Below are 110,583 nucleotides of genomic sequence, written 5' to 3' on the forward strand. Positions count from 1 at the left end.
TTGAAAATGGGCTGACGATCCAGTATAAAGTCATTGCCCTTAACTTCCCATCAAACTTTCTCACATCTTTCCCAAGTAAAGTTTCATAAAAACTTGACAGCTTCTCATTGCGAGACAAAAACAGTTAATGAGTAGGTGCAATGAATGTATGCAAATACAGCAGAGACTGTCTGCACAAACAGAAATAACAAGTTTCAGCTCTGACATTAAACAACATTCCTCTTTAATCTGTACCTGTTAAAAAAATGACCTCTCAGCACAGCAGAAGCCTCAACATCAACATTGCTAAGCCCTAGTTTTGCACAGACATCCGTGCACATGCCAGTAAACTGCGAGATAGCAGACTGTTTCGCCACTCACCATTCCAGCACTGCTGATAATTCATGATTTAGTCATCTTCAAAAGTACCTGGCCTTAAGCCGTAAAACAAGACATGCTCCTGTCAGCACACCTGAACTGAAACTAAAACATGTCAAAACAACGGCTTTTCACTTAATAATGGAAAACAGCACATTGGCAGCATTAAACACTACTTTCAGTTTAAAATGATACAAAACAGAAATGTGGAAAAGTGGCAGTTATTCATGCAAAATTATTGATTGCACATAATTGAAACTGATTATAGCCCCGACTGACAAAATGACAACCCCAATCATGCTTGTTTTTCTTATGAATGTGTGTACTTTTTTTTTTTTTTACTAAAATGAATGTATGGTGAGACGTGGGAGTTCCTGTAAAGCACAGAGGGAGCTGTCAAATCACTGTGTTTAAAGGAGTGATTCAGCAAGCCTGGCAGACAAGATATGACAGAGTTCATCTGACTGGCAATGGGTAGGACCTCTTCCCTATTATTCATCATTTTCCTAAAGAAGGGCTACAGACTCACTATAAGGCTCTGACTCACTGGCTGACTGCACGAACATGTTGAAAACAAGCATCAAGAGACATCAGACATCAAAACACTGCCATCAAGCTTCTACAGAGATGTAGAAGCTGCACAAACAGCTATATCAACACTGTATGATAAAAACAACATATCTAACAGCTTGTGGTCAGGTAAATGCAACAAGATATGACACATGAAGTAAAACAAAGTACTTAGACCTGTTAAAAACAGCTCCTCACAGACTTGTTCTGTCTAGTGGGAATATTTCTGCGCAAAAGAAAATAAGACTTGTTGTTTTTAGAAAGGTATTCAGTATATTAAGCTAAATTATAGGCCGCTGAGATACTCCGTCGTCTACTTTACAGGAAGACTTTTGTTTTAAGCCTCTTTGATAGTTTTATTTATAGCGTGGCTATATTAAGATTGACTTTTTTCTCTATTTTTGTAAGGTACACTGGAGAAAACGAGCGGAAATGCAGGAAACAAAGCGGGGAAGTGACACAGGGGAGAGAGGCGGGGGTGTACCCTGGACAGGTTGCCAATCTAAGGCTAACACAGAGAGACAGACAATCATTCCTGCCTACATTCTCAACTATAGCTTATTTACTCTCGCCAGTTCACCTAGCATTCACTTCTTTGTCTCAAAATGAAATGATCCGTCAGTGCTGCCACAGCAGTCTGTCACACACCTGAAATCCTTCAGCCAGTAAGTTAACAATAAAATCTACAGCTATCCATCCATCCAGTTTAATCCCAATATCCAGGTAGAATTTTGAATGCTAGTTTTATGTGTAATATAGTATCTTTACTTCAATTTTCTCATATTTGTATCTCTGTAAAAGATCTGAGTACTTCTTCCAAATGGCAATATGCCAGACGGCCCCCAGCAATACTGCAACATTTACGGGAAAAGCTGGGCGCGTGCTTACATATTAGTCACATGTGAGAGGAGAAGCTTTAAAAACCAATCCAAAACGAAAGAAAAACTGTACGTGTTACTTAAATGTAACAACACGTGTGCCGCAAAGGAAACCTAAAATGTAATGTTGACTTTTAAAACCACTACTGAAGCAGAAAAATGGCAGCTCGAAACGTTCACTTCCCACCTGATCCTCTTCAGCAGACAACCGACAACACACAACACAGAGACGTCCTTTTAATATTAAAGGGCCCCTCCCTGCAGTGTGTTTTTGGAAGTAAGACAAGCCGACATCCTCGTGACTTCAAGGCATTCTTTCACAATAAAAATACACAGTCTGTGCCCGTGAACCTCACAATTAGCTTTATTCAAACAGGAAAAAACTCTGTGTGTGTGTGTGTTATAAGTTTATACATGTATTTATGTACATCAAGATGCATTAAAATGGATAAAGTTAATGTGCAGAAGACTTACCTGTGAGTAATACAGCGCCTAGTTCTCACAGTCACACCCCCGCCACAAGTCCGACTGCATTCTCCATATGGACCCCATGAGTCCCAGTAATCCACACTGGGCCCCTGGGTGCAAAATTAGACATCAGAATTTGACAAAATTACTTTTTTTTCTCAGTGTTTTTCTGTATTAGCTGGGAAATTACCATGAGAGCTGGAGTCAGGAGCAGCTGTAGGATTGCCAAAGGCAGGAGCATCCTCGTTATTCCCTGGAAAAAAAAGAAGAATTAAAGGGCATCCAGAGTTAGTCACTGTGACTAATAAAGATGACTGCACATGCAGCAAACTTTTTCAAAAACAAGCCAAGAGTGAGAGAGAAACAGTAATTGATTAGGCGCACAACAAATGGGTTAACACAAGCAGAACAGAGCTCTAAGGAAGAGGGGAAAAGACTAAGCAAAACACTGCCAGCTGACACTCAGTAGACATCATTTTTGTTGCCTTGCAGCATTTCCTAAAATTTCCTAGTACATAAATCAGTTTGTGGTGCTTCTGCACTGCTCGTACTTCAGTGTTGGGTACTTTGACAGTTTTACAGACAGACTTTTACAAAGTTTTTTTCCTGGCAAAATGCAAAAACATTTACTGGCTCATCTTTAGATATGCATTGTTTTTCTTAGTCCTCTATAACAGTAAGTTTAATATGTTTTCCACTGGTCCAAATAGTGATTATTGAAAAAATATTCACCAAATGTATGACTTGTTGTTCCAGTTATTGTTAAAACTGGACATTCACAATCCAAAATGCGCATATAGTGACAGGAAGAATGCGGACATGAAGAAAGCCTCTTTAGGAAAAACACTTTTTATCAGATGTCCATCACTTCAAGCGCCAACCTTATCATTTCCCTCTGCTATCTCATTGCTTAATTGCTTAACTGAGCTAAAATGTTTCCTTTGTTGCATGTGGAGAGGCTGTTTGTTTGTTTTGTTTTTTCCAGGGCAAATTGCATGTTTCCTGCCTCTCTGAGAGTGAGAAGGGGGTTGTCTGTAGCTGCCAAATTACCCCTGACCGCTTAGCCATGACCACCAAACTGAAAGGAAAGTTACTTCACAGCAAATACACAAAACAAAGCAAAAAGGATGGCCGTGCCCAAGTGAAGAGAATACAGGGTGTCAGCTGGTCTGTCTCAGACATATATACACAAACACTTACTGAGCCATAGGGACAAAATTGAGTAACTTAATGCGGTAATTGGCCTGGGTGGGGTTAATCTGAGGCTGTTCTGTCTGGACCCGCAGCAGTCCTTGATGATGAAACCAGCACCTCCACATAAAACTTGTCATGTCATTTACTACTGGAGTGGTAACTGGTTTCATGAATGAGTTAATAAAATAGTTAATAAAATACAAATCTCTGATCCAAACCCTGTAATGTTTAATTGACATTTTTATAATTTCTATTTATTGTTTTTTTTTTGGGGGGGGGGGGGGGGGGGGGGGGGGTTGCTTCAAGGCTGGTTTGTATTTTTTTTCCCTTAATAACAATTAACTATTTTTTTAATGAATTCATTTTACACCCATCAACAACCACATTAATCGTGAATTTCTGCTTTCATTTGTTTCGGTGGGTTCAGCTATAAATATTAGTTCAAAAACAATAATTTAGAAATAAACTCGCCAAATTAAGCACTTTCGAAAATAAATAGAAACACAGAAATACCCCCACAGAAACACATCTAATAAAAAAAACTTCATATCATTATATTATAGCTTTATTAAAAGTATTACAACATATTAATGCATCCTGAAACAAAGCACTAGAATCAAATATTAATTGATTAAAGTTTTAAGCTAATAAATCTTAGTTGTTTTAACAGCGATTGTAAACTGATCCCGACTATAATCGGTCACTGATCTATTTAGAAGTTCCCTATGAGATTCCAGCCTCGCTCCCTTTTTATTGTGCCGGCTCATAAAGCCTTTATCCTCGGGCGATTACATGCTTTTATCCAACCAAATTAACAATTATTCGCCAGTCAGCGAGGGCATGCAGTGTCTTGTGTCCTCTGTACTGTGGGTGAAGAATCTCTGCATCAGGCACCTGATCAGCCGGGAAAATTATAACAATTTAGCCTATTTGTGCTATTTCCATATTAAATAATAATAATAATAATATTAATAAAACATACTATTAAAATAAATGTTACCTCCTATGGTACCTCAGTGATATTTACAAAAGCACTATCGGTGACTCGGTGACCGTGAACAGGTTAGTTTTAAAAACTTGAAGTAAAGTCAGGTAAAATAATGTTGGATCCTCACCGTGTTCAGCGGGTTTAATAATGTTTTCTTGGAGTTCCAACCCGTCGGACCTTGCAGCGCGCAGCAGACCTGACAGCTGGTTTCTCTCTCTCCGAGTTTTGACCTGAAGATGCTACCGGTGCAGTGTCCTGGATATATGAGGAAAGTTATCTGGGAGGAAACCTCTCGCTCCCTCTCTATTTCTTTCTTTCTGCCGTGCGCCCAGCCTACGAGGAGAAGAGAAAGACCCGTTGGTTAAACCTCCTCCGCGTCGTTACCGCGCCTTTTAACCAGGAGCTCATCCAACCCGATTACAGCCCCCCCTAACTGCAGAGGAGGGAACATTTTACTCAACATCTCTAATTTCAGACTGTAATAAAAAAAAAAAAGGGTTAATCAGCATGTTCGCTTGTTCTAGGCTCCCCACAAGCAAACGCTAAAAGAAAAAGACCCGCTTTGCTGTAACCAAACGCGTTATTATCATGCTCCCCCACACCGAACATGTAATACCGAACATGTAACACCAAGTTAATCATCCAAAGTCGTGGCTCTATTTTAAATGCTCAGTTACAAATTGTAAAACTGAAAATAGGTCCCAAATGTTCCCTGGATTGTATGTTCAGCAGGAATGTGTTGGTTTAATCTTTGTGTTTTACTTTTGCCTCTTTATGTCTTGAGAAATTGCGCCTGAGAAGAGAAACAGCCAAAGACATTCAAAAAATAATAATTACATCAAATATAGATTTCCTTTTTCAGAAGAAAAATTGTACATTATGCTAAATTCTCTGTGGGTTGTGTGGTCTGTTACTCAGAACTGCAATAACAGAAATCCAAGTAGACTAATATAGAAAAAAGAAGTCACAAATTACAAAACATCCCTTTCTTTAGTTTCAGATATCCAACTTATTACCGCACAATCAGTCAAGATGTACACTGAAAACTGCTGTCAATAATTCAAAAGTCCGATTTTTTTCCTCTTTTGTTCTTTTTACATTTTTTTCATAATCAAAACAATTTAACAGACATATGTCTAACAAAGTGTTTTGATGACCTCTTACTCAAACAAAAAGAGATCATCTTAATTACAATCACCCAATTCTTACAGTTCTTACAGGAAAAACAGACTGAAGAAAACTAACTAAAAAAGACACCTGTGTAGTTTGATAGCACCAAAACGTTCAAGGCTTTAACAGCAGTAAATATACCTGTAACAGTTTTGTCAAATTACACTGGCGTGGATTAAAAGTCCACCTACATGCCCCACTTTGACATATATTTGTGCAACTTTTATAAGTTGCCACTTTACCTAATCCCCCAGTCTTGTATCAAAGCCTCTCTGGGTGTCTTCCAGTCCCTCAGGGTGATTTGTTGTCCAATCATAGCAGTCATTGTCCAGTGTTACTTGGGCCCCAGTAAAATTGGTGAACATTTTTAAACTCTACAACTCTTAAATCTGATTTCAAACTTGACAAAAACAGTCTATTTGTAGAATTTGGTGATTTAATTTTCAAAACTTACTGAAAATGTTAAAACTAGAAGATACGAGCACAAAAAGGTTGTTGTTTTTTTCCTTTGGGTTTTAAATGCAAAACCAGATCTATAAACATCTCCAAGTATGTAACATGATTTTTTTTTTCCGTCCCACTTCTTCTTTTCCCAACCACAATGTGAAAACTCCACAACCATCTAAAATTATATAGTTTGGGATTCATAAAAATACAGCTTGGGTGTGATTTGTAGTTGTTTTGAGCCAGCTTTCTACAGTTGACATCATTTGTTTTTCATCCAGAGAGACACTGTGGTCCAGAAACCTTCCTGAAGTGTTTTGTTGCTGAATCTTTGGCTCCAAAAAGCGCTTTTTTCTTCTTACAATGAAACCTCATTTTAAATCTTTAAGCCAGACTGAGTGGCTCTCAAATCTAAGAATGAATATGTAGAATTTCAGTTACCTTCATCTTTAGTGCAAACTTGGCAAACCTAGCACACCTCTCACTCTGCTTAAATTCAGTGGACCATCAACAAGACACTGAGTAACCTCCTGTGGTCCAAATCAAATATACCACCTAGTTATAGCTCTCAAGACTCTGTGTCTTCAATCCAGTGTATGACATTTACAATAACATGCTTCCTATACACTGCACAACCGTGCTTTTATTTTATCACTGGTAAGGCCGTTGTTTAAAGAGACCACAGCAGCCTATTTTGGTAAACGTATATACTTTAAACCATCAAAAGCAAAAGGACTCATTGCGATATTGTTTGATATATATACATTTTCAGACTTATATATCTCACAACACAGCTAGCGCTACTCTCAGAAACCGTGGATGAAAAATGAGCTTGAATAGTCACGACAATTTTGCATAATAATGATCAAGGAAGTGATTTCAGAGCCCATTGCTCATTCAGTGGGCTGGTTCCAGTTATTGTGCAAATGTACTGTTTAGAAGGCTGAGGAAACCTGCTATCCTCAGCCAGCTGAGGATAGCAGCTGAGACGAAGTGACTCGGATGAGTGATGACAAAAAACATATTGAGCTAAAATAAGGGTAATAGGTGCACTTTAATTAAATTAAAAACTCTTTAAATCACCTTGACTGTCATTTGGTACATTGTCATTATTATTACTCTTCTTAACAAAGTAGCTCAGAGTTGTTGTCATTGGAAGAAAGCATGCTACACAAGCTTGTTCCAACATTCATTTGATGACGAACGTCTTTGAACTGGCCTTTTTTTATCTATATTGTACTCCTCCTAAAGTGTTTTTACAATCCAAACAATTTTGATATCTTCTACAGTTTCAACACTGCAAAACTCTATAGAGTTAAAGGAACTTTTTGCAGTACCACTCACTTTGTACATACTCACAATCAGAGTGTTGATTAGTGTTGGATTTCAACTACTGAGAAAGCTTGTGAGGAATATCGAAGAGAGGATCCAAAGTCAGGATGCAGTCAGGTGAAACAAGCAAAATGCAAACCTCAGTCACTGAAGTCTCCTGTTGTTATCTTACAATAATGTCCTTTATCATCTTGAATATGTTTTGTCCTTGAAGGCAGCGATGTGCCTGCTGTGGGAGGCAAAAGGCCACCTGTGACATGAGTTTTAAACCTACAGTACATGAATCTCAGTGCATGTTTGAAGATCTGTGCTGTGGTTCACGGCAGTGAGCTCAGATTTCAGGGCAAATTAAGGTCCCTGATGTGTTCTGTAGAATATATTAACTGAACATTAACAGGTGAAGATGATTTGAAGTCAGAGTTGTGGAATATTTTTTTAAAAATCTAGGCACACGTGTGTCATTGCTGTCTCACAAGATGTCAGCAGAGATGTGATTGGTCAAATGTTTTTCAAAACAGCTGTATGGAATTTTACTCTTATGGACAAAAGTACAAGAAAACAACAAAATGCCACAAATAAGATTTGAGAGAGAAAGATTTTTTTGTATAGCTGTCAGCACTGAGTCTGCTCCTTCGCTCTGCCTGAGAAGGCTTAAGGCAGCCACACCCTCAGACTGTTTCTGTGGATTGATTTTAAGCCTTGTGGTGATCATCCCTATCTGGGTTTGTTAAAAGTAGGCAAAGGGTGGATTTGACTGAAACCCCAAAAACAATACATGATGAGAGCAATTACAAAGTCACCGCACCCTAACACGTACCCTGATATATCGTTAGTTTTGCTTTAAATATGACTATAACTTGAAAATGATCGTGAGGTTGTGCTCCTTGAGACTTTAAACTAGCAATTAAAACTTTACAGAGGAAATAAATCAAGTGAAAATCAGGCTCATTTCTCAGAACCTTTTATACAATCGGACTTCCTTTCAAAATCAGTGAAGTCGCCACCTGCTGGCTTTCAGAAAGAATGCATGTTTAATGCACATGTTTGACTACATCAGTTTTTTTATGCAGTGTAAAACCATTAAAATTGTAAATTAACATGATGCAAAAAGCCTTAACACAAGCAACTGTCAGTCTTATATGCATAAGATGTTTAGAATTTAAACATGCTGAACAACAAATCAAAGCACATTTTCTCTGTTTTTCTTGTATTTGCACTCTTTCTGTGGGCGGGAGGGATAGCAAGTTATTTTTAGTCCTTGACACAACCAAAAATAGCTGACCACCAGAGGAGGAGCCAGACATTTGAAACACCCGGGGCTTAGCCCTAAAGGGTAGTATGCATGTGGGATTTTTTTTTTTTTTTTGAGGGGGGGGTGTAGAAATGACTGAAAGATTAATAGGCTCTGTTTTGAGTTTTGTTCAAAAAAGAATGACTTCATATAGGGAAATATATATATCACACATGCAGGACACCTTAAACTAGTTTTTTAATTGAGCAGCAAGACAGAACGAAGTCGGGGCTGTATCAAGACACGAGGACTAAACCCCAATTCAACCAGACCCAGAACTGATCCAGAATTAAAACAGGACTACAACAGTTCAAAAGCAGGATTACTGAGGACTTAACCAAGACATAACCACAATCAGAACTAGATGATAGTAGCACTAAAAATCATCATAGACCTGCACTACACTTATTTATTTAATTATACCAAAGTACAATATTTAGATTGAGAAAAGTTTATATAATTATTTAGCCTTGTTGTGCAAACAAGCCTGCAGAACTTAATAAATATAGAATTTGAAAAATAGCAAACCTAAAAAGAAACACTAGGTACGAGATACATGAGTACCTATGATACAGTGATACTTTTAGTAAGCAACCATTTGACTAACATGTGTGTCTCACCTGCTCTTGTTCATCTCTGTTCTGTCCTCATTCTCCATCTCAATCTCTGCTCCTCTCTCTCCCTCTTTGTGCTGACAATCATCAAATATACAGTTGAAACCAGATATTTACAAACTCTTCAGATCAAAACACAAACACTTTTTTAATTGTAACATCAAATCAGACTAAATGTTTATTTTTTTAGATTAATAAATATAAAAACATATTTGTTAACTTTAAGAGTAAAGAGAGAAACTGTCTGTGTTTTTTAATTGCAAATGGCACCAAATTGTATTCAAACTGAGCCACACTTATGGAGCTCCACAGTTCTTTTCCTGGTGTTTTGGTTGACATCTCTTGATTTTCCCATGTCAAAGAAACAGGCTCTGTGTTTTGCCTTATATGCATCCACAGCTGTGCCACCAATTTACTCACATGGACTCTACTAACCTATCAGAAGCTTCTTCAGCTCAGAATGGAATCGTCTGGAGTTTTCTTATTAATTAACAATAAACTTAGTGTACATGTACTCCTAAATTTAATGAAAGTGATAAAAAATAGACAGCTCTGTCTCTCTTTATTCTGACATTTAACTAATTCAAAAGATATTTCAATATTTATCTAAAACAAAGGTTTACTCTAAATTGATGTTGTACAGTAAAAATGTTTTATGTTTTCTCCCTAAAGTGTATGTAAATATCTGGTTACAAATGTGAATATCCTGCTGTGTACTGAAATCCCTCTTGTTTTGCATAGAAATATACTGAACAACATACAAAGCATAATATATAAAATAACATTTACCTGAGTTTTTTCTTTGAAAGAACCCTCTAATGTCCATTCTTATATTTCAGTACATAACTGAAACCGAATTAGTCGGGGAGGGTAAGAACTGAAAATATGAAATAAACACACGTAAGCTAAGACTCTCTAAAAAATAGCATTTGTTCGGCTTTTCATTTTGCCATTTGTTGATTCACTTGAAGAGCAAGTAAAATAATATTGGTCAAGTGATCAGTTTCATATCAATCTTTCGTGATGCACCGTCATATTTACATTATTTGTACGGTACGAATGATTTGCTTTGGTACCTGCTCAAACTTAAGCTCTCCTTAGTATGGCTGGCTCCGTCTCTCCAACAGCGCACTCACGGGCAGCAGCTCCCCCCCGCCCCCTCGCTCAGTCGCTTAGTGCCTGAGCTTGGATCATACCAATATCAAGGGGGGATTCACGCACAGTCGTAAATTCCCACAGTGTGCACTATGTGCTTCGAATATTGTGTGTACTTTTTGTTTTATACAGTTGTCAGCCAGGCATCTAACTATGAAAAAATTACACTCCAAAATACCCCGGGCTCCTGACAAAACAACCCGGGCTTAAGCCCCGTAAGCCACCCCCACGCTCCGCCCCTGCTGACCACCCACTTAAAAATAATATCCAGTGGCTTTTATCCTGTAATAACTTTACAGGGAAGTGTATCTTAGCTTCCAGGAATGTTGTTTTAATTATAGAAATCTAATGAGCATAATTCTACTCTGTGCATAATCTTCACCCATTTTCAAGTCCACACATTCCACATCCACATCTCTTAAAGACTTTCGGTTTTTATTCCTGGTCATTAAGTCTTGTTGCAGCTTTAAAAGGACTCTAAGCCACAGGATTTAAGTTACATTCAAATTACTAAGCTTTACAGCCACTCTGCCGCAGGCATTAACTGTACACATATGTTCACTCTATATGTTAAAGGAAACAGCTGTGCCCAGTTTATTTTGCATGCCCACCCAGATTCTAGACATCATCTTCAACGAGCAATACTTTGTTCTTTTTCCATTCGCCTTCCAGTCTGGTTTTCCTACAGGACTGGGTCACATCGGGTTCCCACTCTGCATGTCGGCCCTCAGAGCTGCCTGCTGAGCTTCTGAGCTTGCCTTTCTTTTGCATTGAAGGCATATTTTGTGTCCTGTAGCTGTTCTATAATCTCCTTGGCTTCCTTCATCTCCACAGCGAGCTGGTTGTACTTCTCCACCAGCTCCTGGTTCTCTCGCCGGAGCTCCACCACCAGCTGGCTCAGCTCCTCGCTCTGCCTTCCGCAGTGCGTTTTCAGCTGCTCCATCTCCGACAGTGTCTCCTCCATACGCTTCACCAGGCTCTCCAGCTTGTCCTCGGACATCTCTGGTGGTTATTTATTCACCTTTACGGGCTTTTCTGCTCTTTTTGTCAAAGCTTCGTGTCCTCTCTCCCGTGCCGCTGAGTGTCTGCGCTTGTTGTCTGCGCAGAGCGATTAACGAAGCCTAATCCTCAGACGTCCCTCCCTGCACGATAATCTCCTTATTAGCACTATCCTGGGAAACCTCTTACGTGCACAGGTGTGATACACAGCCACAAAGTCTCCTGGCTAAATCGACTCCCATTAGAGGATGACAGTGATTGGCAGATTACCTCAGTTCACTCTGTGGTCTCACATGCCCAGTAAAGGAGCTTAAACAGCCACAGCCACAGAGGGATGTGGAAAGTTATAGCTTTCATGTGAAGTGTTAAGTCTTACTTGCTGGCTTACCATTAGTATTAACCAATATGAATGTGTCCTATGTATGAATCTATATTAATTAAAAGTACCTGCCTGTAGTGTAGGTCCCCCTGACCCCTGTTTCAGATGCTCAGTTGTATTGAGCTCTTAGATAGACGGTAGAGATTAAAGTAACATTATTATGAGTACCAGGACACAGTGTGTCCAAGCAGAACATTACCCAGCATCATACTACCTCCACCTGGTAGCTTTCTTCTCATAGATCCTGCCTCCTTCTCTTTCCCAGGTAAACTTGAACGCACCACAGTGGGTTTCATCCACGTTCCATTGCTCTGTGCTCCACTCTGACTGGTCTATGAGATGCACTCTGTTTCTGTTACTTCTTTTTCTATTGTGCAGACATCATCTGCAGACATCACCAGACACACTGATGAGTCTTCGCTGCCTATGACCCTGTCACCAGTTCACCGGTTGTCCTTTCTTTGACCACGTTTGGTACACACTAATCACTGGATGCTGGAAAAACCTGGTAATATCTGCCATCTTGGTGATGCTCTGACCCAGCTGTCCAGTCATGACAGTCTCACTCTCGTTAATGACTGTTCATCTGCAGAGTTACATCTCACAACTGACAGGTACTATGGATGCCCTTCATAGTGTAAACGTCTATGAGGGGATTTACTGCACTTTTCCAGCAAATACTTGCACATCCATAAAGTCTAATTTTTGTGCATTTTCACTTTTAATATTTGCAGTGTCTATATCTATGTCAGTGCAGCACATGAGACTTGCGTGTCTTTCATTGAAGGGAGAAAGTTAAAATAAGTTTTAATCTTTTTCCCCCTTGGTGAGAAGCCCAAAAGAGCTTCAAGTGCAGGGTATAACTTAATCTGAACAGAGCAGGTTTCTGGAATCAGTGCAAGGAAAGCATAATGGAATTAACTCGTAGGTGTTCACCGGTCGAGCTGCAGGATTTGCATGCCAGGAGGAGGCCTCACTGAGGGCTTGTTAGGTAAGTCACAGTATGAGGCTAAATATTCTGGGTAAACTGCCATACTGTGCCACTGTCCCAGCCAGCGAGGCCAAACAATCCCCATGGTGACAGCAAAAGCGACCAGTGCCCCAGGCTACATGCCAACTGCGTCTGCCAGCCAGCTGGCATCAGGGGATGCTGAGTGCGGGATGCCAGTTTACCAGCACGCCGAGGAATTTCCACAATGTTCCCACCGACCCGCGGGTCGGTGGGAACATTGTGGAAATTCCTCGGCGACAATCTCATGAGGGATTGCTCACTGAAAATCAAAAAAGGCTAAAGTGTTTTTCAACTATTTGAAGGTTGATGTTGATCCTGACCTTTGTGGGGTGTGGAAATGAAAAAGAGAACAATCTAGTTTATAGCTTTTGTGCTGAAATGACTAAATATCCTGTTTTGTTTCTATCTCGATTCATCTGCTTAACTAAATATTTGATCCAAGTGCCTGAAGAAGTCACTTGGATGAGTGACAAAATGTTTCTCCCACTGAAAACGCTCCAGATGAACAGAATCAAGATACAGAGACATTAATTAACAATTCTGTTAATTTAGGGCAGCTGTGGTGTAAACCATACATTTGGTGGTGGCCCGATGCATTAGCTATGAACTGTAAGTAGCAGAAAGAGCAAAGACTTCCAGGACTATAACTGTGGTCCCACCGTTTGTACAGGTTGAGAATGGATATAGAAGCAGATGTCTGATAAGAAACTGCAGCAACAATAAAACAAAAAAGGCTTTTTCAATTTTATTGTTCATTTTTTTATTAAAAAAAAAAAAAAAGAACAAAATTTGAATTGGAGGAACCTTGCATAACACACATAAGCATGTGAAGGACAAAAAAAAAAGCCAGTTACCCAGGTCATTCCCAAAAACCAAAAGGGGGGGGGAAAAAACGGTCTGTTTAAAATGTCGCCTCTTGAATTCTTCTCTTTGCAAGCATGAGCCTCTAGTGGAATAACAGAAGTGCTGGTCACCCTCCAAAGTAATGTGCAGGCTTTTTGTTCTTACACATATCATATCGCTTTTTTAAATTTTTGAGTGAAAGTTTTTGGTTTTAATCCGACTAAAGCAGTCTGCTTCATAAGTGGAGATTAAGTTGTTTGCAAATTGAGGTGTCAAATTGAAATAGATGCACTCGTTCACTTATCAGGTTTTGACGCTCAACAACTGCACGTCACTGTTTTCACACGCTCGCAGGTTTTAATAAACTGGCAGGAATCCAGTGAATACAGTCATGTCTCTAAAAGTACTGTTTCTTTTCTGCATATGTTGAGAAAAAAAAACAAAACCCCAAAACAAAACATAACTGTATCTGCTTGTAAGTAAAATCATTTCAGTATCGATGTAGCATAGTTCCAAAAAGCACCAGGCGAGCATCATGAGGGCAGCTATAGCCTAAAGGTTCAGAGTTTGTGACCATGTGATCACAGGTTACAATCCCAATCGACAGGTTGGAAAATAAAAATAAAAATAAAGACAAGGGAAAAAGAAGGAAAAGGATGTTTCTGGCCTACAACAACAACTACTTAAATGCCCTTGAGCAAGGCACTGAACCACCGGCTGCTCCAGCAGAGCTCCTCAGTGGCAGACAAGTCTCAGGTGTGAGAGTGTCACTGTAGTGCTCTTTCCTCCCTCTACGAGCTGCGAATTCAAATCTGATTCCATTTAAAACTGGGGGCAGAAAACTTGGTGAAATTATGTAATGGGTGCCACAATAACACTTATTATTCAGTCCAAGAGAGAAAAGTCTCTACTATTCACATAAGGAAGAGCCTCACATGATCAAAGCATCCATTTCAGCGTACATCAATGTAAATCACACCTGCTTCAGACTTCTGCGTGTCTAAAGTGATTTTTTTTTAACCATTCTTAGCAGTGAGAAAAGCACACTCTGGTGACTGATATCTTATACACAATCAAACTACACATTTCTATCTATTATCACTATCATCACTGAGTGTCCATTCGTCTGATGAAGGCTTGGTAATCTTCGGTTTAGTTCGGGGCCAGTGGTAGCTCTGCAGTAATGCAAACAGATGTGACAGGAAGGTTGTTCAAAGTCTTTAAAGGAAGATTTCATGAAAACGTCTCCCTTTGCTCAACAGCTACCGCTAAGGTGTCCCTGAGGAAGGCACCTGCTGTAAAGCCACAGCTGTAGAAGACTGCGGTTGGACTGGGCTTCTCCTGGTTTTGAGTGTGTGTGTGTGTGTGTGTGGGGGGGGTGTCTGTGTGTATGCAAAAAAAAGAAAAAAAATGGGCACTGCTGAGAAAGGAGCGGATGAGCTCTTGTAAAGCTTCCCTGGATAAATAAAAGTAAAAGCTTCCCACTGGGTTTGGACTGCGCCTGAAGCTGTTGATCAGCGAACGAACTGAAGATGAGATCCCAAGCCGAGCGAGAAGCGTCGCTTCTTGGTTTAACACAGAAATACAAAGGTTTAAGAACAGCTGTTGTGGAGAATACGCTCCTTCGGTGCCAGAAAAAAAGGCAGAGAAAAAACAACTTGTGTCCCAGCATCATGAGCTCTTAGGAGGGGATGTGGGGGCGGGAGGGGCCCCAGCATCGCTCTTTGTTCCCCGGCTGTGAAGGAGCTGCTCTCATGTTGTTGGCCGGAGAGCTATGTGGGTGAGGGTTATCAGGGCAGCGTCCTGCTAAATGTAGAACTGGTGTAGCGCCAGCTTGTCCATGAAGGGCCGTACCAAGTTATCTGTGGCGAAATAGAAGACGAGGCCGAAAAAAATGGAGATGGGCAGAGCGGGGAGTGCTTTCTTGAAGATGGCGAGGAGGAGCAGAGTCAGACATAAGCCCTGCGGGGGCAGAGACAGACAAAATAAAACACTTTGGAAATAGCACACTGAGTAATTGTATACCAAACAAAATCAGCGCTGAAGGAGGCAAAAAACTGCTTATTATGTAATCAAGAGGTTTACATAAAGGGGGGTGGGTACTGTGCACCGAGAGAGGGTTGAAACTGCGGTGAGTCGAGTTTGATACCAAAATAAACAGCCGATCACTCACAATGAGGATGGCTACGAAGCAGGCGAGGGTGGTGTTCCAGTCGCCGCTGGCCGTGGCTGAGGCTTTTCCCACCAGCATGCTGTAGAAGATGAAGTCTCCGAGTCCCAGCTTGACACCCCCTGAGGAGGCAGAGGGACGCCACATTCAGGGTGGAGTCAATTCAAACAAGTTTTGCTTCAGCCACACACCCTATAACCCTTATAGAAACCTTTCCTTGTGTGTAATTACTGTACAAACAAGATCGCTCACCCCATATTTACTGAAGCTTTAAGTTAAAACGAGCACTGGCCTCAATATAGCACAGAGATGAACACTAGCAATTTCCTTGAATAATCGCTTCCTAATTTTCTCAGTCCCAAAATAGTTCCATTCACACATGCCCCCAATTTCACAGAAAAGGGAATACTTAAAAACATTCCTAAAATGTTTAATGTCTGAGTAGAAGAGGGAAGTGAAAGCTGATGATTACACGCTGAGAAGAAGAAAGCAGACAATGTGAGAATTCACAGGTTTGAATTACCAAACCCGGCTTTTAAATTTTTTACACTTTTAAAATCTAAAAATGACCCTGACGGGTTTTGTTTTTACTTAATAGCTAATCTGGATGATTTAAAGTATGATGCTCAACTCTATGGAGCACGACAAAATATTTTATGTTTCAGCAGGCAGCTGTTTTCAGAAAACGCAGGTAGGATCTTTGCCCATTTTAAGTAATACTTGTAGAATAGAGTGGAATAATTCACCGCTGCAAAGCCACATAGTTGCAGGGAATACTGGGCTTAAATCTGCAATCCTGCATGGACGCCAACGTTAGTAAATATACTTGTTCCATTACTTAACATTCTGTTTATGCTTCCATCTGCCCTGTGTACTTAGTACTACATAAGATCCAGCAGTAACCACACATTAGTCAGCCATAATGTTCAATATTGTTTCACCACTTACTCTCCTCATCGTCCTCTTCAACAGGAGGACGCGCTGAGGCCATCTGCTGGATTTCCCGTCTGGTCTCCTCGGTGGACTGGAGCGGCCCCAGTCGATGCTCCTGTTGGCTGACCCAGGACTGGTTGAAACCTCCATCATCCTGTGACGGACTCGATGGGACCGGAGATGCCACTGGTGCTGAAAAAAGATACCAGTCAGGTTTGAAAAGTAACCGTCGAGTAGGGCTGTGCGATATGACCAAAATCTCATATCCCGATATAAAACATCTATCGTCCAATAACAATATAAATCACAAAATTTTAACATTTTCTGTAAATTCTGTGAATCTCGGGCAGCTCGACTTGTGTGAAGTGTTTCCAGCTGGGCGTCGTGTAGGTGAAGTCGAGTGTTTTAACAGATGCATGAAACTATACATTTTTAGACATAAGTTGTAACGGCCGCCGTTTTCTTTGTATTTATTACACAGCGTGCTGCGGGGAAAAGCCTGTTCTAACGTTTGAGTCAAAGGTTTATTTTTAGCACCTGACGGCTCTTTTTTACTTCTCATCCGTAAATACTCTGCATACTCTTTCACGTGATTCAGTTTATTTTGAAAAGTCTCAACAGGATCTTGAGCTTTATTGTGAAAGGTTTATGTGGAAAATAAACAAGCGGACACCCGATGGTTTGACCGCCGTTGTTGCTAACGACAACCCATAAAAACAGGCGCTTGTCCGTCCGTAGTGTGGTTATATTAAATATAAGAGAAAGAGAGAACTTTAAGAAATGAATATAGCCACTACAGTGACCATCAAAACGGTGAAAAAATATTGCCGTAAACGTTTATTTTGCGACACCACGAAACAAACGATAGCGTAAAATGAAACGATAGATGTTTTTATATCGTCATCCGATATATATCGTTTTATCGTACAGCCCTACCGTCGAGCACCAAAGTCAAGCGCAGTCCATCTCTTTGAGTTGTTAGTTACCTTCTTGAGGCTCTTGTTGAGGCGAAGCTGCTTCTGTCGAGTTCCTATTTGGCCTGTCTGTGTCTGCCATGTTGACGAGCCACACCATCGTAGCTGGAGAAGAAGGTTTGGGAGATCGGTTTGTGTTAAGAGCCTTTAAAAGGTAAATATAAGTTAGCAACAGCTGAAGCTAGAGTGCTACAAACACATCTTAAAATGAGCTGAAAAAAACAAAACAAAACAAAACAAAAAAACAAGCACTATATGAAGTTGAAGTGTCCATTAAAGGAAACACCATCTGTTTAAGGGAAGGCAGACATTCTAAAACAAAGCTTAAATTTAAGATTATTTGAACTATTGAAAGCAGAAGAAGTTTCATTAGAAATAACTGCTGAAGGTAGCTGAAGTTTCTGATGATATTTAAAAACATTTGAGTGTTTGAATGGAGGTGAATGGTTAAGGTCTCACTGTTTAAAGCAGGATGTGTGATACTGACTTTTATCGGTTTTCAGCGTCATTTTGTTATCGTTTTTATCGTTAACTCGGTTTTCCTGGGTCTTTTCACGTGTGTTATGAATAAATCTTCTTTGTTTCGGTACCGGTACTAGTTTTATTTTGTTGTATTTATCCGCGACACCTTAAAGGCCGGTCCGTGAAAATATTGTCGGGCATAAACTGCTCCGTGGCGCAAAAAAGGTTGGAGACCGCTGGTAGTTTTGCCTCCGTAAAACCACCACAGAGAATTTTAAACCAAAAAACAATCGAGATGTGACTGAAGTGCAGACTTTCAGATTTATTTCAAGGACTTTAACGCAAGTTGTATTAACCATGTAAGTTGCAGCCAATTTTATAGAGTCCTACATTTTCTGAGGCTCAAATTAAACTGACATAATGTAAAATATAATGATTGTTTTTACTAACTGGAGGAAAATCATTTGCAGTTAATGGCGCCGTGATATTTAGAATCAACGGACATTATTAAATGCTGGCCTTTGCTATAGCTACCTTCAATGCTGCATGTGTGTGGGTCTTTCTGCTCTCCGTTTAATCTGCAGTAAATGAAAAGTAAGCTCTGCTGGTTCTTAGATCTCGCTGAATCAGAGCAGATACTACAGCCCTGTACACTTCACATTTATCCTACTACTTCTATCAGCAGTCGCATCATCATTAAACACTAGTGACCCGATTGTCAGCCAGACATGGCCAATGGCATAAAACCACCTCCACCATGTCTGACGGATGATGCGGTTTTCTTTGGCTGATGATCAATTTGTGTCCTTCTCCATACTTTTCTCTTTCAATCATTTTGTTACAAGTTAGTCTTCGTTTTGTTTATCCAAAGATTTTTTTCCAGAACTGGGACTCTGGGAGAGTCTAATCTGGTCGTTTTGTTCTTGAGCGTAAACAGTGTTTTGTACATTGTTGTAAACCCTCTGTATTTCCGGTTATGAAGGCGTCCCCTGATTGTAGACCTTAACAAATGTGCCGAGCTCCTGATGAATGTTCTTCAGGCAGACGTTGCAAAGTTGTTTTCTTAGTGATGAAATTAATTATATTACCGTGCTATTTAAGCTATAAATTACAAATTTACCTCTTTAAATCAATTTTAGGCATTATGTCTGCTTAATTTGTCATGAAATAACAAGAGATGAATTCTCTCCTGTCATTTAAAAGTCCAATTAATTTTGAGCCACTGAAGAAAGGGGACTGTGTATAAAAATACCTGTAATTCCTAAGTTCTTGATGTAATATGCTTTTAAAACCCCTTAAATATCAGCAAAAATCTGCACTTTAAAAACATTACGATTGTTTGAAATTAAATCCACTGTGGTGGTGGTGGTGGTGGTGTACAGGTCCAAAGCTACAAAAACTGTGTTTGTTCAGCAAGTTATGGATTTAACCCTTGTATGGTGTTCGGGTCTGTGAGACCCGTTTTCAGTTTTTCCCAAAAGAAAAATTAAACAATTAATTATTTTTCCAACCTGAAATTCATTGGCTTTGGCTTATTTTCTGTGAAGAACATAAATCCGAACTAATTTTCAATGACCTCATACCGTACCTCCCCCCACGCATTTACATTACATACAAGGTGTTCGGGTCCACTGGACCCAGGTCTAATAAAAGTGTTGAAAGTGTCGGTCCTGTGTTCCCACACTCTGTCCTCCTCCTTTCTGGTGCTGCTGATAGTGTTTTCTTCCCCTCCTGCTCCGCACAAAGTTGCAACATTGTTGAAAATTCAACTACCAACACCGTCCGCTCTTACATTCCCACACATTTTACCCTCTTTCTTGATCCAAATTTTATTTTCTCATACCCTGTCCCACCTGCAAATTAGGGGCATAATACTATAAATAAGACTTTGCCAGTGTGGTTCTTTATCACAACTGATCAAGATGGCAAAAGATTATCTGCTGCGAGGGCCATCCAATTGATTTTGGAAGAGAGAGGAGCTTCTGATGATGATGTTGACAAAGAGGTTTCAGAATATTTCACATTTCTGAAAATTCAGAGTCTGACAGTGACTTTGAAGAAGAGGATGAGGTTGAGCACCATTTAGTAACAAAACGAAGACGAGTACCCCATCTGCAGCCAGCTCCAGGACCAGAACAAGCCCACCAGTCAGCAAGTGAAGAAATATGGATGTCAATAACTGGTGAAATTGAATGGTCTTCTTGCCCAAGAAATGAGCCACCCTGCAGAGCTGCTACTGTGATAAGCCAGGGCCAACACGGCTGACAGTTACTCATGTGCAGGACATCAAGTCTTCATTTGAGCTTTTCATCCCAGATTCCATCCAGAAAATTATTCTGGATTGCAGTAATCTAGAAGGAAGGTGTGTTTTTGGAGAGAGGTGGAAGGAGATGGACCAAATTCATCTAAGAACCCCAAAGGCCTACTTTGGGGTTCTTATCCTTGCAGGAGTTTTCAGGTCCAAAGGGGAATCCACAGAATCCCTGTGGGATGCAGAAACCAGCAAGAACCTTTCCGTGCATCAATGTCTCTGGAAAACTTCCACAAAATTTCCAGGATTATCCGTTTTGATAACCGAGACGACAGACCAGCTCGACGGCAGAGAGACAAGCTAGCTGCCATCAGGACAGTGTGGGATAAGTGTGTGCACCACCTCCCCTGTTTTACAACCCTGGGCCTAATGTCACCATTGATGAGCAGCTGATCCCATTTAGTTGTGAAACATATTGCTTCACATGTAAATGTGTTGTGTCTTTCCACTCACTCCACTTGATTATAACTGATTTATTTTTATAACATTTTATAAAAAAAGAAAAGAAACGAGAAGCACATTAATTCATAAATGTGATCTAACAAAGGTAAAGGGAAAAAATTAAACATGTTTGCTGTTCATTTGGTTTGTAATTGGGATGAAGTAAACATCTGTTGAGTAATTTAACATAAAATTGTTTGATAGTGTTAAACTCTAGCGGGTCCACCAGACCCATGAACACTGGCTGAGTAAGAAAAATATGAACACCACACAAGGGTTAACTGTAACACAACGGAAACACTGGAAACATTACATTTAGAGTAGAATTGGTATTTCTTAATCTACATATGAAATCATTTAAAATGCTAAAAATGAAATTAAATCACTTACAGAAGAGGAAAGAGTTTAAGTATGAGAAGAAAAATAACATTTTAAGTAAAGGTACTGAGGATTTCATTTGCCCATCTTTGTTTTAATGCAATAAAATGTTACTAAATGTAGTGGTGTAGGCCTGCGGACATTGTCCATCTTACAAGAATAGATGAGAGCTGGAAAGATGGGCTCATTTCTCTCTTGAGCAGTCTCCACCAGGATCCTCAGAGGCCCTTTGGGACAGAGCACTGCCAACAGATCTGCAAGAGAAAAGACGACAGAGGCCAGAAAAAGGATGTTAGCTACTGAACAGAGGGTTCTTTAAGAAGCCAAATGACCTGATGTGATATCTTCTATGAACAAGGGGCAGGAGCTTAAGTTAACATGCACAGTTTCTGGCAGTCCCAAATCTCTAAAGGGTTTATTTCCTAGTTTATTGAAACATGGCAAAATTTATGATACATCCAAGTATTACACAACACTGTGATCTGTGGCTAAACTTTGGCTCCCAGTTAAATAGTATTCTTGGAAAAGAAAACTGCCACACTAACAGGAAATCTAATTTGATGACGCTTGATATACCCTGGACTTTGTCCCAGTGCGCTGTCTTTGAGGAAATGCACAAATCAAGACAAAAATATTAAGCAAGCTTTCGGGCAAACACACTTCCTATGGCATAAACGCAAAGTGATTTAAGCCTGGAACACTAACTCAAAAATTCCTCTGTGACTGACATCTAATCTATCTACCATATGTGTTTCTTGTTGCCACCACTGATTTGACAGTTTGAGCATCTGTGTGTGCTCTCTGGATATCAGGTTTGGCTTTTAGCCCTTCTGCCCCCACATTTCCATTCCTCACAGACTTTTCACCCCATTTTCAAGTACTTTTGTAAACGTTTTAGCTCTTGAGAAACATTCTTCCCTCTAGCAACGAGTTATTTCAACACTTGCATACATACCACTGCAGAGAGAAAACATTTTCCTATAAGTAAGAATACATTTGCACAGTGGTGTTTAGTTAAAGGTGTAACGGATTGGTCAAGATTAGGTTTTATTTCAGAGTTTATTCATTTATCAAAAATATAGAAAAGGCTCAATTGCTTAAAAAGTTTTTGTTTAAAAATCAAAAGTTTATATATCTTAAAACTGACATTTTAAAGTTTAGCTTTTTTCCCCCCCTCCATGCTTTTATCCAGCGCAACCGCTAAAAGAAACCAGATGACTGGACATTAGCACACAAAAACATCTTCAAAGGTTTGATGAAGACTTTAAAGAACACAGAGGTCAAAAAGCAGCGTGCGAGACTTACCGTAGACAGATATGACAGCTAATATGAGCCAGGCAGTCCACTCTGGCAGGTACTTGATGAAAACCAGGGCCATCAGGGCACTGATCATGATGAGGTAGGCCTGCTGGAGCCGCAGAGGTCCCTTCCAATGAATACACATCATCCCCACCACTCCGAAATTCCAGATTATTATCGCTAGGGTTACGTAGTCCATGGCCAGATTGTAGGTCTTAAAAACCTCTCTGTTTGGACAGAGTGAAAGCATAATGAATTAAACTGCTTGACACTTTGAAATGTTTGTAACAACTGCATTAAAAGTTAAGTTGTGCGGCTTACTTGAGGTAGATGTAGGAGAAGAAGAAGAGCAGGAGGAGAGAGGAAAGGAAGAGCCAGCCTTGGATCACCTGTGAGAACAAAAATCCGCATTATTTACAGAATATTTCACCGAATCTGTGCTTGTAAGACTCTGTATCTAGAATTTGATTTAAACTACAATATTTGACCCAAAAGGAGTCGCCTTTAGGTCTTTAATGAAAATTTGAGTCTCTTTAATCTCTCCTCCTGAAACATTTTTACTTCAGGGTATGACCAAAATATGTGATTATGGTCACTAATATGTGGCTCACATTTTCTCCAACACTCATTCAACTCAATTTCTGCTACCATTTCTTCCACCCTAAAAATCTCATGTAATGGGAGTTGGTTCTCTGATGTACTCCAGTCCATGTTCTTACCACTTATCCTGTAGTATAGCTGCATTTGCTTTGCCAGCAGAAGGTTTGTGGGTGGGGCTTCTGTGGTCACAGAGCAGTGTTCATGAGATGACCGTATGAGAGATGTTGTATTATTGCCATCACATACAGCCCAAGAATAGCAAAAATTGATCTGTGTTTGCAGCAGTCTGAAGCCTGTGCTTTTAGCTCAGACGGTTTACTTTTATATATGTTGCAAAGCCATGTTTAATACAAGGTAGACCACAGGAAACACAATGGACAAGCAGAAAACAGCATCAATGAGAGCTGTATTTGTATTTGTGATCACTCCATGATTAAATTGCTATATATTTCATCACACTTAATCCCTGTATTTTTTATTTTAGTCTCCAACTCAATGTGTAAATGTATCCATCATGCTGTGCATTCTAGCAATGGAAAGGGAAAACAATGGTGTCTGTTTCTTATAACTACTCTCTGCTAATTCAACAAAAATTATGAATGCAAAAGTCAAGTATTGATTAAAAACTAAACCTTTCAATAATAATGAAGGCGCTTTGATAAAGGAAGCAGTGATTTAGAGCCACACCTTACCAACTTTATTTTGTTTCTAACACAGTCACAGTTCCTGAAATCATATTTCTACAACTTGACTGGGGATCTACACCAACTGACAGACAACTTAAAACATGTTTTGTGTTTGGCGCTTTTCCACAGGAGATTTCTGTATTTGTTTTTTTATTGGTTTTTTTTGTTGTTTTTTTTATCTAAGCCGTACAGCTAAATAACAAATTATCACGAACACTATGTTCCTAGTGAAGCTATGTCTTTCCAACTTTAACAAGTTTAAACACATCCTGTAAAAAAGCCTTGAAACATTAAGTGTTTTTACACTCTAGGGTGCAGCTAATAAGACTATATACGTGGTGCAGCAAGATGTTAGAGGTGTTAATCTGTACCTTGTAGCAGCGGTACTTGTATAACATCACCAGCACCAAAGTCATAACGATGATTACAGTGATCATGATGGTGGCATTCAGAATGGAGTTGAGGGCTCTCTGTCCTACTGTGTCTGTGTCTTCAGGGAATGGTGTGTAGATCCTGAAGTGACAGATTAAACACACACACACACACACACACACACAGTACAGTTTTGGAGCAGATGATTCAGGGGCATTAAAGTCTTCAGAAAAACTAAAGATATGTAAGATTATCTTTCTGTGGTTTGAGCCAAATTCAGGCTCTCTATAAAGATCTTAAGCATTAACAAAGCTACACGTATTACTGTCTACATGCCCAAAGCATGGACACAAGCACATTACATTATCTATACCTAGTGGCAGTTCTCCTGACCTGCACTGCATGTCATTCAAACAGAGGCTCTAATGTGAGCCTTGGATCATCTCATTTCCCTATTACAATCAGTGTGAAATGGTCACAGCACTTACAATCTCTGCCCGTCATTCTGGGTGTAGAAGCTGACAGATTTTATGGTTGCCACGACGACCACCATGCAAAGCGTCACTGGGACAAAAAGCATGATGACATGCTTGGCCCCGTATTTCAAAGTCAGCTCCTCCTCATCCTCCTCCTCTCTTTCCACCACTCTTGGAGCGGGAGCAGTGGGGGGCTGCCCATTCTGCTCCGGGCTGGTGCCATTGCCACCACCTCCACCGCCACTATCACCTCCTCCTCCAGTTCCAGCTCCAGCACCAGCTGCTGAACCACCTCTGGACCGCGCTCTGGGCACACCAGTTTCTTGTGGTTTCTGGGTGGAATCTGGGGATCTGTTAGCCTCCTGTTGGTTCTGCTGATGCAGGAAAAGAGCCATATTTGAAATGTGTGAAAAACAAACAAACAAACAACCACACACACACACAGTTATGCCTCCCGTTACTAAATAAAATTCCCTCAGACAGTTTTATCAGCCCCTACCTACTATGATAGAGTTAAAAAATGTATCTTACACATACATAATGAAATCTCTGAACTAAGATTTTGCCACACAAATGTCTAGTGGTGTACACATTTGCCTAACAAATGAAAGATCCCCAGATCAATCACAGGAGGAGACACAAATCCCTTTAGGGTTGTGCCAGGAACGCTGTGGTGACCACCTTATGATTACAGAAGCAGCCAAAAGTAGTTTCTTCTTTATATTGGCAAATTAAATGTTTTCATTTAGCCACTTTATTTGCGTAAATTGAAAACAAATGCACACCAAAATGTGAAAGATTAAAACTAAATGTTATCAGATGATCCATATGTGCACTTGACTGGCTCACCGCCTCTCTTGCTCCAAGGATAACAGCAGCGTGCTTGTTCCCACTCACCCTGAGGATCTGTCCCGTCAGGACAAAATAAGGACGCAACTCAAGGAGACTGTGTGAACTAAAACTGTCAGGCTGCCAGACGAGTCGAGACATGCGGCAGCCTAGACATGAAGCAATTGTACCAGGTACACAGAAATGAAGACAGGAGGCGTCTCCAGAGATCCGAGTAGTGAAAGCTGCCAGAGGTTTTAAACAGGCTGCTGTGCAAAAATGACCTCGCTGTGTGGTATGCTGCTTTGTGTCTCAGTCCTGGGAATTAGGCCAATATTGGTCTCAAGGACAAAAGAGATACAGACTGCTTTTCTGAATAAATTAACCAGGTATGTAGTGATACTGTAACAGCACGCCCTTCCTAGCCAGACTTGTCACTCTGGCAAATCTGGCTGGAAAACAGAAACAAAGTGTTCCCTTAGCTGAAATATAGATGCAGTGTATGAGTTCAACTGTTGTAAAGCACAAGGCTAAGCACTGTTAAGTGCACTATGACAGTAAAAAGGGACTTTGAGTTATTCACTCCACGAAGGAGGAAATGCCTTTGTTTACAGTAACAGCAAACTTCAGAGCACAAAGCCAACTTGTTCCTAAAGCTTCTATGTATGATTTAAAGGTTAATGGTTGTGCTGTCAGCTGAAACACACTGCTCCTTATCAGAATATAATCACCCTGTCCTGGACAATTTACTGTAACAGAGACCAAATTAAATGATTCAATTAAAACTACTCAACAGCACATGACGTTACAAAATGACTACGAAACTTTACTTCCCTCTTACTGAGACTCTTGTGTGGCAATCATTAATCACTACATTAAAATAGACGGATATAGCATTAGAGGCACTGTGAAACTTTATTTCATACTGACCATATTGTTTTCGATATCCTCTGCATTGTTCGCCATTGTTGGCTCGGTGGACTCTTGTCCTTACATGCAAACTGGAACTTTTCAACCCTGATGAAAGAGAAGTGGGTCAATAGAACATATAACCACCAACACAGGAATAAATCAAGCGTGTAAAGACAGAGAGAGTCATGTTTTGTGCAGATTATAAACTAGATTAGGCAAATTTGTTATGTGAAATGAAAGGGACAGTGACAAAAGTAAATTAATCAGAAAACATGTTAAATATCAGTGAATATCAGAGTTCCATTGCGTGTGCATGTTGTTACAAAACACAAGACCAATATGGGTGTCGGTTAGCTCACAGCATGAACATGCAACCATATGCCGCAGCGGCCCAGGTTTGATTCAGATCCACAGCCCTTTGCTGCTCATCTTAACTACTTTCCTGTCTACCGGCCACTGTAAAAATGTTAAAAGCCAACCTAAAAATGCATGTTAAAAAACCTAAGACCCATATAAAATACTAAAGTAGCACTAATTAAGTGGTAGGAATTTACTTAGTGGTGGAATTCAGTGTTTCGCAGAGTTGGAAATCATTTTAAAAGACAATTTCACACTTTTTTTAAAAATACATTCTTCTCATATTTTAAACAGTTCCAGTTATTTCTCAAAAATATTACCTGTGAAATCGTTTCGAAGACTTATCAGTCATTCCATTTTAATTAAAACATTTTAAATACTAGGATAAACTTAAATATCAGGCTTAAATAACAACCTTGATTGTGCTGAATTATGTCGATGTGTCTATCTTTCCACAGAGAGGCCTTTCTTATTGTAAAATAAGGAGGAAATAGATTTTGATAAGACTTCAGTTTTAAGAGATAACAACACGATATGTCAAGGTAACATTTGAGCCACAAATTAGCCTTGGTCGAACTTCAATCAATCAATATATACAAAATGCGTGTGTATGTACACACACATTTTGGGGGGAGGAGATCAGACAAGGGCAGTGTTCACTTCACAGCCATTGTATACAAGAAGAATGATTACGCTGATTAGTAACTCTTCTTGTGTATACAGAGACTCGTGAGAATTGTATTTGAACCTGTACTTGAAGACTTGAAGATATCTTTGAAGGCCATAAAAATAAAAATAAAACATCTATGGGAATGTAACGTTCACGCTGCTGATTACACGCCGGGAAATCCAAAATCTGTATTATTTGATCCCTTCTTCTTGCTGACTTTACATGCCTATCAGAGAGAAACCAGTAAGCTGTAACGTTGATTATCTAGCTGTAATAACTACTCACAGAGGTCATTTTTAATTGGAGATTCGCTAAAATGGCTAGTTAACGATAGCCAATAATGTAATAACGATAGAGCAGGCTGCGACCGCTGCGGGTGGTTAGCGCTGGGTAAGTTACGTAACCCAAATTTCAAATGGTTCCTGAAAAGGTCCCTTAAAAGAAAGACACTTACCTGCTATGAACGCAAGATAATTTTCTTAATTTGGGGGTTCTCGAGTCGGGTTTAAACCCGGGTGCTTTCTCCTCTTTGTTGTTCCTGTGTTCTCGCAATACATCCGGCCGCTGCTGCAAACTACTTCCTGTAGAGTCAGCGAATGTTCAGGATCAAAAAACAGTTCGAGATTTGTTTGTAGTCTTTATTGTTTTGCCAACCTCGTCGAATTAAATAAATTCTAAGGATGAAATGTTAGCTTTTATCGCCATACTGAAGCAGTAATAAGAAACCGAAACAAATAGCTTGAATTAAAATAGCGCATTTTGTTCTCAGCTGGTTGTTCTTCCGGGTAACAGAGGAGACGACGCAAGGAGCTAAGAAAATCTGCAGAGAGCTACTCAAAAGCGTCAGAAAACATGGTTAGTACGTTTTGATGCACTGTTTGCAGGAATGATTTGTACGAAGAGCAAAAGCAGTGCGTCGGTTTTAGCGGGTCATTTCAGCAGAGCCGGGTTTGTTGTAAAAACGATTTGTAACGCATAGTTAGCATGAGTGGGCGTTTGGCTCCAACAAACCTCTGAAGACATGAAGCACATTCACGACTGAGAGACTAGCAGCCTGAGGCGAAAATATTATTTTAATTACTTTTATTAACAGTTTTTTGCCACTTGCTTATCGCCTAAAGATAGTTTTACTTAGCACTTAGACGAATAGTTTGCTGTAGGCTTAGGTGTAGGTCTATTTGTTTATAATTCATTTCAAAATGGGCCGTTTGGATTTTGAAACATTTTTGTCAATTTTTTAAATTGTTGTTGTGGTTGGCCCCCAAAAATGTCCACTGTTCTTAATATTCCTCCATCAGTCCTAAATTTTCATGAGAATTAGTCATTCTAGGTTAATGAGCCAGATAAGATTCTAAAATTGCGTAGTTTTTACAAACAAAACCAAAATATTGCATTTTAATATACCATGTGTAATAACTTGATTATAACAGATGGAATGTATTTGTTGAATGTAATGTAGTTATTTATTTAATACTCAATGTGCCTTATATTGAAAGACAATTACATTAAATAAAAGTAAAAATGTTTGAAAATTAGTAACGTAAGTGACAGAACTGTGCAAAAGTCTTAAGCCACTCCTCATTTAATTATGTTTTGCTTCCAGTCAGCCAGAAATTTCTGTACTATTTTTAAGGGGTTCTTGAGCAGCAGTCCTCCAGTCTCACACAGGGTTAAAATAGTAATTTTGCACCATCAAGATGACTACAAAGAGTTAGTAGCTGAAAACTTGGCATATCGTAGCATGCCGTGCAGAGTGCATGGAAGAAAATTGAGGAAACCTGACAAAATAAGTGGTAGGATATAACTTTCAGACCAGATATCTGAAAGTTATATCCTTAAGAAATAGCAAATAAATAAATAAATCCAACAAAGACCCGACACAGGATCTGAGAGATGCATTTGACCCTTTAGTTGTTCCATCTACTGTTCACTGGGTTCATCAGAAGTGGTCTCAGTGGAAGGGTGGGTAATAAGAAGCTATTCTTAAGATGGGTAAACAGGAAGAAAAGGCTGAGGTATTCCATATTATACAAAACCTGGACTGAAAATCAGTGGGAACAGGTCTTATGAAGAAAATTTGACGTTTTTTGTACAAATTATCATTAATATGAGGAGGACTCAGGAGAAAGTGACCACAGTGAGTGTTTTGCAGTTTGGGGCTGCATTTCAGCCAGTACAATTGAGAAATTTGTCCAATTTGATAGAATTATGAACACAATTAGCACAGATGTTGATCTACTACGTAAAACCATCAGCAGTGCATCTGATTGGCAACACCTTAATTTTTCAGCATGACAATGACCCAAAATGGTAAATGGTAAATGGCTTGTATTTATATAGCGCTTTACTAGTCCCTAAGGACCCCAAAGCGCTTTACATATCCAGTCATCCACCCATTCACACACTGGTGATGGCAGCTACATTGTAACCACAGCCACCCTGGGGCGCACTGACAGAGGCGAGGCTGCCGGACACTGGCGCCACCGGGCCCTCTGACCACCACCAAAAAAACACAAGCAATACAGTAAAAGCATACCTGGGTAGAAGAACACACTGTAGAACACTATCAGTCATGGATTGGCCTCCCCAGAGCCCAGGCCTCATTATTACTGAAGCATTGTTGTATCATGTTGACATGGATTGGGAAAAAAAAAAGTAGCCAACATCCAAACAATGGCGTTGAATCTCCTTCAAAGAGCCCTGCAGAGCTATTCCCAAAGACATGACAAGAAGCCTAAGATGGTCAGAGCAAATATTGACTTTCGTGCTTCTTAGAACTATAAACTGTTTTTGCCTCAGATTCTATATTCACACAGAAGTACACCCCCACAAACTAACAAAAAAGACATTTGAAGATGTTGAATAGAGAAGGTGACTTGTATTATCAGACTAACAATAAGTATTTTGTTTTTCAGTCTCACACCATACTTCTGGTACAGCCCACCAAGAGGCCGGAGGGAAGGACCTACGCTGATTATGAGTCAGTCAATGAGTGTATGGAGGGTAAGCTGGTGGTTCTTTGTTCTTTTGTGTATTGCCTTTTCTTTCAGTGATATGTAATTCCACTCCACACTTCCAGGCTTTCATTGTTTACATGTACACAGCTTACGTGCATCCACCTGGAATTTTAGTCAAACTTAGTGAAGTTTCCATGATATTTCCTATCTATCTTGAGTCTGTAGTGTTAAAATATTAAGGGAAACTGGTTATTTTCACCCGACATGTATGCAACTTGTGTTTACTTACATGAGAAAACTTTTGGTTGTAGTGGTCAGGCAGTTCAACTAAAACTGTCCAGTAAACTCTGGTCATTTGACAAGTAATTGTCAAATAAGCATTTCATATGGTAATAATCTCCTGTTTCTAGTAGCACAGTTATCTTTCTTTGACTTTAGGAAGGAATTAATCTGTTATCTTATTATTTTTACTGCAGTATTTCTAATCATAGACTTTTCAGGTATTTATTTTGTAAGGTATTCCTTATTTGCATCAGAAATCAAAACATTGTCAAGTGAATATGGAAATATTTACTCATTGTGAGTGTAACATAGCATATTTTCCCCTGGCAGGTGTATGCAAGATGTATGAGGAGCATTTAAAGAGAATGAACCCCAACAGTCCGTCGATAACATACGATATCAGCCAGCTGTTTGACTTTATTGATGACCTGGCTGACCTCAGCTGTTTGGTGTAAGTTTCATGTTAAATTATTAAATTGTTTGTCATATCCAGCCCTGTGTATGTCTTCTAAACCTATGTATGTGCAAAGCATAATTAACTGATGGTACAGAATGATCAGTTTTTTAAAAAAAACTAGAGGAGTCAATAGAGTGTTAAAAGTGTTTGCCACATCAGTGCATTCAGTTCACGATTCTGCTTGCTAAATCTGCTGGGCAGGACAGATTTAAAAAGGGGGGTGGGGTTCTATAAAAAAAAAGAGAAATAAGTCTTGATGCATGCTCAATCATCCAGGTAAAGAAATCCCAAAAAGTTGATTCTGTTCATCTGGATGTAGCGTTTTCAGTGGAGGAATCGTTTCATCACTCAAATGACTTTTTCAATCTGAGCTGAATGCAGGTTTCCCCAACCTTATAAACCGTGGAACCATGGAACGTGTCCTCTCTGGTGGGGAAGGAGCCTCAGCTAGTGTGTGAGGTTGAGAGGTACTGGCTGGATAAGGTCAGGCTCACCTAAGCGCACGCACAGCTTAGGCTCCAGAACCAATCTCGTGGAAAGGGCCCGGACTCTTTCTCAGTCGGGAGTTGCCCTTGGTGAGAGGCGGCGGCCTGGGGTGGGTATCTTAGCATCCACTCGGCTTGCTGCTTGTACAGTGGGGTTTTTCCCAGTGGGTGAGAGGGTTTGTTCCCTGCACCTTCTGGTTGGGGAACAGGTCTTGACTATTGTCTGCTCCTATGCGCTGAACGACAGTTCAGAGTACCAAGCCTTCTTTGGAGTCCCTGGGTTGGAGTGTTTGAGGGTGCTCCACCTGGAGACTCTTTCTTTTTACTGGGAGACTTGAATGCTGACGTGGGTAACGACGGTGAGAACTGGAGGGGAGTGACTGGGAAGAACGACCTACCAGATCTGAATCCGAGTGGTGTTCTCTTATTGGACTTCTGTGCAATATATGTGAGGTCACTGAGGCATATTATCAATTCCTTGGTGGCAGGGCCCTTGTGGTGGATAGGGTTCGCCCTGAGTTCCTGAAGGACTTGGCCCACATAACTGGCAATAAGTCAGACCCCAGTGAGTTTTGGACTCTGCCAGGGCTGCCTTGGCATCTTGTGGTGGCCTCCAGCTCACACTGGAGTGGTTTGCACCCAAGTGTGACGCACAGGAATGAGAATCAGCACTCCAAGTCTGAAGCCATGGTCCTCGGCCGGAAAAAGGGTGGAGTGCCCACTCCTGGTCAGTGACCAGTTACTTTAACTCCTCCACTTGGGGCAGTATCTTGGGTTCTTTTCACAAGTGAGAGAACGGGAGATCGACAGACCGATTGTTGCTGTGGCTACAGTGATATGGGCACTGTACTGGTCAGTCGAAGTGAAAAGGAGGTTGAGAATAAAAGCAAAGTTCTCAATTTACTGGTCAGTCTACGTCCCTGCCATCACCTGTTGTCAGGAGCCTTGAGTAGTGACCAAAAGAAAGAGATTGTGGATAAAAGCAGTGAAAATTAGCTTTCTCCAAAGGGTAGCCTAACCCTTCCCTTAGAGAGGGTGAGGAGTTCGGCCATCCGGGAATGGAACAGAGTAGAGGCGCTACTCCACCACATCGTTAGGAGCCAGTTTAGGTGGTTCGGGCATCTTAAAAGGATGCCTCCTGAATGAGGTGTTCTGGGCATGTCCCACTGGGAGGAAGTCCTGGGGCAGACCCAGGACATACTGGAGAGGTTATATCTCTCAGCTGGCCTGGAAACACCTTGGTGTTGGGGAGAGGGAGGTCTGGGTTTCTCTGCTTAGGCTGCTCCCCCTGCAACCTGGCCTTGGATAAGCGGAAGAAGATGGATGGATAGGTCAGTACATGGACTGTGCGCTCAAACCAGCGTTTCTCCCTGTCCAGGATGCGTACATCCTTATCATTGAAATAGTGGCCACTGGCCTGTAGGTGTAAATAGACTGCAGAGTCCCCTGGCCTGACGAGTTAGCTCTTCTGTGTCATGCTATCCACTTAGCCAAAGGTTGTTTCGTTGCCTTGATGTCTTAATCATGGCAGGTTTGTGTCGGGGGACCGGATCCTTGTGGTGGACCAATTTTTAGCGCGGCATGTTTTGGGGATGTTTGTGGATGTGTTATGCTCCAGGTAGTCCAGGAAGGATGAAGGACAAGTGCTGCCTAAGCGAAAATCTTTAGTGATCCCTTGTGTGTCAGGAGTATCGGAAGAGTTTAGATGCATTTTCTCTAGACACCACATCTCTGTGGCTTTCAAACCTCACAGCCCATCATTCATCAGTGGTGCTAGTTTAAGTCATTATGCAAATTTACTGTTTATAAGAGACTGAGACTGAAGAAGTCGCTTGGATGAGTGGCATTTCACCCACCGAAAACAGTACAGCCAAATGAACAGAATCAACTTTTTGGGGCAATAAGACAAGTGATTAAGAAATGAGATGAATGCTGCAGAAACTCGTTAATCTCTGGATTCATCACACAGAGCAGTGAAATGTGTTTTAATTCAAGTTAATTATTTTATCTCTGAGTGCGCTCTCAGGGATGCTGTTTATTCTAAAGTGATAGCAGCAAATTAGAGCTCTAAAACTTTTAACCAGATACATTAACATATTAAATGCTACTGTCCCACAGCCTGATAGAGGAGATGTAGAAATCACTTTAGTTTCTCGGCAGATCAAAGTGAAATAATTTTTTTTGATTGAACAGGTATTCTTGCTGTGTGTTCTGTATTTTAGTAGCTGCAGTTCCACCAGGCTAAATGAGGCTTAACCGCAGATTAGGACCAAATATAACAACATTTATGTAATTTATGTATCGCAAAATTAATAAAAGTGCATTTCCATGACAATGTGGTGTCCAGTTTGCACTTTATTTACTGTTTTTAGGTTCAGCTTAACAAAATGCACATACAAACTTATTTCTCCAGCAAAGGATCTATATTGTGCTTACAGCATGCTGTAAGTAAAAGAATCAGTGAAAACATGTCACTTTCACACTATTTTAAAACCAAAGCTGCTCCCCAGGTTATGTGTTCAGCATAAGTTATCATGGCGATTTAACCAGGTAAAAAGAGAGCCACCCGCGACATAGAAAATAACTGTCTAACCTATTAATCTCATTTCATTGTACACCCTTCAGGTGTAAGAATTTAGATGAGCAATGTTGACAGACTTAAAAAAAAAAGATATTACAGGTATAATGGCACACTTGATGTTTTGTATTTTTAAAGAAAAACAGATCAGCCCCTCCTCGAGCTAAAATCTGTCCTCAAATTATTTAGAACCCATATCTTTTGATGATGACAAATCAATGACAGTCCTTTTTTTCCCTCAATCTTTTTGTCATCTGCTGGGTTTTCTTATTTCCTTCATTTAGATTTCTCCATCACAAAGCTGCCAAAACATGTATATAATTCATAGAGCAACCCTGCAGGGATATTTCCAGCAGTTTTCTAACACAGTTTGATTTGAAACAAAGTCTTTAGCAGTAAGTTTGCCTTCTAAAAAGAGCTTGTTTCCAGCTTTTTTTTCTGCTGCATTTGGCAGGAACGGGCACATCTCAGCATCAGTGTTTCTATTAATATTTTTTTAATGCTCGTGGCAGTGAGTGAAAACCACATCAAGCTTTATAGAGATGTAGAACAAGCCAGCTGCAATAACCTGCCCACAGGTGATTTAGGGCAATTTGTTATTCTTAATTTGGGGAGTTCAAGCTCATTTATTCAGGCAAGATTACTCTGTTTGAGTTCCTCTGAGCTAATCGCAGCTCGCAAAAAGACAAATCTAGAAGAACAGTCGCTACTTAGGTCACTTATTTGCTCATGTTGGGTGTTTTTTAAAAATAAGGAGTTGCATGTTTTCATTAAAAAAACTGAAGATCCTGGGCCAACCAGAGGGGGGGGGGGAGAAAAACGTTGAAACTGAATTTAATTTTTGGTGCTGCCTCAGGTATCGTGCTGACACGCAGACGTACCAGCCGTACAACAAGGACTGGATCAAAGAGAAGATCTACGTGCTGCTGCGGCGTCAGGCTCAGCAGGCAGCGCAGTGAAGCTTCTGAGGAGGTGGAGAGTGGGGGGGATCAGAATTATTTTTCCTGTCTTGAACTTGTTTTAAAAGTTTTAAGTAACTTGTTTTCAGAAGTTTTTGACTTTTTTTTTTTCTCATCTCATGTGGGGGGATGTATTTTGTATTTTATTGTTGGACTTAATAAAGTTTCCCTTTAAATAGCAAAACTCAAGACTCTCGTCTTATTGTCCTATGTTCTGTATTTCTGTGTTCTGTCTCTTCTTTCTTGAATTGAATTTTGCTCATCTTTTATTTATTTATTTATTTTTTATCTCTGTTGTATTTCCTTTAGTGGAATTTTTTGTTTTCTTACTAGTTTTATGTGTCTTTCATCTACACTCCCTCTTGAACAGCATGTCAGCTGTAGAAAAGTGCTAATAGTGATTGACTTTAAAGTACTCGTGAAGTTTTCCCCTTTTTGCCGCTGCTTTTCTGTTTACATTATTCTTTTTTGTAATTGCGTTCTTTTACTGCCTTGTTCCTCATTTTCTGCACTATTTATTCTGCCCCTCTCCCTTCTGCTATCAATTTGTCAAATGTAGAAACGTGCTGCTGAGAATGATAATTTGCCTTTCAGTCCTGCACGTTGTGAGGCTTCCAGTTTTGGCTCAACAATACAAAAGCAAATAAGCTTAACAAAGCAAATAAGCTCTGTGTTTAAAAAAGGGGGTTTCAAAAAGTACGGACTGATTTACATGATTTTTTTTTCTTTGTTATTATTATTAGAGGTGAGACTTGGCCCAACTAGATGCAGGGACTGAATTAATGAATAGCTTGGAGTTATTTTTCAGCCTTAATAGAGCCTCCATCTCACATTATCCAGCATCCTCTTCAGTCACACCAACCCTCTCCATGTCCTCCTCCACTACATCTGTGAATCTTCTCTGTGGTCTTCTGCTTTTTCTCCTGCCTGACATCCACCTTCAACATCCTATGTCCAGTATTGTCTGTCTAACTTTGTCTCCTACTTCTCAGCCTGAGCTGTCCGTCTGATGTACTCATTTCTAATCTTTCCCATTCTGTTCACTCCAAATGAAAATTTTAAGCACCTTCACCTCTGCCCTCTTATCTTTTTTGTCAGCACCGTCTACAAGCTATACATCACAGCAGGTATCGCTACCATCTCGTAGACTTAAGTTAAACAGACTCTTGCTGCACTCTGTAATTAGCTCCTTAATGACTCGGTCCAGTGGTAAACAGTTTGGTATCCTTTCAGAATAAATGGGGATACGGTTTCGAAGAAAAAGCTTCCTTCTTCACTGATATTTTTTCCCCTTACACTCATTCTCCTTTGGCAGTTTAGCGCATAACTTTTGAAAACTGTGACTAATTATGTTAGTTTGCTTTGGAGTTATCCCTCATTTCACAGACAAATAACTCTTTGTGTATGTGTGTGTTTTTCCATGGATCATACTTAAGCAGACTTCTTTTTTTTCTTTCTTATTTCTGGTTATATGTGGCCTACATTCAATCTTTTTCCACCTTCTTTAATTTCCTTTCTCTTTTTTCCCCTCATTTTTTCCACTTTCTCCTCTCTTGATCTCTTGAACAGTGCGTGATTAAGCAACCCTCTTTGCAGCAGAAATAGTTTTAAAAAACGAAAAACTATTTCCTCAGTCATTTTATTTATAAGCATTATTTGCTAATGTTTTCTCATCTTCTGTTAGCACTTGTTGTACTTTCTTCTTCCTTAACACCATAAAGTCCTACACGAATGCAGCTTTCTTTACTTTCCCGTAGTTATGTCTTCCTCCTTTAGGTAGCACATGGCATGTCCAAACATTGATTTTCTTTTTCTTTACAATTGTGACCTACAAATGTATTACAAATATCAGAAGCGAGTGACTAAAAGATGCATATAATGCAAGAAAAGCCTCAGTAATCGGGATGAGGGAGCTCCGCGGTGAAGCGCAGACACATCTGAAGCGTCTGCCGCCTGGCGGAGCGCACAGCGCGGTCAGCCTCCTCCCGCAGTCGCGCCGCTGAATCTGGATACTTGTCTCCTCTCAGCTGTATTTTCCTCCTCTCCACCTTTGTGCTGTGATCGGCTCTCCCAGTCTGTTTCTCACACCCACCCCGGTACCCCCCATCCGCACCCCTCCTCCTTCCCACCTCCATCCCACCCTACCCTACCCCATCCACCGCCACCCCCTCTCCTCCTTTTAGCATCTGAAAAGACCACTGAGTGAGAATCGATGGCGCAGAGGCCCGCTTGACAGGACAATAAACCACAAAGAAGGGGTGAGTTTTTTTCCCTCTCTTGGTTGTTTTTTTTGAATTGCGGAATTAACTCTAATGGCACAACCATAAGGGGATCGCTCGAGGCTGGCTGCGCGGAGATGATATTTTAACACACGGCATCTTTTGTTACCGCGATATGATTTACAGCAGGCGTCAGCTGCCGTGGTCCCACTCAGGGGGTGGGGGGGAGAGAGGAAAAATTATATATATATTTTTCTAAAAATAAATTAAAAAATATATACCGTAAGGGGAAACCAGCGGCTCTGCATCCAGCATCGTTTGGGACATTAATTTCACATGAACACACATTCACCTTACGTAACCTATAAATGCATCACAGAATCCAAGAGAATAGCATGGCACTTGCCGCTGCAGCTTTAGATGAGTGTCGTTTGCCTGGATTTCATTGGGCGATGCGGTACCTTGAGGGTGTTAATGCGGTTGTCTCTTGTTGTAAACAAAAATATGTCAGCGGAATCGGAGAGGGAGGCTTGTCTTGTCTTTTTGAGGGACCTCCCCGGGAAATTGAGCGCAAGGCAGTGAGTAATGTTATAATTGGCTTGCTCTGCGCCGAGCTTTTCCACATTGCTTCCCTTTTCAGCCATGAGGAGAGGACAAGTCACATCCAAGGCGCAGGGGGAGCCGTCTATTTACAGCTGAGGCGCTCAGATCTGCCTCTCACGTCTGTGAGCGCCACAACAATAGCTTCCATTTTCCTCATCAGCCTCGGGCATAATCGATAGTAAAATATATATGTGTGTATTACACTATTGTTAGTGCAGATTTGGTCCAGTCTCCCAGGTGTCTGCTACAAAAATCACACCAGCACTGCCCACAGCTGAGAAGAAACTGATGAATCATATATTGATCTTATGTCTCAGCGTTCAGATGAGAATGTGTTTTGGCTGCTGATAACCTCAAGTGACCTGACAGCATGTGGTGGTCTGTTTGTGCCCCCCCTCCCCTCCTTGCGTACAGCATCTTCACCGGCTACCCGCACCGTGAGACGCAGCGATGCCCCAGCAGAGGGAGGTCTCGTCTCCGTCCCGCCGCCTCGGCCTGGCATCCACCCGCCTCCAGACACTGATGCCCGACCACGACTTCCCATGAGGCCACCACCAGAACTCAGCTCGACCGCTCTGTATGGGGCCTCTCACATATGAAGTAGGTTCCTCTTATATATGGTATATGGGTGAGATACATCCAGTGCTCATGTTTTACATCAGGACTATAAAATGGCCCAATAATTCTCGTTTTGAGATCAAGATAGATTTCTGGATTCAGTTTTTTCACGTTTCCCTGTGAAACATGTGACACTTTTACTCCTTCAAATTTATAAAAAGAAATATTTGTTAATTGAACTAATAGCCACGAACATTACTTTATATTTTCTGATTATTGTGTGAGCTCTTGCATTGCAATATTGAAAAAGGCACACACACAAAACACCGTTTACATTTATAAAGAGTTATTAAATTATTATTTTTTAAGTGGTGTTGAGCAGTAGTTCTTCAGGCTTTCTGAAGGTCTTTGGATAGCAGCCTGTCACAAAAACCAGATGTCATTTGTTTCTTTATTTGAATCTATAAAAAATAAAATCAAGGATAACACAAATTGACAGGCATAAAACTGAAAACCTGGCAAACCTCAGCATGCTGTGCAGAGTGTTCTTAAAAAAAATTGGAGGAAACTGAACAAGTGGAGGAAAAAGGAAGAAATGGCAGACCTAAAAGACAATCTACAGCACACAAACAGTCCATGAAGTTGCTTAAGAGTAGGAACAATTTTAGCAAATACCTGATTTAGGACCTGAGAGATGCATCCCTTCAGTTGATCCATCTATTGTTCACTGAAACCTTACCAGAAATGGTCTCAGAGAAAGGGAAACAGGGATGTAATACTGAATAATGCCAAATTACACAGGAATTGGAGTAAAAAACAAAAATGTACAGAGGAAATCAGGACAGAGATACATCTTTAAAACAGTGTGGAGGCTCTCCATGGTTTGGGGCTGCCTTTCAGCCAGTGGTGTTGGAGATCTTGTCAAAATTTTAAATGCAGAAAAGCACCATCAGTTTCCAGCTTCTGGAAACACAAACACACACTGACAATCCAGCAGAAGCATATCTGGATAGGAAAAAAAAACACAGCGATGGACTGATTTCCCTAGAGCCCAGATACTGAAGCAGTGTGGGACAGAGAATGGGACAAAAGGGAACCGACATCCAAAGAAGATCTCTGAATGTCCTGCAAGAAGCCCCGAGGACTATTTCTGAAGACTGCTTAGAGAAAGCTTGCCTCAGAGTATTGAAAGATAAAGGTGATTATACTAAATAGTGACATATTTCCACATTTCAATAATTCACTGCACCTAATTCGAATTTTCCTCTTAAAATATGAAGAAATGAGGGGTGGCTTGAGACTTTCGCACAGTATGGAGAACAATACCGAAGCAAGCGTTAACAAAATGATTTAAAATATCTTTAAATTCAGATAAATAATGCACATGGGAATATGAAGCAACTTTACTTGGTTGGGTTTGCAAACTGAGAGCAGGAATATTGTTTGTAGTAGAGAGGTTCTTAGAAGTTTAGTTTACAAAGAGCAGAAGCTTAAATTCGCAAAAGAAAATGTTTTTACCAGAGGAGAAGCCAATGTTCAAGTCCTGGGTAAAACCTATTAGGCAGATTGTTGAACAAGCTAATCTCTGGTTCTGCAGGAAGACGCAAAACCAGGAATTGCCATGGTCTGAACTATGTGTAACAAAGCCAAGTTTTTTTGGCATATTTTATAGATTGTAAGAGTGTGTGGCCTCATTTCATTTCTACAGTTTTTGATTTTGTCATTAATTTGTTAATTATAATTTTTCCAGGCTAAAAAAAAGTAGAATGATGATTAAAATAAGTGTGGGTGATGGACAAATAAACTAATTACTGTTTTACTGTCCCCGTATCCAGTCACCGGCTCCATCTACTGAGTCAGTTTCAGCAAATGTTGTCCACCCAAACTATCTCTCGTTCAAAAGCAGATTTAGCCACTTAACCGGCTGGGCTGTCCTTAAAACCAAGCAGCTTGCATCAAGTTTCAAAATGTTCACTGTTTCCTCCTCTTCCTTTCAGTTGACATGGAGGATGAAGATGGGACTTGTCTACTTGATGTTTTGTGGTGAGTTTCTGATCTGTAATCGTACAGCAGGTAAAAAACAACAACAAAAAAACAGTCTCAAAGATATTTAAAGTACATAGATTATAATAAATTAAGGTTATTAACTGATTTTTTTGTTCTTTGCCTTTGTAGTGACCCCCAAGCCCTGAACGACTTCCTTCATGGGACCAATGAGGTAACAAATACTTAAATAAAGGGACTCAAATGGGGGAAAAAAATCAATAGTGCTAATGATGGATTTGAGTTGGAAATATTTCTGGGCACATGGTACTGAGAGATGTCTGGAGGAGCGCAGAGAGTGTGAAAGGGACTCGTTATGTAGTACTGCGTGAATTTCTCAGCACGTTTGCGTGAGCCCGACTTAAAATTGGCAGATTTTATTCCACCAGCTGCAGACTGAAGACCTGCTCATTAACTCCTCCTCTGGGGAGCCCTCCCTCTTCACAGATGCCCCGGTGAGTGTCTGGATTCACAGCCAGTAGCGTCACAACAAACAGCATTTTCCCTCAGGAGAATTATGTTTTTCTCCCCTTCTGTGCTTGAAAAAGCTTCCTGTTAACTTGTGCTAATCACACAGTTCTCCCCTATTTTCACTCAGCTTCTTCTCTCTGTTGTCTGCACCTTTCTGTTTACCTCCCACTGCTTCTTCCCCCAGAGTCCTGTCTCTCTGCTGGGAGATGGCAGGGACTCCCCAGACACGCCTCCGCCTGGATGTGTGGATCTGTCCTTCTTGGAAGAGGCCCTCCTGTCATCTCCAGAGGGTGGAGAAGACCCACAGGTGGTGCAGGGTGAGCCACCTGTGGAGGCAGCTTGTGAGGCAGAGAAGAGAGAAGTGGAGGAAGAGGAGGAGGCGGAGGTGGCATGTGATATCCTCCAGCAGAGCCTACAGGAGGCTGAGATCACTGAGCAGACCATGGCTCTGGAAGCAGGTCTGGCACAATCAGGGGACAGCCTGTCCCTGTACTCACCGGCCCCTCTCCTTTCTCCACCCACCGCTCCATTCATTCCTAAATCTGTGACCTTGCCCGTGACCACGGCATTGCCCAGAGACACCCAGGCAGCAGTGGAGCCTCCCCAGCCCTCCCTACTGGCTGTCGGGCCTGGATGTCCTTCTTTAAAGCCTGCCGCCCCTCCTCAGCTGATGGGGCTACTACCTGGAAATGTATTTCCTGCTCCTTCTCCAGAGACCTCCTTTTCTCTAAGTCCTGCCCAGGGCTCAAGTATGATCATCCACAAGGCTGTGCCGAGCGTTGCCAGTCGACCTCTTATAACTCCAACCCTGAGAGCAGCAGCAGCAGCAGCACCGAGCATCGTCCTGCAGCGCGCACCTCATCCTATACAGCCCAAGTTGCCCATCAGCATTCAGCCCAGACTGGTTCAAATTAGCCCCAAGCCCTCTGGGCAGAAGCCCACTCCTGGTCTTACATTCGTCCCTGGGACTGCCTCACCAAACATTCTATTGTCTCAAGCAGCGGGCCAAAAGACTGTCGCTCCGCCACCGCAGCCCACCCAGCAGCTCCCCAAACCAGTCAGCCTGCAGCTGGTCAATCAGGGTGGCTCCTTTGTGCTGCAGCCTCAGGGACTATTCCAAGGCCAAAACCAGTTCCTTCTTCCGGGCCAGTCTCCTGTTACAATCTCCCAGTCTGTCAGTGCAGCACGACCGCTGCTGACACCCAGTCACCAAGGCTCATCGGTTCACAGCATGACCCCCTCCACTGGGCAGCTTGTAGATGGCTCTCAGATCTTAACTGTGCCCCAAAGACAGCTGAATTTCAGCCCTGTGTTCACCACCGCAGCTGGGCAGCTAGCGCTCCGCCAGGCCACTGTGCTTTCAGGACCTTTGCAGCTACAGTCAGCACCTGCTACTGTCTTCCAGATGCCAGCACAGCTGGCTGGAACCTATGCTCCAGGAGGGCAGGGGCAACGTGCCACCCTGGTCCACAGTCCTGCTCTTGGAAACCACATTACCTTGATCAACAGTTCAGGGGTGCTTCCCCCAGATCTTACTTCTATCTCAATTGTTAATGGCCCCTCAATGGTTCAGGGGATGCCTTTTGCTGCCCAGGGCCCAGCTCCTCCGAGAGGAGTGACAGAAGGACAGCTAAACCTCCAGCAGGCCTCGGTGGTCCTGCTGCCAGAGAGAACTATTCAAGAAGAGAGGACCAGCTCTGAGGAGACTTTTCACCAGCTACAACAGGTGAGCTGTAACTGGAGTGTAGAGGCACATGATCTGCATGAAGGAGCTTTTGGTGTAGATACTTACAAAGTAAAACTGAGTAGCTGCTTTAACATAAAGTAACAACTTTGAACTGTCTGATTTCTTACTGTAGTAACACACGAGATTCCTCAAAATGCCTAAAATCCCATTTTGCCCACAGAGATTCAGAAAATATTCCCTCCATAAACACACCAAGTCTACACGGCTACATTTACTTTTTTTTATCTGTTCCTGAACTTAATTACCACACAATAATAATATAACTTTGATATAAAGACTTGATGGTCATTGTGCTCAATTACACAACCCAGTTTTATCTGACGTCTCCTTCTGCAGCCCTATGGACACACTCTCCAGCACGTCTCTGTACAGCCCACCACTTCTGCAGGGCTGCAGTCCTCCTCTCCCCCTGTGGTTACAGTCCTACAGCCACCTCCCGAAGCACCTCTGGCCCCCGACCCTGCAGAGATGCCCAAACTCTTGTTGCCCCCATCAGATATGACCCAAGTGGTAGAGGAGGTGACCCACTCGATGAGTCAGAACCAGGCCTTTATGCAACATCTGCAACAGGTCAGAGCTCGAGCAACCCCCTGCGAATTTTACATTTACATGACAGCAAGAAAGTGCCGATTCTCATCAGTGAAGTGGATGTAAAAATATAAGCAACAGGCAGCTAAACGGTAGAATGTAATTTAAGGTCTAACTTTACAGTACAGAAACTTTACAGAAAAGGACAAAATGATGGTGTATTAAAAAAGGAGTTTCACTGATAGAAACAATTTATGTTATAATAACACGCCCTGGGTGCAAGTATGTGATTATGTTTCAAATAGCTGCTGCTATTTGATAGACTTGCCTCTGTTTCCTGTGGAAGCAGGCTCACCAAAAACAAGGATTTGCGTGAAGTTTAAGGCTCAGGCAAACTGGAAGAACTTAGATAGGCGATACAGAGAGAAGTAAATGGATTGATTCCTATATAGCGCTTTTCTACTCTCCCGGAGTCCTCAAAGCGCTGTGTACAATGTGCCACATTCACCCAATCACACCCATTCTCCCAAGCACCGACTCTAAACTGAGTGCTTTTCTAACAACATTCACACACTGATGGATGCATCGGTGAGCAACTTGGGTATCTTGCCCAAGGATACTTGGCATGCAGACTGGAGGAGCCGGGGATCGAATCACCAACCTTCGGATCAGTAGGTGACCTGCTCTACATCCTGAGCTACAGCCACCCCCAAGAAGTTAGACGACCTTTTTAAAGATGTGCAAAGTCAAATGTTAGATTTTTGAGTTTGCTGCTTTAAGGAGGGACTAGACCCCCTAAGTCACCCCTCTTTTCTAGCATAATTGTGGCCATAAACACTATAGGATTCAAATTACAAAAAGAACTCGCAATATAGCATGCTTGTTGTTTGTTACGTTCACTGGTGATGCAGAGGAAGAACTATAAAGAACTGTAAATATTCATACCTTAGAGAACTTGGAGTCTTCAACTCTTCGGCCTGCAGCTCAGTCTCCTGGCGTTTTCTCAGTGCCACCATCTCCTAAACAGACATCACATCAGGTCTCTTTACCATCTTGTAAACTTTCCCTTTCGATCTTGCCAAAAGTGAAGTTAAATAAATGAAAATAAAATGTGTGCAGAGCTTCTGGTATAGATCTGTAATGTCAAGTTGCCTTAAAACAATAGAGGCAATAAAGATGCAGTGGTGAAGATAATATAAAACGATCTAATTTGTCTGGTTTTTTCTGATTCTTTCTACCACAGCAAGCACTTAGTCCCCCGATCACTTCTGAATTGTTGGTTGGAGCGCTGCCGGTGGTGCCAATGGAGTCGCTCGCCTCACCAGTCACCAGTGACAGAGAGTCCCAACCTCAGACCCATGCAGTCTCCGGTCAGGACACCTGCACAGTGATGTCAGACCAGTGTGCTGAGGTTTCTCCGCTTCACTCGGACCCTGAGAACACGCCACTGATCTGCTCCCCCTCTCAGATTCAGGACACTGGAAGACCAGCAGCAAGAACTTTTTCCCCTCCAACCGGCCCTCAGATTGCTCTGCCAGGACCTGAGAATTCAGTCCCCCAGACTACAGCTTCCCAGCCACACAGTGAACCCCTGGTTCAGTACGAAGTCCCTCATCAGCTACAGGTATCGCAGGCCTTGTTTGCCCACAACCAGTTGCAGATCCAGTCATCTGTTTCCAAGCCTCTGCCCCAGGCTCAGGCCTCAGTTTCACAGCCCCAACTATCTGTTTCGCAGCCTCAGCCTTCAAACCATACTTCAATCCACAGCAGTCAATCCCCTCTGCCTGTCAGTGTCTCGGTGCCTCAGCAGCAGCCTAATCCCACAGCTGCATCTGCAGTTCTCTCCAAAGCAGGAGACGACTCTGCTGTCCAACAGCACACACAAAACAGTGAGTTATCTGCTAGTTGATAAATAATATGATTCTTAATTAGCTTTTTTTTTTTTTTTTTTATTGCCCCCACTATTGCTATCGCTTTTATTATCTTTCATTTCCAGTTAATTCATTATTATGATTGCTGCCACCGTTTCTGTCATCCTTGTAATTCTGTCCTCTATCAGAGCCAACAGCTGCCTTGGCCGTGGAGAGTAAGGCATTTACTCTCGATGTCCATCCACCCTCTCCTGCAGCCCAGGGGGTCCAGGGGCCCCCTGCTCCCATGGAGTGCGCTCCCATCCAGACAAGTCAGCAGACGAGCACCAAGGTGAGCGAAAGCTAATATCCAATTACTTGAAGTCTGATTTATTATTTAATTTAAAAAAAAATGTAATTGTTATTATCAATTAATATTATAATTATTTTGTCAGTGTATTAATTTCTTGGTATGTTTCTAAAACAAGTTCTGACCAGCTCCTTCATCATTTCATGATGTTCTTTCTTGTGATAATATTGTGTTTAGTAGGTTTGGTGCTATTAAAATCTGTAATCTACTCATAATTACTATACATAATTTTTCCTCTGTACTGAAATGAAAGAATAAAAGATGGCAAGCTTTGAAATTATTATTTGTTTAATACTGCAAATGTGTAACGACTGACTTCAAAATGCACCCGCGTCTGTCATTTTTAACTCGTCCAAAATGTTGTGCGTCTGCCAGCTGGCAGGTCCTCTGGAGCTGCAGAGAGAGGAGAGGCTCACACCAGCAATGCGCAGGCACAGGTAAGAGAAACTAAGAACATTTCTGTACTGCTGAAAGTCGTCATGTAAGACGCTGTTGTGTCTTCCAGATTTTTTTCCTGGTGAATAACAGGAAACTGTCTGAAATGCAAAATGTTGAAAATATAATGCAGTGGGAAATTATTGCAGACGTATGAATGTTGTGTGTATTATGATGTATGCACTTTTGGCCATGTATCATTAGAACAGGGGTGTCCAACTCCAGGCCTCGAGGGTCTGTGTCCTGCAGGTTTTAGATCTCACCCTGTGTCAGCACACCTGAATCACATAATTAGTTCATTACCAGGCCTCTGGAGAACTTCAGGGCATACTGAGGAAGTAATTTAGCCATTTAAATCAGCTGTGTTGGATCAAGGACACATCTAAAACCTGCAGGACACCGGCCCTTGAGGCCTGGAGTTGGACACCTCTGCATTAGAATAATGATTGTACATAATTCCTTAGAAGCATTTTTTTTTCTTGTTTGTTGGACTCTTATTGTGAAAACAGAGTGCAGTAAATAGTGATTCTACAAGCATTTTCTGCTATTGACAGGAAAGATGGGAAGTTAACGCAAAGAGAAACTTCTGTCGCTTCTCTTGTTGTTGATGATGAGGTTTTGGAATATTGGATGAGTATGCTATCTTACGTTGGTACACACCAACTGAAGTGTGAGGCCTCATATTTTAAAACATTGTATAATTTGATTTAAAATCACTTTAAATTCAGTTATTGATTTATCTACTTTAAATATGAAGTGAGGAGTTTAATAAGATTACATGACAATTACGAGTTATCTACACCAGTATCTCAGCTGATGGAGGAATCCAAATGGTGTATTGATAAAAGCTGCATTCAAACTGGAGGGGGGGCGGTTGTGGGCCCAAAGCGGGTTGTCTGCTATTTGGAAGGTCCGTGTTTAAATCCCTAGCTCCACTAGTCTGCATGTTGAAGTATCCCCGGGTAAGATACTGAACCTAAAGTCGCCCCGAGTGCATCTATCAGCATCTGGTTTGAAAAAAATAGGTTTGATAAGCAGCTTTTACTTAAAAGTGAGACAGTTTACATTTTATTCTACCAGTTGTCTGTGCTACCTGTGTGTTCGCCTCAGTATAGACAACACACACCAGCAAACATCAGACTTTACTTGCATCACTGCACACACACGGCATAAACTCAATACTGCACGCTTCAGAAAGCTTGCCCAGTGGGTGAAGCGGATTCAGATTCTACATAATAACCCAAAGTCTCTCCCCTGAAGAGTTCACAGCCTGGCAGCAGCTCCCCATGTCTGCGGTGCATATATATGTGTGTGTCTTGTCAGCCCTGCACCTACTGTATAAAAAGGTAGAGGTTAATTGGCAAAATGTGCAACAGGTGTGCCAGTCACCTCACTTGGCACTGCTCCCTGAATCGCTCTGCCCCACCTTTCCTCCTGCAGCTGAGCCCCAAAACCACACAACATGAAACATAAAACATGAAGATTCCTGTAAACTGGTACTTTTCATGGCTCTTGAAGCTGATAAATGTAACAAAAAAAAACAAAACAAAAAAAACAAACCCACGCTATTAGATGGTTCCACCTGTGTTTTGTGTCTTGTCCTACTTCTTTTGTGCTGTAATAAACTACTGTAGGTTTAAGTTAACGCAGAGTTTTTATTAAACCCTTCAGGTTCCAGCAGCAGCTTTGTTTGGACCATGGAGCAGTGCAGGCTCCGCTCACTGGCCCAGCCTTCTCCACACTGAAGGACGCTGTTAGACACCTGCTGCCATACCACACCTGCGCTGGTCACCTGCCCACTCAGGATGACTTCAATTTAGGTTAGCTTGATCGCTGACTGATTACTGACCTAACCATATCCTGCACATAAATGTATCTGGAAGAACAAGTGCCAAACTACTTTATAACTCAATAGGATGTAATTATTTTATCATATGAGTTATTAATGATGTTCCTCTTCACAGTGGACCAGGAGTTCGACACTGTGTCCGGTTTCCTGCTGAAACGCACCAAGGACATGGTCAACAAATACAGGCAGCTATTAGTTAGAGAAGCCCAGGTGAGACACCTCCTCTGGGGCGGTATTGCTTCAAAACCAAAACAATGTCTGGATGTTGAGTGACTCAGTTTGCTTAGTTTCAGATGTTGATTCTCTATAATCATCTTCTCAGTACTGTTTGGGTCTGTGTTTAAGGGGATTTGAACTTGTCTCCACAGCAGGAGAGTCCCTCAGCAGAGATGGTAATGCTGGAGCGTCTCTTCCTCCAGGCCGAGCGATACGCTCTAGCGGAGGACAGACGGCGAGCCCGCAGAGACCCGGGTCAGTGTCACAGCAGGATTAAAGAAGTACCACCGCCTATTATTGTTACTATTATTAAAAAGAGGTTTGCTATGTGTGGGTGGGTGTTTGCCAAAATGCAGATGCCAGTGCTGAAGTAAATCTGAACCGGCAGGGAAAAAATGAATTAGTGAAACAAACTTATTAGCACTGCTTCCACATGGTGTAAATGTGGAGCAGGGTGTGCTGAGAGAGACTCAGCATGATGGTGAAAAACACAGTTATGTTAATTAAACATTTGGAAAAGGGGCAGGAGGTTGTTGAAAGCTGTTACGAAAACTAAGACATCAAACTATTCGTTTCATGTCTGTTTGCATGTGCTCTCTTCAGGCGCACTGCTGCATTTTAATCTGGCAGTTCTATAGCTGGATTAAAACGTTATGTTTTGGGGGTGAAGGCATAGGCAACTAAAAGCACAGCTTTGTGCATAATTAGAGAAATTTGTTTGGATAATTTTTTTATTCTCTATGATCTGATCCTTTAGACTTTTATGCCTGAAAATTCTTCATCTTCACAGCATGTCTATGTAGAATTAAACCAGACAAACTGGATAATATTGTTCAATCAGCTCCACTTTCCTTTTTCCAGAGTCCTTTATGACAGCTTTGGCTACATCAGCGTCTTCCCCTCATGCCCACTCCTCTGGCAGCCCCTCTTCTCCCCCAGCCTGGACCAGACTGTCCGACAGGCCTCCGGGACTGAAGACCTACCGCTCCAGCTCGCGGGGGGCTCTCAGACTCACCATCAAGCAGGAGTCAGGCTCTCGTAAGGTGATCCACAACTCGGCCTACGACCCGGGACTCAAAAGGGACCACACGGGGCAGCTGACCAACGGTGGCGGGACTGTGAACGAACGCCACTCTCAGGCACCCAACAGAGAACCCAAGCGTCCTGAGCATGACGAGGAGATGACCAACGGAGCTCCGCTCAGTAACACTGCTGAGCAAGTCTCACAGACAGCACCCACGTCCGTAAAAAAAGTCCCAAATCCTCTTTCTATGCCAGAGCCGCAGGATGTGCGCTTTGAGTTGCCTCCCAGAGACGTCAGCGCTCCAAAACTGAAATGTTTCAGGGTGGATGCGTCCCCTCGGGCCGAGCAGCGGTTCAGCCCGCCGCCTCCGCCTTTCCAAGAGGACAACATGCTCAGTGAACATCTACAGAGTGCCATCGACAGCATACTGGAGCTTCAGCGCCTGCAGGGCCCCTCTGCAGCCCCGACAAGGGCCACGTCAGGCCCGTCATTGGACCAGGCTGTCACCAGCATCCTGGAGGGACACCTGTGAGGTAATCTGCATAGACAGGCATCCACACAGATCCTAAAACATCGAAGTTGAAGTAAAACAAAGGAAGGTGTACGAGACTTCTTACCTGTTCCCAGAAGGGTTTCAGATTTTACAGAAAAAGCGAGGAGAAAAAAGTTAAGAGGCACTATAAGCAGATGCATACCAGACAACAGCACTATCTATAGTCCGATAGATGTTAGATACTTCATTTTGATGTACGTTTGTGGAAAAAAAAATCTATTTGAATAGGAGCTATATTGTTTCAGTGGTAGTTGAGTCATTCAGAGGTTTACGACACTGGTGTAACCTTCATCAGCATATAGTATATAAGTAATAGTGAGGCAAACGAAAACGTGGAGTAGACTGAGATTATTCAATAGTTTTTTATAAGATTTCTTTCGAAAATGTGAAGTTTTCTTTTGCATAGTGCCAAGCTTCCAGGGTATTTATTTTGATAATCTGTGCCAATTGTGTTTTGCGCAGCGAAGATGTGCGTGCGTGTTTTCCTTTGGATTGGTTTGCGTGGATCAGATAAGTGCGTGTGTGTTTGTGAGAGTGAGAGAGAAGACATTGCATCCTGCTATGGGACAGTACAAAAAAAAAAAAAACTACAAAAAAATATATACAATTCCCGCAGGCTCCATCATCTTGGCTTAATGAATGAAACTCCAAAGAATTTGTGCTACATCCTGAATACACCAGCAAACGTCCGTGTTGTGTCTCTTCCCACAAACTGGAGTGCGTCCTTGTTATAGCAGAAATAACCCGAGGGAGGTTAAAATACATATTAGGCAGTCATGCTTTCTTATTTTTCATTTTTTTGGACCCTTGCTGTCACTTGTGCTAGAGTCTTAACTGTGAAAAATCTCTAGTTTTCTGTGCGTTTTCAGAAACGATAATGGTTTCCCATACTGTATGTATTAACATGCAAGCAATAATAAGTTGGGGTTGTTGGGAGCAGTGGTGGTGTAGTGAAGAGGAGGAGATGACAGATCTTTGCCTGTTTTGCTTATCGGTGTCATTGGATGAGAACGAAGATTATTTATCATTGACTAAGATGCTTATGCCATTATCAAAGCCCGTGTAGTTTAGAAATTGTGTTTCTAACATGTTTTAAGGGCTTTGAGGGTACTTAACTGCAAACGTGACCATGAAAATGTCCATTTTAGGGGGAAAAAAACCCACCAAAACAGACAAACTGTACAGATATTGAGCCTCTCTGCATCGTCAAACAGCCTTTGACCAAAAACTAGAGGAACCATCCGCTTCTCATCTCTTTAGAGTTCTTTGTTTCTAGCCCGCTGTCCTAAAGCTGGAGCTTTATTTTACCGCAGCCGTTGTGGAGCAATATATGATTTTTGCGACATCTTATGTTAATGTGACAATCTTATTGGTCTGTGTGAAGGTGTGAATTCTGGTCATTTTGGGGTCATTTGTAACAGCTGTACGACTCTCTCCCTTGTGAAACGCGTGCAAGATGTTCCTTGTGGATTTTTGCCTAGAAGGTCGAAACGTACAAGCGGCAAATAGTCTCCTTTTGTGATATTACCTGAAAATTTGTTTTAAAATTTTGCTTTTGCAAACCCGTAAGGGATCAAGGTTTGACTTGCAAATTGGAATTGTTGAGAAAATGCCTTATTTTAATTTCAGTGTACCTGAATTGGAGAAAAAGCTTATTAATGTGGTGTTTTTGAATACTTTTGAATAACATCTGGTGTTCTGAAAGTGAAAATAACTTGTCCCTTCAAAGAAAAAAAAAAAAAAAAAAAAGATCCAGAGATTTGGGGCTAAATCTGAAACTCATTTCTTGAAATGTATTGTTTGTTTGTTTTTGTTTTTTTTTATATCTGTAAAAAAAATTGTCTTTTGTCGCAGTGAACAAAAGGAGTTAAATATGCAGTAATTTAGTGTTGAAACTCTGCGGGATTACAAGTGGACACACACAAGAGGATTCACTAAGGACTCTAAACTTTTAAAGTTTCCTGCAAAAGGTTAGAAGTGAAACCATGTATATGCTTGCCAACATAGACTGTATATAAAGGACGGACATGGGCAATTTGACACATGCACTGTTTGTGAAGCCTTATTTTCTTAAGCCTCTAGCTCAGTGTTTTTGTTTTGTTATTTTTAACCCAGGTACCACAACATGGGACAGATCTCACTGTGAAATATAAGATAGGGACTGATTTGGCACCCTATGATTGCTAATTGGGATGATTACCTAAAGTTAAGCCCATAAATTCATCAGGAAAGTGTTTACTGGAGGCAGAAATCAAGGAGGCTGAGGACCATTTTCTAAGTCAAGGGGAGAAAAAAAAAAAAGTCAAAATTTCAGATTATTGCCTCAAATGTCTTTTGACACTGAAGGTAGGATAACCTCAAATTTTCAGTGGCAGAAAGAAGCTTCTACACTTTTCCAATTGACTTCTGTACAAGCAGACCTTTTTCACAAGCACAAGAGTCGCCCCCTGCAGGCCACTGAAAAGAAAAATGAAAATGCAGGTTTAAGGTGCTTCTGCAGTGAGCCTGAAACTACAGCATTCTTTTATATACAGTCTATGTATGCTAACCTAGCATGAGGCCTGTCCATAGCAGAAACAGCTAGCCTGGTTATGTCCAAAGGTAAATGCCTACCAGTGCTGCTAAAGCCAAGTTAGCGGTCACCTTTCAAAGTAGTTCCCAAAATTCATTAAATAGAATACCCCCCAATTAAAAGCAAAGGCTTTCTAATAACTTAAACTGAATCTTCAGGTGTGTTTCCACCCTCAGAGGTTTTCACTGTAATGCAGTAAAGATGTCAGAGTGTTTTTCATAACACAGGATTGCACTCTTTATCACCGCTAGACTTCTTCAAAGGGTAATTCCACCAAAATTTACTTCAAGAAAAAAAAAAAGAAATAATTCCCCAAAGTCAGTCCATGTTAATAAATCAAGGGCACCCAAGAAATGAAAAGTCAACTTTGATGGAAACCCCTTGGATGAAGCAGCATCATGTGCCATTGTTATTGTTGCAGTGTCAAACACTGACCTTTAGAAATATGCTTAGTTTGTCAGCGTCTTAGGATAAAGGGATTCTGCATGTTGAGCCATTTTATTTATTTGTAAATGTGTTTTATTTAATTTTCCTGACTGAACTGTGAAACCAGGGGAGCTCATAACTAATTCAACTTCAGATACAAAACATTTGACTGACAGATTGTTTCTGATGCCAAAATCAAGAGGCCTTAATTCAGCAAAACTAGATTGTAGAAAAAGAAAATCCACTTAAAGACTCCTTTGACCTGAAAGTCACGAGTGATTCATATATGAAATGTTAAGAAAACCACTTTTGTACTCATTTTTACAGACTATTTATTAAACTGTGATTTTGTAAGAAATAAACAAATGAATGTGGCTGTGTCTTGTTTCGGGGGGGTGGGGAGTGGATGGAGGGTATAGGTGTGTTCAATAACTCATAAGATTAATAAACATCACTTATTTACTGTATCATTCACAGGAAAACATGAATAAATATAATGCAGCTGCTTCCATAAGGTAAATTTCTTATACTCTAAAGCTTTGCAGAGGGTTAAATCTTGTAATTTATCTTCATCACGTCCAAGTTGGCAGCTTTTCTTTACTGTGCAGTTTGGAATCTGTGAAACGACGTCGCTGTTAAACTGAAACGAGCTCATGTCCCGACACAGTCTCCAGTTAGGTTTAGGGGTTAAGAGGCACGTTCACACACGCCATGGAGAGGTCCCAGCCGTCCGGAGAATCGGCACCACGACATAAGCAGGAGTTTAAATAAATGACCAAGTGAAAGCCGCCAACTGTACTTACATTTTGTCTCCCCTGCTGCGATAAGTGTACAAAACCACAGACGCAATACATTCAAGCCCAGAAACACCTTGACTAACTCATCTTTGAAAAAAAGGAAATTGAGCAAAGATGGATTTTATCTTCATGGCATTCCCAGGGAAATTCAGTTATCATCTATTGACCTAAACCAGACAACAGAATGAAAACTTAAACTGGACGGAGAGCCAAATAATTTAAGGTCCTATAAAAACAACCATCTCTCTGCAAAGCAAATCATTCATAATAAGCTGCTGACCCACAGGGGGTGGAGCTGGAGGTCAAGAATAAAGTAGCAGGCAGCAGCCTTTTCTAAAAATCTGTTCAAGATTTATGATTGTTTGGTTTTTTGTTTTTGTTTTGTTTAAATAAAAAAAGTCCACATGCGAACAACGTGTCCACGACATTGTAAGGTTAGTGTTTTACCTAGATTTCTCTCCACAGGTAGGGTCAGTTACTCTTACTGGAATTTGGCATCAATGTTCTTTGCCCAGTGGGGTCCTGACAGCAGCCACATACTATAACATTTCCATCCCTGCTGCTCAATTAGTGCGTTCACGTGCTCACTAAAAAAAAAAAAGAAAAGAAGCAAAAGCAGGTTGGAGAAACTGATGGAGTGGCTGTTGAGTTTCAAAGTAAAAGAGTAAAATCCAGGTTTCCTATCCAGGTGCGAGGTCAGTCGTGCCCTTCTTGGAGATGGAAAGTCAGTTGAGTTTAATGGGCAGGTCCTCTCCGTATTTGCGAAGTAACTTGCTGTGATTGTGATCGATGGACCACAGAGGAGGGAGGTGGCGAGGCTGCATGGTGGTGAGGAAATGCAACCTCCAGCGACGCTCCAGGACCATCAGTCCCCGCAGGCCTTGCTCAGCGTGCGCTTGCACCACCTTCAGACCGTGAGGCACGTACGCCTCGTTTAAAATCCTTCAGAGGAGAGAGGAGCGGTCAGAGAGAGCGCATACTAGCAAAAATGATCATGATACACTACATGCAGCTGTTTAAACGTACAGTGATGATTAGGACTCAACCAATAATTTGGTTCACTGAGTGGGCTGTTAAATTATGAATGCTTCTTAGCATATTTAAACTGGGAACTAAGTGAAGTTAAATGTGACTGTACACTTATGTTTCACTGTGCCTGTGATTGGCAAGTACACATCTTTGCACAAGTGGTTCACAAAAAGTATAAATAAATTCCTTATTCGTCTTACATCTGTGCATTTTTCTGTTATTTGACCACTTAAAAATCTCTGGGCTTGTTGTCCTGTTGCATGACACCGTTTCAGCCTAGCTTTAGTTATTGGACAGATGGCCTCACATCTGATGTTATTTGGTATACAGAGAAGTTCATGGTTGACTCAGCGACTGTAAAATCCTCAGGTGTTGGGTCTGCAAAACAAGCCCAAATCATCACCCCTCCACGACTGTGCTTCATAGTTTGTACAAGGTATTTGTGTTGATATTGTCCATCGATTATGGACAAACATCTCCCACTTTAGTCTCATCTATTCAAAGCACACTCTTTGTCTTGTAGCTTTTTCAGATGCAACTTTGCAAACCCAAACCATGCGGCCACGTTTTTGTTAGTGAGAAGAGACTTGCTCCCGACTGTCCTTCCAAACAAGCCATACTTGTTCTTTTTTAATTGTCCTGTCACAGCTTTAACATTCAACACGCCAACTCTGTAGAGTCTGAGATGTAGCTCATGGGTTTTTTGCAGTCACTGCTTGGTTACATCAGCAGTGCTCAGATTTACTTAAAACCTAAACGCTAAAGTATTAAAATAATTTAAGGTATCATTAAGACAACCATAACTGACGTGTGATCACGTATCAGTTTAAACTCACTTAGTCTCCAAATTGGCCGCTTGCTGCAGCGCTTCCTCCGTCGCCCCCTCTTCGTCATTCAAATTCAGGAAACTCTTGATTAAAGCCTGCAGCTCCTCTCGCCGTTGTTTGGGGAGTCCTTCCCCGGCAGTGAGCAGAGCCCGAGCCGCCGAGCGTACTTTCCGTCGATCAGAGTCCTCAAAGATCCGAACTCCCTCCTCGCAGCCCTGAGGGGCAGAAAACTCTTCAGCCAGCTGCTGTTTCAGGAAGCTGTCGTGTACATTGGAGGCAGCGTGGCAGCTGGTGCACAGCAGCAGGATGTCATGGGAGTTGTGGTCCTTCATCTCTGTGGGAAAATGCCGTCTGTACTCATGCGGCACAATATTTTTCCTTAAGGATCAAACAAAGATGCATGTTAATCACGTCTGCAGTGATTTGGTGGCACCACAAAATAAGACATTTATACTTAAACAACACAAATGATCTTCTGAAGTTCAGAACAAACTGCCATTTGTCAAGCAAATTTGTTTGTTTTATTGGTTCTGTGCTTGAGATCAGACAAGCAGAACAAGTTCTAAGTAAACCTTCAATATAAATTAACTTCAAAGCGAATAAGTGTGTCAAACCTGATGTAAGAATCTGCTTTTCCACAGACCACACAGAGATTCTCCTTGGCAGTCAGGTAGTAATCCTGCTGCGAGTCAGGACGTCCCGACGGCTCAAACAGCAGCCTCACAATAAAAGGCTCTTCATTCTCGAGCACTGCATCACAAACAGAACAGCATCGGGTTTTCAGGCTATTCTTTGAACCTCACAGGGATGCAAATGCATGACAGTATTTACAGAGTTTGAGAAGAAAAAGCAACAAAACAAAAAACACACACATTGTATAGTTCACACTATTAATACTAATACACTTTTTTAAAATGCACAAATCTATACACTTTATACTGGTGGCCACTAGTGCTACTCCAGAGCCTTCCAGTAAACACACGTCGTTGACTTCCTCTTTGAGTTATCACTTTCAAAGAAAAAAAACAAACAAACAAAAGACCCTTGACCTATGCCCTGGATTGCACGTTTGAAATCAAAGCAGGCTTCATGTTGCTGTGAAGTAATGACTAAGAGCATGCTTTTTGTAAGGAAGGATGCTCCTGACCATTGCCTTCTCATAGCAAGTCCTTTAGTATATACAAAAAACAAAATCAAATACTGTATATTCATTTAAAAGTTTTTCATAGTCAAATCCTATTTGAAATGCTGCCGACAAGCGTGACACTGTGCACCAGGTATAACACGAGAACTTACTGGGTAAATCTAAACACCTCAGAAACCCTAGGATGTGGTCTACAGCAACCTGATTAATATTTAAGCATCTAATTGCAAACATTCATACTTAGAATAAGCATCAGAACCAATAAATAACCAACTAAATGTAAAGCAACAATAATTTAAAAAATGAAATTAGAAAGACAGGAAAGTAAAACAGGATATTCTAAGGAGCTGCTGCAGGTGCAGCAACGCACGTCAAGTCTGGCTGTTTAAAGAGAGTCACTGAGAGCCAAGAAAATAAAGAGAGATCTGTGCAGCTGCTGGAAGGAGTGAGACTCGACATGAAAGGGAAAAACATTTAGGTTGTACTTAGGACAGCTGAAAGGCAATAAAGAGGGTTTTATCCAGCATACCTCCTATTCCTTTATCAAGGTACCATTTGGCTTTTTTCTTGTCACAGGTACACAGGGGTTGGCCATCTGGTGCATGGAGGAAACAGTTATCATAGAGGGGAGATTTCCTGGAACAGGCAGAGAGACACAGTATAAAGCAGTTTACATTCATATTTTCCTGTGCAAACGATGCCCCAAACTCACTGTACAGTAACAGCGGAAAACAAACAACTGCTCATCCTCATCTAAGAATGAGCTTCTTTGTCATTAATAACACTCACCTGGCGGAATACCCGGCACCCAGCGATTTCCTCTTGTGATTCTTTCGAGGGTCTGAGACTTGCTGATCTCCAGACTCTGGGTTTTCATAGCCTAACGACCTGGCCCTCCTCTTCCTGTCTCCATCACCTGCCCTGTCATCTCCATCTCCTTGGCCCTTGAACGGCACATCGACCAGACCCTGGCAGCGGGAGGCCAGCGCAGAGTAAGAGCTCCCACTGGAAGAGGCGGGACTGGCTTCAGACTGAAGGCCAAGGAGATGGAGGAAGAGAGCAATGGAAACCTGGGCATCTCTAGCAGCATAAGTCATCTGGAGCGAGCGAAGGGGTAAAGAAAATTATTTTGACAATACATGTTTTTGTTCGATTAGTTTGGCATGGCAGAAGAAACCAGCGTCTTGTCTGTACAAGTATAGTATTTACAATACAGTAAGATCCCCACCTGCTCCTTTGTCAACTGATCTGCTTCCCAATCACTGCAACGCACCTCTGGAGATTTGTCTAGAGAGATTTTCAACACATCTGCTGCCAGTGACTTCAAACTGAGTCCGTTACTTACTGAAGTTTGCCTAAAAGGGAGAAGGGAAAAGAAAAAAGAAAAAAAAAAAGAAAAAGTGTGTATTTGCAATTGACACAAATAGTTTCGATTATAAGCAAGAGCAGAATTATTTTTTACTTTTGTCGCAAGGCAAGGTGACGCAGGTCAACCGTACACGTCAGCGACAAACCGTAGTCACGTGTCAGTCGCTTGCCATCTTCGTAGCAACCAACTCCCACTTTAAGAATGTGTGGGTTTCTGAGAACTTCCATTAATGTGTGCGGGAAAGGCTGCTGACTGCTGCGAAACGGTAACAGCCTCACCAGGATGCACAGACCCGAGTACGAGGCCATCTGTAGCAAGGAGACCACAGCGGCTTTGCCTTTAGCAGACACCTGTATCCAAACAACAGCAGCCGGGTCAGAAAACACAGAGACAGTTGTGTGAGGTGATGATAATGGATGATGCTTAAAAGGGAAGAAATCCACCACAATTGTGTAATGTCATTAATGTTTTGTAAAGCTCAAGGTGTTTGGTTGTTGGCAAGAACAAAGGAGGGGATTTATGCATCTACACCAATGACAGCTGGTGCAAAAACAAAAACTGTACACAGCCGTTGTCCCCCAGATTTGGAATATTTGACTGAAGTGCAGACCCGTCTACATACCTCGCGGGTTTACTGTTGTCATGGTAACGGCCGTGTATGTACCACCCGATGCTAATGCTAACTCGGCCATGGAGGAGCAATCAGAATTCCCATCCAAATGCAGTGCACATTATAGCTGGGGACTTCAACCATGCTGATTTAGTCAGTATTCCCCAGATTTGAACAACATATTAAATGTGCAACGAGGGGAGAAAAAAAACAAAAAAAAACAACACACTGGATAAAGCCTACAGCAACATCCTAAAAGGCTTGTGCACAGACACAGACCTCCAATGGAGCTCTACATCCCTGCGGTTTTAAAGAAGGCCCAACAGCGTCTCCACTTTCTGAGAATCCTCAGAAAAATGGACCTGAAGGAGTCTTCTACCACTGCTCCATTGAAAGTGTGCTGACATATTGCATCGGTGTGTGGTTCTCCAGCTGCACCACAGCACATAGAAAGGAACTCCAGAGGGTCATCAATATGGCCCAAAAAATAAATAAAAAAAATCCTCTTCCCTCCCTGAAGGACCTGTACAGCACTCGCTGTCTTAAGAGGGGACGCAGCATCCTACGGGACTGCACACACCCAGGACACCGGGTGTTTAAGCTGCTGCCGTCTGGCAGGAGGTTCAGGCTGCTGAGGACCCGAACAAATAGACTCATGTCTAATGTGCAATAATAACAGTGTGCAATACTAATACACTTTTTATTACTAAGTTAATATACTGTGTTGTGTTGCGTTGTGATGTGTCATATCGTGTTATATGTAGTGCCAACGTAGGGCAGTTTTCCAATGTCATTGTATTATGTATGACTGTGCAATGACAGAGTTATCTTATCTTGTTGTCAGCTTTTAGGGAAAAAGTAGGAATTCCTCACAACCTGAACCCTGAACCCCATGGCCAATTATTCTTCTACATTTAGGTGGATTTTTCTCCTTTTTTAAAAAAAATAAATAAAAAAAAAAATGGAAAAACATGCAAAAGGTATTTCTTACGGCGGAGGTCTTTACCCATTCACAGTCAAATCCCAGCACAGGGAAGACTGACAGTTCTTTTTGCATTATTGGCCACAACTGCTGCCACTCTTCTTCAGAGGTCACAATCACTGGTTTGATTCCCAGCAGGTGATCAGAAGACAGGATCCGGGCAGGAAGTGTGGTCTGGCACTGTACAGTCTGAAATTCATCCTTCACAACATGTGGCGGCTGTATGCATGTACACTCCACAGCTGTGACCTCTGTGGACTTTTCCTCAAGATTGTGCAAGGACTCTGCGACCTTCTGGATGGAAGGTAACCTTTTCCTTTTTGTTCGATACACCCGCCATATGAGCAGCCCTCCCAAGGTTGCCCCTAGTACTGCCGTTACGACAGCGGTTAAAGGTCCTCGATGAGACATGCTGACTTGTAATGATCCTAATCAGTCTGAAGTTCAAACCTAGAGCCAAAAACACAGTAGAAGCAGTGAGTGAGACGATCTGCAAGTTTTATTCAGCTTGTCTGTTAAAATAAATTGGGAAAAACAAACAAACAAACAAAAAAAACAACAACACCAAAAACAAAGGAGATGACCTACCTTTCCTGCATCAGTGAACCCAGCTGTTGCAATTTAGACAGACAACGCGCATCTTTGGAACAAAACCAGCAAAGACAGGTTATTTTATAAATACCCTTCATAAACAGATCTATGTCTAGGTTTTTACTGTCTTAAAGCAGACAGATAATCCTCACACCATCAATCTCTGCCCATCAACATGCAAAATCCAGAAAATCAATGGCCAAGTTAATCATGTTTGGTTATTTTTTTATTCCAAGAAGCCAGACTTTGCAGTAAATTTTAAGCGCTCTTGAGCCATATGTTGTCCAATCTTTAAGGTAATACAAAGTTTTAATTTAGACATTAGCTGCAATTTACTCATTTTCAAAAGATTTTGATCTACCATTCAATGCCATCTAAAAAGGATCTTTTTAGCAACGGCTTCATTTTTCAATATGACAATCATCTGAAACACACTGACAGTGCAATAAAAACATACGTGGTTAGAAAAAAAACAAAAACAAAACAATGGAAAACTAGTAGTCATGTTTTGTCCTTAACATTGAAGCAGTGTGGGATTATCTTGACAGACTTGAACACCACGCAGCCAAAATCCAAATACGAGCTTTGAATGTCCTTCAAGAACAAAACTATGTCTGAAGAATATTTACAGAAATGACAACAAAGCCTGACTAAGAGAGTTCCGAATTTACTTAAGAATAAAGGTGGTCAGACCAGATGGCGTCTTCCAAGCAATACATGTTACAGTAAACATTTGCTCCCATTTTCCTACAAAATAAAAAGAAATGAAGCGTGACTCATGTATAGTTAGTAGCTGCAGCTCTTGATGGTAATCCTGCCATTATATATTTGCACGTGTCCTTTCGGGTCCTAAAACAGGATTAGGATTATTGGGGAAATTGGGGGACAAAACAAGGGCGAATTTAGCGTAACATCGGTCAACTTAGCTGACACTGGTTTGTAAGGATAGGCTAGAGTTATAAGATCACTGCAAAGCAAAAAACAGCTATTGTTAGTTGTTACAAAGAGCAAACACCTCTCGATCAGGTAAGCAGCCAGCTGTTACTATACCGTTTGTTAACACAACTTTTGCTAGCTTCCCTCTGCGACGTAGCTTCAGCTGAAATAAACATCGATAAATTCAGTTCTTCAAATGTCTATCACTTTTAAATGCAAGGCGTACCGCGAATTGCGTTCTGCCTCTAATCCCGTTTACTGTCCTCCAGTTTAGTCAAAGCAAAGTTTAATCAACGTTAGCTTGGTTAGCTGCTGGAGCTAATCGGTTAGCTTGTGAGCTCTTCAGCCCCAATACGTTCTTTAAATGCAACCTGGACGCTAATTTTTAAGCGCAAAGTAGCACCGTACATATCATCCCACGTATTCTGCAGCTTACCTTTACACTTTCGAACAACACAACGCCACTTTATCTCACATGTACACTTGTTTGCTGTGCTCGTCCATCTCTTCCAGAGTGCATTTATATGAAGCTGCAGCGCCACCTGTTGGGGGGATGAACCAATAACAGACCAGTGGAGCCCATAGAATTTTAGCTCTCTGGCAGTGCTGATTGGGTGCGAGCACTTGTAAGGTGATTGCCAACAGCTTTCACACATTTCTGTAATTAATATTTAATATTACATTGGTACAGTGGCAACTAATTGCTAAAAGAGTATGTTTTGTCAAAAAAACTACCCATTAAATCAAAGACACGATTTTTAATCATACAAAAAAAAATGACAAATTATCAATTTTACAACCTGAAACCAATTAATATTCTTCTTTTTCTTTTTAAATAAATCTATGAATATAATTTCACTTAATTATTTAAGAAGTTCATAATTAGTCATTCGTGTTAAGAGATTTCTCACATAGTGTATATTGCTTATAATCAAGAACACACACCACTTTTTCCTCTACCACCATAAATTTATTCAATCTTTTAGCTTCAGTATTTTTCCAAAGAAGTGGAACGAAGTAATGAAATAATTACAAAATGGAAAAATAGATCAGAGAATAGATCATATTCACAGGTTTGATTTAAAAAAATAAAACATGACAGAGAGAAAAAAAAAAATCAGACAGTGAGAGAAACCATTAATATCTCCCTGCATTTTTCTGCTGCCCGTCAGAACAACAGCCGTCTAACGGAGGTCAGGGTAAGTCAGCATGCAGCTTCTCAGATCCTACAGTACCACAACTGACAAACCGCCGGCGATTGAGGTCACCTGGGAGGTGATGTCGAATCATCTACTTTAGTGCTTGTGCATAAAAAACTTTTTTTAAAAAGAAAAAAACAAAACAAAAAAAACCCCTAAAATTACCAACTTAAAACTTAAAAAAAAATAAAGAGGTGGATTAAAAACAAGATGACACATCCTACAGTGTTAAATAAAAACAAACAAGATAGTTACCACACAAAATGAAAATAAAAATAATGACAATAAAGACAGAAGAAGAAGTTAAACTGTCAAAAACTGAGCACAGGTAAGAGAGGCAACCAGTCGGGCACCACCACCATCGCTAGGTCCACATTGGATGTAAAGCATCTCACTGTAAATAGGGTATCATTGCAGCAACAATCAATCACGGGATGCAACAGATGGCAATAAAGAGACTTGTCTTCAAAAATAAAACAAATAAACACAAAAGTAAAGCAGCTGTCCCTTCACAAAATCTCTTTACATCACATCAAAAATTAGCACTGCCGTGAGCTTTGTGTACAGTATAGATTCTTTATAGATATATATTTTTTGTATAATATATACGATCATTTCTTGTATACACAAACATAAACTCGATTCATTGTAGCTAGCCTGTGCCTTTGGCAAGATTACTTACAACTCTTCTGTTAGATTCCAAAGCTATTTAAAATATACTTAATGCATAAAAATAAAGATTTTGGCATCGTCTCGCTCTATTCTTAAGATTCTGGAAGCTGAGTTCTCTCAGTACTGCTGCATTCCTCTGTCATGCCAACAGGGGGCGCTAGGAACTGGACTTTGTGAAAGGGAGCTGCCACGCCTGGGGTAGTGAAGGAAGCTGCCACACCTGGGGAAGGTGGAGGAGCTGCGGGGAGTGGCTCGGCACAGATATTCCACAGAGTTATGACGACCTTGCGCTCCACAGCAGAAACAAAATAATACAGACAATGCCAATGAAATGCCTCAGGGAGGGGGAGAAGGGGGATACACCCTGTTTTTCATTTTTGTTTTTTGCCTTCTTCTCTCAATGTCACGCAGGGTTCTGCTCCCTTCTGATTTGCCTGCTGTTCTCTACAGGCTTCACCCCCTCCCCCTGCCGCCACTGAGATTTTCCACTAAAACAGAGCGAGAGAGGCAGAACAACATTCTGAGCTCTAGTCAATTAGTCAATTCAACCAATCCAAGTCTTTAACGTCCAGTTCTTTCTAACTTCAATCTTAGTGTTCAGAGCTGGATCTCAAAGGTTTTTTGTAGCTCAGTAGAGAAGGGATTTGTGGGGGAGGGTGTGGTGTGTTGGCGTGAGCGGCCCTCCAGGGCTGCCCACTGGGCCTCAAAGGCATCTTCCTGCTGCGGGGGAGGCTGTGTAGATGGGGAGGATGGAGCGATTCGAGATGGTGCAGCCCAGCTGTCCGCCCCGTTAAAGGTCACACTGTCACTGGATGGCTGCTGGGGAGCGGGGATTGCCGTGGTGGACTGCGGAGGCTTGATGAATGGGCTGATGTTACTGACAGGCTGAGCGTCATGCTGGGGCGTCGTGGAGACCGGGCCGGGAAACGGCTGGGGTTGTGTGGCTGAGCCAAACACATTAGCCACCATCTGTGAAGGAGTGATGCCAAACACAGGAACGCTGGGCTGAGGAAACGGCAGCCCATTAGCCATCGGGTGGGAGGCTGGAGCCTGAGCGTGGAAGGCAGGCTGGCGAGGGGGCAACATGGGCACAGGAGGGGGTATAGAGGGCAAAAAAGCCACTGGGGGACCAGAAGGTACAGAAGCCACGGGCATCGGCACAGGGGCAACGAACGGCTGGGGAGGAGGCGAGGCAGTTGCCAGGATTGGATTGGGCTGCGGGGCTCGGACAGATTTGGAAACTTCTTCTAACCACCGGTCTGCTTCTGAAGGTGTGCGTTTGTGGGAGGAAATAGCTGGAGAAGACGTGGGGGGCACTACGATCACTGGAGTAGGAGCTGACCAGTCACCTCCTGTCAGCAGAAAGTACAAGAATGAGTCTCGACCCAACATTTAACCGGAAAAAACACGAGACACTGCAACAGTGAAACAGAAGCAAAGGCAGGCAAAAAGAGTATCAGGCAAAATAAAAGTTGATCGTGCTACTGATATCTGTGAGCAAGAATGAACGAGAACCTTTTAAAGACCTGAAAGAAAAACACTTTTTCCAAGTTTAATCCTTGAGTTAAATGATCCATGAATGCATTCATTCTTAGTCTGATTTTTAAAATCTTTATTTATCATAATCCCACCCTGTTCTCTTGCTCTAAAGTGCTACAAAAGATTTGGATACCTCACCTGTATCTGCTTTAAATAACCGGGGGCTGCTAACTTACCCCACATCTGACCTTTAGTTGCTGGGTTGTACTATTTAGGAGAGCAGTTCTATAGCAAGACAAGATGTTTTAGGGACTACTCTAATAAAAATCACTTCTTCCTTAGAGAAGACAGATCCTACTATGTGCTAATCTGTAGTAATCCACACCACCTTTTAAGCAAGCCATACAAATTTGAATGGTTTGATCAAATCTTGTCTTCTTCCCACATATTCAGTTTAACTAGAAAAAACTGCTCATCACATTACACTGATCTTATAAGAATTATATTGAATTTTAACTCTCAATCCAAACCCTTTGATGAGCTGCTTACCTGTCCGTGCTGAGGCCGTTGCACCTGCAGGGCTTTTAGCCCATGGGTTAGTTTCTCGAGCGGGCAGAGCAGGGGGGAGAACTGAGGGGTTAGCAGTAGTGGCAGCAGGGAAGGCAGGAGTTGTGCCATTCACTAAAGCAAATAAGAGACAGAAGCTAGTACAAGCAAGCCTGTGCAATGGATGATGTCCATTGGACATGCACAATGTTACTCTGCATTTAATTAGCAGTCTAATGAGGCATAAACTGCACGCAAAATAAATGTTATTCACTAAGTTATGAGAAAATATGAGCAGCCACACATTCTCCAACTGCAAATTTAAACTGCAAGCAACACATTCATCAAGTTATTGGAAGCTGGCTGAACTTCTACAGAGCAGAATTACAGGGAAATTCAGCCAAACTGTGAGAAATAAACAACACTGATCATAAAAGTGAATAACCAGGGTTTTAGTGTGTGCTTCTATATTTCCCTGAGTTGGCAAATGCAAAATCACCAGCTGATTGAGCTAAACCATAAAAAACAAATAGTTAAAGTGGACCTATTATACTTTTTCTTATGTTTTGTCATATGATGACAGAGTTCAGTGACTGAACCTGGCATGGCTGTTGGTGCCAGACAGACTGGTCTGAGCATTTCAGAAACTGCTGATCTACTGACATTTTTCTACATGACCATCTCTAGGGTTTACAGAGAATGGTCCAAAAATATAAAACATCCAGTGAGCAGCATCAACAAGTTGAAAATGCCTTGTTGACCATCCCTAATAAGGCCTTCTCAGTCGCACAGCTCTGCTCGCTTGCTGATCAACCCTTCTGATTACAAGAGGCATCCAATTAGAATACATTTAGATTAAAAGGAAGCGGAAAAGAGCTAAAATGGTTTGATACATAACAATTATTTTGAGCTGTGAATCATACAGAGCTACTCTAGTATAGTCAAATAATAAAAATTATTTAATTTAAAAAATGAAACAAACATAATAGGTCCACTTTAAGCATCTTATCTGTTTTCACTTAATTGTGTGTTTAGTATTAAAAATAATCTTTAACTTGCAACAGGATCTAACTAAATATAACCTTTTACCAGTAAACAGCAAAGTTATTTCTCTACTACTTTTTTTATTTTATTTATTTATTTATTTAAATGCAGATTCATTCAGATCTTCTCACAGTACACACAGCTGATCGGAAAGTTTTACAGGTTTTTACCCGGTGCTACAGGAGACTGTGGGGATGAAGCCGGTTTAGGCATCGGCGCTGAAGAGAAGGGATCCTCTGGCGGTCCACTGAAGGCCGTGGCGATCTGAGTACACAGTGAACTGATGCTGTCACCTTCTCCTTCTAACTCAAGGACTGGAGGAGGTGCACATTAGAAAAGAGGTAAAGGTCAGCATAAGCTTATATGCTATAAGAACATGGTAGAAGTATTTTATTGTGCATATTTGCAAGGGCAGTAACAGTTGGACTCACCTGTGTTTTTCATGGGGAAGTCAGATTTGCGCTGCATAGTGGAGGGCAGGTCATTCATGCGCAGTGACTGCTGTCGTTTGAAGGGAGATGTCTTCTGACTAAGTGCCGGGAAGCCTCTGAAGGAGCTCTGCCTGTGGAGAATCTCAACTGGTGCGTGTCTGCGGGGTATCGCCTGAGGTCCCAGCATGGGCACTGAAAGAGGCGGGGACGATGAGGGGGACGGTGAACCGCCCGTCTGGTGGACTGACGAGTTTGTCACACTTGCTGCAGAGTTCCCAGCAACCTTCACTTCTGTCTCTGCTGTAAGAGATGCGCAACATTTAGACAACAGGCCTCTGCAGTGGTAAGAAATCACAAACAAATTAAAGCTTGTGACATGTGCCGATTTAATCAGTCATGCTTTTTAATCATATCTACATCTGTAATTCACTGTGCAACACTACACCCCCTCACAGAGAATGGCAGGTGTAGGGGTCTGAGAACATCTTAGAATAGAATAGAAAAGCCTTTTATTGTCATTGTACATCAAATGTAAATGTAATAAAAATGTACATAGTAGGACAGCAAGAATAAATAACATACAAGAGGAATATATGCAACAAGGGAAAGGCACAAAAGAGCTTGAAAGTAGAATATAGAGTCAGTGATGAAGGTTACTAAGACCATGGCTCAGATTGCTGGTTGGGTGGGCAGGGGTGGTGGGCGGGGAGGGGGGGAATAGTTGCCTATCCTTCCATCTTCTTTTGATGTTTTCTTTTTTTTTGGGTGCTTTACAGCGACCTTCTGAGTCAAATTACAAATCTGAGACTGGTGCGAGGGGGAAACTTTCAAATGAATGGTTATATATTAGCTATTGTACATTTAAGGCATTTTAAGGAGCCGCTAATCTGCTGCCATGGCTTTGTAAAAGAAAGAGGTTATGTAAAGCAGCATCAAACTACTATATGCTGATTCGAGCTGTGCTGGTTTATCATACATCTCATTTAAAATATAATCATAAACTTTTAAAAAGTCAATAAACTATTAAACCTTTTTTTAAATTGTGTGGAAGACAAACCGGTCGATCTAATCCTGAGGACGGGGAAAAACACAACTAGATACAGACCTTTTTTAGCATCTTGTAGCTGCCTCATGACTTCTTCCCGCTCTGCTGCTTCTGTTGCTGTAGTAACACGAAAGGAGCCCTCGCGGGTGAAAGTGGTTCGGTTAGTGTCAAAGGTTGCCGTGACCCCACACTCCTTTTCCCGTTTCTGTTTTCGTTCCAGGCAAGCAGCGAACGCACAACCCACAGCGTGACTGAGACGCTCTCCCTGAGAGAAACAATTCAAAAAGCACACTGAAGTGTGTGATATCAAAACGGCCATCTAACCTAAGTGATTCAGGGATATGACGGTCTTTTAAAAAAAAAAAGGTTAATCGTACACCTCTGAATATGAACTCCAACATTTTTAATGTTCACTGTCAGTGATTATGAATCAGGAAAATAGAACTGCAGTTACAAAAAGGAGTCCCTACTGAGTCTTTAATGGCCATAAAACAATGGCAGATCCAGCGTCGTGTGGTGCCATCCCTGCAGATGTAAGAGAATGCCCGCTCAAAATTCCTGTCTGGAGCGCAGAATGACACCTTCTCTATTGTCTGGTCCAGAATCAGGTCCTGCAAAAAACACACACAACCTTATTATTTTTTGATGCCGTGATTTTATTGCTCAAAGGAGGTTTTCTGATCATCAAGATTCTCTCAGCCACTCCAAATTTTCCAAAACTGGAGTGTCTGTAGCTCAGGGGGTAGAGCAGGTCATCTAATAATCGGAAGGTTAGTGGTTTGATAAATGGCTGCTCTAGTCTGCATGCAAGGTGCTTTGTATTTAATATTGTTGCTGCTTTGGTGCTATATAAATAAACACCTGTAGTTAAGACACTCTGTTACCATTTGAAAACATGGGCTGAAAATGTTCACAGTAAATAATAACTGAATGAAAACGAGCCCAAAAAGATGGAACTAATTACATCCAGCTTCAGAAGGACGCTTGGAAGGAAGCTTGCCACAGTTAATAAATTAATTCTAATAAAGCATAATCTAGACAAATGGCAATACAATTATAGAAAAGACAAGATCAACAGGGGTAGTACAGTAGATGCAGAACTTCTTAGCAGTACTTTCTCACAAATTAGTCATTTTCCACAAAAGGAAATGTTCTACTCCTTCATTATTTCTCATTTAAAATATTTAAAAACCAGCTTGGTAGCATTCTTTAACAATTATCCCCAAGAAGTAAATTGTTAGCTAGAAAAATGTTATGAAAACCAAAATTAGTCAAGTTACATGCAGTGCATAGTTAACTCACCTAACACATGCATGGTGCATTTAACTTAAACTTATCTTAAACTACATTCTGTGCTCACCTGCATGAAATTGCTAGCAAAGGGTTTATTAGTAATCAATGGCACAAAGAAAAATAGATGGGAAAAATGTATTTTCTTTTCCATGTTATAATCTCCACAGAAACCACAAAAGACCATCAGCACTGGCAGTCTGAGGCTGTTGTCTGGCAACAAACTGATGCATGCAGTACCAGTTACTTCCAGCAGGTGTCAGTGGAACCTGTAATATGACCCTGTTTACCTGAATCTTATCTACAGGTGCACTAAGTACATATTTCCAGTGATCTGCCTTTTGGAGGTCACTAGGCTACAATTGTAGTAGCTTATCTTATTCACTGCTGAAGCTCAGCAGCTTCCACCTTTACAGCTGCTAAAGCTACTCGTAATTCCTCCGACTGTTCTTTCCTTTTGATCAAGGTGCGACAGGCGACCGGAGGGACTCATTACCTTTGTTTTGTCGTCTACAACACGAAGACCATCTGCCGACACCCACAACACAGCTCGCACAGGCTTCTTCCCAGCCTGGAAAACACACGACAGGGATGGAATAAGTTAAGAAACAAGGAAACTTTTTCAATCTTTCCACATGCCTCAAGATTACTTCCCTTTGTGTTATTCCTTGGAACCTTCTCATAGAGGGGTAAGGAAGAAAAAAATATATATATCAGTCAACACACACACACACACACACACACACACACACACACACACACACACACCTGTAAATACATAGAAACCAGCAGGTAAAAAGACAAAAGAGAAGACAAGTCAGGAGTTGTTGCTTTTTTTTTTTTTTCTTGCTTTTTCTTTTTTCTTTTTTTTTGGAGGGGGGGGGGGGTGTCACACCGTAGGACCCAAATTTAAAGCAAAGAAGTCGATATGAGACAGTGAACCCCATTGGTTAGAACAACAACAATAAACAAGGAAATGTTCATTCACAGGAAATGTTCATTCACAAAAAAACTGTTCATTGTTCTATTCTTGGTTCAAGGAAGAAGAGCTGAAGGGAGAGAGTCACGCATGTTAATACCACACACACACAAACACACAACAGAAAAGTGCCCTGCCCCAGCCTAAACCGCCCCACCTGCTCACAGCCACATGCATCATTACGTTTGTCTCTCCCCAGACAGATTCCCCCTGTATTATGAACGCGTGTGTTTGTGTGTTTTCTTCCAGCCTTCAGATGTGATCAAAGGGTGAAGTGTGAGAGGAAGAAAAATAATAATAATAATGATGATGCTAATAATAAAGAGAAACACACTCAGACACACAAAGCAATAACTTACTTTTGAAAAGAATCCTTTGAAGAATTTCCTGTCCTGGAAGTGGATATGGTAAAAAGGGGAGGGTGGGTGAGAAGGGCGGAGGAGGTGGAAGGAGGAACAAGGCATGAAAATGTTACCTAGGAAGTCTAAAAATTGTCGGGAGCCGAAAGTAAAGGATTGGATTTGGTTTATTTTTGGTGAAGCTGGGTTATGTGTGAGAGTGAGTGGGTGAGGGAATGGATCAAGTAGCTCCATGTGATTCCACAATGAGAGAGATGTTTCGATGATGTGTTTGATGATTACTGTTAGTAACACCACAATGGAAGCAAGAATACCCCTGAAAGCAAGACCTCCACAGGCAGAAAAACCACCCAGGAAAACGTACAGAGCCGTCTGAACAGAGGTGATAAAGATGGCAGATCATTAGGTTTCTGTCTGTGGACGTGAAATTCCTGAATCCCTTTTCGTTCTTTTTCCCTCCGATTCCCGGATCGAGACACTTTGCATTGTTGTTCAGCAGACAGAAACAAATTCCCACTGACAGCAGTTTGACCTCTGAGTCAAACCTGTGACTGTTCAATGGTCAGCCTGAGTCTGGAGTCATGTTTAGGCTTCCACAACCACATCAAAAAAACCAAACCAGACCTGGCCTAGTCTTAGCCACCCCACCCTCCCTCTTCTTTCACCCACTCCCCAAGAGTTCCTCGCCTCCCCGTAAGCTCTGAAAAGGAGTACCACTCCGCTCCTGTTACACAGCCATGGTGGAGACGGCACTCCAAGCGCCATGTTAATGCATGATTTAACATGTTAACCAGAACTGGAGATTCATTTGGAATGAGCTAAGCGATTGTTAGGGTATGTGTGTGTGTGTGTGTGTGTGATTGTGAGAGTGTTTTACATTTATGTTTGAGAGAACCACACAGACATGCTGATGATAGCAAAGCCTGCAAAGTTAGTATTAGTATGCTATGGTTAGGGGGAAAAAATCTCTAAAGGGTTAAGAGGAATGTGGAGGGAGGAGGATTTCGAGGCATTTCTCTGCATTAAAAACCTGCTTAAAAAGACAAAAAAAAGCACCAACAAAAAGGTAACACAACATTCAAGTATTCAATGTGTGAAGTGAGATGGAACTAAAGTGAATCGGAGGAGTTTTGTGAGCAGAAAGGGTAGTTTTTAAATAGATGAAGGTGATTCCAACAAGACAAAAAAATAAAACAAAGCTGTGTAGCCAACATGATCGCTGTAGATAAAAAATAATAATACGTTGAACATTGAGTATTTTAACTACTGCCTACAGTTACAACCTTTCATTGTCACACCCAACTGGTGGTTTAAAGTCATTTTGCCCTCAAAACAACGGTAGCCACCAACAGGATGTGTAACAACGTATTGCACAGCTTGTGCAACATCGGTCAAGCTGCTGCTTTCTGCAACAGCTCACACCTTACAATATTTGTCACAAGGATGAAAGAAATCTCTAATGCAAGACAGCATGCTCTTAATCCTGGACAGTGGATTATTATTGATGATATGTGGCTTATTTACTTATTTTTTCCTTCATGAGATCAGGTTTGTGGTTTAAAAAAAAAAAAAAAAAAAAAAAAAAAATGGCACCGAGACCAGAATATTAATAGTGGGGGAGGCTAGCACAGGAAGTACTTTAAAAGTTTGCATCACAGAAAGCACATATTTTAATTGTTTTAGGTCCACCGTCAATGATACATCCTCAGGCTACTGGGCGTTCATGCCCAAATGCAACTAGGTCTTCTAAATGTGTCAGCAGTTCCTCGTGGAGTGCCTCACCCAGTCTGCACAGAGGTAACACGCCAACGCACTATCATCTCCTGAGTAACAGCAAAAACATTCACTCAGAATACACTTCAAATCCCCAGGCTGCTGGCCAACAACGACAGGAAGTGATGTCACGATGACAGGAACCAAAAAAAAAAAAAAAAAAAAAAAAAAAAAGGCAGCGTGGAGGTTGATGGTGGTGCAGTGCAGCTTTCTTCTCCACTCGCCTCTGCCCCACCTCCTCCCATGTGAGTCACGGGTCAAAAAGCTGTGAGAAAACTCTTATTATCGTCCCAAAGGCTGCTGGGAATGCAGCGGCGTCGCCTCAGAGCTGTGGCTGTCACACTTGCAATCACACACACCGGCTGAAAGGCTGGACCACCAACATACACCCTCAAGCACAGTGCACATACAAGGGCATCTAAACACATTTCTTTCTCTGCAGTTATTTCTCACGGCACATCAGCTTGTTGTCATTGGTTTTTGTCCGTTTCAAGACTTTGTGCCGATGTTGGCTGACTGTATTGGTAACGTGGCTGCAGTTAGCTGACTTTCAGAAAACAGCCTCCCCTCATCGACCAGGAGCAGATATTAAGTGCCTACAGGTGTGGAGCCTGGTTTCTGACCAATTTAGTTATTAGTTTCTGGAAATAGAGCAATATTAACTCGCATGTCTCTCCAATGGTAGGGACTGTATTTGTTGCCTGGCAACAGTCTGCTTATTAAAGCATCAGTGAGGATGAACTTGGATGTATCAGGGCCTCGCTAATTGTATTTTTGTTTAAAGGGTCGCCCTGGTCTCCTCTGACAACCTTAACTTTGACGTGGATCATTGGCATCAGGGGGCTGCTCTCTGCAAGGCTGTTTACGCAGACTTGTCCTGGCATCACGGGCTGCGTTTCAAACCATCCATTAAGAACCTTTCACTCCAACCTCATTTTCTCAGCAAAATGCACACTTCGTATGCTGCATCACGGGGTCACAGTACGGCAGGCTACAAACACTACAAACCTACTCTCATCTACTGACTGAAATGGAAGAAGAATGATGGAAATGAGGGGCAGACTGACACAGTACAGCAAGACTCATTTCTGTTTGCTGCTCCACTGCTTTGAGCTCCAGTGATGAATGTTAATGCCAGAATAATAATCCTCCTGCATTATGAATTTTTTAACTGTGAAGACTTAGTATCACTATGTAAAATCTATGGGACAACCCTAAGGAACACAACAACAATGTGCACCTCAAGACGGCGGCACTACAATGAGGAAGAGGGGAAACAGATCTGCATCCCTGCCACTGGGAAGGACAGGCACTATGTTGGAACACATTAGCAGTTCTCAAGCCAGTGGCAGATTGTTTTCCGGCATTTCCTGTAAGACAAGCCATTCAGGGCACAGGTAAAGTGCCACATCTAGGCCAGAGCTCAACATTTAGCAAGAATATAATGGCAGCAGTTAAACTACAAACAAACGTTTTGGTTTTTCTAAACACTCCCAAAATATAGTTTTGCAAATACATAGTTTTGAGAGTGTTGGTGTAAAATACCGATCCTGCAGATCAATGAAGCCGTGCATCTGGCCATTTACACATAAGGCTTTTGGCCAGTGAGGAAAGCGAGGGCGAGCAGCAGCGGAGGAGACAGGGGAGGAAATGTCATTAGGCTGAGGAGGGTCAGACAGTCGCAGCCTGCAGGAGGACGGGAGGCAGAAACACCCGCCTCTCCTCTTGAGTTGGCTCCATTTTGTCGGCCTTGTTAAAACGACTGTAACTCAATAAGAGCTCGCGGCCTCGGGCTCCGTGTTAACCACGTGACCTCATCAAGCACCAGTGTGTGCACGACACTGATGTGTGTTGTATCTGCAATCGACCTTTGTGCATTTTCTGTACACTAAGAGAACAAGTGTGCTGCAGGGCATGCAGCATGTCTGTCTGCTCTGCCTCTGGGTGCACTTCGCCCTGTGTGCGTACACATTATCCCACTATGAGCTCCATCTCAGTGTGCATGCTGTGCAGCGAATGTCAACAGCTGCATCCAAATATAAGCAAATGTGTGCTCACGTATGTTTCATGTCAAACATTTTCCTCCACAAGTAGCGTGTAGAATGTCTGTTGTGTTTTCTAAAAATATAACAAAATGTCAGTATGCAAAAGTGAGAAGAAAGACCCTTACATATAACTGTAAGACTGCGTGTGAGTGCACAGTCTCTTATTTGTCTTGCATTTCAACTAGCATGTTTTTCTGTATAATCGTTCTAAGAAAGGGTTCTCACAGCTCAAGCAGTCTTCAGTAGTTTGTTGAGCTCGACTAAAAGCCGCTTTTTCACAATAGTGAGAAGAAGAGGCAATGATAACAAGTGAAACAGGGTGTGAATTCTCAATTATTCTGAGTCACCTCAAACTGAAACCAAAAGCTGTCAGCAGACACGTCGAGCGGGAGATTCATTACCATTGCTGGCAAAGGAATCAAATTTACGTCTGCGCATGACGTCCTCTCGATCATACAGAGGCCGACTGTAGCAGCAGACCTGCCGACTCAGGTTTGGCCCCAACTACAGAGAATCAGCCTCTTTTGCACCGAAGAGTTTATGACCTGGGTGGGGCCTTGGCAAACAACTGACAACGTGGAAAAGCAATAGCGCCATTGCTTTCCCCGTCCTTCCCCTCCTCCTGCTCCTCAAACTGGAATTTGTTCCTTTTTGCGCAACTCCGCCGGAATCTGCTCCAGCAGGAAGTACGTGCTGACCTGCTCTGGCTGAGAGTGTGCAGAGAGAGCCAGACAGGAGAACAATCGACACACTTGGGCCTCTATGTACTAGAAAGCTAAGTAGGAATAAGCAATGATAAAACTCTTGGAAGGAGAGTAATGATAGCTAAAGGAGGGCTACCTTAGAAATAGTTTTTAGGAAAAGTCAGTAGGATGTTGGGGAAATAGAAAAGTAATGGAGGAAAAGTTGAAAGAAAGAAGATACAAGTAGGAAATAGCAGCCTCATTCCTGGAAGTACAGAAGATATTTCTAGTGAAACCTACCGTCTTCAACCGTTTTACTGCATCTTCACAGATGTGCATGCCTCTGGATTCATCCACCTCCACATGTCCCAGGTACTGCAGGGCACAGAGAAGTAGATGGACAGGAAAAAAAAGGAAAGAATGAGTAATGCTGTGACAAACCTTTCCTGTGGCCATCTCTGCTGACGTTTAACTAAGGCTACAATAATAAACTTTAGAATGAGATTAGGTATTTAAATGAGCTCAGATTGTCTAATATCCCCTGGTACCCGAACGCTGGTGATTTATACACCTAATTAAATTCCGTTTTGAGGTCAATTGCAGTCAATAGCTCCCTAGCTGATCTCTAATTTTGTCCATGGAGAAAATGATAACCCGTTCATGAGAAATGTATATGGGCAAGTGTGTAGACTGTAGTGTGTGATCCTGTAAGGGGACACGAGGAAGATCAAAGAAGCACGCAAAGAGGCAAAAACAAACTGCCCCTTCCGATCTCTTTGTGAGCTGACGGAAACAACGTAGGCTGTATATTTTATCTTTTGAGCTTCACCACCTTCCAGTAATGGCTGGCTCATCGCAACTCTAGTTAAGACTATAGCAGGTTCCAGGTTGTTCCAGGTTATTATGCAATAACTTGGCAGATGCTCCTACAGTATATTACTCCAAGGCTTCCCACAGTATATTGTTGCTGGAGCAGGCTGCTTCACATGACTCAAAACTGCCTGTACTGACACTTCAAGTATAAAGTAAAGAATAACTTTGAAGTGCGAGCAGTGCATTTCAGCTTGTGGCCTTCAGCAGGGTCATCTTCATCCTATCCTGTGGCTTGTGAGTGCAAACATCCTGGTTTTACTGTGAAGTTGCTGATAAAGCTGTAGCGGTGACCTTTTCGGACAATTTTCCTTCTCGCTGTACTTTGGAAGTAAATAAAAGGTCTCCAGTTATGTTAGACAAAGTCAGTACGCCTTTTAAATCACACAGAATTACAGTTCATGGGGAAGAGTCATTACCCCATATATGCCAAACATTTATTGAGACTAAGCTACGGTAATTAGAGACGAGATATGTCAGGGTTAGTCAGATTCAGCACTGGAAGCTGCACTAAATGATCGTCCACATTATACGTTCCGTCCAATCACCAATTTCTCGGGGGAAACCCTGTGCTCCTGACTATGGAAATACTCGCCAGGAGTGAAAACCTTACGTGAGTAGGCTGAGCTCCAACTGAATGAACAGAAAAGGCTGCCGCTTCCTGCCCGACCCTTCCCGCCCCTTTCAGACCTGAAGCAAGATCACGCCCTGCTGTGTGTCACTCCAGAGGAGTCACAACCTTGACTACTCCAGAAGCCATTGTGCATGCTGAGCTGGAGAGGAAGTCCTTACCCTTTCCTTATAGATACACATGTTGACCCACGCCTTTCACCCCCACCCTCTGGCCCTGCTATATTGAGCGTGTGACGCAACTGCTGTGAGTCATACTGTCGCCGTTTTGGAATACACATGCACGTAAACACACATCGATGCATGCAAACGTGCAAGGTGTTAAGGACAATAGTGATGCGAGGAGGCAGCTGTGGATAGTGAGGACAATGAAAGCAGCGGGGCTACTAATCGGGGATCATCCAGAAGGATGTGGCAGAGGTGAGATGAATAAATGCAGGGGAGACTTGAAGTGTCACAACAGATTCTTCATTATGGCGTCTTACTCTGCTCCATTAGTAAATAGCTGCCAGCAACAATCTGGGGGCTGAAACATTCACATGTAACAGAAGAAGAACTCCACCAAATAAATGGAAAATAATAGAATTTGAGGAGATTTCTGCACATGTGCAATTTGGTTCTGAAATTCAGATTTGTGTGTGGGTCCCTTCCAGGATTAGAATCACTTGACAACTATCCTACGGTGGGCTACGATTAGATGAAGCTAAATAAAACAAACTTCAAATTTTTCCAGCAGTAAAAGGCCAACAGAGCAACCATAAACAGAGAAAGTACTAGGGCTGCTTGATAATTGCAACAATCATAAACGTGTCTATTGCTGGTCAGTAATTATATCTATTAACATGGTTATTCATTAACTTAAATGCATTGAATTATTAAACTGTGGGATGGTTTCACTGAACTTTATAGCTAGGTCAAATTAAAAATGTAAGAAAAAGGGAGAGTTTTAAGGTTTATCTGGTTAGGATTTGAGGTATTTTTGCCAGTTTCCAGTCATCAGAAATAAGAGCAGCCCTTTGGGCAGGCAGTACTGTAGCTACAGGGAGAGAAATGTACAGCTGACACTCCCAACCAACACCTCTGTCTTACACTACAGAAAGCAGCACCTACAGGTCCCCGTCAATAATTCTTCCACAGTTTTGCCCATTGAAAAATTCAGAGAAATTTACTACTTCTAGATAGATTTTGGTTCAACAAAAGGTTCACTTTTGTTTGATTTTTGGTTCAAACTGATCTAAACTATGAAGGAATTTACAATTTTAGGGGCATGTGAAAGACCCGCCACTATAAAAGAAAGGAGTGTATATCCTCTGGATGTGACCTGGGAATTAATTCCGAGAACTTGCTATAAATCAGTGTCAAGTGACAGTGCAAAACAAAATTCAGTCCAATTCCATAAGCAGCCTCACAAACGTCTCCGCTGGTAAACAGCACACACAAGCAACTGAATCTAATCTTGCATCTGCCACCAGCCTTCAGCAGTCATAAGGCTGATATTTCCATATGAAAAACCAAGTCTACATGTTTATGCCTTTCACCATCACCTTGAATTATAATAGACATATTTAACATTAAAACAATTTGCTTATACATAAAAAAAATGTACAAGCACTACGTAACAGGCCCTGATAATGACAATTAAACTCATAATCTTCTTGCCAAAGGCACTACAGAATGGGTGGGTATTCTTCTTCTCCTTCCCTGCATGTCCTGTCCTACCATGTATTTATTACTCTGTATTGTAGCAGTCTGTTATAATTTCACCACAACTATTCACACACAGACAAACATTCATGCAGAACGGGGCTCCTCTAAGGCACCTAGAGCAGGAGACAGGGAGCAGCAGGAGGGGGAGGAGGGATACAGATGAGTAGCATGGTAGGTTGCACCATTGCGATGAAAGCCAGTGTAAAGGTGGAAAGAAAAATACTGGTGGAGTAGTGTGCGTTTGGCTGCAGAGATAACATAAGGACAGTCAGGTTTTTTTCCCCCCCATTTACCTAAAGTATCTGGCTTCTAAGTCAGTGGCTACTTTTACACCTTCACTGTGGTAATTATGGCTAATTATTACTTTTCAAACAGATACAAACGTTTTGTAAATGTCACAAACCTTTTTCTGTGTTTCTAAGTCAAGAAAATACTATCAAAAGTTAAAATATTCTATTATTTTATTATACCAAATAACACAGCTAATACTCCTTAGCCTTGCTGAGCTAAGAAAAACATTATATTAACAAAATCCAACTTACTTTGCACAACAGAATGAAACTGACGTGCGGTTGTCAACAAAGGGATAAATGCCTATTAAAGAATTTGCCATATGTTGGTAATCCATGATTAAAATATCTCTTAAAATATGAACTAAGGGTTAGGGCCATAGCAACAAAATCAAAAATTATGTGCTCATAAGACCTACATTTCTTATATAAGCATATAAAAGATTAAATACAATTAGCGTGAAGGGTTTTCTGCTCATCTTGTTGGAGAAAATTAGGATCTCAATATTCTATTCTGGACTTCGTGAAAGCATCTGGACAAGCAATTCTTTTTAAAATGAAGACCGTTTATGCAATTCCAAGAGCAAATTGCTCAATATTGCTCAATAAAAACTACATAAAGGGAGCACATAGGCGACATCAAATTAAAGCTTGTACACTTGCTTATGCACAATTTACATCCACTGAACAGCCGCCAAGCTTAGAAATTCTGAGGTAAACGTTCCCTTTCATGACTCTGAAGTCTTCAGTTCCCTTTTATCCCGAGTAAGAGGAGGATTTGAGCCCATGTGATGGGAGGAAGTGTACCGTCACACTTCTGTTTGCAAAAGTAGGAGGGTTTTGTTGCCAAAATAAGGTGAGATCGCCACTTCATCAACTGCTGCACAGCAGGGCTGACTGCCATTTCACCATGTCCCAGACTTATCTTGCCAGTAATGAAACATTTCTTTCAATTCCACATATTTTTACTGGGGATTCAAGGGGTTCTGATACTCCTAAAACACAAAGTAATTGTGCACACACATCCCACAGGTTTGTTAGACTACAGCAGATAATCCCGCAACCTAGATAAAAACTGTGCTCAAACTCTCTGAATGGTTATGATTAATCACAAGCCGTGTCCTTGGGGAGGAAGGTGGTATGAAGAAGTTTCGCAAAGGTAAGAATGCATCAAAGTGAGGTCAGCCCTGCACTCCGTTTCTGTGTCTGAAGTGGGGTGTACGCAGGTGTGTGTGTGTGTGTGTGTGTGTGTGTGTGAGGGAGAGTCACCTTGACTGCAAAGCTGCATTTGCCGGTGCGGACTGCCTCTTCGTCTGTCTGCCACTGGTGCGGCCGACTCGACTCCGGCACGTAAACGTCTTTCTTCCGGCGGAAGCTCTGCCGTAGCTTATTCATCGCTGAGCTCCCTGTAATTGGAGAGACATTTTTAATAATCTTACAGTGAAAACTGAGCTGTCAGCAGCAGCAGTGAAATAAAGAAGGTGCAGCACTAAAAAGCTGGAGATTCATCTAACTCAGGTTAAGCTTAGTGTTTTTCTACAGTGAAATTATAGATAATGGTCCAAAAAGCAGGCGGTCACGCAAACCCACAGCAGCAGAATAACACTTTCAGCAGTCTTGTTTTGGTGCCTGTAAATAGGAATCCTTTAAACTCTGACATCAGTGCAAAACACAGTAAGCTGCTGTGTCTCTGACTCACCAGGAGAAACAAAAGAGGCTGAGACTTTGCAGTGTTGGGAGTCAAGGCAGTGAAAATAAAAGGGTGCAGTGTTACTTTTATTCAGAGCCTTTTTTTTTTTTTTAACCACAATTTAACAGACAGTGTTTGCACATTTTTAATTTAGATGGTCTGACATTTTCCATTAATATCTCAAACACTGCACTGAGGCCTCTCTGGGGGGAATTTAGTAAAACAAATCTTTTCAACCTCTAGATCACTTTGAATTACACTGCAATGTAATATTTTACAAAGCTAAAGTTTGCTAGAACATGGCTTTATTGCCACCCTGTACTTATTAACGTAAACTGAGCAAAAATAGATGTAACACAGTGGTCAGGTGATCATTCAGGCAGAAAACAAACTCAAGTCCCCGGTAAAGGTCAGAAGTAAACTTATTACCAGGTCAGGTATAAATAGTCTTGGAATAAAACATTTGCCAGTTAATCAGCAAAAAACGTCACATTACATTAAGTTCTGCAGTCATCTGTATAATAAGTAAAAGAGTAGTGTTTAACACATTGTATACACATGAAGACAAATGTACTAGCCCACCTATGAAATACAAAGTTATTGTCAATTGTTTTTAACAGAGCTTTAGAGTTTTAAAAACAATAAATTACTTCTATTCCATTTCTTTTATTTCAGAAAAACAAACGTTACCAGGGTCAATATCATTAGCCCCCTGAAAAAAATGACTTTTTTATGAATCACAGCAGAAACCGCTGCTGTGTAATGATGTGGTATAACTTTTTTATGCTTAAAGCTTGTAATATCAAGTTAAAACTTAGGGTTATCTTTCAATTTACACAAATGCAATTTGAAAAATCGTCATGGCAAAAAAAGAAAAATGAAAAGAAAAGAAAGAAAGAAAAAAAGAAAAAAGAAATCAGTTTAGACTTCAGAAAAAGAATTCATGCTCACAAAGCAGGAGATGGAAAGTTCAGGTTTTGAGACTACTTTGTATATATAATTTGTATCACCAAGAAATTGAAATAGAGCCACATAGTACATAACAAGCCCAGCAGAGGTAGGAAGAGAAAGATTTGAAAGACTCTATAGACCCCAGAACAACTGCCAAGACATGAGTGAAAAGCAAGTCAAGAACTGTAGCTTCAAAGGAGGCTGTCACTAGAACCCTACACAGGAATGAACTCAGAGGTTACAGACCAAGAAAAACTCTGCAGAACAGACGCCTTCAAGCCAGACTGAAGTACACCGAGGAGAACCTTGAGAAAGATTATGCATATTGAAAGAGCATCCTTTGATCAGAGGAGACAAAACTAGAGCTCTGTTGTCATGGAGACGCTCTTTATGTTTGGACAGAGAAGTGAGAGGCGTACAACCTAAAAAACACCGTCCCCCACAGTGAAACACGGTGGTGGGAGTCTAATGCTGTGGGGATACTTCGGTCCGTCTGGAATCTCATCAAGGTGGAAAGAATCATGAAGGAAGATGGATATGCAACACGTTCTCCAAAGCATAACATATTACGTTATGTGACAAGTCGTTGGTATGTTATGCTTTCGGCCACCAAAAGGAAGGAAACATGAGAACCATTTGGACTCAATTCGCACATGTACATTTATTTTACTTTAATCGCTTTAGAAAACACTATCGAACACCATTAAGGTTGTCGGTAAGGTTAAGGATTAGGTTACGGTTTAGGGCTGAACGATTATGGAAAATAATCTAATTGCGATTTTTTGCCCCAATATTGCGATTGCGATGCGATATGCGATTATTTTTTAAGGTCTTTGTCTTCTGTATTATTAAACAAAGACAAGCAATACATCATATAGTATGGCCAATACTATATTACATTAATTTTAAACTGTTCTTTCCTGGAAGACAGACCTCTGTTATGATGACATGAGGTGATGCATGAATTGATGACTGACATTTTTATTTAACTTCTTCAATCACAACAGTATATTTGAACATACACAATAGTTTATTTTTAGCTTACAAACATCTGAGCATAAAGTGCTGACAAGGAACCCTGGTGTAAACATTAAAATGAAAGTCAGTACAATGTGCAGATTGCAGAAATATACATAAAAAAAAATCAGTGGCTTTACCACACTCAGTTTTTCGACATCTGTGAACTACTAGACTGTCATTCAATTAAAAAATAATATTAAATAAATAAAACTAATAAATAAAAAATACACACATCTTACTGATCTCTGCAGTCAGTAACATTACACATAAAGTGCAAACATAATAGCAATTGTATAAACACACACACAAACACGCCTTTAAAGTTTAAAGGCGTGAAATTGGACGGTCTAGCCTTCTGATTAGCTAATCAGAAGGCTAGTTCTGATTAGCGTCACCGCTGTCTCGGTGGAGTTTAATAAACTTGGCCGTCTGCTTCTTGCTATCTAAAATATAACCAGACACTGGTGTAAATTCTCGACTGTCTCATACTTCTGTTTAATAAGTTTTCTGTTTGACGTTTAGTCAGCTGTGTGAAAACCAAGGAGGAACCCACCCGGGGGATTAATAAAGTTTTATTTTATCTAATCTAATAACTTTAATCTCAGCCAAACCGATTTACTCACGAACAAACAAAACACTGAAAAAAGCCCAACAATAACATTTTTAGGTTGTCTAAGTGACTTATATATTACGTTTAACCCGAGCAGCGAAACTCCGCGGTGATCTGAAAATGATGTGCCGGGAGTTGTGCCGTTCTCGGCCGCATCAGTAATCCTCGAGCTCCCGGCTAGCTGTCGAGCTGGTGGGTAGCAGACGCCTCTGAAAACGTCGAAGCACTTTTGCAAATATGGGATATCTTGATAAACCGAGCAGATATTTGATGTTTACACAACTACTTTCTCGCCTGAAAATATGTTAAAAGTTTATTTTGTGACCCAGAAAGATTAGTATGAGTAATTTTAAAACTTAGTAGCGGCCGCCATTGCTGGAAACTGGAGTTTGGCTGGGCCGCGCTATGAATTCTGGGATATGGTAGTAATTTGGACAGCCTTATAATCGCAGTATAATCGCAGCCTTTGTGGTTAGAAAATTGCACTTGATCATGTCGCGATATTATCGCAAATGCGATATATCGTTTAATCCTAACCGTAATAGGGCTGAAGTTAGGGCTATGGCTGGAATACACAACTGGAACGTCCGTGACCACCAGGAGCATCATTCTTTTGGATTTCATCCACAATCCGGCCTGTATCACAGGAACGCGTAAGGTTACTTTTCGCGTTCCCATGGGACACCTCGGGACGTGACAAATTGTCGGTATGTTATGCGCTAGGATTTCAGATTCAGATTCAGAAGACTTTATTTATCCCCGAGGGGCAATTGAGAGACTGACCTTGCCGACCGTACATACAATACACAAACATCACATTGGGGAGACAGGTCAGGCTAGGTAGCTGGCCGGTCAGCCACCCAAGCAGCGACCCGGAACCGAACAATGGAAAATACACAACATCAGGAAAGACGAGGAGAAAAAAGAACTCCCCCCAGACTGAGCTCCAACAGGGAGATCAGTTTGAGAACAGAAAGAAAAGAAAAAAAAAAACACCTCTGCGGAAGGAAACCTCAAGCATTCAGCTTCAGCAGCAAAACTGGGTGTGGGTCTTTGTCTTCCAACATGACATCCCATTGGAAAAAAAAAAAAAAAAAATCTATGGGGTGAACTGAACACTGAGGTCCATGTCAGAAGACCATCAAAGCTGGAGAAGTTTGACAGATTCGCCAAAGACGAATGGGCTGAGACAGCTCAGGAGACGTGTGAGACTTGCTGATAACTACAAATACAAAGCTTAAAAATCAAGTTTTCATATGGAGGATAATAATTAACTTGAGACCCCAAGCCTGGCTATAAAATTCGAATCATTAAACCCACTTCCTCATTCAAGTTTGAACTACCCTTCACACTGCAAGTTGCCCTCAATACTGGTTTAACTTCTAAATATAGTTCTCAACAATCATTCAAACATTTGGCCAACTCTACATGTTTCAGGTCCTTTAGGGATCTTGTTGCACTCTCAGATCTAAGCAGTTATTAAACTAGTGTTATTAGTGCTATTATTCTAAATTATTAGTATACTAAATGAGTATTATTTATAAATAACCTAATACATGGAGTTGTTGAAAATATAACCCAGGTTTGTATTTTTCCTTAAAATCTTACAAATCTGAAGTTTGACCTTAGTGTAGGTTCAAACTCTAAAATTATCTTGAATTTTAAAAAGAACCCAAAACAACACAGTACAATTAATTGGGCTAAGAGCACATGTATGTCCTCTTGGCACTGAGAGAGGATTAGGAGGCACAAAAAAAAGCAAAGACCCAATTAAGAGTTGCTGATCCAAACTAGAAATGAAAGGTGCATCCATCATCGAAAGCCCGGCTCACGTCTCCTGGAGTGAGTCATAACTGGGGACCAGAAGTCATTCAGCCATGCAGCTCCGACTTTTAACACGTGACCAAAGCAAACTCCTTGACTAACAAGTTGTACCCGCTAACTTCTGAGCTGATGAGGATCTACTGGGATTAAAGGTCTTTAATCCACTAGATCGGACTGTCCGCATACACACAAGACACAAGGACAAGCAGCAACATAGCAGCAAACACACACTCTCACATGAACACACCTACTTAACCCACACATGTATACACACAGAGGACCTTAGATGTTTCTTTGCATAATGAAACCTGTACTGAGAGTGTAAAGTGTGTTTGAGGTGAGGCTCACTTATCTGTCTGTGCTAGGCTCCGGCACTACGGGCAGGACACAATAAAGCTTTCAGCCTTGACCAGGTCACAGAAGCACAGATAAACACATCAGACTTAACTAATGTCACCAGAGCAGGACATTGGAGTTGACCACTGACTCTAAAAATGTCATGCAGTAGCATTTCTCCACAAAACAAAAGATACATCAGAAAGTTAATCTGTTGCACAGCTTACAGGCCAGCTACGTTTTCTTTTTGCCAATTTCAGAGCTAATCAGTGGATCAAATCAGTCTGAGTGTAGCCAAATTTAAGTAAGGTTCAGATTATAATCTGTAATGGAAACTGTTTTCTGCAATATCACATGCTGGAAAATCTGACAGAAACAATGTAGAAACCAAGCAGAAGTGTTTAAGCCAAATACTTCAGCAAGTGCTGAGATACTAACAACACTCAGTCACAACCTAGTGCATATGTCCGCATTAACTGTGCACAGACACATGAGTTGTACCCTGCAGAAGACTGGAGTGTTTGAAAACAAGATGACTTGAGCTACTAGAAAAAAAATATTGCTTCATCGCTCGCTCCCGCTCTCTCCTCACGCACTCGTTTATTTAGGTCATATCATGTTTGGGCTCACTGCAGTGCCGCTCACACAGGCTGCATGCTTCTAGCCTGCAGAGTGAAGAGGAGGGAAAACACATTTGTGTGCACACACACCAGGCGCACATTTTGAGAAAAATGTTCTCACCTTGAATTAATTTGTCATATTTTCAGTAGACACAGAACATCGTCCAGCGATGATGACTTAGACACATCTTTGAGATGTGTCAACAATGTTATATTTTTGGCGGGTGGGTTTTTTAAAAACAGATTCGTGCCAAGCGGGGACTTTTTTTTTTGTTTTTGTTTTTTTCACTTTATATAGAAAACATGCAGCTTTGCTCCTCTACCAGTTCCACAGGTTTTTCAAACTTGTAAAGCACATTTTCTGTAAATAACAACTACTAGAATTAGGTCAAGTTCAGTGCGCCAAACATTCTTTTTGTCCTGCCCTGTCCTAAAAACACAATTTAATCAAAGAAAGAGAAATACAACAAATCTTTTCGTAAGTCCCAACGAGAGAACCTTGACTATGACCTTTTCTATCACGCTTTCACGCAGAATTATCCAAATGCTATTTTGAGCTTTTTTTTGCTCACTGTTATTGTGTACAAAGCTGGTTGGTCTGAAACAAAACAGAAAATTAGCACATGTCTTGCTCTGTTTGAGGTTGACTGAATGGCTCAGTGGAAAGGGTGTTTACCACAAGGGAATCCCCGTGTTTTCGCACCTATATGTTTACGTCTACCTCTTCTGTTAGACCTAAGTGGTGTGTGTTCACCGATCAACTTTAAAAGGTTGACATCTATGTTGTGTTTACAGCAACTATTATTTTTGTTATAGTTCAAGGTGCAGATTCATTGATGGATTCTTTTATCAGTTACTCAAAAAAATAGATAAAGGCTTTATGTAAGTGTGCATCTTTAGATACCTTTATTAAAAGATAAATGCATATTTGAAACACACTTTAGGCTGAGCTGGAATCTACGCTTTGAAATCATTTTTTTGTCTCAGTCAAATGTTTGCCTACTAATGCCCCCGTAATTTTTGCCTCATCTCACAGCACCTTGCTCAAACTCAACCTCTAAATCGCTCAATGCTTCATGCCAGCTTACAACCCACACGCTTTGTACTGTAAACGGCAGGGCCTACAGTCCAGGAGTCTAAGTCAATGCACATATTCATGTGCGTGGGAAAAAGCATACGCTCGCTATGTGTGTGAGTGTGAGTGAATGTATGTATGTGCTGGTGCTCAGCCAAGCATATGCACTTTAGGAGTGTACAACATGTGTAACCATTTGCATGAATGTGCAAATGTTTGTTCAGCATGTTAGAAACAAGCAGTATTAAGAAAAATGTGACCTTCCCTAATAACATGTTATTGCTGGCTGCTATTAATCCAATTTGGAGCTCCTACTAATGTTGTTTGTGCGTTGACCCTTTATGTCACCTTCAAACTGTGCCAAAGAAGCAGGATTTGCCAGTGAACTAAAAAAAAAATAAAAAAATAAAAAAATAAACCCACAGCAAGGTGCAGGTAGGTTTATCAAAATACATCACACAGCTCCTCTCCAGTACAACATGTTTAAATCATAATACTTTTTGGCCACAATAAATCGCGCGCTTTATTCACAAAGACCATTTCCCTGGCCTAATGAAAAACTTCCAATTCAACGAAGACAAGAAAAATTCCAGCTTCATATAGAACTTCCAAATAATTTACATTAACTGCAACAAATAACAATTTCCAAACTGATCCAAAACAATAAATCAACAGCATTTACATTTCAGCAACATAAACACATCACAGCCTTGTGCACACAACTAAAGCTGCAAAGGGTGTAAACCAAGTAATCACCGGTGAAATTTGCATTACCGCTGGCATTAGATAAATGCATTGTGTGCGTTAAATGGCAGAAAGGCGAGCGTGAAGGCCAAGCAGTGCAAACCAGAGAAACCAGATATTGAGCAATGATGTGAAAATCTGTGTTTGCCTGCTACAATGAGCAACGCAATATGTTCAGCCCTACGACTGGCCACAAGCCAGAAAGACGAAGGGACAGACTTACGGAAGGTAGGAGACAAAGACAGAGTGATAAGTTTAGACAGGAAGGGGAAATAATTAGGAAGGAAATGATTAAGCAAGGGAAGAAAGTGCAGGGTGAAGGTGGAGATAACTTTTCTTCAGTGCAGCAGTAAGACTTCTCAAGCAGTTTTTTTCACTATATCAAAGAACTATATATAATCAAAGAAACTTTATGACCTCAAAGAACAAAAGCAAAGCTGCACTAATCCAACATGGCTTCTAACACTGACAATCACATCACAGTTTATGAACATTAACAGCGACAATTATATTTAAAAAAGGACAAAAGCAACTTGTTGTTGCTTGCACTTCGACAAAGTCAAAGCAAAAATCAGAGTGCTGTTTTCACACTTGTAATGTGACGACAAAAAACCTTGTTTCTGCTCTGTGTTAATGAACTTATATAGTCTTTGGAGAAATGCATTTCCATTCTGAGTGCCTAGCATTTATATAAACCTTTTCATTGCAGCTGCACAACACATGCTTGGCTACTTACACAGGGACAGTGCTACCAGGAAAACAAGCCTGCAAGTAATGGTATAATTTTATTCTAACAACGAAAGCTGCACAACAGATGCAAACTGTAAGGAGTAAAAATATAACTGTGCTCCTTGACAGCAATTATATACTTTGCACCCATTGTTAGACCTTAATCAGGGCTCTAGACTAACTTTTTGCCATGGGCGTACAGGTACGGCTAACTTTAAAAAGTTAGGCGTACCGGCACAAAAGTTAGGCGCACACAAATTTTATAATAATTTATATAATATAATGTGTTTTTCTGGATATACTGTGCTTTTTCAGCATTCAAAGATTGATGACACCATGTCAGAGCACTGGCTATGAATTTCAGAAGGATCAGGCCTTAACTTAACAGAAAAGTTAGCAATAGTTCTTTTCCTATTACAGCTACATCCACTTCTGTCGTGCCTAGGCTGCTCACTAGGGCTGGGTATCATCATTGATTTCTATAATCCATTCGATTCCGGTTTTCAAAGTCCCGATTCGATTCAGCTTAGCCTCGGACAGTCAAAAATATTATAATTCTGATCATTTATCAGTACTGACTTCATCAGAATTGTGAACATCACAGCAGATGCCTTTGTGTGAAAGTAACTGAGAATAAAACACAGAAAAACATGAAGGAGATTTTCCTGGTCTGGCTTTTTATAGCAGATAACCTTAAAAATATTCTACAATGTTCTGCATATAAAGTTTAAATTTCTTCAGTATTGAACAACAGAAAAAATAGGCTTTCTTGTCCGAAGTCATTTAAGTGAAAAAAAGAAAAAGAAAAGAAAAAGACAGCAGCCAACAGCGCTGTAAACAACGGTAGACTGGTGGGTAATAATAATACAGAAAACAGAGATTGGAGACGGGAAACTGTTCTTGAAGTACAGAGAGAGATAGAGAGAGAGCTAGCTGTGCATGAAGTGTGTTTTTAATAGTCGTGGAAGCAAAACAGCAAAATTCATGATGACATTGATCAAATGTGAAGCGCAGTTTGCTGCTTCTTTTGCTGCTGGCTCGGTGAATTTTGGTTGGAGAGACAAAACCTGCAGCTCAGAATCAGCGCAAAAAGACGTAAACACAGCGCGGACCGGACGCATCAGGATCGCTAAGCTCCGACAGCGTGTCCGTCTACGGGCCGTCGGGTGAGAAAGCCGAGAAAGACAAAGTTGATTCTGATGCGTCGGTCCGCTCTGTGTTTACGTCTTTGTGTGGAATCCGTGTACCTGCTCTCATTTGCTGTTTGGTTGTTGTTGAAATGGTTTTGTAAGCTTTAATCTGAGAATCTGGCATTTCTGGCAAAACACAGTTATATTTAAAAGTCGATTCAGGATTTAATGAATAATATCGCTTTATTCACCTCCCACTTCCACCTGCACTTTCAACTGGACCACAGCCAATCAGAGAGGTCCCGCCCCTTACTATCTCTGATTGGTTTAGTCCACGATAGGGGCAAAATGTGTGTCTGTAGTTGACCACAGGGAAGGTTGCAGTTTGTTTGTTTTTTTTTTGTTTGTTTTTTTTTTTAGTCGCACCACTGAAAAATTTGGTCGCATTTGCGACCAAATTGGTCGCACTCTAGAGCCCTGTTAATAAATAAAACGATACTTTTTTAAAACAACAGAGGGCATAAAAAGGCATGAGGGGCACCCCAGAGCCAAAAAGTTATGTAGTGAGGTAAGGGCTTTGGTTTAGGAAAGCAGGATCTGAATCCCGCTGGAGCTGTCATAGCTCTTGCAGCCTATTGCTGTGAGGCCCTCTGGCTGTACTCCTAGAAGCACTAATGAGGACAATTACACAAGGACCATTTATACTCTCTCTGCATTCATATACACAGTAACATGCAATAATAAAAAAAAATAAAATAAAATAAAAATTGCAGAGCTCTCCCAAAGACTCTCACATGCAATGTCACCAACATGCTCAATGGACAATTACAGACACAGGCACGCACAGAAAATTATAAGGTAAACAATGTTGGTAAAATGTAAAGAGACCAAGACATGGGGCCTGTTCTTCGTACCGCGCTAAGTGAGTTAGCTGGATGAGATTGTTGACGATTTCGCGTGATCCTGGATCGTTCGGTTCCCCGAAGCCCATCCGGGACTTGCTGTCATAGCAACAGAGCCGTAAGCGTAAACCTGCTGGGGAGCAGGTTTACTTTATGTAAACAGGATTAGATCGCGGCCACGCAGGTATGCCCGCGTCATTCATACGAAAGCAACAGCGATATTCCACCACTGTTTCACCATAAATAAATAACATCAATGTAACTAAAGACAATGCAGCACCTGATCCATTTATTGATTTCACACAGGTCATTTCCTAAAAAAGGGAAATGTACTATTAACATTCTATTACATGTATGTGATTATTACAGATTTAATTCATATTTCAGAGTAGCAATTGTAAATTACTTCGTGTAATCAAGATGAGAGACCACGGCTATAAAAGCGAAGGTGGATTTGGGAAGTCTGTCGCAGCCATGTCCTGTCCGTATACGCGAGCCACCCATTGCGGAAGGTGCAAGATTGATAAGGAGAGTCCTCAGAATTCAGCGTATATTGCGGGACAGACAGGATCCTTTAGCTCAGCGCGACAGTGTGCTCATAGAGAGATATCGATTTTCCCGTGAGGGTATTATTTACTTAACCAACTTGTTGACGAGGGGGTGCAGGACCACCACCTGTCTTTTCTTGCTCTGCCCTTTTCTTGGTTGCTGTTATAAACAAACAGATTATTCCAGGGTCTCTTTCCAAGAGACTAAAAGCAATACAAGTGATAAATATTACCATTCTGTAGGATATTCTTATATTTCACTTTTACCTGTTCCCATGTTCTAGTGGGTCCTGTCGTGGCTCTAATGTGAAAGAGGATAAAATATAACATATTATAATATAATGTAATATAATATTGGATAATATAGTGTAATATAATAAATCTACCCTACCGCCTACTGGTGTTGGCCAGAGGGGCCGATGGCGCGATATGGCAGCCTGGCTTCTGTCAGTCTGCCCCAGGGCAGCTGTGGCTACAACTGTAGCTGCCTCCACCAGTGTGTGAATGTGAGAGTGACTGAATAGTGGCATTGTAAAGCGCTTTGGGTGCCTTGAAAAGCGCTATATCAATCCACTCCATTATTATTGTTATTATTAAATTACTTACGAGTTTAATTTGTCAGCAACTTCCTGCCAGCCCTCGCTCCTTGCTTTTGCAGCCTTTGCAGTGTTCCCTTGCGTTCTGATTAAACTCTGAAACTCCTGAAATCCCTCACTCAAGAGTTCTTGCTCTGCTGCCGAAAAATACCGAGCCGAGCGCGCTCCGTCGACATTTTCGCCGACCAATCAGAGGGTTGCCGATCAATGTTTCTACTATCGATGCGTAGCCCCTTTTACGACACCCAGTGATGTCACATTACTGCGTCCAGCTGTACTAATCGTCAACAGCAGGTGTGTTCGGGGAACCGGATTAGCGCGCTCACGGTTAGCGCGATGGTTTGGTCTTGGATGTTTCATTTGATCTTGGATGTAGTAAGCGACGTACGAAGCACAGGGCCATGGTGGCAAAACAGAGGCACAAACAATAAGCAAAGCTACAAAAACAGAGGAAAGCAGAAAGAATGAACAGTACTTTTCCCCCCTCAGCCTGGTGGTGCACAGCACAAGGAGGGAGGGAGTACTGCTGTTGGCTGTGGATGTAACAGTATTTGAATAATCTCTCCAGGAATGGAAAACTGATTAATCCTCGCAGAAGGATCCTAGGGATGAGTACAGCAGTTGGGTTTCAAAGAACAGATAGGGGCAGGGAGGGAGGAAGAGGCTAGGAGGGGAAAAGTGTAAGACCAAGAGAAAAGGAAAGAGAGAGAACAGGCAGCAATTCAAGACAAAAAGGCCCCATTGTCTCCTTTCTTAACTTGCTCCACCACTCTGCCAGCTGATACTCTTCATCCCATTTTATACTCAGTTCAGGGAGTTCCACGCTGTGTGTTCAGTTACTTCATAGTTTGGGGACAAACAATAACACATTATATACTAATTTCAATAAGACCAGCTATAGATAATGCAAAACATGCCTTTAAAGCATATCTACTGAGCCATGTTATCAGGGCGCCAGCCAACTTGAGGTGATAGTGCCTCTGTTCTCCTTCCCTCCAAGACGGCCATATGAATAGAGAATTTTAAAAATGCTGTTACCGTGGTAATCCAATTTTCCAGCCCCAGTTTGTGGCTTGGCATGCTTATATAAAAAAGGTGGGGGCAAAAAAAAGAAAAAAGAAAAAGAAAAACGAGAGGCGAGCTATATGTACATAACAGTAAAAGACAACCAGTCAGACCAAGATTGGAAAATGTAGTTTTTGCCATTGTTTTTGTTTTGTTTTGTTTTTTGCGGGGGGAGGGTGCTAGGCTAAACCAACTTGGATGATGTCTCATCCGTGTTTGGTGATGCTGTGGACAGAGTACAATGAAATATCTGGGTCAAAAAGAAGCTGTTCTGTGCTTCTCTGCAAAGCCTGTCCTCATCATTCTTCTGCTATGAACAGAGAGCAGCCTCTCACTCGTTAAAGTCTCTGTTCATGTTGGCAAAAAGCTCTGCACCAGTCTATCGAAGTCTGCTGATGCCTGGGTGTGTGTGTGTGTGTGTGTGTGTGTGTTTGTGTGTGTTTTGTTTATTTCCTTAGGGCACTAAGAATAAAAATCTGCATGCAACTCAGACCTTTACTGTGCTAAAATTAATTCATAAACGTCACCTGGTCCATTATAACAGCGGTGCCATGAAAAAAAAGGTCCTGGTTGCTCATTCAGATTAATGGAGTATGTGCCTAAAAGGAGCTAAAATTATGGTGATAAGTCAGCTAATCTCTCAGTAATTACATACAAATAACTACACAATAAACATGAGACTGACCAAAACTTCACAACAGACATGCAACAGGGCTGTTACTGACATACAACATTCAGTTAAGAGAAACTGTGTGTGAAGAGGAATTAAGCTGCAGCTTCATTAATGCTAACCCCTAAATGTGATATTCTGGGTCACATGCAACTGTACAAATTCAATTAAAGTATTACAGACAGCCAGTCGGAGTAAAGCATGACCTGAATGGTGTCTATTCATGGTGCTGTGCCACAACATATAATTTGTGATAGCACTGATACAAATTTTTTATGTGATATAAAAATGTCATATCATGACCTAACTGCATAGTGCGTGCAATAACAAGACAAGATTGGGCAGTAAGAGCAACATGCCTGGCGACAAATGAGTACCCAAAATGGAGCTAATTGGAAAATCTCAAAAACTAAGCAAAATAAACAAAACAAACAAACAATCCCCCCCACCTCCCCACCCAAAAAAAACCCTCACTAATTCACACAATAGATCACAAAACATGCATAAAAAGCTACAGATAAAGATGGAAACTACACACTTGTTTCAGCACTTGAGGCAAAAAAAAAACAACACATACCATCAAGCACAACCAGACTATGGAAATACCAGCAGCTGATGATGTGCAACCCAAATGTAAACAAATTACTTGCTGCTGGAGCACTCGCTAGCTATACTCCATATGAAAGAGAGCAAACGGCAGATAAAAATTACTGATGTGACAACATGATGGAAAAGCAGGTTAAAGTTCCGTTAGTTTTTGTTAAACTAAAGCATGAAGCATTATTTTGTACATTAACTTAAAATTCTCAAGGGAATACAATAAATTAATTAATTAATAAAAACACTACCTAGGCTACTTTTGTGCTTAGGTAGTGTCCTGACTTATGCTGTGTTACTGGATACAATATTGCTGGCCTATTTCAGCCAACTCACACTTGAAATTAAGAATTGCGTCTTCAATGACAGTTGAAAACCGCCTTCATTTACTTATATTTATAAATGCTTAAATACTTATGCCCCTTTTCCTACTCATATCGACTCGGCACTGTTCTCCATGGTTTTCCATTAGGTCATAGTACCTAGTACCAGATACTGGATTGTAATAGAAAACCAGTCAATCCGAGTACAGTCCATTTATTCTATTTTGTACAGTATTTTATTCTGTTTTGTATAGTATGTTATTCTATTTTTATCTGATTCTATTCTATTGTTTTTTTTTCTTAATGTTTAATCCTCTTAACTTGTACTGTCCACTTTCTGCCACGACCAAAACATTTCCCATGTGTGGGACTAATAAAGGTTTATTTTATCTTATGCCGTGGCAATCCGTGGTGAGTCAACCCAAGTAGGTACTACTGGAAAAGGGTTTTAATGATCAAGATAAATAAAAATACTACCAAATAAGTTTTCTAGCAATCTATCCTGGCAGTGTTGTTGTTTCACCCACCCATCCATCCATCTTCTTCCAATTGTTCAAGTGTGGAAGAAGATCTAAGCACCAATTTCTTCATGGATATATCAAGTAGTTTCCAAGCATGCTGAGAAGCTTTATCTTTAGTATGTCGTGGATCTGCACCAGGGTTTCCTCCTAGTTGGAATAAGACACACTCAGGAGGCATCGTAGTCAGAGGCCCAAACCATCTCAACTGGCTCTTTTCCATGTGAGAGTAGTAGCAGCTTTACTCTGAGAGTCCGTCCCAAATTACTGAGCTTCTCACGCAATTTCTTAGGGGGATCCAAGCCAAACTTCAGAGGATACAAGAGGAAGCTTGTATCCATGATCTTATTCATTTGGCCACTGCCCACAGGCCATTTTTGAGGGTAGGATTAGAGAATGCCCAGTAAATCGATGGCATTCCATTCACATTTAACTCTCTTTACCTCAACCAACCAACCATATCCCTGTCAATCCATCTGTCAAACTTTCCACTCTCCCCCCACTCATTAATAAGACTCCACTTAAACTCCTCCACTTGAAGCAGAAGCTCAATCCACTTTTTCTACTAGAGAACCATAATGTTTAAATTAAAACATTTCTGTATTTTGTTTGCTAATGTATACATACACAAAACAATTACAAATGTATTAAAGTGGTACATTTATTTTTATAAACCTTTAGAATGAAGTACACCTTTTACCAAATGCTCCATCATCTTCTGAGTAAGATTTTCCTAACTTATATCAACAAGCTCAACATGATATAACTACTACGAAAAATAGCTACAGCATGATCGAGCTGGTGGAACGAGAGAATGTTTGCAAACAAGTGTAACCCACTGCCAGCTGCTCTTCAGCATGCCGCTCTTGAATATTAATGTCTGTACACTCTGCGTCATTCACCTGTCAGGTATGGCATGTGTCGGAAGTGATCCCCTGACATAAAGTGATGAAAAGACGGATGCAGAGAAGTAGTTGGCAAATGCAGCTGGTATTACTACTTGGAGAGGAAACAAAATTAAATTATTCCAGAATGTCAGCAAGAAATTGGGTCAGCAATTTTATTTTGGTAAAACATCTATTTGGGGATATTCAAGATGCTCAGAGTGAGCCAACTTCATAAAAGAGAGACATCAATAGGACAAAGTATAAATGGGTGGTACGCAACATAGGAAGGAAATGATGGGAATAGGGTTGCTGGCTACTGTTTGTGCTGTACTCCCTGTCGCCTATCTGCCACTGAATCATTTCGAAGTCCTTCAATCTGTTCCCTGCCCCCAGCTAGACACGATGACCCTTCTTTCCTGAGTGCATGCAAGTAAAGGGGTTAGGGTTGAGAAAGGGAAAGAAAAGGAGTCCAGACTGCTGCGCAGGGGATATTATGTTGCTCTTTTCTCCAGCAACTTCTAACAGTGTGTGTGTACATCACAAACTCTGCAACTGGCTTTTTCCATGTGGCCATGGTATATATAGATATATGCGTCTATGTACCTAGGAGCATCGGGGGAGCTCGACAACAGCAAGTTCACCAGCCAGCCAACCCTTCGACACAGAAAGCCACACATCACTTTGAGCAACAACTGAAGCCACATTTAAAAAGCCAAGGCAGTCCCCTTTCACTGGGGAGTGGCAAATCACTGTCACGGTATCTTCTCCCCTCAAACATGCCCCTGCAATGATTCACAGACTGAATCGATAGCCAGGATCTGGCCTGGTTTCCACCACAAGGCCACACAGGTCATCAAGCAGGCACTCCTAAGATTTATATCACTTGCATTTGCAAAAAAAAAAACAAAAACCATTTAGTCACAGTTTTTCAAAAATTCTTACCAGAGGAGAGTATTTTGGTCTAAATAACCCAAAATGTGATGTCCACATGTGGACGTCAGGTCCTAGGAGGTTAAAAGAATCGTTCTGGAAACGTTGCAGTGATGTGCTGGGCATGGGTTGCTGATTCAAACCCCTGCAAGGAAGAGTTTGATGTAGTGTTCTGAGTGGCCCAACTTCATTAATCCTGGCCCTGGACTTTATAACTGCTCCAAACTCAATAGCCATTAACTCATGTGGCAGCAATGGAGCAATGTCTTTATGAAGCAGCTGTGAGTTAACAAAGCGGCTGTTTGTATGTGTGCTTGGAAGCCACGGCTTTCTCTCTCTGCAATTGAGAAGAATCACGATAGCCTTCCTTTGTTGGGAGCACATGAGTGTTGTGTAAACTGTGGCACAGAAGCTTAACCTCCTCCCGAATACTCAGAGCTAACTGCAATACATTCTCCCTGACTCTGGAAGTGAACTCTTCTGGGGAAACTTTGAGTAAACCTCTGAGCAAAAAAGCTACTCATGGAAACCGTGTTTACTTTTTCCCCTTGACATCACACGCATTACGTGCACATGCTATAGCAGCACTTCAGAGAGCGAGCGAGCGAGTACAAGAGGATACACTCTGACGCAGATACGCACAATGCTCATGAAAACACACTCTCGCAAGTTAGACGGACGACCACAGCTTCTCAAGGCCCCAGAGCCAAAATGGCACTATTATTAAGTTTGGGTATTCTTGAGATAAGTAAAGTGCCATTAGTAGGGTTTTACCAAGATGAAGAAACCAGGCCAAAGTGCACACGTTGGGTACTCTTCATGAGGACAGTGCTGACAATAAGGACACACAGCCATGAATGTTACTCATTCACCTGACTTCCAGAGACCAGTTAATACGTGATCTATTAATCCTACTTATGGTCAACTCACAACAAATAAAAGCAAGCAGTAGCACATTTATTTGGAGGCTCAGAAGAACAGAAGAAGAATGCTAATCTCAGATTGCAGTTTGTCGTCTTTCTAACCCACCACAACACCTGCTGACCAAAAAGTGATAGCTTATATTTCTGATTGGTATTCTTCTTTTGACTTTGTGAAGTTACTGCAAGCTGTGCTCCCAGGATCTATGTGGATTAGTGACTTGTTGAAGCCCTGTGTGTGTCAACATACACTTTATAAAAGGCCACAGAAAATGTCATGTTAGAGTGTTGTCAGGGTCAATAGAAGCTTAACCACAAACTGACATGCTGTTTTGCCAAGAAAAACGGCGTGGACTGTGTCGCATCAGATCCAGCACAGACAGACACACTGTTTCTGTCAAGTTAAACAGGAGAGTCCCAGTGTGAGCCAGTTAGCATGCAGAGCAGGGCAGTTTAGAAAAAAAAAAAAAAAAAAAAAAGCAGGGATGCACCATTGAGCACTTGATGCAGAGCTGGTGATTCAAATAATTAAAATAAAATATGGTATCTTTAATGGTTAAGCAACATGTTAAAGACAGTCCATGTCTTTTAGGCAAGGATGCTGTTCCTGCACATCAGCACCACCACGCCTAATTTAAAAAGCATCAAGAAAGTGACAGTCTACAGTTCTTGTCTTTTTTGAAACACTGTAATTACTGCTGACCCACACAGGCAGCTACCAACCCCCTGTTTCTAACTGCAAAAATGCTTTCAGCTTAATCACCAGCCAAACATGCAGTTTAACTCCCAAGGAAGTGATCGGGAACACAAAACACACAAAGAGTAGGAGTCAAAGGTTAAACAGAGTTAAATGAAATCTTTGGCCAGGTTATTTTGTAGCAGTATAAACACCCGCTAAAGTGTATATCTCAACTCAGCTATGCAATACACAATGGATTTCACCAACTCTGAAGCCCTAGCCCTGGGCCTTCGTGGATTAATAGAATAAACCATGCCTCCAGGGAATTTCTCATCCTGCAAAGGAACCACAACTCAAACATCTTGGACTACACCTGGCAGTAGTGCTCCTTCTGTGTCTAAGATTTGAGGAGCTCTGAGACTGCTGCTGCAAGGAGCTTACGAAGGCTAGGGAACAGAAACAAGACTAGCATCAGCAGATGTTGAAGCCCATGGACAGGTCGAGAAGATCACACAAGAGACAAGTGATTCCATTAATCCACCATTTATTTGGCACAAAATATTTGGCTATTATATAAGGTGCAAAGTAGCCTTTGAGCCTTGCTTTCACTATGCAGTTGCATCGACTCGTTGGTACAAAGTCTCCTGGGAAAATGAGGGCTCAATTGCACAACCAAGATAGGGAAACGGCGGTGCATTAATTTATATTTTTTTAACCCAGCGTAACTGCGGTCACTTTACCTTGCAAAAAAAAAGGAAGAAGAAGGTTGACAAAGAGGAAAACCAACAAGGAAGCATTTTGCTTTTTTTCTTACTTGGCCACATGTTTGCTCTAACAACTTCAGGTTATGCAGTATATAAACACTGCTAAATGGTTACAGTTCGTTAGCTGCCCCACTCTTCTCATTTTCCTTGTAGTCCACTCATCCCTCTCCTTTCCCTTCACTTAAAGCAACCCAGAGGATAGATCTGCCTTGCATCTGCCAAATGACTCTGCTGCTTATAAGGAGCTTTGATAACACACTTGCAGCAATGAAACTGGCCTGACAGCCGAAGGCGGATGCTCAGTTAACACGAACATTTATTGATTAAATGTTCTAATTGTTATTTGGACACATTCAAAAGAAGAAAGACAATTCAGGCATAAAAGAAAGACCAGAAAGAACAAAAAAATTATGATTTGATCAGAGCCAATTAACGTGTTCCTCAAAAGAGCTTGTGGGCCATTCCAAGAGGAATTAAGCTTCACAAGGTGATTTGTCTATCCTGTGCGTGGTGCAAACACACTAAGGGAAAGTTAAATTGAGCTGTCTGCAGCATTTAAAGAACCTGTTAGAATCGCCTTCCAATTGCTGGGGGTGACTAAAAGCTAGTCATTTTTGTCGTCATCATCATCATTACAATCCGCTCTCTTGGTAAATTAGTGATTACGACGCCACCAGAAACATTTAACAGTAGCATCAGGTTACTACACAGCATGCAAATGAGCCCAAGCCTGTGGGCCTATATAAAAACTAAGCTCAGAGGTAATATGGATGCAAGATACATAAAGAATGCAAATAAAAACTCTTTAAACAATCCAGATTAAAAGCACCCTTGTTGTTTCTTCAGTCTAATTTAAGTGTTCAAAGATCATTTAGGCTGGCAATCCTGGTGTGAGAGGTGCTGAAAGCCTCACAGTTAGGAATGGTGTCAGTATGTGTGTTCATTTTGTTCACTGAGTGATGAAAGCCTGTCACTCTTCACTGCACTACCAATCATCATCTAGAAATGGCTGCAAGGGGAAACCAATTCTTTCAGGTCTTACAAAACTGCACTGCTGGCTTTTGACATTCACACACACATACACACACTTTGACACGTTGCGATACATCATATAGAGTGTTGAACATGTGTCACTTAGACATGCCCAAACACAAGCCCACAGGAAGTCTGAGAGCGCCACACTCACAAGTGACGAAGATAAAGGCAGAAAAAAACAGGAAAAAAAAAAAAAAAAGAAGAAGTGGCAGTGTGAGAAGAATATAAATGAAAAAGAGAGGGGCACGAGAGAGAAAGACATGCAAAAAAACTAATGAGTCAAGGTCATCTCAATAATATAACTGTTTATCCCAACAGTGCTGTTTGTAAACGGAAGGACAGTGGCACTTAGTGTCTGTGTGTGTCAGGAGCAGTATTTGTTTAGCAGCAGGAGTGATGAGAGGATGGAGTGGAAGAGGAATTTCCTGCTGCGTGAACAGACATACAATCGCTACACTGCCCTTCTGACCAGGCCAAGGCACACAGGAACACACGTATCCATGATAAAACAAATAAGTAACATACACGGGGACAAGCCATTTTACAGTTACCTCAACCTGCCCGTCAGTTTGGTTGATTTAAACTGAATGATGATAAACTAAGAATAAAGACTGACGTCTCCGAGGATGTCGTTCTATGAACTACCTTTAACTGACTTTCAAAGGAAAGGGTATCAAACAGTCTGATGAAAGGCAGGCTGTACTGACGTCAGGAAGCCAACCAAACAGGTCTTCTGAGTACGGCTGCAAATGCAGCTGTAGTAATTACTGCAGCTGTATGAGCTGCTCACTTATTTTTGGAATTCTCTGCACGTATCTGAGCTCCACTCTTTGTATCCTGGTTGGGCTATTTGTCAAGTTGAGGATGACGGTAGAATACCAAATTACGTAACAGATTAAGGCAGACTGCTGGTGCTGCCTAGCTATTTATCTAGCACATTTATGGCTGTGGTTTTTGCTCAGACAGGGGTGGAGCAGAACTTCATTTCTAGAATATGACACTAACAGGTTGTACTTTGACTGTTCAATGTGTACTCTACTACTTAAGACTATATTGTGTTACTCAGCAGTATTATCTAAAGTCTGGAACTGTGCTGTGTTAGCCATGTGCTTAAATTAGATTCCCAATCAGGTTGCTAACTCTGGAAGCACAAGGAAGGTTTCAGTTTTGGTCAGTTTTATAGCTATGTTAGTTTAAGGCTGGACTATGAACTCAAGCAGAGTCAGTAAGAATTAGATAATGAAAACTTAACTCAAAAATCCTGATTGCTTTTATTTCAGAGAGATTAATGATTATGCAGGAATGGCAAAACACTAAATCCATAGTATACTTTGAGTACCAGCACCCATTTGGGACTGTGTGCCTTCTTTTGCCCAAAAATGGACACCTCTTGTGAATAAGCCTGTAAAACAAACATAAGAAATGATTTCACCGTGTCCATTTGCACAGCCAACGTGCCCAGGTAAACAAGCCATTCTTAAGCAGCTAAAAACTGGAGACCAAAGCCATTTCACATTTTTAGATTGGACCCCATTTTGGATCTGATGATTATAAATCATATTTGAAGGGTAAATATGAGGGTTGTACAGATCCTGGGTTTTTTGTTTTTGTTGGTTTTTTTTTTACACTAGCCAAAGAGAAAATAGATGATGTCATAACCATCAATGCAGAAAAAAAAGACCAATGCAATCAGTTGAAGCGAGTTTAGATGAAGTAAAACTGTGCAAGGCACATGACTGAGGTGTAGGTGTTACTAAAGAAAGCTGTGCCAAATCACACAGCTGATGGATGCACTATTGCTTGACGGCCTGAACTTGACTTTCCAAAATTAATTGATTTTGAGGAACTGAGCTGTACACGTTTCAGCACTCAAACTATTTAACAAGGAAGTAAGCCGGGGTTTTTTTTTTGAAAAAGCAAGGTAAGGACAGCCCACCACTGTCATGTCATATGAGAAAACCAGGATTAATAACAGAGACAGACGTCAAGCCTTTCCCTCCATGTCCACAGACAGAGTTGGAGCAGCCAAGCAAGCAGAGAGAGACATGGACAGGCAAGTAGGCAAAGACTGCAGAGCTTCAGAGGATGGAAAATTACCAGGGCTCCACAATCAGCTGGGCACCTTTGATCAGCAAGAGCCCAGGCACCAATTACTGCCGGATAATGGGCAGCTCCTCAGAGGCCTGACGAGCTGCAGGCAGTGTGGGCACAACGGGTCACTGACCACCAGGCAAACGCCTGGTCAACAAGGCTCACAGAGCCAAAAGCTGATGGTGGCCCTCGCTGAAATGCTGCATGAAGGCGGCCAAACAGAGAAGCAGCACAGCGAAGCCATTGTTCCCCTCCTGCCGACTCAGCACACTGGCACTCTCACAAGCCAGACATCCCTCTTTGCAGACCGCTCAGTAGTGAAGGAAGAGAGCTATGGTTAGAGTGTGTGAACCTGCTACGCCACATGTCGTAGTTTTTCCCACATACTGCCCCCGTGTCTGTGCTGACACATACGTAACATATGCAGAACAAATGTGCACACGCATGCTGATCAAACACCTGTCCCCGTAACTGTGGTAAACAAAACGCTGCAGTGCACAAGGCACCACGAACTGCACAATGATGCAACGTACATGAAACACATTCCACGCTGCCTTCCTGCCTGATAACCTATTCCTACGCAGGAAAAAGGCCAACCTGCCTGTTCCCGACTTACTACACGTTATCTAAGAGGAATGTGGACTGACAAAGATATTTAAACCAAACTGTGGCATTCAAACACGACTCTTACATTTTTTTCCTTTCTTTTCCTCTTACTCACACCGATCGCTGCAAATCAGCAGTGATTTAAAAACAAAAAACAAAACAAGTGTCTTCACTTGAAGCAAAACATGATATTCAGCTCATTAATAATTGACGTCTTTCTTGTGCTGGGGAACGTTCATTATCGATTAGGCTACGCTAGAGTGGTGGTGCTTGGTGTGCCGATCCTCCCTCCACTGTCCACAATACAGCGGTCTGAAACAGTTCTGACCACCACCAGAAAAAACTCCTGCAGTGGTGCATTAGAAGAACAACTCAGAAGCATCTCCGATTCCTTTGCTTGTTCATACCATACTGTTATCTAACAGAAATCCCAGCAGCAGCCAGCAGACTTTGGATGAGGCACGCTGCAGTTATACAACAGGCAATGCCGGTAAAAGCAGACCCATATGGGCCAGAAGGAGCTTCCCTGTAAACCAAGAGTTAGAGGAGGAATTTGCTCACTAAGCAGCAACATCTTAACAGACGAGAGATGTTACACTGGAGGAAAAGAGCTCGTTTATGAGGCCGTAAAGGAGACAGCTTTCGAGACCGGTATCAATGTCATATCTTCGAGCTGATTTCAGAGATGTTTCTTAGTGTTGATACCACAGCTGTACCTCATTTCACATCTTAATTCATTATGTTGCGTGCAAACAGATGTCTCTATAAAAACAGGTATTTTCATTAAATCAGGCAAGCAACCTCAGAAATGCACCAGTGTTTAATGCTTTTTACCTCCACACAAAAATAACCAAGAATAAACATCAGCATACAGGATTATTTTATAGATTTATGATTTATATCACACGTACAAGTTCAAGCTTCAATAGCTGTCAGGTTTCAATCAATGCTATTCTATGAACACACTCTATAAAGTAACTACTGATTAAGATAACAAAAAACAAACACTTATGTGTTTGATGATGTGTTAATGATAACACACCAACTCCATTAGGCAAGCCTTCGCACCACTACTATGGCTTACTATGCTTTCTTTGACTTGCCCCCATCCAGCATCATAGCTTAGTGTATTTCCAAACACAGTTCTGCTGAGATGACAAAATTTGTGGGTGCAAAGGGAACTCTTATCAAGCACAGTAAAACAAAGGGGGAATTTCAAGTAAACTTGGGAATCAATAACATGACAGCTATTAGATTTAAAACTGTAAAAACAATTATTAGATCCTGATGTACACCAAAGCACGCAGAGCACATTTTGGCCATTTAGGCCGTACGCTGTGGACGTAAAAATAATGCAGTTTTTTCCTCCCATTTTGTATGCAAGGAGGTTTTTTTATTCTGTGGCACCAACTTTGAATATTTTGTTGGGTCATCTTGCTTTTTCCCGCTGCATCATCCAGCAACCACTGTGGTGGTTACCAGGAAACTAGTTCCACAGCAACCTTGATACATCAGGGTGACCAGAGGAGGCGGGGCCAAGAAAATCCATGACTATTGTGCAGATTAGGCAGAACTACACTAGAAGCTGCCTGCAGATGGTCACAGTATGCAAGAGAACAGTGCAACTGTTACCCATGCTATGGACAGGCAGTCATTTGGCATAAACACATATCACTTAGTGTTAAGACAAGTAGTAATTACACCAATCGCGCTCTCAGTTTACGTAGTTCATACACAGGAACTGAGAAAGGGATGCACACAGCGGTGGTTTTACAAGATCAATACCGAAACCTGACTTTGCATCAGAATCTTTTGTCACATTATAAGCTGCTGAAGTGTTAGTTTAGGTGGCAGACAGACACTTTTCCAGTAGTAGATATTCATAGTAAAAATAGCTGGAGATTCAAATAAGGAAGTCAATGTGTCTGAACTCCTGAAGCACAGGAGCTCTTCTCTGAGCTCTCTATGGTGCCAAGGGGAGAGGATTTAGCCAATATGGCCATCTCGGGTGTGAGAACAGAAGCCCCACCCACCTGCTGTTCAAATCTTCCATCTGAGAGGGGCAGATAATCAGAGGATGGGAGGATATCTTATATGCAGGCTGGAAAGGAGCTAAAAACGTCTGGTTCAAACACTTATACAAACTAAGGAGCTGCACCAAGGCAAGATAAATAAGGATTATTTTGAACTATAAATCATACTAAGCTATATTAGTCCAAGAACAAAAACACGGACCTGTAAACGAGCATTACAGTCCCCCTTAAAAGGTAAATAACATCTAGAAAAGATCAGAAATATAAAAAGCTCCTTAAATCCCAGATTGAAACCTCTTCCAGTGGCTATTTTTATACCTTATCCGATGTCACTGTTGCCTACTGTTAACATTTTGGTCATTCCAATCGTTGTGCTTTATAAATAAACATCTCTTTGTGAAGCAACAAGCACCACAGTTAAAATACTTACACGTCTTAGCACTCTAACTAGAACTGGTTACTCCCAACCTGTGAGATACACTAGCGGTCACTCCATTCTGGGTCACTCATAATTAAAGCAGAGATCAGAGGGCTGAATAAAGCATGAGCTGTTCTAGTCCAGGAGGCTCAGGTATCACTATTACAGGGGCCTAGAGAGGGACAAAGGAGTCCCTGAGCCCCATACCATACCAAGGGAGGAGTCACACAGACACTAACCTGAAAGGCAACTCCTTGCATACAGTGATGCACCCCCAACCCTCCTGGCCCTAATCCATATTTCAACAGCCAGGGCAAAATGAGGAGCTCAAAGCCCTTTGGACCTAATTACAAGCTAAAGATATTGTCCCTGATGGGGACACTTTAGGAATCGAGTTCAAAGCAGTTAAACACCATCCAGGGCCCACCTTACACTGGGTTTTTTTTTCCACTTTCTTAAAAGAGTGCTAACAAAGCCAAATGCTGCCACTAAGAAACAGCCTACAGATACAAATACTGCACGGTTTGCATAAAACAGGGCAAATAAAAGTACTTTGAACCAGAGAGAAGAAATGTGATTTGAAAAACAGCCACAAGAACTTCAAACACCATTTCTGTTAATGTGTAGAAACATTGAGACTTATCAGTTCTACCAGTTTTATCTTCTATAAAAGAGGAAATTCCTGTTGAAGCAGCCCATAGACTCTGTGTACTATGCATATATTTTGTAACTGCAGCAGTTGCACTAATACAGTTATTGCTCCAAGTGACGGAAATTACTTCGTCACCTCTTGGACATCAGGTGCAATATGTATATATGTGATTACAATAATACATTTACAATGAAATGACTGTATTTTTGCATTGGCTGAGAGAATCACAATACTAAAAACAAGGTTTATGAGTGGTAATAACAATGCAGCAAATAAACATGTCCAACAAACAGCAAACACAGAAGTTCAAATCAACTCCACACATCCTATTTTAGGCTACTTATGTTGAAATGGGGTCAGCGGCACATTTGAGATCCTGCTTCTAAAACCTCTCCTCTGGTTGAATCCTCTCAGAGTGTCTTTGCTGGATCTAATCCAGCAGAGAATATGAAGCTAGCAAGTGTAGACACTCTATCGATTCAAAGGCATCGAATCCCACATGCACCTGGATGTTGACCTCCTTTTGTGAGGGGGACCATTAACATACAATGGACCTTTTTACAATGCTTCCTTTTTGTGGCATTTATTATATACATCAGTTTCTCTATGCTTATTCAAAGCAGAAGAGTTCAATTTGGTGGACTGTATTCATCTTGTGTCACACTGTCCAATTAGAGTTTATAAATAAAAACTTACAGACTGCAAGCAGCATTCTTAGGGAGCAGCATTTTGGTACTTGTAAAACAGGAGGGCGTCAAAACACATTCCGCTTTAGCGTTTGATGTTAATGAAAGCATTGTCTGCATTGTCGTGTCATAATCTCGCACATCTACATCATCAAAAGACCCACGCGTTTGGATAACATTCTCACGCCTGACGAAAAATCACTTGGAAGAGAATCGGGTTTGCAGGCATCTCGGTGAAGATGAGTTTACAAACCCTTTTTCTCGCATTCCCACGCAAGTCAGGTTTAATAAGTAAACATCTGAGCATTTCATTTAATGGGTGCATCACTACCACCAAGAACTGGTGTTGACAAAAAGCACAGGATATGGATAACAACACTGAAACTGGCTCAGATGACACATACACATCACCCTGATCCAGACTGTTTGACGATAATGTGAAAACAAAAAACATATCTGCTATATCAGTCATCTCTTAATGACCAAGGTAACGCTGGACTGAATGCTAAGCTGACAGCGACATTCACTCTAATTTCACCATGAGCAGCAAGAGGCTCAGCTATCACTCTCCTATCAGGGTCCTATCAGGGTAAAGCTTTAGACTGCATCGTCATCATACGGCAACTTTATCTACCTGCAGTTGCATCACTACTCAGTATTCACATGTACGACTCACTGCCAAGTGTAGGCCCCGCCTTTGAGAAGAGAGCAAAATGCTGAGAGTTAAAGCTAGATTCTCCCACAGAGTGAATCACAGAGCCCAGGACAGAGACTTGCTCCTGCATTCTCCTCCTCTCCCAAACAGCTGACAGACTTACACAGTGGGTTTGGTGGCTGGTAGCCAATCTTGCCTCCCTCATCCTGTGAGATGAGCTAAGCCATCCCTTTCAAAATTTGGAGGAAAGAAAAAATCTCATCTCCCTCTGTAAGGGAAAAGCAGCAGTCCCCCAAAAAGAACACAAAATGAGCCTTTGGAGACTGCTACACACATAACCACAAAAGGGTCTGTATAGCCAGACCTTACAGAAGTCTGCATGTGCATTTTAAGGCTGAGTAATTTAGAGACCACTAGCAAAAAATATTGACAAAAATGACAGTCCTGGTGATTTTCCTCAGAGTGGAGGCTAAATTGTCTTTGATGGGTGCCAAAATGTTGTAAATGCAGAACAAACCCTGGATAAGAGCCGACATCAAACTGCACCTCTCTGGTCATTACTCTGCTACCACTAGGGATGAATAACAATAATGACACTATTTCTCTTTCCTGTATTGCTTTTATAGAACATTCAGGATTTGTTACATATGGTAAATAGAATTAAGACTACCCTGTTTGGGAATTAATCCATTGATACATCCAGTTCAAAATCACTGTTAAAAATATACATTTGGCAGATCTTTTTTAATTGTTTTGTTTTTATTTTCTGCCCTAACATTCTTTTTCTAACCCTTATCTAACAGGTCTACTGCTTCTTTCAGGTCTTTAACACACCATCATTAAACATTTAGCCTGTGCAAAACTGACATGACACAACAGATAACTATCCCCTGCCATCACTAAATGTCATCTTCCCTGCAGATAGCATGACAGCAGTCAACAGCTGATGTGCGAGCACTCCTAATGTCCTCTTCACTCACTTTAGTAGGTGCCCCTGATCAACTACTCCTTAATTCAAACAAATGATCAGCCAATCACATGGCAGCAACTGGGAGAGCTGGTTAACAAGACCAAGTTCAAACTGAGCATCACAATGGGGAAGAAAGGTGACGAGCACAACATACAACATGTCCAACCTATGAATCTCTGCCACAAAGAATTTCTGTTCTCAATGAAAAAGGGAGTCAAACCTGGCACTAGCAATACCTAGTAAAAAGTATATAAACTGAATAGCACTTGACTACATCCCCCACTGCTGTGAGCACTCTGAAACCGAGTGCTAGTATTGTAAGCAGAATAAAATAAGCAATGCAGGACATATTTTGAAATTTTACTATAATCTGATATTTACAGTCAGAATAACTGGATTTCAGCACCTCTCCTCGACCCGTCAGAGGGTTGCGTCTGTGTTTTCCAAACAAAAACAAATAACTCATCCTGTGTATTATTTCAGGTCACAAATTACATCGCTGCTCCAATAATAAAATGCCTAATGACAGAATCCAAATAGAATTAGCGTCCAATAAACAGGATGTTTTCAACCGTATGGTTGTGCTGCTGGGGCTATCACACAATCTGTCACATGGTTATCTTAGTACAGTCTCCACGTGGAAGGTAATCTGACCACTGATGGTTATCTGATCATGAATGGCAGACTTCTTGATCTCTCTTGCAAGAAAAGATCCACCTGCCATATAAGACGATCTAAGACACATTATCACACTTCAGAAACATTCCGAGTGCTAAGACTCTGAGTCACAGTCTGTATCGTCATGGTGATCAACCTGTCTGGATGGATGAGTGTTAAGAAGACTCACCTTTATTGTTACAGAACACTTTTTGAGGGGGGCGGGGGGGACAAACTTGCAAGTCACTAAACTGCCAAGCTACCGATTAATACCATTTGTAAGGATGGTATTACACAAGCGAACCGTGTGATAGGGTGTAAGTGAATGTCGTGACAAACCGTGTGCTAGGAGCAAGCTATCCGATGAGCTTAGGTCATTTTGCTGAATAACGTCCATCCCCCTAAAGTTATCCAGGTAACTTGAGAACGCTACTAACGTTAGCCATACCTCTTAAACACCTTAGCTTATTCGGCAAGACAGAAGCAGATATTTTCTAACAGGAAATAAAGATGTTAGACAGCTTAACACCATCTATTTTGTCCCTGCTTGTGCTATTTTGTTAGGTTAGCAAGAGCGCTAAACGCCGTGTTAATGGGAGCTGCCATAGCTCCGTGTGCCGCATCAGAGAGGCACAAGCTAGTGTTGCTTAGCTCGGTGAGCTAACAAGCTTCACCGGGCATGCTTACCAAAGTGCACACAGCCCACTTTCAACCTACCTGCGATCACCGCTGCGACCCTGCAGATTCCCCGTGTATGCCGTCACCAGTGTATCACGAGCCGTGCCCTGCCAAAATAATTCAAATTCCACAGAAAGTGTCGGGAGAGACGCTCGCAGTCCAATCGCTTCAGCCACCGCCGCTGAATGGCTGCTACTCAGAGCCTCAATCAAACTTCCTCCTTAGCAACGGACCGCCTCCGCGTGACCCCCATTGGCCGGCGCGTGTACATCGAAGGTGATCGATGGTCGATAGTGCAACCTGGATCGAAGCTGAGTTTCACTCTTTATGCTGTTCGTCTCGTAGTTATTAAGAGAAGCAGGCGTGAAAGCACATTGTAAGACACCGCTTCTGTCTATCGGGTTTAGCTTCAATTAAGATGCACCTGTAAATATATAACTAGTATAATCTGACCTGAAGAGTGTGTGATGGATTATTGTTACAATTAATAAATTGTAAGCAACACTTTACTTTTCGTATTTTGTTACAGTGGGGCTGGTTTCTATGTAAGCAGGTATCAAACTGTATGCATATGTTTCTCATTAAGTTTTCTTGTATTTCATACATTAGTGCTATTTTCCTCTCAAATGTAGTACGGTATGTAAAGCACCATTGCAAACGTTCAGTTGCACCACTTTTAACGAGCACCTTCATTACAAATTCATTGTCTGGGTGATATGCAAATATAACCCTGTCAGTGAGGTCACTCCTGAAACGACAAAAAATTAGGGCAACAGTGCAGTGCCATCCCGAGTTTCACCGTAATCATCCTTCCTGTGTAGGCCATCACGTTCTCACCACATAACAAAAACGAAGCTCGTTTAAATGAGTGAAACGTGTTTCTTTCCATATACATCCAGTTAAAGGCTTCCTCCACTCCCGCTGTCTTCACTGACCCCTTGAAAAGGCCAGAAGTTTATCAGCATAAAGTTGCATTCCTCGCATACCTTTAAAGCCTTGTAAGCTGCAGTGGAGCTTGTATTGTGTCCTCAAAGGTTATAAAACCAACAAGGAGGGAAACAAAAAAAACCTTTGGTTCACAAAGTTGTCAAGCCTGTTATGCAGCCTTGCACAGTATCTTTAATAATCATCACAGTGCCCCAGCAATGACCTCCCAGTCTCCAATACGTTGTTAATGCCGATCTTTTTTCCCCTTAATTATCTAAACTCTTCGAGAGTCTTTTATTTTATTTTTAAATTTATTTAAATTTTGTATATCTAGTATTTTTACCACTAGGTTCCATCAATGAAGTTACCAACGTTATAATGAAAAAAAAGTTAGCATATTATGCCCCCTGGTGGTCACTTTGTGTGAGTAATGAGTGGTGAACGGTTTCAATCATGTCGCAATGAGTCTACAGATTTTCCCACTTACTGCGTTGCCTAATTAAAAAGATTATTTATGCACACATTGAAGCTAATCATGGCCCTTACTTTTAAAGGGAATACACTCCTAATTTCACGCTGGCCCCAAGTAATGGAATAATCTACTGTCAGCATCTGAAGAACTCCATTAAACTACTTGATTTTTTTTGCTTTATATTAAAAATATATATACTTTAAATAAATGTCTCAAATATAATGGACTTAAAAGGGGAACTGCAATGCTTTTCTTTGTATATTTAAATGGATAATTTCAAATAATCTGGTCAGAGTATGTGAAAGTAATGCCTGTGAGCCAAAACCTCAGTCCATTTCAGACTCACTTTAGCGTTTGTTATATCAAGGACAGGGGATAGTCTAAAAATGGTTATGTTAGGCACTGAGTCCAAACAACCACTCTTTAAACTTTATGTTTGAGAGGGCAACCAATGACAAAAAAGAAGGCTTAAAGTAAGAGAAGCTAAACCAGTTGTTTGGCTA

The 110,583-nt window shown here is 41.4% G+C and overlaps 6 protein-coding genes across 8 annotated transcripts in view; 2 read left to right on the top strand and 4 right to left on the bottom strand.

The window, feature by feature from the left end:
* The window catches only part of paplna (papilin a, proteoglycan-like sulfated glycoprotein), a 19,043-nt gene extending 16,529 nt beyond the window's left edge, over positions 1-2,514 (bottom strand). Inside the window, exons 1-2 of the mRNA XM_085342838.1 lie at positions 2,464-2,514; positions 2,280-2,383 (exon numbers count right to left, since the gene is read on the bottom strand). Of these exons, the coding sequence (XP_085198964.1) occupies positions 2,280-2,383; positions 2,464-2,514 (155 nt within the window). The remainder of the gene's footprint in view (positions 1-2,279; positions 2,384-2,463) is intronic.
* An 11,188-nt stretch (positions 2,515-13,702) lies between these two features.
* psen1 (presenilin 1) lies at positions 13,703-28,112 on the bottom strand. 2 transcript variants are annotated; one of them, XM_085342375.1, is made up of 11 exons: positions 28,018-28,112; positions 26,555-26,641; positions 24,809-25,167; positions 24,320-24,461; positions 22,984-23,051; positions 22,669-22,889; positions 21,519-21,617; positions 17,784-17,876; positions 16,813-16,989; positions 15,868-15,986; positions 13,703-15,656 (listed from the first exon to the last, which is right to left on the bottom strand). In XM_085342375.1, the coding sequence occupies exons 2-11, from the start codon at positions 26,588-26,590 to the stop codon at positions 15,501-15,503; spliced, it is 1,470 nt and encodes a 489-aa protein (XP_085198501.1). In that variant the 5' UTR covers positions 26,591-26,641; positions 28,018-28,112; the 3' UTR covers positions 13,703-15,500. The 2 variants fall into 2 exon arrangements, with proteins under 2 accessions (XP_085198501.1, XP_085198500.1); XM_085342374.1 differs by having other exon boundaries at positions 24,809-25,170.
* A 230-nt stretch (positions 28,113-28,342) lies between these two features.
* Positions 28,343-35,424, top strand: LOC146612077 (enhancer of rudimentary homolog). The gene is made up of 4 exons (XM_085343002.1): positions 28,343-28,418; positions 30,479-30,566; positions 31,133-31,253; positions 35,179-35,424. The coding sequence occupies exons 1-4, from the start codon at positions 28,416-28,418 to the stop codon at positions 35,279-35,281; spliced, it is 315 nt and encodes a 104-aa protein (XP_085199128.1). The 5' UTR covers positions 28,343-28,415; the 3' UTR covers positions 35,282-35,424.
* Positions 35,425-40,663: 5,239 nt separating this feature from the next.
* Positions 40,664-49,726, top strand: LOC146612078 (BRD4-interacting chromatin-remodeling complex-associated protein). Its single transcript, XM_085343489.1, has 12 exons — positions 40,664-40,704; positions 40,837-40,879; positions 41,094-41,159; positions 41,360-42,901; positions 43,259-43,492; positions 44,694-45,339; positions 45,510-45,652; positions 46,046-46,107; positions 47,777-47,925; positions 48,070-48,164; positions 48,323-48,425; positions 49,032-49,726. The coding sequence occupies exons 1-12, from the start codon at positions 40,664-40,666 to the stop codon at positions 49,724-49,726; spliced, it is 3,819 nt and encodes a 1,272-aa protein (XP_085199615.1).
* Positions 49,727-53,775: 4,049 nt separating this feature from the next.
* exd2 (exonuclease 3'-5' domain containing 2) lies at positions 53,776-61,435 on the bottom strand. Its single transcript, XM_085342849.1, has 10 exons — positions 61,257-61,435; positions 60,092-60,143; positions 59,528-59,953; positions 58,005-58,261; positions 57,771-57,897; positions 57,332-57,639; positions 57,072-57,178; positions 56,013-56,148; positions 55,408-55,776; positions 53,776-54,484 (listed from the first exon to the last, which is right to left on the bottom strand). Exons 3-10 carry the CDS (start codon positions 59,912-59,914, stop codon positions 54,268-54,270), a joined length of 1,908 nt encoding a protein of 635 aa, XP_085198975.1. The 5' UTR covers positions 59,915-59,953; positions 60,092-60,143; positions 61,257-61,435; the 3' UTR covers positions 53,776-54,267.
* Positions 61,436-61,988: 553 nt separating this feature from the next.
* On the bottom strand, positions 61,989-108,852 carry numb (NUMB endocytic adaptor protein). 2 transcript variants are annotated; one of them, XM_085343467.1, is made up of 11 exons: positions 108,721-108,852; positions 79,342-79,478; positions 74,876-74,950; positions 70,075-70,107; positions 69,233-69,307; positions 67,917-68,057; positions 67,507-67,711; positions 66,402-66,701; positions 66,141-66,284; positions 64,930-65,061; positions 61,989-64,253 (listed from the first exon to the last, which is right to left on the bottom strand). In XM_085343467.1, the coding sequence occupies exons 2-11, from the start codon at positions 79,465-79,467 to the stop codon at positions 63,499-63,501; spliced, it is 1,986 nt and encodes a 661-aa protein (XP_085199593.1). In that variant the 5' UTR covers positions 79,468-79,478; positions 108,721-108,852; the 3' UTR covers positions 61,989-63,498. The 2 variants fall into 2 exon arrangements, with proteins under 2 accessions (XP_085199593.1, XP_085199592.1); XM_085343466.1 differs by having other exon boundaries at positions 107,728-108,852.
* Positions 108,853-110,583: the final 1,731 nt, after the last annotated feature.

Source organism: Diplotaxodon limnothrissa, linkage group LG19 (genome assembly GCF_057381915.1).
Source record: "Diplotaxodon limnothrissa isolate DT_005_m linkage group LG19, D_limnothrissa_male_GT1.1, whole genome shotgun sequence".
Lineage (NCBI taxonomy): Eukaryota > Metazoa > Chordata > Actinopteri > Cichliformes > Cichlidae > Diplotaxodon > Diplotaxodon limnothrissa.

Bases quoted from the DNA above. Each gene is read 5' to 3' on its own strand.
- psen1 (XM_085342374.1), bottom strand. From the start codon at position 26,590: ATGGCGAACAATGCAGAGGATATCGAAAACAATATG. The intron at 24,462-24,808 runs GTAAGTGCTGTG...CTGTCACTTCAG, and splicing joins CAGAATGACGGGCAGAGATT to GATCTACACACCATTCCCTG. The intron at 15,657-15,867 runs GTGAGTGATCGG...CTGCCCCCGCAG, and splicing joins GCTTCGTAGCCATCCTCATT to GGCTTATGTCTGACTCTGCT.
- LOC146612077 (XM_085343002.1), top strand. The intron at 30,567-31,132 runs GTAAGCTGGTGG...TTCCCCTGGCAG, and splicing joins AGTCAATGAGTGTATGGAGG to GTGTATGCAAGATGTATGAG. The intron at 31,254-35,178 runs GTAAGTTTCATG...GTGCTGCCTCAG, and splicing joins GCTGACCTCAGCTGTTTGGT to GTATCGTGCTGACACGCAGA.
- LOC146612078 (XM_085343489.1), top strand. From the start codon at position 40,664: ATGGAGGATGAAGATGGGACTTGTCTACTTGATGTTTTGTG. The intron at 45,340-45,509 runs GTGAGTTATCTG...GTCCTCTATCAG, and splicing joins CCAACAGCACACACAAAACA to AGCCAACAGCTGCCTTGGCC. The intron at 47,926-48,069 runs GTTAGCTTGATC...TCCTCTTCACAG, and splicing joins TCAGGATGACTTCAATTTAG to TGGACCAGGAGTTCGACACT.
- exd2 (XM_085342849.1), bottom strand. From the start codon at position 59,914: ATGTCTCATCGAGGACCTTTAACCGCTGTCGTAACGGCAGTACTAGGG. The intron at 57,640-57,770 runs GTGGGGATCTTA...CGCTCGCTCCAG, and splicing joins ATCAGTTGACAAAGGAGCAG to ATGACTTATGCTGCTAGAGA. The intron at 56,149-57,071 runs GTATGCTGGATA...TTTGTGATGCAG, and splicing joins CCTTGATAAAGGAATAGGAG to TGCTCGAGAATGAAGAGCCT.
- numb (XM_085343466.1), bottom strand. From the start codon at position 107,812: ATGAGTTATTTGTTTTTGTTTGGAAAACACAGACGCAACCCTCTGACG. The intron at 69,308-70,074 runs GTAAGTTATTGC...TGTGTTTTCCAG, and splicing joins TCAAAGGATTCTTTTCAAAA to GCTGGGAAGAAGCCTGTGCG. The intron at 65,062-66,140 runs GTAAAAACCTGT...TATTTGCTTTAG, and splicing joins ACAGTCTCCTGTAGCACCGG to TGAATGGCACAACTCCTGCC.